We start from the raw sequence: 114,233 nt of genomic DNA, 5'->3' as shown, positions 1-114,233 counted from the left end.
TTGTAAGCATAAATTAAAAATGTAAAAATTGCTTATATAATATTCTGAAAGTTATTAGCTTGGAAAAAGTAAGATTATTATGGCTGCTGTTGTCTCTTGTTCACTCTGTTTTTTTCTTACAAATAACGTCTTCATTTTTGAACCTATTCAATAAAGACATGAAGCAAAAAAATGCTAGTTGGCTTTCATTGATGTCTTATTTTTTATCCAGTCACGGGTAGAAAGATAGGAATGTACTGAAAGATAAAGAAAATATTCAAAGTCAAGACACAGACTTTTTAATGAGAAAAGAGTTTTCATTGTCAGTTTTTTTGTGCTGTCAGCTTTTAAAGGAATTATTACTATTTTACTGAATTGAAGTGTTTTATAACTTCGAAGATTTTAAATATGTTTCTTCACAAGATTTTGAAGGCATAGAAACATTTTCTTCATAGCCAATAAAGTTTAGCAGTTGAAAACATTAGGGAAATGAAGGTTGATATGAAACATTGTGGATATACAGTTCAATGGCAAAAAGTATTTGTGATGAATACTTAGTGATTTAGATCATCATATTTAAAATTTTAAACAAGAGCTATCTCTAGTGAAAATATGATCAGATTAGACTAGACATGTTTAATTTGCACTCAATTTTCCTTAGGCTAGCAGTGAATACTTTCTACCATGAATAGAAGCTCAGGGAATGAAAAACTAATAGAACAAGTACCAGGTACATAGCTACAGAAAGTCAGCAGAACTCTTGTGTCTTCATTAGCATTGTAGATATATTTTTGTATGCTAAGTATATTTTTAGGTTTATAATGGTGAGTGCTCTTATTATTGAATAGAGCAGAAGAGAATCATTGAAACAAAGTTTATGATAGCCACACTGATTTTTATTTTCATTTAGAAAATTTTTAGTTAAATATATTCATGATACTCATTATTTCTATACAATTTTGCTTTTATATGTGAATTGCGTTTTTGCCACTAGAGGGTGCTTTTGGATAATTTAATATTGCCAACCTCAAGTTTATTTAAGACCTCTCAGCAATAAGTATGTTTTTTTTGATAACATGAAATTACAGAGATTTATATATAGTTTTTTTGCTGTTTCTTTTGTTGTGATTTTAATAACCTGTATGTTTTTTGTTTGTTTTTAAGAAACCGAGTCTAGCTCATTTTAGGCTCCAGCCTGGCAGTTTTTTATAGAAATATCTCATATTAACACCTCATATAATTTTGTTAACAAAATTATGCATCTCAAACATTACTCATGCACATTACCAAATAATTCTGTATAACTTTAACATTTCATCTTACTTATATAACAGTTATAATCTCCTTTAAGATGGGGATTTTTTTTTCCTTAGATCATCTAGCCTTAACATTATCTAACATATGCAAGTGACATCGATTTAAATAGGAGCTAAATAAGTAGTTAGACCAACTAATGTAAGATGCACAAAGCTAAAACTTTATGAACATTTAAAAAATGCTTTATATGTTCTTGATTCTATGAAATGCTAGGAATCAAGAGACAGAAGTACAATATGATTTAGTCCCTGTCCTAAAGTTGATGATTTGTTTGGAGAAGCCATTACATAAACAGACAATTACAACTTAGGACAAAAAGAAAGGTTCTTTTTTTTTTTTAATTGAAGTATAGTTGATTTACAATGTTGTGAAAGGATTCATTTTAATGGAATTGTATTATAAAATGCTTTATAAGTACTGAAGCTTCTTATCACAAGTCATGCAGTTGACCATTTCCTAGTTGTTTTTTTTCTTTTTTCCCTTTCCCTGTCCCAATGCTTAGGAGAAAACTTGGTAGACTATAAGTGGGAGCTGCACTAGCTTTTAGTGGGAAAAAGGCAAGTGACAATGGGGAAGGATATGGGTGGGGCAGGGTGTGTCAGAGCCGCAAAACATGAACTACTTGGACTGTCCTGACGACTGAAGAAAATCATTATTGAGTACAAGTTACTGATAATTCCAGCTGTTCAGTCTTACCTTACATAACTCTTCACTTTCATTTTCGCTGTCCTTTTATTTTTCCTCTCTCTGCTCAACGCCTCCATTTCTATGTGTATTTTGAGTCTGCAACAATAAGGCCAGGAATAGGAGGCTGCCAGTAGTGGTGAGTATATTATACTTGACAATGAAATGCTGATTTTCATTCATCAAACCAGTGACCTTAAATTATAATAAAATTGAAAACTGCCTGGGGCATTAAGATGAATGCCCTTATCCACTGATGGTGGAGATATAAATTGATGATACTTTTTGAAGAAGTTGACTTTATTTTAAAAGCCTTTAAAATACACATGCCTCATAACCCAGTAATTTTATTTCTAAGATGTATTCTTTCTTGAAGGAGTAATCTGAAGAAAAATAATTTATGCAGAACACATTTAATAGTATTATTATTTGTAGTGATAAAAATTAATCTAGTAAGTTAATAAAGCACTTTCAAACAACTTTCAATGGCATGATGAGGTTTTGTTTTATAATTAGGACAAAAAGCTAGCCTAAAATAGTAAATGTGTATAATATATGATTACAGTTATGTATGTAAAAGATTGCACAGATAAAAGGCTTGAAGTATATTCCTGATTATATTGTGCTATTTCTAATAAGTATTTGTTATATATTCTTTATGTTTTATGTATTGTCAATTTTTAAATGAATATATGACTTTTTTAATCTTTAAAAAATGAAGAGGGTTATGTTTTTCAGAATCACTTGCATTTGATAATAGTTTATTTAAAATACTGCCTCATCTTCGTTTTCTGACATTCATAAATGTAAATGATAGCCCTTGTAATGTAGTTAAACTAGTTTGTTTCTGATATCGTTGTTGTTGAAAGTGGTTTCTGTCAACTCTATGTATAACTTTAATAAGATAATTTTTCTTGAATTTTACTCAAATTATATTCTGATATAGCCCTTGCCCCCCTTAACTGTTTATCACCTGTGATTTGAAGAGTCCAAGGAATACAAGTGAATTTTTAATTTATAGAGCATAAAATAAAAATTAAACCTGGTCTAAATATTTCAGAGGTTTTATTTTTTTGGCATTCTGTTGTTGAGCTGTGGGGGCAAAAATGTATGTGTGTGTATATATTTGAAACATTCAGATCTATTTTCACATACTTACCTATTATACTTTAAAACTTTAAAAGATTTTTTAAAGTTTTCTTGTTATTTTAGTCAAAAAGAATACTTTAAGAACCAGAAAGTTTTAAAAATATGTTTCCATTTTTACTAATCTTCCCAAACTTAAAGAGTCCTTATAGGGAAAATTCATATGTATCACACAAGAAACATCAGAAATTCTTTATTTTATTTTGAACACTAATTCGTCAAGGGTGATTCTCTTTGGAAACGTGCTATTCTGTTAATGTGAAAATTTAAAACAGGTTTGTTTTTCAATCTGTTATTTACTATAGACAAAATGAAACACCATTTGAATGAGCAACATGTGTGCTGGATCAGCTTTGTATCCTTGGTGAGGCGCTATATTCTCATGGTCTTTGCTTTTGATAAACAGTGTTATGGTTCTCCCTCGAGTATCACTAGAAAGATTGTTTCCCACTGATGCCATTAACAGAAAGCCGTTATATGAGGAGGAAGGGGACTTATCACTCACTGCCTTAGATACTTTAAGTAGAAAACTTGGAACCATACTAGAAGTTAAACATTGCTCAAAACATGTCTAGTAGTGAAAAATTACCTTGATCTATTTTAAACCTGAATTTTCTTATTATCTGTAATGGGCATTTGTCATGTTTGTGGCTAGCATCTTTCGTAAATCCTGAATTTGGTGAGTTTTCGGTATTGAATCCCATTGCCTCAAAACCGTAGCCAGAGTTTAGTTTTCCATCCTTTCTTGCCGCTAGGGAGTAGTCATGTGACCTTGGAACTACCAGACTCAGGTTCTGAAAGAAGTAATGTGAGGAAGCAGACGCTGTATAGTATCTGTTTTCTATTGAGGATGGTAGAGAGACACCGGGCCTTGAAGGGAATCGTGAAAGAGTCAAGAAGTGGCACCCTTATTGCAAGTTGTGACTACTTAATCTTTAACTCTGAACGAGTGACTATGCCAAGGGGAAAGCAGGAAGTACACACTGATACATCTGAAGAAGTCAAATGACATCAGAGGGATTAAAGGTAATGGGTTATTAAAATATCAGTATTGAATGATGCTTTTTGAACGGCAATTGGGAATCTTTACATTTGTATACACAGTATCTGTGACAGTGGCCCTAGAATGTGAGCCCAGAGCTTCAGATCTAAGTCCAAATGGTAAATGATTTAAAGTTGTGTTATCTTTAACTTTAAAGTTTAAAGTCACATATCCCAATGGTGGCACTTTAGCTCACTGTCCTCCACTGGAGTATTCTTTCATTATGATTTGGGCATTGTTTCTGGCTGAACAACTACCAGATTTGATTAGCTGGCTCTTCCAGAGATTCTGTGAATTACCCAGTAGCTTTTTTTTTTTTTTTAATTTATTTATTATTTTTTTGGGGGGGTACACCAAGTTCAATCATCTGTTTTTATATACATATCCCCGTATTCCCTCCCTCCCTCGACTCCCCCACCACCCTCCCTCGAGTCCCCCCCATCCTCCCCTTCCCAGTCCTCTAAGGCATCTTCCATTCTCGAGTTGAACACCATTTGTTATATAACAACTTCCCACTGGCTATCTATTTTACAGTTGGTAGTATATATATGTCTGTGCTACTCTCTCGCTTTGTCTCAGCTTCCCCTTCACCCCCCGCCCCCTCCCAAACCTCGAGTTCTCCAGTCCATTCTCTGCATCTGTGTCCTTATTCTTGTCACTGAGTTCATCAGTACCATTTTTAGATTCCGTATATGTGAGTTAGCATACAATATTTGTCTTTCTCTTTCTGACTTACTTCACTCTGTATGATAGACTCTAGGTCTATCCACCTCATTACATATAGCTCCATCTCATCCCTTTTTATAGCTCAGTAATATTCCGTTGTATATATATGCCTCATCTTCTTTATCCATTCATTTGTTGATGGGCATTTAGGTTGCTTCCATGTCCTGGCTATTGTAAATAGTGCTGCAATAAACATTATGGTACATGTTTCTTTTGGGATTATGGTTTTCTTTGGGTATATGCCCAGGAGTGGGATTACTGGATCATATAGTAGTTCTATTTGTAGATTTTTAAGGAACCTCCAAATTGTTTTCCATAGTGGCTGTACCAACTTACATTCCCACCAACAGTGCAAGAGAGTTCCCTTTTCTCCACATCCTCTCCAACATTTGTTGTTTCCAGATTTTGTGATGATGGCCATTCTGATCAGTGTGAGGTGATACCTCATTGTGGCTTTGACTTGCATTTCTCTGATGATGACTGATGTTGAGCATCTTTTCATGTGTTTGTTGGCCATCTGTATATCCTCTTTGGAGAAATGTCTATTTAGGTCTTCTGCCCATTTGTGGATTGGGTTATTTGCTTTTTTGGTATTAAACTTCATGAGCTGCTTGTATATTTTGGAGGTTAATCCTTTCTCCGTTGTTTCATAGGCAACTATTTTTTCCCATTCTGAGGGTTGCCTTCTAGTCTTGTTTATGGTTTCTTTCGTTGTGCAAAAGCTTTTAAGTTTCATGAGGTCCCATTTGTTTATTCTTGATTTTATTTCCATGATTCTAGGAGGTGGGTCAAAAAGGATCTTGCTTTGATGGATGTCATAGAGTGTTCTGCCCATGTTTTCCTCTAGGAGTTTTATAGTGTCTGGCCTTCCATGTAGGTCTTTAATCCATTTGGAGTTTATTTTTGTGTATGGTGTTAGGAAGTGTTCTAATTTCATTCTTTTACATGTAGCTGTCCAATTTTCCCAGCACCACTTATTGAAGAGGCTGTCTTTTTTCCATTGTATATTCGTGCCTCCTTTGTCAAAGATAAGGTGCCCATATGTGTTTGGGCTTACTTCTGAGTTCTCTATTCTATTCCATTGATCTACCTTTCTATTTTTGTGCCAGTACCATACTGTCTTGATCACTATGGCCTTGTAGTATAGTTTGAAGTCAGGAAGGCTGATTCCACCAACTCCATTTTTCCTTCTCAAGATTGCTTTGGCTATTCGGGGTCTTTTGCGTTTCCATACAAATCATAAGATTTCTTGCTCTAGTTCTGTGAAAAATGCCATTGGTAATCTGATCGGGATTGCATTGAATCTGTAAATTGCTTTGGGTAGTACAATCATTTTCACGATGTTGATTCTTCCAATCCAGGAACATGGTATGTCCCTCCATCTGTTTGCGTCATCTTTGATTTATTTCATCAATGTCTTAAAGTTTTCTGCATACAGATCTTTTGCCTCCTTAGGCAGGTTTTTTCCTAGATATTTTATTCTTTTGGTTGCAATGGTGAATGGGAGAGTTTCCTTAATTTCTCTTTCTGCTCTTCCATTGTTAGTGTATAGGAATGCAAGAGATTTCTGTGCATTAATTTTGTATCCTGCTACTTTACTAAATTCATCAATTAGTGCTAGCAGTTTTCTGGTAGAGTCTTTAGGGTTTTCTATGTATAATATCATGTCATCTGCAAAGAGTGACAATTTTACTTCTTCTTTTCCAATTTGGATTCCTTTTATTTCTTTTTCTTCTCTGATTGCTGTGGCTAAAACTTCCAAACCTATGTTGAATAATAATGGTGAGAGTGGACACCCTTGTCTTGTTCCTGTTCTTAGAGGGAATTCTTCCAGTTTTTCCCCATTGAGAACGATGTTGGCTTTTGGTTTCTCATATATGGCTTTTATTATGTTGAGGTAATTTCCTTCTATGCCCATTTTCTGGAGAGCTTTTGTCATAAATGGATATTGAACTTTGTCAAAAGCTTTTTCTGCATCTATTGAGATGATCATAAGGTGTTTATCCTTCAATTTGTTGATATGATGTATCACGTTGATTGATTTGTGTATATTAAAGAATCCCTGCATCCCAGGGATAAACCCCACTTGATCATGGTGTATGATTTTTTGAATGTGCTGTTGGATTCTGTTAGCTAGTATTTTGTTGAGGATTTTTGCATCTATATTCATCAGTGATATTGGTCTGTAATTTTCTTTTTTTGTGACATCTCCGCCTGCTTTTGGTATCAGGATGATGGTGGCCTCGTAGAATGAGTTTGGGAGTGTTCCACCTTCTGCAATATTTTGGAAGAGTTTGAGAAGGATAGGTGTTAGCTCTTCTCTAAATGTTTGATAGAATTCGCCCATGAATCCATCTGGTCCTGGGCTTTTGTGTGTTGGGAGATTTTTAATCACTGCCTCAATTTCCATACTTGTGATTGGTCTGTTCATAGTTTCTATCTCTACCTGGTTCAGTCTTAGAAGATTGTATTTTTCTAAGAATGTATCCATTTCTTCCAGGTTATCCAATTGATTGGCATATAGTTGCTTGTAGTTGTCTCTCATGATCTTTTGTATTTCTGAGGTGTCCATTGTTACTTCTCCTTTTTCATTTCTAATTCTGTTGATTTGCATCTTCTCCCTTTTTTTCTTGATGAGTCTGGCTAATGGTTTATCAATTTTGTTAATCTTCTCAAAGAACCAGTTTTATTAATTTTTGCTATGGCTTCCTTCCTTTCTTTTTCATTTATTTCTGCTCTGATCTTTATGATTTCTTTCCTTCTGCTCACTTTGGGGTTTCTTTGTTCTTCTTTTTCTAATTGTTTGAGGTGTAAGGTTAGGTTGTTTATTCAATAATTTTCTTGTTTCTTAAGGTAGGACTGTATTGCTATAAACTTCCCTCTTAGTACTGCTTTTGCTGCATCCCATAGGTTTTGGGTTGTTGTGTTTTCGTTGTCGTTTGTTTCTAGATATTTTTTGATTTCCTCTTTGATTTCTTTAGTGATTTCTTGGTTGTTTAAGAGTGAACTGTTTAGCCTCCATGTGTTTGTATTTTTTGCAGTTTTTTTCCTGTAATTGATATCTAGTCTCATGGCATTGTGGTCTGAGAAGATGCTTGATATGATTTCAATTTTCTTGAATTTGCTGAGGTTTGATTTGTGACCCAAGATGTGATCTATCCTGGAAAATGTTCCGTGTGCACTTGAGAAGAAAGTGTATTCTGTCGTTTTTGGATGGAATGTCGTATAAATATCAATTAAGTCGAGATGGTCTAATGTGTCATTTAAAGCTTGTGTGTCTTTATTTATTTTCTGTTTGGATGATCTGTCCATTGATGTAAGTGGGGTGTTCAAGTCTCCCACTATTATTGTGTTACTGTCGATGTCCCCTTTTATAGCTGTTAGCATTTGCCTTATGTATTGAGGTGCTCCTATGTTGGGAGCATAGATATTTACCATTGTGATATGTTCTTCTTGAATGGATCCCTTGATCATTATGTAGTGTCCTTCCCTGTCTCTTGTAATAGTCTTTACTTTCAAGTCTAATTTGTCTGATATGAGTATTGCTACTCCAGCTTTCTTTTGACTTCCATTTGCATGGAATATCTTTTTCCATCCCTTTCCTTTCAGTCTATATGTATCCCTTGGTCTGAAGTGGGTTTCTTGTAGGCAGCATACAGAAGGGTCTTGTTTGTGTATCCATTCAGCCAGTCTGTGTCTTTTGGTTGGAGCATTTAATCCATTTACATTTAAGGTGATTATTGACATGTGTGTTCCAATTACCATTTTCTTAATTGTTTTGGGTTTGTATTTGTAGGTGTTTTCCTTTTCTTGTGTGTCCTACTTAGAGAAGTTCCTTTAGCACTTGTTGTAGGGCTGGTTTGGTGGTGCTGAATTCTCTTAACTTTTGCTTGTCTGGAAGGCTTTTGGTTTCTTCCTCAAGTCTGAATGAGATTCTTGCTGGGTAGAGTATTCTTGGCTGTAGGTTTCTCTCTTCCAGGACTTTCAGTATATCCTGCCATTCCTTTCTGGCCTGCAGAGTTTCTGTAGAGAGGTCAGCTGTTATCCTTATGGGTTTTCCCTTATGTTATTTGTTGCTTTTCTTTTGCTGCTTTTAATATTTTTTCTTTGTGTTTAATTGTCATTAGTTTGATTAATATGTGCCTTGGTGTATTTCTCTTTGGGTTTATTCTGTATGGGACTCTCTGTGCTTCTTGGACTTGGTTAATTATTTCCTTTCCCATGTTGGGGAAGTTTTCCACTATAACCTCTTCAGATATTTTCTCAGACCCTTTCTTGTTTTCTTCTTCTTCTGGGATGCCTATAATTCGAATGTTGGTATGCTTAATGTTATCACTGAGGTCTCTGAGACTATTCTATTCTTTTTATTCTTTTTTCTTTTTCCTGCTCTGTGGCAGTTATTTCCCCCATTCTATCTTCCAACTCACTTATTCCTTCTTCTGCCTCAGTCATTCTGCTGGTTAGAGCATCTAGAGTATTTTTAATTTCAGTTATTTTGTTATCCATTGCTGTTTGTTTTTCTGAGTTCTTATGAACTGTTTCTTGTACTTTATTTTGTTATCAAGATTTTGTATCATTTTTACTATGATTACTCTGAATTCTTTTTCAGGCATTTTTCCTATTTCCTCCTCATTTATTTGGCCTTGTGGGTTTTTTTCCTGCTCCTTTGCCTGCATGGTGTTTCTTTGTTTCCTCATGGTTGTCCAGACTTTTGGGGTTGCTTGTCCTGGCGATAGAGGTGTTTATAGAAGACTGTCCAAGCCTCAGACTAATGTCAATGTGTTTGGTTACACAAATACTAAGTCTAGGAAACACATACATGTATAAGACACACAATTACTGAATCCATTAGGACATAAGGCTCTGGAAAGACCTGACAGAACCCCAGTATGCTATCAGATATTCAGAGAGAAACCCAGAAGAAATTGACAACTGAAACAGAACAAATCAGAGAGAAAAGCAAAAGCAAACTAACAAACAAATAACACCTTACACATACAAATACTAATCCAGGGAGATTTTGTAAGCTAGGATCAAATATAGAAAAGAGCCAGAGTACCACCAGACAGAATGGAGGTTCTCAGAATGAAATTAGACAATTATACTAAGAACTAAGATAAAGACAAAAACCTAATATTAAATACCAAGGCGGTGCATTATTTGGAGAGTAGAGCAAGAAGTCTGAGCAGATCGATAGTGTTGCTTATAAGTATGCTAAGATAAAATAAACTAAAAAATGATGGAAGAAAGGGGAACAGAAGACCGTAGTGTGATTGGAAATATGCAAATAAAAAGAAAGGAATAGAAATGTGTAAAAGATAGGGATGAAAGGAAAGTATGAGAGATATATTGTCCGTACTACCAAAAACTTAGCTAGAAATAGAAGTATATAAAAAGGCAAAAAAATAAAAATAGAATAAAAAATAGCATTAAAAATTAGGTTATAAAGCTTGTAGATTCCTTAGGACTAAGATCGTAATTAATAAAGGAAAAAAAAAGAAAAAGAAAAAAAATTCAGAACTGATCCCAGAATGGACCAGTTGAATAGGATTGATACTAATATTTCTGTTTCCTTAGAGTCTCAGCTATAAGTGTCCTTCTACTCGCCTTGGGTTTTTTTGCATTGTTCTGTGGCCAGCAGAGCTTCCTTTATTGTTCGTCTGTAAGAGTAGGTATGTGGGGAGGGAGAGGGTACGATAGTGGCTCTTTTCCCTGGGAGAGTGAGCAGTAGCGCACTGTTGTTTCAGTCGGGCTTGGAGGTGCCTGTTGCAGAGGGACGCCGGTGGCTCAGGTGTAAATGGAAAGTCTCAGAGTTGGGCCTCTCTCGGGGTTTTTTTTCTCGGCAGCCTCCCTGCTGCTGGCATTCCAAGGGGTTTTAATCTAGCCCCGCCCGAGTGCCTGAGGGTGCTTGTTATCCCTGAGCGCCTTAGGTGGCCCAAAGGGCGTCTCTCCACTGCCTGCTGCGGAGGCACGGAAAGAGAGAGGCTACGCCCGCGGCTCCTTCCCCCCACCCATGAGCCTGCAGCATCCAGCCGTCATCATGGCGGGGCAGCTCTCAGGGGCTGGCACTCCTTGCTGCCGACCTCTTCCCTCCTGTCCTCTCAGTCCGTCACCTTACTGGCAACAATTTTCTTCACCCTGAACCAGCTCTCCGGTTCCCACGCTCCCGCTCCCGGACCCTCTGTTCAGCTGTGGATCAACGTCTCGGTCCGGGAATGCTGAGCTGCGGTGTGGACCCTCCGTATGTTTCTCACTCCCTCCCGTCTGCCACAGCTCCGCCGCTTCACCCTCTTTGAGCCGTCGTAGATGCCTCCCTACCAGTTATGTCGGGCTCCTTGCTGTCCTTTTTGGTGTCTGAGGTTGTCTGCTGGTGTTCCGCTGGTTCTCTGTGGGAATTATTGTGTCCTTCAGTGCATTCCCAATGCATCTGTGGAGAGGGATGCACTCCACGTCCCTCTACTTCGCTGCCATCTTTTTTTTCCCCTCCTGAATTCCAGCCATACGACTGGATTTGGGTGAAAAGTAGATTTCAAAAAAACAGAACTAGATGGGTAATTCAATGCTGTGGCCACTTGGGTGGCAGGCCCTCCAGGCAGGTCCCGAGTTGGTGCGCAAAGGCAGCGGAGCGAAGAGCGCTTTCCTTCCTTGGAATGAAGACATCTGATGTCGCGCCCAGCCTGAGCTCAGCAATAAAGCTACCCAGTAGCTTTTAATAAATTATTTTTTGCTTAAACTAAGTAGACTGGGATCTGTTATTTTAACTCAAAAACTTTTCTATGGTAAAATTTGGTATCACTTTGTACCCACTTTTACAATGACTGTGGTTATGGGAGAAGTTCTTAAAACCATATTCTACAGCAGGGACTCTTCAATATACTCAGTTAAGACAGCTTTCCTCATCCCAATCATGGTGTCAGATAATCACAGACCGAATTTTAAGAAATATACTTTAACTTAATATAATTATATCCATCTGGCAGAGCTAATATGAGGATTATCACTAATGTGTATAAATCTTTGCCACAATGTCTGACACTTAGGTTCTCAATAAATGATATAAATTATTATGTAATTTTGGATATATGTACATGTTATATGTTCCTCAAATATTTAATTCGTATTATGTGCCAGGCACTATTCTAGGGGCAGTGAACAAAACAGTCAAAAGTCCCTGCCCTTTTGAAATTCACATTCTAGTGGAGGAAGATTGAAAATAAAGAAGATAAGTCAATAAATATATGTTACATTAGAATGTGATGAGTGCTATGGAGGAAAATGAAGCAGGAAGAGGCGGTGAGGATGAGACAGGGAGAGTGGAAGCGAGTTGCAGTTTTAAGCAGGGTGACATCATTGAGAAAGTGACCTTTGAGCACACAACTTAAAGAGGGGCGAGCCTTTACTGTTTATCTTTTTTGTTTACTGTGTTGAATTGTTTGTTGGATTGTTCCCCCTAATTTTAAGTGCTTTCTGTTAAGAGTATTTAATATCTTGAAGCATGCAGGTGGACAAGAGAGAAAAGTGTATTTCATGCAGATAATAAAAAAGAACAAAGGCTCTGAGGTAACTGGAATGGTGTGAGCAAGGAGCAGAAGATTGGAAACTTAAGGTAGCCAGACTGTTCATGCTATAGAGGCCACTAAAGTGACTTTGACTTACTCAGAGTAAGATAGGAGTAGGGAGTGAAGTGATCTGGCTTAAACATATAATCTGAATAGGTGTTCTTTGGCCCCTAAATGAATGAGAAATAAAAGGCAAAAGAAAATGTGTATTGATCAAATTAAATTCTCTTAACACTCAGCTTTCACAAAAGAATTACATGATACAATTTACAGTTGAAACAAACTTTCCAACCCCACCTGAGTATAACAGAAAAGGAGCTGTTTCCTCATTTCACAAGACTTCCCTACAGTCCTCTAATCTCCTCTCATTAGAAATAAAGCCCTGTTTGTTACTGACTCAACTATTTTGACTTAGGGAGGCAAAAGTGAGTCATTAATTTTACCTTCTTAATATAGTACCTAATATTCATAAACTTACATTTCATTCTTATTTCGTCATTCATCAAGGTATTGATAAAATAATCTCAACATAACCTTCAAATGTAAGGGACAGAGATCCTTCTAAGATACCTTGAAAAGCAGGAGGGAGGATTAATAAAAGATGCATGTGGATTAAAACTGGAAGGTCATTAAATCCTGAGGAAGCTCTAAGTATTGGTCCGTTTGCCAGCCACTATGCTTCTGTTAGCTCGTATGTCCATTCTCTAATTCCCTGTCTTCTTCACTCACTACTGTGTACCTTTCTTGTTCTAGCATTCCTTCAGCTTATCAGTGCCCAACTTAATAAAACCTTAAAACATTCTATTTCAGACTTACTTTGGGCAAATTTATTTGGGATTGTGGCTCAAATTTCTGGAACAGAGCACCTGAACAGGTTTCTCAAGCTATGAGACACATCACAGATCATTAGCCAGTCTATCAATTAGTTGTAATTTGGGCAGAAGTCATGGGTGGTGCAGGAGGTGTGGATTTGTTAGTAGCTTTGTCAGTATTAATCTCATGCAGAGATTCTCAATGGCAATAGACAAACCTCTGGGAAATATGTATCCAAATTTTCTGATGATGGAGTGGAGTAGTGTATAGTTTAAAAAAGCAAATTCATTATACCTGTTATTCTCATAGTACCTCAAAAAGTAAAGCTTGACAACATTTTGGCTGGTGGGGCTATGCTGAAGGTAAATTAAGAATTTAAAAGGTGAGATTTTGGAAGTTTCTACAAGACTTCTATTTACAGATAACATGATTGTCTGTAGAAAATCTCAAGGAATCTACCAAAAAAACCCAGAACTTATAAGTTTAGTTCTAACAAGGTCATAAGGTACAAGGACAATACACAAAAGTCAGTTAATCCTATATACCAGCAATAAACACTAGGGATTTGAATTTTAATCCTACATACCAGCAATAAACACTGGGGATTTGAATTTTAAAATTCAGGCATACACACATACACACACACACACACACACACAGTTATGCATAAATGTAACAAAATATGTGTATGCTAAAAACTATAAGACACTGATGAAAAAACTCAAAAGTCTAAGGAAATATAGTGTGTTTATTAATTCAAAGAATAAACATAGTATAGATGTCAGTTCTCTGCAATTGAATCAATACAATCTCAATCAAAATTCCAGCAAGTTTTTGGGGTTTTTTTTTGGGGGGGGGGGGATTTTTTTTTTTCTGGTTTGACAGTCTGATTCTAAAATGTATATGAAGAGGCAAAGGCAAAAGAACTAGAATAGGCAAAACAATTCTGAAAAATAAAAACTTGGAGGACTCATTCAACCTAATTTCTAGCTATTATAAAGCCACAATAATCAAGTCAGTGTGGTGGTGTTGGAGAAAAGATAGACATTTAGATCATTGGAACAGAATAAATTATCCATAACTTGATCCACACAAATACAGTCAACTGAATTTTACAGAAGTACAAAGGCAATTCAGTTGATAAAGTATATTCTTTTCAACAAATGGCAAATGATTGTATGTCCATTTGCAAAAAAAAAAAAGACACTTAATACACACTTTATATTCAAAACTAATTCAAAATGAGTCCTGGACCTAACTTTAAAACATATGACTAAAAACTTTTAGGACAGTGGTTTCAACTGTTTTTCTGGGACATTTTGGCAATGGCTAGAGACATTTTTGATTGTCACTGTTTGGGAGAGGATGCTATTGGTGTCTAGTGAGTAGAGACCAGGGAAGCTGCTAAATATCCTACAAGGTACAGCATAGCCACACCCACAACAAATAAAGCTAATTTTTTAGTTTGGTTAAATGTACTATGGTTTTGTAAGATATTAGCATTAGAGGAAACTTGGTAAAGGGTGTATGGGAACACGCTGTACTATCTTTGCAACCCTTCTATACATCTAAAAATGATTTCAAACTAAAAAGTAAAGCTGTGTGTCACTACTTTAGGGGATCACACTACTTTAAAGTCAAACATTTGGTAATTTCATAATTTATTTCCATGACAGAAACATGTACTATAGCTAAAGTATTCTGTTTTGATCTCTGTTGCAAAATGACTTGAATCCTTCAATGAAATTAATTAAATGTGTAAATATTGCCAGTCATGTATAAATGTTAAAATTTTTGAGACTAATAAAATATTTTCAAATTTCTCTTCAAAAGGGGTCTTCCTTGATTAACCTAAAATACCACCTCTTTCCACCATTCTGTTTTTTTTTTTTTTTTCTTTTCCTTTAGAACTTATTTTCTGTAGTAATTTTGTTTACTTAATTTTTACTGTTTCCTCTCCTGGAATATATGCTTCATGAAAGCACAGACTTTGTTATACCCATAGGACCAGGACTGTCACATTAGAGATGGATACTTAATAAGTATTTGTTGAGTGAATGAATTATCTGTATTTGTGTTGCATCTTCCTGTTAAGTGGTCAATATTCAAAAGTTGGAGCTCCTGAATACATTAGTCCCAACCCTAGTAATTTCCCCTAAGTGACTGTAGCAACTCTTTCCTAAGCAGAAAGATGTATTGGTCTACACTTTTAAGATTTTTCACAGCAAAAGATGAATCCATTTTCTCCTTTCTGTTGGGAATGCCAGACAAGGAGATGACAGAGTAAATAAATGTTGTTTTGTACTTTTCTGGCCAATCTTTCTGGTTCTGCTAGAAGGCTTTTACCTCATATTATTGGATGCTCTGCAAACTGAGCTCCTTTTATTTGTGATAACATTTGGACCATTTCTAGAACAATTTATTAAGATTTTCTTCTAATTAAATTTTTAAGTAAAATATTCCTGTTGAAACCAGATTATTTCAGACGTAACAAAATTTGTGATAAGCATCCAAGATGGAAAGTGGCAAACACGTGTCTGTTTCCCACATGGTAGCATTGAGTTATTTGGTGATTGAGTTATTTGTTGAGCGGAGCAGTCGAGGCACAAATGAAGGAATCATCAGCCACACCTGGGAAGGTGTGAAAAGGCTTCAGAAAGGATGGGACCCTTAGAATGAGTATTGAAAGAAAATGAGTAAATCAGCATTCAAGGGTAGCGAAAATTAAATTGTGAATATTGCCACTTGTTTACATTTTCTTCATTTTAAATGTGATGGAAAAGTAACTCACTTTTAGGATAGTATCTTAAAGAACACTAACCACTCCCCAACTTAGAAAATTTCTTATACAGAAAAATGTAAATCTTTCTTACCATTTTGTATGGAGAGGTTGCAAAACAAACCACAGTTTATTCATAAACCAGAGTAACCATTTTTGCATCTTTCTCAGATACTAATTTTGTAGATCTGGGTGAATACATATATTTTGATATTTAAACGTTAAAACATGTTGGAATTGGCAATGATCAATGTATCTACCTATTTTGTTTCTCTTAGCATATATTTCCGGAGATCCTATTAGGTCAGAGTCAAGACAAAGATGTTTCACAACTAATAACAGTTAAAAATCAAAGTTCCATTGACATTGTGAGAAGATGAAGTTGTGAGATCATATTCATTTAAAGTCATTATGTTGTTGCTAGCACTAATTGATGAGTTTAGTAAAGTAGCAGGATACAAAATTAATGCACAGAAATCTCTTGCATTCCTATACACTAACAACGGAAGAGCAGAAAGAGAAATTAAGGAAACTCTCCCATTCACCACTGCAACCAAAAGAATAAAATACCTAGGAATAAACCTGCCTAAGGAGGCAAAAGATCTGTATGCAGAAAACTTTAAGACATTGATGAAAGAAATCAAAGACGATACAAACAGATGGAGGGACATACCATGTTCCTGGATTGGAAGAATCAACATCGTGAAAATGACTGTACTACCCAAAGCAATTTACAGATTCAATGCAGTCCCGATCAAATTACCAATGGCATTTTTCACAGAACTAGAGCAAGAAATCTTATGATTTGTATGGAAACGCAAAAGACCCCGAATAGCCAAAGCAATCTTGAGAAGGAAAAATGGAGTTGGTGGAATCAGCCTTCCTGACTTCAAACTATACTACAAGGTCATACTGATCAAGACAGTATGGTACTGGCACAAAAATAGAAAGGAAGATCAATGGAATAGAATAGAGAACTCAGAAGTAAGCCCAAACACATATGGGCACCTTATCTTTGACAAAGGAGGCACGAATATACAATGGAAAAAAGACAGCCTCTTCAATAAGTGGTGCTGGGGAAATTGGACAGCTACATGTAAAAGAATGAAATTAGAACACTTCCTAACACCATACACAAAAATAAACTCCAAATGGATTAAAGACCTACATGGAAGGCCAGACACTATAAAACTCCTAGAGGAAAACATGGGCAGAACACTCTATGACATCCATCAAAGCAAGATCCTTTTTAACCCACCTCCTAGAATCATGGAAATAAAATCAAGAATAAACAAATGGGACCTCATGAAACTTAAAAGCTTTTGCACAGCAAAAGAAACCATAAACAAGACTAAAAGGCAACCCTCAGAATGGGAAAAAATAATTGCCTATGAAACAACGGAGAAAGGATTAACCTCCAAAATATACAAGCAGCTCATGAAGTTTAATACCAAAAAAGCAAATAACCCAATCCACAAATGGGCAGAAGACCTAAATAGACATTTCTCCAGAGAAGACATACAGATGGCCAACAAACACATGAAAAGATGCTCAACATCAGTCATCATCAGAGAAATGCAAGTCAAAGCCACAATGAGGTATCACCTCACACTGATCAGAATGGCCATCATCACAAAATCTGGAAACAACAAATGTTGGAGAGGGTGTGGAGAAAAGGGAACTCTCTTGCACTGTTGGTAGGAATGTAAGTTGGTACAGCCACTATGGAAAACAATTTGGAGGTTCCTTAAAAATCTACAAATAGAACTACCATATGATCCAGTAATCCCACCCCTGGGCATATACCCAAAGAAAACCATAATCCCAAAAGAAACATGTACCATAATGTTTATTGCAGCACTATTTACAATATCCAGGACATGGAAGCAACCTAAATGCCCATCAACAAATGAATGGATACAGAAGATGTGGCATATATATACAATGGAATATTACTGAGCTATAAAAAGGGATGAGATGGAGCTATATGTAATGAGGTGGATAGAACTACAGTCTGTCATACAGAGTGAAGTAAGTCAGAAAGAGAAAGACAAATATTGTATGCTAACTCACATATATGGAATTTAAAAATGGTACTGATGAACTCAGTGACAAGAACAAGGAAGCAGATGCAGAGAATGGACTGGAGAACTCGAGGTTTGGAGGGGGCGGGGGGTGAAGGGGAAGCTGAGACAAAGCGAGAGAGTAGCACAGACATATATATACTACCAACTGTAAAGTAGATAGTCAGTGGGAAGTTGTTGTATAACAAAGGGATTCCAACTCGAGGATGGAAGATGCCTTAGAGGACTGGGGCGGGGAGGGTGGGGGGGACTCGAGGCGGGGGGGGGGAGTCAAGGAAGGGAGGGAATACGGGGATATATGTATAAAAACAGTTGATTGAACTTGGTGTACCCCCCCCAAAATAAAAAAAGTCATTATGTTGTATGACCCTTACCTATCTTAAAGTAATCTGTATTGTAGAAATGTATTTTCTGGATTATTTACATAGGTTTTATTAATGGATTTACAATTCATCTTTATTAACCACCATATGTGTGGCTTTATCCATTAGGTGCTGAAGGAAACAAAAGGTCATACATTCTTTCAAGGGAGAGAAAACATTTTAAACAAATGTGAATAGAAAAATCAATAATAATTGTATTTAAGATAAAATAGTAAGATGAATATGATCAAATAATACTGCACGATACAGGCAATTAAGTGCTATGGGCAACTAAAGGAAGAAACATTAACATGAGAGGCAGACTGTGGAGATATTGCAGGTCCAGTTCCAGACCACCACAATAAAGTGAGTCACATGAATGTTTTTGGTTTCCCAGTGCATGTAAAAGTTATGTTTACACTATACTGTAGTCTATTAAGTATGAAATAGCATTGTGTCCAAAAAAACAATGTACATACCTTAATTAAAAATACTTTATTGATAAAAAATGCTAACCATCATCTGAGCTTTCAGTGAGTCAATCTTTTTGCAATAGTAACATCAAAGATCACAGATTACCATAACATAATAATAATAATAAAGTTTGAAATGTTGCAAGATTTACCAAAATGTAACCAGAGACATGAAGTGAGCAAATGCTATTGCAAAAAATTAGTACAGATAAACTTGTTTGACACAGGATTGCCACAAATTTTCAATTTGTAAAAAACCCATCCATGAAGCACAATAAAGGAAGCATAATAAAACAATTTTATGCCTTATCTACAATTATCATGGAAGCCATAGCAATTGAGAAGAAAGGAATTAAGATGCCCTTTGAAGTCTGAGCAGGATCTGAATAGAATTTGGAAGAACTTTCTAAGGAGTAACAGCATAATGACCAAAGACATGAAGATTGCATAGACAGAGTGCTATAAAGACTGTCTAACTTAGAGTATAAGATGTATGTTTCTGGAGAAATATTTACAGTAGGTGTGATGAAATGTCCTTAAACTGGCTGTCAATGAAAGAATGGCTTAAAGAAAAGAAACACCTCTAAGTTGTAACAGAACTATCAAAATCCTAAAAGGAGTATTTCCTTCAGCAGATTCCTTTAAAGCTTGTTGTAAAAGACTTTTAACTGAGTTTCTTTGTAGAAAGCAATATTCCTCAAAGTGTGATAGGTTAATGGTTTTTACATAGAAGTGTTCCGTAATCAAATTTTGGAAATGCTATGTTAGTATTAAACAGTTTTTAAAAAAGCTTTATGAGTTTACAGAGCTTTTAAATTACTTATGTGAATTATGAGTCTCCAAGAAAAAATAATCTGACCTCAGGACTCAGAATTCTCTGGGGTTTTATTATTATTATTATTACATTAAATTTTTAAATTATTTTTGGCGTGTTGGGTCGTCGTTGCTACACGCAGGCTTTCGCTAGTTGTGGTGAGCGGGGCTACTCTTCCTTGCGGTGTGCAGGCTTCTCATTGCAGTGGCTTCTCTTGTTGCAGAGCATAGGCTCTAGACACGAGGGCTCAGTAGTTGTGGTGCAAGGGCTTAGTTGCTCAGGGGTATGTGTGATCTTCCTGGACCAGGGACTGAACCCGTGTCCCTTGCAATGGCAGGCAATTCTTAACCACTGTGCCACCAGGGAGGTCCCTATTATTATTTCTAAGAATCAGTAAGTTTTAAGGTTTCTTGGGACAAACTTTAGAAAATGCTGATTGAAAGCATCCATGTACATATTTGAAAGAAAATGTTTATTGAGATAAAACGAGTCTAAATGGGGCATAGAAATGATAAAAAAATATAATATCCATTATTAAGCAGCCTGCTTGTCTTTACTTACCTTGCTAGCAGCTAGGAAACAAAGATGTGAAATATAACAATAAAGCCTAGGTATTTTTTTCCAAGCATTTGACACATTATGCTGAATAAAAGTTTTTGAGTGTGAATTTTCACTAAACTTCAGTTCTATCATAAACAAATGATAAAAATCAAGGTCAAATGTTAAAATCAAAAGGAAGAAAAATTTTAATAGCTTCTAACAAAAGCATTTTAAAGTATCATTCCTTATTTTGCCACAGTCTCAGAATTTTTTTCAACACTATTAGGAATGTTATAGACAGCCTTCAAGGAAACAGTTTAAAGAACAGTTTTAAGAGTTTCCCTTTAGAAACTTAAAATTTCCCCATTTCATAGCTGATGAGTTTACCTATAGCACCAATTCAGCAGGATGGAGACGTACCACTAGCTACCCTGTTTTGTGGTGGAAGGAGACATAGCCTACTTTGAAAAGTCCGTTTGAAGACAAAGCATGGTGAAGAATCATTTGCTCCTAAAAAGTGTTAGTAAACTCCCTTTTCTGGAGTTAATAATGAAAACCCAACAGAAGACATAGTTGGGGCAATGCCTCATTAATGAGGTAATCAGTGAATTCTATAGAATTGTCCGTACAATTCTAGACAGCTGTCTGTACCAATGAGGAGGAAACTCCAGATGGGTTGGGGAGAGTGAGAAAGAGATGCAGAGAGACAGACACGAACTGAGAGGAAGGTCTTACCGCCCGCCACACATTGAGGATGGCACCTGGGCATCATCTGCTGATCAAATAAAGCCAGTCAGCTCTTAACCAGGTGGTGAGGAGGCTGTGGTGGCTGTTTTAGAACTCTTGGCCTGCCTAGAATAGTGTTTTCAGTTCCCTTTAGAAGTGAGTGAAGACTGTTGGCAAACCTCTCTAAGCCGGGTCTGGTATATACAAAAGTTTCTTTAAAAAGATTAAAATTTAACATAGGAAGTAACTAGTGTTTCTGTTCTTATACAGTTTGGGGATCCAGGTCTCATGTACATTCTCAGTAATAAAGGATTAAAGGTTACATTTTAATGACAGTGAGAAATCAAATAGTGGTGCAATATTAAAAATCTTGGTCTTAAAAAATTCTGTTGGGAGAATTCCCAGGCGTTTCAGTGGTTAGAACTCCGTACTTCCACCGCAAGGGGCCCGGGTTCGATCCCTGCTTGGGGAACTAAGATCCTGCAAGCCGCACAGTATGGCCAAAAAACAAAACAAACAAAAATCCTGATTCATTAACTGAATCTGACAGTGTTAATACATAGGTCATTTATTATCAAAGGAGAAATGTTATCCAAACTAAGCAATTGTAATACTGTATGAAAACATTTTTATATACAGATATAGTGTCAAAATTAAATATATACATTCTATTAATTAAAAGGCCAACATATATTATTCTCTTAAAAATATACTTCCCAAATTGGAAACTCATTTAGACAAATTTTATTAACACATAAATGACAAAAGGAACTCAGTACTATGGTTTAGCATCCTTAGAACAGATGACTTTCCATTTTGTGAAATTACACTTTACTTTCATTTTAAAATATCTGTTATTTATTAAAGGCACTGTGTTATACATTCATGTTTAATTACATCTCTCAGTTATCTTGGACTCCTTTACGCTACCACTTCTTTAACCTCCATGACTCTTGTTCTCATGGGCCTTATCCATATCTCACTGTTAACTCTGAAACATTTCCAGCACAAACGACAACAATTTCCACTCTCATTGCAGTATACTGATGCACAGTGGGCCATAAGACTATTTTGGTAATAATGAAATGTTAATTTTTAATCCTTGTAACCTTTATATATTTCACAGAATTCATATGTCTTCTGAAAATTTCAAACAGGTTTAAAAAGTATTATTGCAACTAATATCTTACATGGATTGTCTTACAAAAATCAGCTCAGAATTAATACCGATTGATATATGTCCTCATACATGTGAAATAGTTTGTTGATTGCAGCGTTTGGTTTCCACTGTTTATGTCCATCTTCTAGTACTACAGTAAGGATTTCTCAATTGCTGTAATCCGTTTTTACCAGGATGCATTCAGTAACTTCCAGGAGGCATTCTATCCTGGAAAATTGCATGAGCAGATAGATTCTTGGAGGATACAAATAAAGCTCTTAAGTTTTTATATTGCCACTCCATATTTTTTCAGTGTTCTTTAGCGCCCCTCAAAATTTTATTCCAACAAGTTTTTATCTTTTGTAGTAGTATCTTTAGAAAACACAGGTCATTCTGTTTTCTCTGTTCCTTTAAAGATTTATTGTCTTCCTAGAGAAATACATAAAAAAAGTGTTTAAGTTCACAGTTTTATAAAAATATACATTTTAAAATATTCACTCTTTAATTTCCATTATGATAGGTTATACTAAAACTGTGATTTAATTAAAAAGGAGAATCTTGAATGATATTTTTTAAAACCATGGTTTCTAACTATAATTGTGATCACTGATGTGCAGGAAAGTCAAGGTTGTTACGGTTTAAGATTTAGGATTAACTGAAGAGCTATGTCAAGTGGCTGTCGTTTTCACCACTGCAACAATGGACTAAGAATGCTGTTTCAACTTTTGTGAGAAATATTTGTACATTATTCAATTGAGTTTTTTATAATGGGAAATATATTTTTTATGGAAGGAATAATCAATACTGAAAATACGCAGTTTATTTTGGCAAAGATGATTAATAAGGATATACCTGATTAAACCTGTTTCCTGGTCTTCACTAGAGTATGGAAGATGCCTGCCTCATAAGCTAGTTTTCAGCCCCTGACAAAAATCTTAAAAAGGGCTACCTGTACAACCTACAGAAAGTGAAGAAAGAGATACCTCACATGGAATAGACATGTAAGAGAGCAGCTGTGCATATACTCAGTTATATTTCCATGAGTCCCTGGGAAGAGGATTAGCACAGGGTAGAGTAATTTCTTCATTTCATAACAATCAGTTATTGGGTGTTTTCTAGGTCAGATATTGTGCTCAGTACTATATATACATTATTTTATTTTATCTACTTAATAACTATGAAATTGATGATTTCACCTTTCACATTTGAGGAAACTGAGATACAAAGAGGGTAAATAAACTGCCATGGTCACATATCAAGTAAGTACAATGACTGGGTCCTGAGCTTGTTTGTCCTATTTTTAGTTTAGTCACATTCAGATCTCTTTTCTCTATATATTTAGTAACACTAACACATACCTTTTAAATAATGCATTTAAAAGATTAGAAGACAGATTTCAAAGATAAATATGAAGGAGAATTTCTCACATTCTTTTTAATGAGCGTCCCAGGACATCTTTAAAAAGTACAAATTGAAGTTTATGTGACTAAGCAGGTTTGAAATACATAGATGTGAACATTTCATGACTTTTCCTCAAAGATCAAGACTGAACATTCATTAAAAAGACAAAAAAAAAAAAACAAAGAACCACGATTTTCCCTCTGTAATCCTGCGAACACAGATGTTATCTCCTTTTTCTAAACTTTCTTTCCAAATTCTCTTAGCCAGAGGCCCTGAATGTATGTATATTGCTCAGGTTTTCGTTTCAACTATTTCACTTCAGGTGGAATTCCTAGGGCTTCCTGAGTCACAGGGTGTGCAGACTCACCCTGCTTCTCCAAGAGGATTAAGGAATTTTCATACTCATATATATATACATGTATATACATATATATGTCAAATGATAATGAAAATGTGAAAGAAGAATCTATCACTCTCATGAACCAGATGTGTTCATTTTTCCATGTCTCATCCTAGTTAATATCATTGTAATGTCTAATCAGATTTAATTAAATATTCTGACTTTTTCATTTATATTTTCTACATCGCTGTACAGTTTTGCATAATAACCTAATAGAATGTGTGTAAATATATATAAATATAGAGTATTCATATACTACTATATATATACAGAATATACTGTACAGTCTATACTAATAAAATAGGTATAAAATGGGTTCTCATTTTTAATATGTATTTCTTTACTAGGGTGGCTTCTTTTCTTTGCATCTTGTTTTCTAGTTTATTTTCTCCTATGTAGTTTGTTCATATCCTTTGCTTGTTACCTACTAAGGTTTTAATTTTATTTCTTTTTAAAAAATTAATGCTCTGATATGTTCCCTAGTTTCTTTAATTTTAAAATAGTGGTTTTTAAAAATGTAGTTTAAAGGGATCCAATTTCTAAGGGGTACCTCCCTTCTCCTTTTACCAACATTATAATGAATATTTTCAAAACCTAGCATATAAAAGGAAACAATTCAAAGAGAAATATTAAGAAATTAAGTTGAGTAAAAAGCTGATTAAAAAAAGAAAAATATACAGTTACTCTTACCAAATTTTTAGTTGGTTGGGCTTCAACCAGGGAAGTTGGTTTTCTTCCTTTACCCTTAAAAACAGTCATATTTACAATATTGATTATTAATCCTTTATTACTTCTTCCATTAATGTAGTTGCTAATCTTGATATTACTCTCAGTTCATCTAATCTATTTGAATATGTACTTTAAAGTATTTATTGTTAGCATGGCAGAATACTAGTTTCAGTTAGAAATAGAGTATCAGGGAAAAAGGAGAAACAAGAGAGATTAGTCTTTTGAATACCCTGTATCCATAATTTTGCAAATATGCCCAGCACTGTGTTAATTGCTGTGAGGTATGAAAAACTCATGTAGAAGAGTATACTAACTGAGACAAAACTAGTGTTTTAATCAACATGAAAATAACATTAGCATTAAGTTGTTAAATCCTGACCATAAATTGTATTAAGCTTTACCCATAAGAAGCAAAATGGAATACACAACAGTAAAAAGCTTGTAACATGCCTAACTCATGGAGAAAATTCAATGTAGCTGACCGTCTTTAACGTCTTGCCTTCTCATTTCAAGAAAAAGGTGAATTGTATCAGGTTAATCTTGTAACGTAATTTTATGTAATTTCACGATTTAAATTACTTGTGTATTTCTCTACAATTAGATGATTTTGGAATATGATGATGCAAGCAAAGCTCAACACAGGAGAGAAAGAATTGCAAATACACAGCATGCCTATAACCTTTAACCCTTCCCAGGCCAAGAGGCGATATAGCTAGTTTGCTCTGTAGTCTTTTCAGTTAAGTCTAGAATTGAAGCTTATACTCAACATAAGCCATTACTAAGCAACTGGATGTGTAAGCAACATGGAACGAACTTGCTATTCCCGCATTAGATAGTACAGTAGTCCCTCCATATTTGTGGGGGACTGGTTACAGGACCTGGTGGTTACCAAAAGCCAAGGATGGATGCTCAAGTCCCTTATTTAAAATAGTGTTGAATTTGCTTATAACCAGGCACATCTTCCTGTATACATTAAATCATCTCTAGATTATTTATAATACCTAATACAATGTAAATGCTATGTAAATAGTTGTAAACACAAAATAAATTCTCTGCAGATAGCTGTCAATGTGCCTCGACAAATTCAAGTTTTGCTTTTCAGAACTTTCTGGAATTTTTCTTTCGAATATTTTTGACCCACAGTTGGTTGAATCTCAGGATGCAGAACCCATGGATACAAAAGACTGACTGTACTTTAAATCACTATAAATAAGGATTAAGAGCTGGTAGGCTAGAATATAAAGTATTCATGAATCTTAAGCTTGGCCTTGAAGGATGCATAGAATAGGAAAGATCAAGATTTACAGAAAAGAGAACACTAGACATTCCACATAAGGAACTAACATTAGTAAGGGGCCAAGATTGGAAATAAGTTTGGCAAATCCACAACACCAAGAGGAGACTGGCTTGCATCCAGTAGATAATGTAATGATAAATGAAGTGGTCCAACTTATATAGTCCAACATAAGTTTCATCACTGTCAGTAGGGCTCAAGGACAATCTTATCATTTTACCTTCTGTGGGCAACTATTAGCATTAAAAATTAAAAAAACACACAACCCTTTCTAACATTTTTAACACAAAAACGTCAAAAATTTCTTTTAGAAATTATAAGATATTTTTGGCTTTATGTGGCAGCTGGTAAAATTCCTAAAGAGGGAATAAAAAAATAATAATAGTAATTATAAAACACTTATTGAAACATTTTAGTACTCAGCACTCTATATGAATTATGTCATTTTCACATCTTATAATGTAGATACTATATTTTTCTCCACTTTGCAGATGAAGAAACTGTTGTCTAAGTCCCAAGATAATGTCTTCCAAATTTTGTTTTATTGTTTACATTTCAAAACCACTAGCAGAGAAGTAGGAAAAACTTAGCCCTATACTTATCAAAATCATTGAGGAAAAAAATTGAAAATTTAGACATAAACATGCCCAATTCTTATATACAGAAATATTTATTAAATACATTTGATTGCCCGTTTTATTGGCTATGAGTTCTTATAAATGTGTACATATGTGGATTAAAATTATTAAGACATTTTAGAAATAAAAATTCACCATTCTTTACCCAACTTATCACACTAGCCTCCTTGAAGGTTATTATGGCAATAAAATTTATTATTTTCTTTTATTTCTTTTCTTTTTTTTATTGAAATACAGTTGATGTTGCTTTCATTTATTTTTAGTCCCTTTTTATAAGCAATTTCTTTGTCCTAGCCAAGAGATAAATAGGTACTTTACAAGTTGAGACTTTCCTCTTCTAGAATTGAGTAAATGTATTTCAATTTTCTTATAAGCACTTAGATTTCTATGCTAATGGCTATGATCATCAGAAAATAATAGTATCTTATCACTGGAATAGTTTACATTTTTGTTGAAAGTAAACAGTCCTCAGCTTACCTTGCTGGTGCAGTTCAACAGTGTTAATGTGCCCTGTGAAACTGTTGATAGGTGAAGATTGAAATCGTCACTGATATTCATTTTAAGGAATTGCTTCAACTTTCGAGCAGCACGATATAAAAACGAAGCTTCCTATTACAGAAAAAACATCAGAAGGGCTGTGTTTCAAATAAATATTAATAAATGACAGGCTTTCCTAAGGAGCCTAAAGCCAGAACTGTATTGATAAATAACACCCCACCTCCATCCCAGTTTTCTTTCTATTCCAGTTAATCACATGACTGATGAGCAACTAGACTGAAACTGTTTAGCTCCCAGCTGACAGCCTAAAGTGCCTAGAACTCAGTTTAATGATTATCTGACTTTTTAAAGTCTCTTTTCTTTGTTATGTGTGATCTTATCGCTAATGAGTGAACATATAACAAGTTTATGCAGTTTTAAACAGGATAACTAAAGGAGAGGGCTTCTGGAAGCAACAATAATGAAAGGTATGTGTGATTTTTCTTATTGTTTTTATTTTTGCCCCTTTAGAGCTACAGATGAATAGCTGGCAATAAGAAAATAGAGGCCCTATTCACCTAAAACAAGTTTTTCAAATATTTAATGTAAGAAATTAAAATAAATAATTTATGGATATACTCTTAAATGCCACAAGGTTAACTTCAGCTATGGTGAGTTTAAAAAAGACTATTGAATAGCACACTAGTTTCTGCAGAAAGAGATGACATAAATTTTTGTAGGAAGTTCTCTAAACTGTAATAGTATACCAAATAGAAGTGGTAGTGGTTTGAAGATAAGCAAATATTGAAGGAAAAAATTTCAAAATGCCTACAACTAAATTATGCCCATCACTTATGTGTGTGTGTGTGCAAGCAGTAACTCTGCCAAGCATTTTCCTGCATAAAAGTTTCAGAAATAAGAGATCTATGTCTTTGAATTCAGCAGTTCTAGTATTTTCAAGGTGAAAAATGAAATGCTAAGATTGCAAGGAATATTTAACAAATAAGCATAGGGCTATTTTTAAAATAAAGGTATAAAAGACTATAGTATAACAATCTATCAATGGGAATTGTCAGGTTAGAACCAAAAGACTATGTTATTAATATAATCAATATAATTAACAGAGATACAAAAAAATGTTTCTATGAAATCAAGCTTGAATGACATGATATATAAACTACAAATAATTATCATTACCTTATTATCATCACATGAATGTTTTTTAAAAAAGTTAGGTTCGTTATTCAGGCAATTGCTATCAAAGTTTATCATGCTGTCCTGTAATAAATAATATAAAATAATATGGTTAAACTGGGGATCTTTCTAATATGTAATAATTATAAAAATAACAATGTTATAATATTTGGTATTTATATGTGCATTTTAAAGAAAATAACTTTAGTCTGACTCAGCTGACTAGGCAGGAAGAATAGTTTTCTATAGTTGAAGAATAAACAAGTATATACACAGACCCTCACATATTTAGAGATTCCCCCAGACTCCATAGGTTAATCCCAGAAATCATTGAGAGAAACTGGCTCTTTTGGGGAAATAAAGGTACCTATTTTAGATGTTATACTATATAGCCACTGTACTATAAATTTTGAAATCATGAAGTTGAGATGCATTTAAGAGGTTATTTGGTCCAATTTCCTGCCTCTATCAAACAGTGACAAAGGGAATTTACTTTAGAATGAAGGGAAAGCCTCTTGACAGTGAGAGCAAAGTTGAAATTTATTCTACAGTATTTTAAAAAATCCAGTTGGGGGCGTTGGAGGTAGAATTTTGCTGAGCAAATGTGAGATTGAATGTGTGTGTTGTCATGCAGGAATGGGAAAGCAGACTGGCACATTCTCATTTTTCTTTTCTAAGAAATGTAGTATTAGAAGGTGGGGATTACCTGAATCAAGAATGTAGTTGACATATTAGGAAGAATTTCCTAAGGATTCAGATTCTTTATGCACAGGATTGGACTAGCTCTGTCCAGCAAACTAGCAATTCCATGCTATCAGAGCTACTAGAAGGACTTCAAGCAATTTTAGCCTATGTGTTGTCATCAAAGAAACAGATAAAAAGTGGAGTAATGGCAGGATTTAATCATGGGCTTCTAATCTTCATCTGTCTCTCAGAAAAATATGCATTATTCTTCTCACCTGTGAAAAGCATAAATGGCCTCTGGGTTTATCCTAACTTTAAATGTATACATTATCTGTTTTGTCTGTAGGAATTACAGCCTGAACACGTAATCATTCAACACTTACTACAGGGCAATGTGTAAGGTCCTCTGCCAAGCTTGAAGGGGAAACAAATATAAGAAAACACTGTCCCATTTTCTTATGCCATTTGATATAAAGGGCAGATGCTGCATCCCTTGTACACTTATGCATCACTTCTTATATTTGTAAAAATATGCTTATGTGAACAGATTTATGTGCCAACCATCCCAATCATACTGCAAATATCTCAAGTGCAAATGGATATATTTTTCTATAACTATCCTCATGTTGCCATTATATATATTCCTGAAAAGGTAGTGGAGAATTAACATTGCCTGTTAAATCATTTTCCTACTGACTTACATTTAACTCCAAGAAGGATAGTAAATCACGCATACACTTCTCTCTGATAAAACACGCATTTCATTTTTGCCATGCCATTCCTCAGAAAATGAAGGCAAACAAATGGCAGCTAATCTGTATGATATTTTCCAATTTACCGAAAATATTATATGAATTAGTACATTTTTCTTGGAGCATTTTAATGAATTGCATGATACATGAATATTTGAAAAGCCATATTGGTTAAGCCATTGCTCCAGGTATTTCACAAAACTCATTTTTGGCAGATACAGAAAGGTAATGTTATACCAGGTAATTTATTTGCCAAATGCCTGCAGCAACAGATAAAATTTGCACTTAAAAGTTTGACTTAAAAGGTTGAGTCCTATAAAATTCACAGTTATAATTGACTTGTTCACTTTAGTACATTTTATGAATAAGTTTAACATAAGCATACATGAGTGCCAACTACAGTTTCTTTCTGAAATTGTTTCATTTAAGTCCTATGAGAAGGATGGCTCATACTAAGATTTACAAAATCATGGAGTTGGAAGAAACCTTTGATTTAACAAATGGTAGAATTACTTTATCAGTAATAGTTTCTTATAGGCATCTGGACATATTTGAATATTTCTTCATATTTATGATGAACATGAAAAGTCACAAGGGACAAGCCAAGATCACATTGACTATGAACTCAATATTTTCCAGTATAAAACATTATGTTATATAAGTTGTTCCTAAAATACACAGTGTCCTTTCCATTTGCAGAATTACATCTTCTTTCATTTCAGCATAGTTTTCTTCTATCTTTGAATTTTCTCTATTGCATTCATAGCAGTCCCTTTCTCAGAAGTACACAGTAGATTTTCTGTTTCACTTTTTATTTATATATTTATCTTTGACTTTTTTAAGATTCAACTTTGTGGTTTTCTCCAATATGCATTCCATATGCCTGTTCTAATCGGGCACTCATGGTCACATGTGCTCTAAGTGAACTAATGTCTATTTACTGCCCATAAATGATTCTCATTGGCAGCTACATAACTGTTGGCTATCTCCTTTCTATTCTCCTTCTGTTTTGTAGGTCTGGGCCTAAGGTTTTGACATAGAAAAGAAAGATTCAGTCTCATGTCTTACCATTCTTTGAAAATGAGCTTGGTCCCTACAGAAATATTCTTCATTTCTGATTATCACTATCAGAACCCACTCAAGGTGCAAAGCCTTGTGGCATATAAAGACTCATTTGGGGAGACCTTTTGAAAAGTGAGATTTATTTTTAATGAAATCTGTACTCTGTCTGAAATTTGAAAAGGTCTATATTGTTCTTGGAATCCTATTTCAAATGTTGCAAATGTTACCACTAGTCAGGTAGCTTACCAGATTATAGTAGGAATTGGTAGTAATTCCTAGCTTAAATGAAAAGTCATTCACATATTCTTCAGTCAAATACTTGTCGAACATCTACCATGTGCCATATCGTAGCAGAGGCAGAACTGTGATCGATATCACAGATGGTTTCTTCCTCAAGAAATTTACTGTCTGATCATAAAGACAGACATTAATTCAAAAACCACAATCCAATCTCAACTTGATAATCGTTATGAATAAAAAGTATATGCAACCATGAAAACCTATAAAGAAGAATTTTACTTAGGAACCTCAGTAACGACTTCCCTAAGAAAGGAACACTTCAACTGAGATCTAAAGCATGAGTAAACTAGAGAAAAAGAAACTAGAGGAGGAGAAAAGATGTAAAAATCAGCATTTATAGCTTCAGCTAAGTGGGAGGGAACAACAGCAGATAGGCTGATGGATGAAAGAGAGCAAGGGAAAGCTGGTATATAGCTGAGGAAGCAAGAGAAATCACTGGTTCCAAAAGAAACAGAAGATCTGTAGGAGACCAAATTGTGCAGGGGCTTAAGGACACATTAAGGAGCTTTGTCTTGATCCTAAAATCAATCACTAATGACTAAATACATTTTTCAAAGATCGTATTATAGAAGCATGGTAAATGGTTTGGAAGGCTTGATGAAAGCATATGTGTGAATCTTCAGGAGTCTATTACACAATCACTGCTTGAAATAATGGTTTATTGGACTTGGTGATGGGAAAGAACATAGCGATAGGTGAATAGACTTGAGAAATATTTAGAAAGCAAATATAACATGATTTGAGAATTAAAGTTAAGGGAACTTGACAGATGAGGGATAATTCCTGGGTTTCTGGTGTGTGCAACAAAATATACTGTGTTGCCATTCACCTAGAACGGGCATAGCAGAAGAAGTGGTATGAATAAAATATGCTTGGTTTTAAACAGATGAAATTTGAGTTGACATTCAGAGATCCAAGAACATATAGAGAAGCCAGAACATTAGAAAACCTGAGGAACAGGTTGTTTTAAGAAGGTGATGATCCACAATGTACAATGCCAACCAAAAGGTCAAGTAAGTTGCCATACAAAATCTATTCACATAAAGAAAGTAAAACTAAATTAGAAAAACAACTGATAATAGACGGTAAAATGAAGTAGTAAGCCAATATATTTGCTTTGAGATAATATTTATAAGCAAGGGCATAGGCCTATAATAAAACTTATGCTTATAAAAATCTTTCAAAAGAAAAAGATATTATGTATAAGCATATATTCAAATGTATATGCATATGTACAAACATGAACTTATGTATAAGAATTTATTAATTAATCATTTAACTGACTTGCTGGGATAATCAGTATTCTACTCCTTCTGTAAAACATATTGACTAATGCCCACAGTATACCAAAGATTCCCAACTAGCAGTCCAGTTTCTGATATACTTATATATTTTTGCATTCACAATTTGAGTTGCATATTTATGAAGTCAATTCCTTAACACTGTTATATTTACTATTTAATTAGATCACTTAAATATTATATAAATCAAAGAATATTAGAATGAAAATATAGTTGTGTGTAGAACTTTCAGTTTCCATTCAGGCAGGTAAGGAGCTTAGAAGTCACCATTCCATCATAACAACAAGTAAAATGCTAAATAAACTGAAGAATCAGCAACTCTTTTTATATCTGTCAGAGAAGTGAGGTCACAGGGCAAACTGCCTCCTCAAATATTGGAGAGACAGACAAACCAATACCCATAATTACAATTTATAGGAACAGAAACCCAGGAGCAGAAACCTCCATGGGAACCAGTGCTGGGATAGAAAAACCTGAACTGCAACTGATGAACTACTGAAAGCTCAGAGTGGACAAGTCTGAGAGTTAAAACTCCAAGGGGACCTATCACTGGGGGTGCTCACACTCTACTGAGTTTTACTTACAGGAGTTCTGAGATCCTCACAGTAGAATATGAAAAAAATTCCCCATATACTTCTAGCAGACAGAGGGGAAAAGGATTGATTCTGAAATATGCCAGATGTTATGTTATTCTTAACAAGGCCTCCCCTTAGGAGAAACTAGTGTATCAGAACCTAACCTGCTGGGATTTTATCAGAGCCTAACCTATCTGGGGTAGGAGAAATACCCAATGCCAGCCCTTGCTAGACATCCTTTCTCAGCTAAATGGGGAAGTATTGAGAAGCACTGGTAAAGTTTACAGCCCAGGGGCGCAGACTCATCAAAAGACTGAGACCTAATCAAAGGATTATAAAATGCTTCCCTTCTCCCCACAACTTACTGCTACATTACTAAAAGCCTATTTACCTCAGGTTTATTTACCCAGAACATCATGTCCACCTTTCAACAAAAAAATTACAAAGTATACTAAAAGGCAAAAGCCACAATTTGAAGAGACAGAGCAAGCATCAGAACCAGAGATAGATACAACAGAAATGCTAAAATTATCTGACTGGAAATTTTTTAAAACTATGATTATTATGAAAAATATTATTCTACTTTTCCCATTATTCCCTTTAATGGGAAAAGTAGAAAATATGCAAGAAAAATGGATAATGTAAGCAGAGAGATGGAAATTCTAAGAAAGAACCACAAAGAAATGCTACAGATAAAAAACATTATAATAGAATAACAGGCTCTTTATTAAACTAGACATGGCTGAGGAAAGAATCTCTGAACTTGAGCATATGACAACAGAACTTCCAAAACTAAAAAAAAAAAAAAGAAACCAGGGGGAAAAACAGAACAGAATATCTAAGACTTTGGACAACTACAAAATGTGTAACAAATGCATAATGAGAATATCAGAAGAAAAAGAGACAAAGGAACAGAAGCAGTATTTGAAGAGATAATAGCTGAGAATTTTCCTCAAATCAATGCCAGACATCAACCACAGATCCAGAAAGCTCACAGAACACCAAGCAGGATAAATGCCCCAAATCATATACCTAGGCATATCATATTCAAACTGTAGAAAATCAAGGATTGAAAAACAAAGCAAGCAAACAAACAAAAAAAACCTTGAAAGAAGCCATGGGAGGCAGTGGGGGAACTTTACTTAGAAAAAAAAAAAAGATAAAAATTGCATCCAATATATCTTCAGAAATCATTCAAACAAGAAAAAAGTGAAGTGAAATATTTAAAATTGTCAAGAGAAAAAATCCATGAACCTAGAGTTCTCTAACCTGAGAAGTTAACCTTCAAAGGGGAAGAAGAAATAAAGACTTTTTCAGTAAAACAAAACTTGAGGTAATTTGTTGCCAGAACTGCCTTGAAAGGAATGTTAAAAAAAAGTTCTTTAGAGAGAAAGAGAAATGATATAGATCAGAAACTTAGATCTAATAGAAAAAGGAAGAGCATCAGACAATCAGTAAGTGAAGAAAAAGTAAACACTTTCATTTTCTTATTCTGAATTGATCTGACAGTTTGATTAAAATAATAATGGCAACAATGCATTTGACTATATATTATTTTATTGTATATATACACACACACATATATATAATGCATGCTTACATATAAGTGAAATCAATGAAACAATGATATGAGGGGCAGGAGGAAGGAAAAGAGGAATTAGACATATTTTGTTATTTTAAGTTACTTGTACTGCTTGTGAAGTGGCAGAGAGTTATTTTAAAGTGGACTTGGATTAGTTACAAATACATATGTAAACTCTAGGGCAAACACTAATAAAAGTTTAAAAAGAAGTATAATTGTTATGCTAAGAAAGGACAAAAATGAAATCCTGTAAAATGTCAAAACCACAAATAAAATGTGAAGACAAAAATAGGAACAAAGAATAAAAACAACAAAAGAAAACAGTAAGAAAAAATACAGTAGCTATTAGTCCAAGTATATCAATAATCATTTTAAATGTCAACTATCTAAATGCACCAATTAAAGAGATTGTCATAGTAGGTCAAAAAACACAACCTAATTATATATTGTCTACAAAAAAAAATCTCACTTTAATATAAAGACACATACAGGATATGGTTCAAGATGGCAGAGTAGAAGGACATGCACTCACTCCCTCTTGCAAGAGCACCAGAATTGCAGCTAACTGCTGAACAATCATTGACAAAAAGACACTGGAACTTACCAAAAAAGACACCCCACATCCAGAGACAAAGGAGAAGCCACAATGAGACAGTAGGAGGGGTGTAATCCCAATAAAATCAAATCCCATAACCGCTGGGTGGGCGACTCACAAACTGGAGAACAGTTATACCACAGAAGTGCACCCACTGAAGTGAGGGTTCTGAGCCCCACGTCAAGCTTCCCAAACTGGGGGTCCAGCAACGGGAGGAGGAATCCCCAGAGAATCAAACTTTGAAAGCCAGTAGGATTTGATTGCAGGACCTGCACAGGACTGCAAGAAACAGAGACTCCATTCTTGGAGGGCACACAAAAGTCAGTGTGTGCAGCAGGACCCAGGGGAAAGGAGCAGTGACCCCCATAGAAGACTAAACCAGACCTACCTGCTGGTGTTGGAGGGATGCCTACAGAGGTAGGGGGCAGCTGTGGCTCACCATGAGGACAGGAACACTGGCAGCAGGGGTTCTGGGAAGTGCTCATTGTTGTAAGCCCTCCCAGAGTCTGCCATTAGCCCCACCAAAGAGGCTGTAAGCGGCAGAGCTGTGTAGCCTCAGGCCAAACAACCAACAGGGTGGGAAAACAGCCCCACCCATCGGCAGACAAGTGATTAAAGTTTTATAGCTCCGCCCACCAAAGCAGATTAAAGTTTTACTCTCCGTCCACCCAGCCCTACCCACCATCAGTCGCTCCCATCAGGAAGCACAGCACAGCCTCTTAGATAGCTTCCTCCACAAGAAGGCAGACAGCAGTATCAAGCAGTGCCAGCAGTATTTTGTTCTGTGGAATTGAAAACTACAGCCACAGAAAAAGAAAATGAAAAAGCAGAGGACTTTGTACCAGGTGAAGGGACAACATAAAACTTCAGAAAAACAACTAAATGAAGTGGAGATAGGCACCCTTCCAGAAAAAGAATTCAGAATAATGAAGGCGAAGATGATCCAGGACTTTGAAAAAAGAGTGGATGCAAAGATCGAAAAGATGCAAGAAAAGTTTACCAAAGACCTACAAGAATTAAAGAACAAACAAATAGAGATAAGCAACACAATAACCAAAATGAAAAATACACTAGAAGAAGCCAATAGCAGATTAACAGAGAAGGGAGGGCGAATAAGTGACCTGGAAGACAGAATGGTGAAAATCGCTGATGCAGAAAAGAATAAAGTAAAAAGAATGAAAAGAAATGAAAACAGCCTAAGAGACCTCTGGGACAACATTAAATGCACCAACAATTGCATTATAGGCATCCCAGATGGAGAAGAGAAAGAGAAAGGACCCAAGAAAATATTGGAAGAGATAATAGTCTAAAACTTCCCTAACATGGAAAGGAAATAGCCACCCCAGTCCAGGAAGTGCAGAGAGACCCAGGCAGGATAAACCCAAGGAGAAACATGCCAAGACACATAGTAGTCAAACTGACAAAAATTAAAGACAAAGAAAAATTATTAAAAGCTACAAGGGAAAAACAACAAATAACATACAAGGGAACTCCCATAGGGTTAACAGCTGATTTCTCAGCAGAAACTCTGCAAGCCAGAAGGGAGTAGTGTGGCATGATATATTTACAGCGATGAAAGGGAAGAACCTACAACCAAGAATACTCTACCCAGCAAGGATCGATCTCATTCAGATTTGACAGAGAAATCAAAAGCTCTACAGACAAGCAACAGCTAAGAGAATTCAGCACCACCAAACCAGCCCTACAACAAACGCTAAAGGAACTTCCCTAAGTGGGAAACATAAGAGAAGAAAAGGACCTACAAAAACAAAAACAAAACAATTAAGAAAATGGTTATAGGAACATACATATCGATAATCACCTTGAATGTAAATGGACTAAGTGCTCCAACCAAAAGACACAGACTGGCTGAATGGATACACAAACAAGACCCATATGTCTCCAAGAGACCACTTCAGACCTAGGGACACATACAGACTGAAAGTGAGGGGATGGAAACAGATATTCCATGCAAATGGAAATCAAAAGAAAACTGGAGTAGCGATACTCATATCAGATAAAATAGACTTTAAAATAAAAAATGTTACAAGAGACAAGAGAGGACACTACATAATGATTAAGGGAGCAATTCAAGAAGAGGAGATAACAATTATATATATATATGCACCCAATATAGGAGCACCTCAATACATAAGGCAAATGCTAATAACTATAAAATAGGAAATCAACAGTAACACAATAATAGTGGGGGACTTTATCACCCCATTTACACCAATGGACAGATCATCCACACAGAAAATTAATAAGGAAACACAAGCTTTAAATGACACAATAAACCAGCTAGATTTAATAGATATCTATAGGACATTGCAACCAAAAACAGCAGGTTACACATTCTTCTCAAGTGCACATGGCACATTCTCCCGGATAGATCACATTTTGGGTCATAAATCAAGCCTTGGTAAATTCAAGAAAATTGAAATTGTATCAAGCATCTTTTCCAAACACAACACTATGAGATTAGAAATCAATTACAGGGAAAAAAAAAAACAACTGTAAAAATCACAAACACATGGAGGCTAAACAATACACTACTAAATAACCAAGAGATCACTGAAGAAATCAAAGAGGAAATCAAAAAATACCTACAGACAAATGACAATGCAAAAACAATGATCCAAAACCTATGGGATGCAGCAAAAGTAGTTCTAGGAGGGAAGTGTATAGCAATACAATGCTACCTCAAGAAACAAGAAAAATCCCAAATAAACAATCTAAAGAAACTAGAGAAAGAAGAGCAAACAAAACCCAAAGTTAGTAGACGGAGAGAAATCATAAAGATCAGAGCAGTAATAAATGAAAGGGAAACAAAGAAAACAATAGCAAAAATCAGTAAAACTCAAAACTGGTTCTTTGAGAAGATGAATAAAATTGATAAACCTCAAGCAAGACTCATCAAGAAAAAGAGGAGAGGACTCAAATGAATAAAATTAGAAATGAAACAGGAGAAATTACAATGGAGACCACAGAAATAAAAAGCACCAGAAGAAACTACTACAAGCAACTATATGCCAATAAAATGGACAACCTGGATGAAATGGACAGATTCTTAGAAAGGTATAACCTTCTAAGACTGAATCAGGAAGAAATAGAAAATATGAACAGACCAATCACAAGTAATGAAATTAAAACTGTGATTAAAAACCTTCCAACAAACATAAGTCCAGGAGCATATGGCTTCACAGGTGAATTTTATCAAACATCTAGAGAAGAGCTAACACTCATCCTTCTCAAACTCTTCCAAAAATAGCAGAGGAAGGAACACTCCCAAACTCATTCTATGAGGCCACCATCACCCTGATACCAAAACCAAAGATATTACAAAAAAAAAAGAAAATTACAGACCAATATCACTGATGAATTTAGATGCAAAAATCCTCAAGAAAATACTAGCGAACAGAATCCAACAACACGTTAGCCAGATTAACTATGAGAAAAAAAAGACACAAATTTCCATATACCATGATCAAGTGGGGTTTATCCCTGGAATGAAAGTATTCTTCAATATACACAAATTCATAAACATGATACACCATATTAACAAATTGAAGGATAAAAGCCACATGATCATCTCAATAGATGCTAGGAAACTACAAAAGAAGAAAAAATTAAATCCAAAGTAAGCAAAAGACAAAAAAATAGTAACAAAAGAGCAGAAATCAATGCAATTGAAAATAAGAACTCAATAAAGAAAATCAACAAAACAAAAATCTGCTCCTTTGGGAATATAAATAAATTGATAAACCTTAGCCAGATTAAGAGAAAAAAAAGACACAAATTTCCTAATATCAGAAATGAAAGAGGGGACATCATTACATACCCCATCAACATTAACAATGATAATAATAGGTATTCTAGATGATAATTGATAATCTAGATGAAATTGACCAATCCTTAAATGACACAATCTGACAAAATTTACCAAGAAATAGACAATCTGAATAGGCCTATATCTATTAAAGCAAATTCAATCAATTGCTTCTTACAAAACAGAAGCACCAGGCCCAGATGGGTTCACTGATTATTTCTACCTAATATTTAAGTAAGAAATTATAGCTATTCTTTATAATCTCTTCCAGAAGATAGAAGCAGAGGAAATACTTCCTATCTTGTTCTATGAAACCAGGCTTAACCTAGTACCAAAACCAAATGAACACAGTACAAGAAAAGAAAACCACAGATTAATATATCTTGTGAAAACAGATGCAAAAATCCTCAACAAACTATAAGAAATTGAATCCAACAATTTATAAAATAATCATATACAAATAACCAAGTGGTATTTACCCATACATGCAAGACTGGTTCAACAGTGAAAAAGTCAATGAACGTAATCCATCACTTTAAGAGGGTTAAAAAAAAAATGATCAAATTAATAGATGCAGAAAAACTAGTTGATAAAAATCCAAAACCCATTCATCAAAAAAAAAAAAAAAAAAAAAAACCTCTCAGTAAACTAGGAATAGAGGGAATCTTCCACAACTTGATAAAGAGTACCTACCAAATTCTATAGCTAATATACTTAATGGTGAGAAACTCAGAACTTTCTTATGATCAGGAACAAGGTAAATATGTTTCTCTCACATTACTTATCAACATTGTATCAAAAATCCTAGGTGATTTGATAAGACAAAAAAAAGGAAATAAAAGGTATACAAATTAGGAAAGATGAAATATAACTATCTTTTTTACCACATGACATTGTAATTTATGTAGACAATCCTAAAGAGTCAACAGGAAAAAGAACCCTCCTGGAACTAATAAATGGCTATGCAAGGTTGCAGTATTCAAGGTTAGATAAAAGCTAATAGTTTTCCTCCTTACCAGCAATGAAAAAATTTGCAATTAAAAACACAACACTGTTTATAGTACTTAGGAATAAGTCTAACAACATATGTATAAGATCTTTATGAGGAAAACTACACAACTTTGGTGAAAGATCAAAGGAGACCTGAATAAATGGAAAGATAGCCCATGTTCATGGATTGGAAGACTCAACTTTGTCAAGATGTTTGTTATCCCAACTCGACCTATAGATTTATCATAATCTCAAAAACCTCAGCAAATATTATGATATTGTTATGTGAATATCAACAAACTGATTCTAAAATTTATATGGAGAAGCAAAAGATCCAGAATAGCCAACTCAATTTTGAAGGGAGAAGATTAAGTCAGAGAATTGACCCTACTCAACTCAAGACTTACTATAAAACTATAGTAATCAAAATGATGTGATAGTGGCAAAAGAATAGACAAATAGACCAATGGAACAGAATAGAGAGCCCAGAAATAAACCCACATAAATACAGTCAACTGATCTTTGATAAAGGAGAAAAGCAAATATAATGGAGCAAAGACAGTCCCTTTAACAGACGGTGCTGAAACAACTAGACATCCACATGCAAAAAAATGAATTTATACAAACCTTATACTCTTCACAAAATAACTCATAAGGGATCACAGTCTTAAATCTATAACACATAAACAATAAAGCTCCTAGAATAGGGGTCCCCAACCCCCAGGCCATGGCATGGTACTGGTCCATGGCCTGTTTGGAACCGGGCTGCACAGCAGGAGGTGAATGGTGGGTGAGAGAGCGAAGCTTCATGTGCTGCTCCCCATCACTCCCATTACTGTTTGAACCATCACTCACATTACCGCCTGAACCATCCCCCCACCCCCCACCCCACCCCAGTCCATGGAAGAACTGTCTTCAACAAAACCAGTACCTGGTGCCAAAAAGGTTGCGAACCACTGCCCTATAACAGGGAAAAACCTAGGTGACCTCAGATAAGGTAATGACTTTTTAAATACAATTCCAAAGGCATGATTCATGAGAGAAATAACATAATCTGTACTTCATTAAAATTAAAACCTCAAAACACATACACATACATATATACATATGTATATTTCCCCTGATTGTTGTAATTATAGTAGCACTATTCATATCCACACATATGGATAGCTGTGTGACTGTAAACATATACTATACAGTATATAATGTAAAATATATGTAAAACATATAATATACATGATAGCAGCACTATCCAAATCCACACTATAATATATTATATCTTTTATATTTTACACACCATGTACACACATACACTTCTCTTTGGAAACAAAGTTTGCAAGATAAACTTTTTTTAGGGACTTGTTTACTAAGGTTGTTCACATAGACAAGTGGGGAATCAACAGAAAATTAACATGCTATCATTTAATGCTGCATCTGTGATTAGTCTTGCCTCCACAGTGACTGATATCTTAAGAATTTAAATGTTTTAAAATATCATTTCATATCAGCATTCCAGCCTGAGGTGATTTTACCTAGACAAGGTGAATACCCAAGATAGGAGTGCAACATTCCCTTGCCACCGAGGGTCCCGTAAAGTGGCCCAAGCATACACTGAAAGCATAGATTCCTGCCTTAGCTGTATCAAACCCCAGACATTTAAAAAATGAAGACATAATTGACATATAACAGGTGTTCAACAATAATTTGGTATTTGTATATATTGCAAAATGGTCACCACAATCAGTCTAGTTTGATAAGTTTAGTTAACATCCATCACTACACACAGTTACAATTTTTCTCTGTGATGAGAATTTTGGAGATTTACTCTACTAGCAACTTTCAAAATATACAATACAGCATTATTAACGATAGTCATTACATCCCCAAGATGTAATTCCCAGTTTTCTGGGTTCATTCTGGATTATACCAGAATGACAGCCTGTTGGGTTAGCTCTCTCTTGAATTCTTGAAAGTGTTTCAGTTTGGGCAATAACGTATTTTCTCACCCTCTTTGTACAATGGTATTTTGATTTTGGTTTGCATGATATGGTTTTCCTATCTTTTAACTTTTTAGTTATTTTGAACATAAAAATATTATAATGCATATATATTGCTTGCTTGTCATTATTCAAACAATACTGAGATATATAATGAAAAACTTTGCAATTTTTCTCTGCTGCTCCCGCTAGAATCACCAACCTGAGGTGATCTCCATTAGCAGTTTGATAAGCATATCCTTCTTGGTCAAAAAACCTATGCATATGTCTAATATGCATACATGCATGCAAAATTCACATGTATGCATGCATGTAGAGAGTTTATGAAGGCACTATCCTTTGCCACTTAAAAATATAGGATCATAATATATACATTACTCTTCAACTTGTTATGTATCATTTTCACTTTATATTATGATCATGATTCTAGGTCAAGCATTTTTAGAACAGCTCTTTTAAAAAATAACTGCATAATATTCTACACTAAGTGTATTCCAAGGTTTATCCAACACTTTTGTTGATGAAAAAAAGTCAATATTTGCTGCAACAAACAATGCTACAGTAGACATCTTTGTATGTGTATGTATATATTTGTATATGTATATATTTGTATGTGTATATTATCTCCTTTTATATTAATATTTGCATTTTTGAGACTTGCTGAAGGAAATGGTATATTCATTTAAAAATCATTATGTTCAGTAAAAATGATTCACGTTTCCACCAGCAAATAAGAGAGCCCATTTTGTCACGTCCTTGCTAGCACCAGATGTCACAGGCTTTAACAATTTAACCAATCCTGATAAGTGAAAATTTGTGCCTCATTATAGCTTAAATTTGCATTTCCATGACTACTAGAGAATGAGCATCATTTTATGTTAATTGACAATTTGCATTTCCTTTTCTATGAATGGCCTGTTCTCAACCATTTTCTTAGGTCATTTGTCTTTTAATGATCAGTTTCTACATTTTACATAAGGAATTCTTTAAAACTTTATATGTTTTGTTTCAGGTGTATCTCTTACATAATGCATATGTTTTACACAATGAGTTTTAAGTTCATATTTATTGTCAGATATTTATTACTATTTCTTTTTTTTATAAATTTATTTATTTTATTGGCTGTGTTGGGTCTTTTTTGCTGTGTGAGGGCCTTCTTTTAGTTGCGGTGAGTGGGGGCTGCTCTTCGCTGTGGTGCGTGAGCTCCTCATTGCTGTTGCTTCTCTTGTTGCAGAACACGGGCTCTGGGCGCATGGGCTTCAGTAGTTGCAGCACATGGGCTCAATAGTTGTGGCTCACAGGCTCTAAAGTGCAGGCTCAATAGTTGTGGCACATGGGCCTAGTTGCTCCACAGCATGTGGGATCTTCCTGGAGCAGGGATCAAACCCGTGTCCCCTGCATTGGCAGGTGGATTCTTAACCACTGTGCCACCTAGGAAGCCCTATTACTGTTTCTTTATACTGCTTTTCATTTATAATTTTGGTATATTGTAATTTTGGTATACTGTTGGCTTTAGCATTTATTCTTTGTTATGACTATGCTCTGATATTCAAGAAACAGGAGATATTTAATACAATAACTTAATAGCTAAAATGTTTCCTACTAAGTTTTATGCTAAAATTCTTAGGTGAAAACATAGTGCTGTTAATTAATAACTATAAGTTAATTAATCAAAGCTCTAAGGCTACCAAAGTGTGATTATGTTAATTCCAGTTCTTCCTCTGACCAAGAGTACCCAAAGTAAAGCAATTCTAATGAAATTTATTGTCACTTTGCTTCTCATTTAACTTACATTCATAAAATAATGTTTTATATTGTATGTCTCCACAGTACATAAATAATAGCAGAAATATAAAGTTAAAAGCTTTAACAATTCATATTGATGGTCATTCTATAGAGAACAGGTCAGGAATAAAAGCAAAAACACCAGTCCAAAAATAACACTGAAAATGACTATATTATCAAATAGAGTATGTCAGAATAATATCATTAAAGTACACTCAATATGCTTTTTATATAGAAAAGTTAGGAAAGAAAATTCGTTAATGTGAATTTCAACTTGTGAAAATACCTCTACAGAATTTCTTTGATTAGGCACAATATAAAAAATCAATCATATAAAATACTATATATAAAATAGAAAAACAACAAGATCCTACTGTATAGCACAGGGAACTATATTCAATATCTTGTGACAAACTTTAGTGGAAAAGAATATGAAGAATATATATATATATATATATATATATATATATATATATATATATAAAATAGAATCACTTTTGCTGTACACCAGAAACTAACACAACACTGTAAATCAACTATATATTTCAATAAAAAATTAAAAAGTTGATCAGTCAGCAAAATTCATTAGAAATACTTATAGTGTTATGAAAACAAAACAAAGGGGGATACCACAAAAGGGTAATGAATAAACCTTAGTTTTAAACCCATTCTTTATCTCGTGTAAAATTGTATACTCATTGCATACCTTTTCTGGAAGTGAATATATATATTCTATTTATGGGATACCGTTCCAGTGTTACTAATACACCTTAGATACATAACTTGAGGTTTTATTTATTTGTGTTAATCAAGGTGTGGCTATGTAAGCTTGGGGATAAGAAATAGTGTTAAAGGAATGGTATGATTCAGCAATTGGCAGATTTCCCTATATATCTAAAATTTCCCTAAAATGTTCATGCCAAATACAAACACTGAATAAGTACTGAAACCCGGCAGCATATTCACCTGTAGTTCATGTAATGCCACAGATCAAGAAGTTGTGCATATCTACTCTGGATGTGTAGGAATGTTATTATGAGACATACATAAAAGTTTCACACAGGGCATCCATTCTCTGTTTCTTCTAAATAGACTGTAGTCCTACATCAGTGCAGTAGAAAGAATGCTGAAACTGAGGGATGTGGGGGAGGGGAGGAGAGATAAATTAGGAGTTTACACACTACCATATATAAAATAGATAACCAACAAGGATCTACTGTATAGCACAGGGAACTATACTCAATATCTTGTAATAACCTACAATGGAAAAGAATCTGAAAAAGAATATATAGAAAGCTATATATGTAAAACTAAAAAAAAATTAACAGCTTGCATATAATCACTTCCAGATATGTTATAGATGCATACAAAATTGTATTAACCCTGGACTTTAATCTTCCTTAAGACCTACCCATTTTTCAAAGTCCTATTCAAAGTGTAATTCTCCCTTCGGTCACTAGAGTTTTTAGACAGAGTGCATATCATACACTTTTGAATTGGAAGATTATAATTGGCAGATGCTTAATAAGTGTTTAACTGAACTATTAAGGAACAGAAGTTAAGATTTTACAGAGATCTGAGTAATCAGTCTTAAGATTAATATGCAAAATGATATATATTATCTCTTAAGCAGAGCCATCAGCAATTAACAAATATGCCAAATATAAAATTCTAATCACCAGTGCTTATATATTCTATTCTCTAACTGCCTTACCACTTGCCTGAACTTTATATATCACAGTCCAACTATAGGACCCATAGGATTTTATGAACGAGAGAATATGAGGGGCCAAGTACTAGACTGGATATATTTAAAGATTCTGGTGAGCTGAAGTGGGATGGTCATAGGTAGAACAAAGATAGAGGTTTATTGAAGAAAAATGTCAAGCAAAGCAATATAATCAAGCATGGTAGATTATATCAAACTATCATGCAGAATCACAAGGGAGTGCTTTATTCTGAAAGCATAACTGTAAACAATGCCTGGTCCAGCAACAATAAGCAAGACATTAGATAAGTTACATGTGTTCATATTGGTAGAACATAAACCAAGAGTGGTAAGAAGTCATGAGCATAGCCAATATAGTAAATACTATGTCATAGAATAAATTTTACAACATCACTCATGTACATTAACATCTTTACACTATAATTTAAAATGACATTTAAAATTTTTTATATAAATATAGTAAGTTATGCACATTCATTCATTCAGTCAATAACGGTTTTTGAGGGGTCTACTCTGGGCTAGGTAATATTCTAGATGCTGGGAGATAGTAATTGAAGAGTCTCTACCCTCGCGAATAAGAAAATTTCAGATAGTAGCAAGAGGCCTGAGGAAAACGAAAGAATATAAGAGATTGCAGGGAGAGGAGAGGCCACTCTAATTCTAGAAGGAAGTGAATTTCATGCTCATCAATTCACCTTTCACTGTAGAGTCTGCATTTTTCTTTTGGTTGGTTGGATTTTGTGGCTAGTCGTTTTTTCTTCTTTAAGAAAAGGTTCATGAGTGCTCTGTCCCCTACATTTTGACATGGATGCATTATTTTCTGCCTGTGCCCTTTATACTTAAACAATAACATGGTTAGGTATAAATTCTTCAAGTCACATTTTATTTTGGAATTTTGTAGCTACTATTCCATTATCTTTTTTTTTTCTTTTAAGAGAGAATCATTTTTTTAAATTAATTTATTTATTTTATTTATTTATTGGCTGCATTGGGTATTTGTTGCTGCACACGGGCTTTCTCTAGTTGCTGTGCAGGGGCTACTCTTCATTGTGGTGCGAGGGCTCATTGTAGTGGCTTCTCTTGTTGTGGAGCAGGGGCTCTAGGCATGTGGCTTTCAGTAGTTGCGGCACACAGGCTCAATAGTCGTGGCACACAGGCTTAGTTGCTCAGAATCTTCTCAGAGCAGGGCTCGAACCCATGTTCCCTGCATTGGCAGGCAGATTCTTAACCACTGCGCCACCTAGGAAGTCCCATTACCTTTTGATTTAGATGTGGAAAACCTGAAGCCACTCTGATTTCCCAATGAGGATGACATGCCATTTCTACCTGAATGATTGAATTATTCTTCTTTTATCTGAAGTTTAGTCACTTTATCAAGATATAACATACTGACAATCATTTTATATCAATTTTTATACTATATGATATTCTCCTTTGCTTTGTTATATCTATTTTTTTCAGTCATTTGAAAGAAAATTTTCGCCTATCATAGGTTATTTTACTTTTCAATTTGAGGGTTATCTTTTGTAGGAACATTTATCCATAAATGGCCTTATTGCTGTCTGTGGTATTTCTATACAGTTGCTATGTTGTTTTCATCTGAAATTTACAGTGGGCAACTCTGTGCTAATATTTATTCTACTCCATATCTCATGATGTCCTTCTCACCTACCAGAGAACACAGCCTTTTCTCAGCAGTTCTAAGTGAGGACATGGTATTATTGTTTGTTCTGTCTGCTCTTATGAAGCCTGGGAACACACGATGGATGGATAGGGGTGTGTGGGGTGGTGGTGCAGCAGGGGAATGCAAGAAGGCAAAGTTATCATCAGTTGTACTGGTGAACAAGGGCTGTGCTCCTTTTTTCAACAATTTATTTTTTTTTAAATCCATTGTGGAGTTTAATGAGCTGCTTTTCTTGGTGAGCAAGTGGTCACTTGGTCTTTGAGAGTGCCTTCCAATTAAGAGTGTTCTGCTTATGAGAGCGACTAAGATATTCAGGGGTCATTTGCCTGCTTCCCTTGCCTTTCCCAGCAGATATGTCCACTGCCTCTCTCCAAAGTGGAGTACTAGTGAGATCTTTTTTCAGAATTTGTCCAGTTTTTGTCCATCCTAACATTCTTTTCCAGAGTAAATTTTCCCTAACAAATATCTTGAACCTGCTGTTGAGTCCAGGTGACCAGGCAGTATTCTTTTCTCTCACGATGAAGTCAACCTGTCAGTGGATATCAGTCAGGAACATTTCACTCTCTCATAAAGACTATCACGGGACCTCAAAAATAAGAGGTTGGGAAAAGAAAGATGGCGGCGAAGCAGAAGGATGTGGAATGCATACCTCTCCACAGATGCATCAGGAATACACCAAAAGATGCAATAATTCCCACAGAGAACCAGCTGAACACCAGCAAATGACCACGGACACCAGAAACAACTTCAAAGATCCTGACAAAACTGGGTAGGAGGGAAGGGAAAAAAAAGGGAAAGGAGGGAAAAAAAAGAGAAAGAGAGAGAGGAGGAGGAGAAAGGAAAGGGGTGGGTCCCACACCCTGGGGCAGGAGGATCTGAAAAAGAGGGGAGATTGGTGAATTCAGGGAAACATCCCTTATCTGACAGGGAAACCCCTTCTCCAGTGGGGAATTTCCCTGGATCAGAAGGGAGGCATTTGGGACTGTTCAAAGAGGGTGAAGCTGCTGAGCTGTGGCAGATGGGAAAGAGTGAGAAATACATGAAGGGTCTGCACCACGACTCAGCATGTCTGGACTGAGACATCAGTTCACAGCTGAACAGGGGGTCTGGGAGCTGGAACATGGGAACTGGAGAACTGGTTCATGGTGAGAAACACTGTTGACAGTGGCGAGACGGACTGAGAGGACAGGAGGGAAGCAATCTGCAGCGGAGAGTGCCTACTGCGGAAAACTGGACAGCCATGGTGACGGTTCGATACTGCTGACTCACAAGCAGCAGGGAGGAGCCACGAGTGTAGCTTCTCTCTCGGCGCCTGCGATGGACAAAGGAAGGACCCCTCTGGGCCTGGCTAATGCACACAGGGATAAGAAAAGCTCCTGGGCAGGGCTGGCCTAGAGTGCCTGCAGCAGAGAGTCAAAAGCCTGCAGAGTGGCCCAGCTCTGGACACATTCTGTTTACACCTGAGCCACTGGCATCCCTCTGCAACAGGCATCCCCATGGCTGACTGAGCTGCCATGACCGAGGCAGGGCACCCCGGCGGAGTCATAGCACAGGGGAGGAGTCAAGGTTGGAGTCACTCTCTCGACCTGAGCCGCCCAAGCTGCCATGACCCAGGCAGGGTGCAACTGCTCACTCACCCCCAGGGGAAGGAGCCACTATTCTACCCTCTCTCACCCACACATCAGCACTTACAGATGAACAATAAAGGAAGCTCTGCTGGTGGGTAGAAGAACACTTACAGCTGAGACCCCAAGGAAACAGAAATATTATGATTAATTCTATTGATCTGGTCCATTCTGGGGTCAGTTCTAGTTTTTTTTTTTTTTTTTTCAATTATGATTTTAGTCCTAAGGGATCTACACATTTTATAACATATTGTTTTTAATTCTATTTTTTATTCTATTTTTATTTTTAGCTTTTTTATATATTTCTATTTCCAGCTAACTTTTCTGTAGTGATGACTGCATCTCTCCTACCTTCTTTTCACCTCTATCTTTTATACATTTCTATTTCTTTCTTTTTCTTTTCATATTTCCAGTCACACTACACTCTTCTGTTGCCCTGTCTTCTATCCTTTTTTAAGTTCATCTTAATCTTCTTATAACCAGTATTATCGGTGTGCTCTGTTTCCTTGCTTTATTCTCCAGATGACACACCGCTTTGGTTTTTATTATGAGGTTTGGTCTTTATCTTAGTTCTGATTATAATTGTCTGATTTTGTTTTGGGAATCTTCAGTCTCTCTGATTGTACTTTCACTCTTTATTATATTTGATTCTACCTTTCAAAATTTCCCTGGATATGTGTTGTGTGTGTGGTTTTTTTTTATTTTATTTTATTTAATTACGATCTTAGTCCTAAGGGATCTACACATATTATAACATATTTTTTATTCTTTTATTCTATTTTTTTCCTTCAATTTTTTTTCAACTTTTTACATATTTCCATTTCTATCTAAGTTTTTTGTAGTGCTAACTTTATCTCTTCTGCCCTCTTTCGTTCTCTATCTTTTCTACATCTCTATTTTCTCTCTCTTTTCTTTTTCTTTTCATATTTCCAGTCATACTATGCTCTTCTGTTGCCCTGTCTTCAATCCTTTTTTAGTTTATTTTATCTTAATATACTTATAAGCAATATTATCAGTCTGCTCTGTTTCCTTGCTTTATTCTCCAGATGACACACTGCTTTGGTATTTATTATTAGGTTTTGTCTTTATCTCAGTTCTAAGTATAATTGTCTGATTTTGTTCTGAGAATCTTCAGTCTATCTGGTGGTACTCTTGCTCTTTATTATATTTGATCCTAGCTTTCAAAATCTCCCTGGATTTGTGTTTGTGTGTGTGGGGATTTGTTTGTTTGTTTGTTTGTTTTTAGTTTTGAATCTCTGTTGGTTTTCTCTTTGATTGTCTGATGGCATACTGGGGTTCTTCTCTCAGGTCTTTCTAGTGCCTTATGTTTTATTGGATTCAGTATTTGTGTGTCTTATACATGCATGTGTTTCCTTGACTTAGTATTTGTTTGACTCAACACTCTGCTATTAGTCTGGGGCTTGGACAGTCTTCTTTAAAACTCTTTATTGCTGGGACAAGCAACCTCTGTAATCTGGACTACTCCATCAGAAGTCAAGTAGGAGGCTCTGGGAAGGGAGAACTGAATCCAGGATGCTAGACTACTAGGGAATCCTCAGACACAGGGAAGATTAACTGCAGAGAACTCTCACAGAGCCCTGTATCAGAGTCTAAAGCTCAGCTTCATCTGACTTTCTGCAATCGTCAGTGCTGGACAAGTCACACCAAACTACAAAGAAAAGACAGGAACACAAACCCACCCATCAGCACAGAGACTACCAAAAACCATATTAACCTCACAGATACCCTAAAACACACCATCTGACATGGCCCAGCTCATCAGAGAGAAAAGACACAGAGCCACACACCAGAAAGCAGACACCAGACCTCCCCACGAAGAATTCTACTCAAGACACTGGACAAACCCCACCACAGGGGGCAGAAGGCAGAAACAAGAGGAATTACTACTAGGCAGCATAGGGAAAGGAGACGGCAAATCCTGTATATTAGAGAAAATGAGAAAATAAAGTAACACCATGCAGGCAAAGGAGCAGGGAAAAAACCCACAAGACCAAATAAATGAAGAGGAAATAGGAAAATGGGCTGAAAAAGAATTCAGAGTAATGGTAGTAAAGATACTCCAAAATCTGAACAACAAACTATAGAAAACACAAGAAACAGTTAATAAAGACTCAGAAGAACTAAAGAGCTAACAAAGAGTAATGGACAACAAAATAACCAAAATTAAAAATACTCTAGATGGTATAAACAGCAGAATAATTGAGGCAGAACAAATAAGTGAGCTGGAAGATAGAATGGGGGAAATAACTGCTACAGAGCAGGAAAGAGAAAAAAGAATAAAAAGAATGGAAGACAGCCTCAGAGACCTTGGTGACAACATTAAGCACACCAACATTGGAATCAGAGGCATCTCAGGAGAAGAAGAAAAAGAGAAAGGGTCTGAGAAAATATTTGAAGAGGTTATAGTGGAAAACTTCCCCAACATGGGAAAGGAAAGAATTAATCAAGTCCATGAATCTCAGAGTACCGTACAGAATAAACCCAAGGAGAAATACAAGAGGCACATATTAATCAAACTAACGAAAACTAAACACAAAGAAAAAATACTAAAAGCAGCAAGAGAAAAGCACCAAATAACATATAAGGGAAAACCCACAAGGATAACAGCTGATCTTTCTGCAGAAACTCTGCAGGCCAGAAGGGAATGGCAGGATATATTGAAAGTCCTGAAAGAGAGAAACCTACAGCCAAGAATACTCTACCCAGCAAGAATCTCACTCAGATTCTAAGGAGAAATCAAAAGCATTACAGATAAGCAAAAGTTAAGAGAATTCAGCACCACCAACCAGCCTTATAGCAATTATTAAAGAACTTTTCTAAATAGGAAACACAGCAGAAGGGAAAGACCTACAAAAACAAACCCAAAACAATTAAGAAAATGATAATAGGAACACACATGCCAATAATCACCTTAAATGTAAATGGATTAAATGCTCCAACCAAAAGACACAGACTGGCTGAATGGATACAAAAACAAGATCCTTACATGTGCTGTCTACAAGAAACCCACTTCAGACCAAGGAACACATATAGACTGAAAGTAAAGGGATGGAAACAGATATTCCATGCAAATGGAAGTCAAAAGAAAGCTGGAGTAGCAATACTCATATCAGACAAATTAGACTTTAAAGTAAAGACTATTACAAGAGACAAGGAAGGACACTACATAATGATCAAGGGATCCATTCAAGAAGAACATATCACACTGGTAAATATCTATGCACCCAACATAGAAGCACCTCAATACATAAGGCAAATGCTAACAGCCATAAAAGGGGACATTGAAAGTAACACAATAATAGTAGGAGACTTGAAAACTCCACTTACATCAATGGACAGATCATCCAAAAAGAAAATAAATAAGGACAAACAAGTTTTAAATGACACATTAGACCATCTCGACTTAATTGATATTTATAGGACATTCCATCCAAAAACGACAGAATACACTTTCTTCTCAAGGGCACATGGAACATTTTCCAGGATACATCACATCTTGGGTCGCAAATCAAGTCTCAGTAAATTCAAGAAATCTGAAATCATATCAAGTATCTTCTCTGACCACAACACCACTATACTAGATATCAATTACAGGAAAAAAACTGTAAAAAATACAACTACATGGAGGCTAAACAATATTCTATTAAACAACAAAGAAATCACTAAAGAAATCAAAGAGGAAATCAAAAAATATCTAGAAACAAATGACAATAGAAAACACAATAACCCAAAACCTATGGGACACAGCAAAAGCAGTTAAAAGAGGGAAGTTTATAGCAATACAGTCCTACCTCATGAAACAAGAAAAATCTCGAATAAACAACCTAATCTTATACCTAAAACAATTAGAAAAGAGAACAAAGAAACCCCAAAGTGAGCAGAAGGAAAGAAATCATAAAGATCAGAGCAGAAATAAATGAAAAAGAAAGGAAGGAAAGAATAGCAAAGATCAATGAAACTAAAAGCTGGTTCTTTGAGAAGATAAACAAAATTGATAAACCATTAGCCAGACTCATCAAGAAAAAAAAGGGAGAAGATGCAAATCAACAGAATTAGAAATAAAAAAGGAGAAGTGGCAACGGACGCCACAGAAATACAAAATATCAGGAGAGACTACAACAAGCAACTATATGCCAATCAATTGGATAACCTGGAAAAAATGGATACATTCTTAGAAAAATACAATCTTCCAAGACTGAACCAGGAAGAAATAGAAACTATGAACAGACAAATCACAAGTACGGAAATTGAGACTGTGATTAAAAATCTCCCAACAAACAAAAGCCCAGGACCAGATGGCTTCACAGGTGAATTCTATCAAACATTTAGAGAAGAGCTAACACCAATCCTTCTCAAAGTCTTCCAAAATGTAGCAGAAGGAGGAGCACTCCCAAACTCATTCTACGAGGCCACCATCACCCCGATACCAAAACCAGGCAAAGATGCCACAAAAAAAGAACATTACAGACCAATATCACTGATGAATATAGATGCAAAAATCCTCAACAAAATACTAGTGAACAGAACCCAACAGCACATTAAAAAGATCATACACCATGACCAAGTGGGGTTTATCCCTGGGATGCAAGGATTCTTCAATATATGCAAATCAATCAATGTGATACATCATATCAACAAATTGAAGGATAAAAACTATATGATCATCTCAATAAATGCGGAAAAAGCTTTTGACAAAATTCAACATCCATTTATGATAAAAACTCTCCAGAACATGGACACTGAAGGAAATTACCTCAACCTAATAAAAGCCATATATGACAAACAACAGCCAACATGATTCTACATGGTGAAAAGCTGAAAGCATTTAAGGTCTTTAGTCCATTTTGAGTTTATTTTTGTGTATGGTTAGGAAGGAACAAGACAGGAACAAGACAAGGTTGCCCACTCTTACCACCATTATTCAACATAGTTTTTGTAGTTTTAGGCACAGCAACCACAGAAGAAAATGAAATAAAAGGAATCCAAATTGGGAAAGAAGAAGTAAAATTGTTATTCTTTGCAGATGGCATGATATTATACATAGAAAATCCTAAAGATTCTACCAGAAAACTGCTAGCACTAATTGATGAATTTAGTACAGTAGCAGGATATAAAATTAATGTGCAGAAATCTCTTGCATTCCTACATTAACAACTAAAAAGCAGAAAGAGAAATTAAGGAAACTCTCCCATTTACCATGGCAACAAAAAGAATAAAATACCTAGGAATAAAGCTGCGTAAGGAGGCAAAAGACTTGTATGCAGAAAAGTATAAGACATTGATGAAAGACATCAAAGACAGAACAAACAGATGGAGAGACATACCATGTTCTTGGACTGGAAGAATCAACATTGTGAAAGTGACTGTATGACCGAAAGCAATTTACAGATTCAATGCAATCCCTATCAAATTACCAACAGCCTTTTTCACAGAACTAGAACAAGAAATCTTACGATTTGTATGGAAATGCAAAAGACCCCGAATAGCCAAAGCAATCTTGAGAAGAAAAGACAAAGTTGGTGGAATTAGGCTTCCTGACTTCAAACTATACTACAAGGCCACAGTGATCAAGACAGTATGGTACTGGCACAAAAATAGAAAGGAAGATCAATGGAACAGAATGGAGAACCCAGAGTAAACCCAAGCACATATGGGCACCTTATCTTTGACAAAGGAGGCAAGAATATACAATGGAAAAAAGACAGCCTCTTCAATAAGTGGTGCTGGGAAAATTAGACAGCAACATGTAAAAGAATGAAATTCGAACACTTCCTAACACCATACACAAAAATAAACTCAAAATGGATTAAAGACCTAAATGTAAGGCCAGACACTATAAAACTCTTAGAGGAAAATATAGGCAGAACACTCTATGGCACACATCAAAGCAAGATCCTTTTTGACCCACCTCCTAGAATCATGGAAATAAAATCAAGAATAAACAAATGGGACCTCATGAAACTTAAAAGCTTTTGCACAATGAAAGAAATCATAAACAAGACAAGAAGACAACCCTCAGAATGGGAGAAAATACTTGCCAATGAAGCAATGGAAAAGGGATTAATCTCCAAGATATACAAGCAGCTTGTGCAGCTCAATATCATAAAAGCAAATAACCCAATCCTCAAATGGGCAGAAGACCTAAATAGATATTTCTCCAAAGAAGACATGCAGATGGCCAACAGATATGAGAAGATGCTCCACATCACTAATCATTAGAGAAATGCAAGTCAAAGCCACAATGAGGGATCACCTCACACTGGTCAGAATGGCCATCATCAAAAAATCTAGAAACAATAAATGTTGGCGAGGGTGTGGAGAAAAGGGAACTCTCCTGCACTGTTGGTGGGACTGTAAGTTGGTACAGCCACTATGGAAAACAGTTTGGAGGTTCCTTAAAAAACTAGAAATAGAACTACCATATGATCCAGTAATCCCACTACTGGGCATATACCCAGAGAAAAGTATAATCCCAAAAGAAACATGTACCATAATGTTTATTGCAGCACTATTTACAATAGCCAGGACATGGAAGCAACCTAAATGCCCATCAACAGATGAATGGATAAAGAAGATGTGGCATCTATATACAATGGAATATTACTCAGCCACAAAAAGGACTGAAATGGAGCTATATGTAATGAGGTGGATAGACCTACAGTCTGTCATACAGAGTGAAGTAAGCTAGAAAGAGAAAAACAAATAATGTATGCTAACTCATATATACGGACTCTAAAACAAACAAAAAAATGGTACTGATGAACCCAGTGACAGGGCAAGAATAAGGATGCAGATGCAGAGAATGCACGGGAGGACACAGGGTTGGGGAGGCTGGGGGCGAAGAGGAAGCTGGGATAACATGAGAGAGTAGCATAGACATATATACACTACCAACTGTAAAATAGATAGCTAGTGGGAAGTTGCTGTATAACAAAGGGAGATGAACTCGATGATGGGTGATGCCTTAGAGGGCCAAGACAGGGAGAGTGGGAGGGAGTTGCGGGAGGGAGGGGATATGGGGATATATGCCTAAATACAGCTGATTCATTTTGGTGTACCTCAAAAGCTGGTACAAGAGTGTATAGGAATTATATTCCAATAAAGAGTTTTAAAAATAAATAAATAAATAAAATAAAAATAATAGGTTGGGTTCTTAATCTCATTCTACCCAGGAAACTGTCTATGGAAATGTAATTATTTCCCCCTTAGCAGCCAGTCGTGAATAAAAAAGCACATTGGACTTGTAGAATTTATGTCACCATAAAATAAGTATTACTGGTCTTTAATTTTCAAATAATTATTTTATTTTGCATCTTTTTATAAAAAATAAACTTTGTTTTTAAATTGAAGTACAGTTGATTTACAGTGTTGTGTTAGTTTCTGGTGTACAGCAAAGTGATTCATATATATATATATGTATGTATATATTTATATACTTTTTCCTATTCTTTTCCACTTATGGTTTATTACAGGGTATTGCATATAGTTCTCTGTGCTGTACAGTAGGACCTTGTTTATCAAAAAATAGATTTTACTTTTAAAAATAGCTTTAGGTTTTCAGGAAAAGTAGAAAAATCGGACAAAGTTCACATGTATCCCCTCCCCTCCATCCACAGATTCCTCTATTATTGATGTCTTGCATTAGTGGGGGCTTTGTTACAATTCATGAATCAATATTGTTACGTTATTATTAACTTAAGCTCATTGTTTACATTTGGGTTCACTCTTTGTGCTGTAAAGTTCTATGGGTGTTAACAAATGTATGTCATGTGTCCACCATTAAAGTGTCATATTGAATAGTTTCACTGCTCAAAAATTCTGTGCACTGCCTATTCATTCCTCTCTCCCTCCTTTCTCAATCCCTGGCAACTGGTAATCTTTTTACCGTCTCCACAGTTTTGCCATTTCTAAAATGTCATATAGTTGGAATCACACAGTATGTAGCCCTCTAACACTGGATTCTTTTGCACAATATGCATTTGAGATACCTCCATGTCCTTATGTGGCTTGATCGTTCATTTCTTTTCATCACTGACTATATACCACTGAATGGATATACATTTTTTTATCCATTTACCTGTTGAAGGACATCTTGGTTGTTTCCATTTTTGGCAATTATGAATAAATAAAAGCTTTATGAACATTAGCATGAGAGTTGGGAAGAACTGACATCTTAATAATAGTGAGTCTTCCTATCGATAAATATGGAGTACCTATTTATTTAGTTTTTTATTTCTTTTATCAGAGTTTAATTGTTTTCTCATATATATATAGTACCTATTTTGTTACTGTACTTGTTTTTACCTGGTTACTTAATTTTCATGCTAATGTAAATGGTGTTGTGTTTTTTAAAATGCCAGTTGTTCATTACTGGTATATAGAAAGCAATAGTCTTTTGTACTTAACCTTGTATCTTGTAATCTTACCTTTCTATAATTGTTTATTAGTTTCAGGAGTTCTTTTGTTGATTCTTTTGAATTTTTTTAAGAACACAATAACATCATCTAGAAACAAAACACTATTTTATTTCTCCTGTATATATTTTACTTCTTTTTCTCATTTCACTAGATTAGCAAGATTCCTCAAATGATGTTGAGTACAAATGATGAGAGGGTTACATCATTAACTTGTTCTTAGTCTTAAAGGAAAGCATCTAGTTTCTTACAATTAAGTATGGTGCTAGCTAAAGGTGTTTTGTGAATAAATTTTATCAGGTTGCATAAATTACTCTTTATTCCTAGTTTGCTGCAAGAGTTTAAAATGAGTCCTATTGGATTTTGTAAAATCCTTTTTCTGCATTTATTGATATGATTTTTCTTTTTTAGCCTGTTGAAGTTACTGATTAATTGATTACATTAATTGATTTTCAATCACTGAAACAACCTTGCATATCTGGAATAAATTCTAATTAGCCATTATGCATAATTAGTACATTGTTGGAATTAATTTGCTAATGTTTTTTGAGTTTTTTCCAAACTATGCTCATGGAAATATTCATCTGGAGTTACCCTATCATGTAATTGCATCATCAGGTTTTGGTCTAGGGTGATGCTGGCCTCATAGAATGAGTTAATAAATATTCTGTTTCTACTTTTGCAAGAGTTTGTAGAGAGTTGGTATACTTCCTTCCTTAAATGTTTGGTAGAATTCACCAGTGAAATCATCTGGACATGGAATTTTGTGTTTTGGAAAGTTATTAATTATTGATTCAATTTCTTTAATAAAGAAAGTAGACCTATCCAGATCATCTATTTCTTCATGTGTGAGTTTTGGTCACTTGTGTCTTTTAAGGAATCTAAATTATCAAATTTGTGGACATAGAATCGTTCATAATTGTATCAGGCAAAGTTCTCCAGAAAAACAGAACCAATAGGGGGTGTGTGTATACATATATACACATACAAATATTATATATATACATATATGTGTGTGTATATATATATATATATTTAAGTAATTAGCTCATGTGATTGTGGGGGCTGGGAAGTTCAAAATCTGTTATATAGGTCAGTAGGCGTGTGGTCCAGGGAAGCTGATGTTTCAATCTTGTATCTAAAGGCAGTCTGGAGGCAGAATTCCTTCTTCCTTGGGATGATACAGTCCTTTTACAGCCTTCAAGCGACTGAATCATGTCTTAGTCTGCTCAGGTTGCTACAACAAAATACCACAGACTAGGTGGCTTACACAATAGATACTTATTTCTCACAGTTCTGGAGGCTGGAGAGTCCAAGATCAAGGTGCCAGTGAATTTGGTTCCTGGTGAGAACCTTCCTGGCTTGCAGAGGACCATCTTCTTGCTGTGTCCTCTCATGATGGAGAGAGGAAGCTCTGGTGCCTCTTCCTCTACATATAAAGGCACTAATCCCATCATGAGTAGTCTACTCTCATGACCTCATCTAAAATTACCCCCTGAAGTCCCCACCTAATGCCATCACAGTTGCATTTAGGGCTTCAATATAAGAATTTTGGGTATAATATAGGCGTTTAGTCCACAACAAATGAGAATCATCCACAACATGAAGGTAACTTAACCTGTCTTCTTCATAGTCTATCAATTTAAATGTTAATATCATCTAAAACATACTTTCACAGCAACATCTGAACTGGTGTTTAACCAGGCAACTGGGTACCATAGCCTAGCCAAGCTGACCCATAAAATTAACCATCACAGTAATATTCCTTGATTATTCAACATCTTTGGAATTAGTAGTAATGACCCTTCTTATTTCTAACATTAGCAATTTGTGTCTTCTTTCTTATTTTCTTGATTAGCCTGGCTAGAGTGGTGTACCAATTTTATTCATTTTTTCAAAGAACCAGTTTCATTGATTTTTTCTATTAATTTTTTGTTTTCAATTTCTTCTCTAAATTTTGTTAATTCATTTCTTCTGATTAATTTAGTTTTAATTTGTTCTCTCTTTTCTATTTTCCTAACATGGAGGCTTAGAGAATTAACTTACATTTTTCTTCTTTTCTAATATATGCATTCAGTGCTCTAAGTACTGCTTTTACTTTGTCCCACACATTTTTCTTTTATAAATTTATTTATTTATTTATTTATTTATTGGCTGTGTTGGTCTTTGTCACTGCATGCAGGCTTTCTCTAGTTGCGGTGAGCGGGGGCTACTTTTTGTTGTGGTGTGTGGGCTCCTCATTGCCATGGCTTCTCTTGTTGTAGAGCACGGGCTCTAGGCATGTGGGCTTCAGTAGTTGCAGCACATGGGTTCAATAGTTGTGGCTCACAGGCTGTAAAGCACAGGCTCAATAGTTGTGGCACATGGGCTTAGTTGTTCCGTGGCCTGTGGGATCTTCCTGGAGCAGGGATCGGACTGTGTCCCCGCATTGGCAGGCAGATTCTTAACCACTGCACCACCTAGGAAGCCATGTCCCACACATTTTGTTAATGGATATTTTATTTTCATTTAGTTCAAAATATTTTAAAATTTCTCTCGAGACCTCTTCTTTGATCCATATGTTATCTAAAAGTGTGTTTTTTATCTCCAAATATTTTGGCATTTTGCATCTATCTTTCTGTTATTGATTTCCAGTTTAATTACATTTTGTTTTGAGAGCACAGTTTGCATGATTTCTATTTTTTAAAAACTTGTTAAGGTATATTTTGTGACTCAGAATGTGTTCAACCCTATTAAAAATTCCACGTAAGCTTTCACAAAGTGTGTATTGTGCTGTTATTGGATGAGTTATTTTACAAATGTCAATTAGGTCTGGTTAATTTATAGTGTTTTTTAGTTCAATTACATCCTTACTGATTTTCTGCCTGCTGAATCTGTCAATTACTGCTAGAGAGGTGTTGCAATCTCCAATTATAATAGTGGACTTATCTATTTCTTCTTGCATTTTATCAGTTTTTGCTCCCAAGATTTCAATGCAGTTGTTAGGCACAATCACATTAAGAATTGTTATGTTTTCTTGGAGAATTGACCCCTTTACTATGATGCAATGCACCTGTTTATTCCTGGTAGTCTTCCTTGACCTGAACTCTGCTTTGTCTGAAATGAACATAGCTACTTCAGCTTTCTTTTGCTGTTAACATGACATATTATTCTCCATCTTTTCACTTTTAATGTATATGTGTCTTTATATTTAAAGTGGGTTTCTTATAGACAACATATAGTTGGGTCTTATTTTTTTATCCACTCAGAGAGTCTCTGTCTTTTAACAGGTGTATTTTTATCTCAATTTTACAACTTAAAAAACATCATTAATAGAACAAAAAGACTCACCTCTTAAAAGGTTACTTCTGTTACATTGTAACTGATTCAGTAGCGCTGCTAAATTATTTACACAGGAAATTTGTTATGTCTTCTAGCCTAACTTGATTAATAAAGAACTAATTTAATTTTTATTTTTGTCAATTTAAATCTTTTCTGTTAATTACAGTTATTTAAACATAATATATTTAGACATATTTCTAAAGTAATAGTTGACTAGAATTTGATCATTTATTTTCTTAGCTGCCTCTTTTTAGCAAACCAATCAAATGCAAGATTGATAGGTATTAGGGGACAGAGACTTTAAAGAATTAAAGAGTTTTGGGAAAGGAGACAGTGAAAGTATCTGATTTGAATTTTGGAAAGATAACTCAAGTGCCAGTAAAGAGGACAGATGCACACAGGAGGCAGGGAGATCAGCCAGGGGCTTACTGAAGGCTATAGAAGTGGTTCCTGTGAAATCTGATGATTGCCTGAACCAAGACTAAGGTAGTTGAAGCCAACAGAGTGAATGACTTATACAGGTGTTAAGGAGATATACTACGCTGTAGGATTTAGTGATGGATGAGATGAAGGAGCAAAGGTATTAAGAATGATTCCAGGCTTTGATGACTAAATGATCAGGCAAATGTTGTTCCCTAAGACTGAGAATGTAGAAGGAAAAACAGGTTAAAAGTGATGATAATTAGTCTTCCACTGTGCCACAGTACATCTGGGTAGAGATTTCGAATTGGTATTTGAATTGAATGGTTCTAAAGTTCACGGAAGAGGTATAGACTTGAGGGTATTTGAGAGCTATCTATGGAATTTAAATCTGTGAGGGCCCCGGAATAGAGACAGAGATAGAACTAAAGATTTAGAAATGATAAAAGCCAATTATAACCTATTATTCATTAGATTTTATAATTTAATAACTTAGAGGGCAGCCCTTTATATGCTTGCAATTAGACTGAGTCATTCCTAGAAAGTATTTGGCCATCTTTAACAGCCTTTATATTTTTAACCATACTCTGTTCTGGTGACTAAGAGTTACATCACTCAATCATATGAGTCATGTTTAGGCAAAACAATTTTTTTATGGGTAAAATAATATTATATATGGCTTCCTAGGTGGCGCAGTGGTTGAGAATCTGCCTGCCAAGGCAGAGAACACGGGTTCGATGCCTGCTCCAAGAAGATCCCACATGCCACGGAGCAGCTAAGCCCGTGTGCCACAACTGCTGAGCCTGCGCTTTAGAGCCTGTGAGCCACAATTATTGAGCCCATGTGCTACAACTACTGAAGCCCATGTGCCTAGAGCCCATGCTCCGCAACAAGAGAAGCCATGGCAATAAGGAGTCCACGCACCACAACGAAGAGTAGCCTCCACTCACCACAACTAAAAAGAAAGCCTATGCATAGCAAAAAAGACCCAACACAGCCAACAAAATAAATAAATTAATTAATTAATTAATTAAAAAATAATATTGTATAACATCTAAAAGTAGTTCATATTGGATATCAGAAAAGTACTTGATATTTGATTCATAACAAATTTCTAAACAAACAGATGTTCAAGAGAAAAAGACTTCTTAGCTTATTTGAAACAAATTCTGGGTTTCCATCAACTTATAGTGTTGATTTACAATTCATAGTTTACTTATTATACATTGTTAGACTTCATATTATTATTTATATGAAAAACTACAATGTGCAAGGTACTGTGCTGAGCATTCTGTGGGATACAAAGATGAGTCAGATGTAAAGAGTCCCTCAGATACTTATTGACTTATATGGGGAACTAAGACACAAACTTAGGTAAGTATACAAGGAGTACGGAGTTAAGAATCACAGACGATTTTAAAATGAAATTAAGAGAATAATTCCATTTGCAATAGCATCAAAGCCACATAAAATACTTAGGAATAAATTTAACATAATAAGTTTAAACCTTACAGTCTGAAAACTACAAAACACTATTGAAAGAAATTAAAGATCTAAATAAATGGGAAAACATCCCATATTTATGGATAAGAAGTATTGTTATGCATTGTTAAAAAGACAACACACATCAAATTGATCTATAGGGGCAACAAAATCCCTAGCAGAATCCTAACTGACTACTTCTGAAAAATTAACGAGATGATTCTAAAATTCATATGGAATTGCATATGGAACTGAAACAGCGAAAACAATCTTGAAACAGAATAAACCAGAAAGATTCACACTTTCTGCTTTCAAAACTTAATCCAGGGCTTCCCTGGTGATGCAGTGGTTAAGATTCCACCTGCCAATGCAGGAGGTATGGGTTCCATGCCTGGACGGGGAAGATCCCATATGCCACAGAGCAGCTAAGCCCAAGTGCCACAACTACTAAGCCTGTGCTCTAGAGCCCGTGAGCCCCAACTATTGAGCCCACGTGCCACAACTACTGAAGTGCACATGCCTAGAACCTGTCCTCCACAACAGGAGAAGCCACTACAATGAGAAGCCCATGTGCAGCAACAAAGACCCAACACAGCCAATAAATAAATAAACAAATTTATATTAAAAAATACTTTATTAAAAAAAAACTTAATCCAAAGCAATGGTAATAAAACTTTGGTACTGGCACAAGATAAATATATATATATATGAATGGAATAGAACTGATGAGTCTGGAAATAAACCCCTACATCTACAGTCAACTGATTGATTTTTGACAAGGTGCTAGGACTATTCAGTGGGGGAAAGAATAGTCTTTTCTCCTCCCAAATATCGTTTATTTGTTGCTTTATAAGATAATTATTTCTGAATAAATTTCACTCTAATCCTTGATTATATGTCCATTGGAGACAGCTTATTATTAATTATTACCATTATTATTAATTTAGAGGCATAATGTTTGACACAGAGCATTCCACATAGTAGAAGAATGATCAATATTTACAAAAGGAGGAAAATAATTTCAGGCCAGTAATGAAGGAAGGAAGGAAGAGAAAGAAGAAAACAAAGTGTGATTTTCTTCCCTGTCTCAAAAAATCTGAGCACTATGATGAACCCCAGAGATAATTCGACTTTCACATTTTATAGGGGATTGAAAAGTACCACAGAGGTTTAAGTGAGGTATCCAAGTTCACAGTGCTTGCTAATAACAAAGCTGGTAACAAGTTAGGTCTTCTGATCCTTCAATCAGTGTCCTTTACACTGCACTGCAATGCTATTTCACTGAAAAGCAATCTAATCAAGGCTAACAGTGAAAATATATTTTTCCTTGCTGCAGAATATTGCTTCATTTATCCTTAAAATAGATGTTTAATTATGGATTCTAAAATAAAATGGATGACTTTAAAATAATAGCTAATTAAATTTATGGTATGGTTTTTTGTTACTGTGGTTGAGCTAAATACTGAAAAATAAATGAACTTCATAGGAACTAATACCCACAGAGCATAATATATGGCTTTGCCAATTTCATGCAATAGAATTTTGGTATCAGCCTAAAATCAGAATACTATTCTAATTTTTCCTTTAAGTTTATGAATTCTTTCCATGTGAGACAAGGACATCCATAAAGTTATCCAGTGGAATTCCCAGAACACCAAAATTCCTCAAAAATAGGAGTCTCTGGGAGTAGGGCCCAGCAATTTGTGTTTTAACAAGACTTTCAGTTCATCTGAAGGACCCTACAGTCATGAATCACTGCCCTGTTCCACAACCATCCACCATTTTCACCTAAATCACTGAAGTTGTCTCCCACTATCTCTTTGCTTTCCATCCTAACCCACAAATTATCTACATGATTGCCAGAAAACAGTTATAAAATAAAAATCTAATGATGTTATTTCATTCTTCATTCATTCATCAAATATTTATTGAGACTTCTAGCCCTTCAGGGTACAGCAGTGAATACAAAGGACAAAGATTTCTATTCTTGTGGTGCTTATATTCAGTGCCTTTTATTTGCCTTCAAATTCCTCAGTGACTTCCTGGTACTTAGAAAAAGAGTCCAAACTCCTTTGTAAAATGGGGCCAGCACTCAGTGGTCCAGGCTTCCTCTGAGGTTTTAGTTCTCCTCCTGCATCCTACAACCCAACCACACCTTGCAGTTGGTTTCTTATTTACATTATTTGCAAGGTGATCTATCCCCTCCCTGGGAGAGCCCCTCCAACCCTGTTTTGCTCCTTTTGGAAAAACCTACATGTATTTTAAGATTCAAGAATTATGTGTGACCAAAACTCACAAGAAGAAATAGATGATCTGAATATGCCTATATCTACTGAAGAAATTGTATCAGTAACTAACAACCTTCCAAAACAGAAAGCACCAGGTCCATATGAGCCCACTGGTGAATTCTCACAAACATTTAAGGAAGAAATTAGACCAATTCTCTATAATCTCTTTCAGAGAATAGAATTAGAGGGAATACTTCCTAACCCATTCTATGAGGCTGCCATTACTTTAATACCAAAATCAGATAAAGACATGACAAGAAAAGAAAACTACAGGCCAATGTCTCTCAAGAACATAGATGTGAAAATCCTCAACAAAATATTAGTATATCAAACCCAGTAAAATACAAAAAGAATAATACATCACAGCCAAGGGGGATTTATTCCAAGCATGCAAACCTGATTCAATATTGGAAAATCAATTAATTTAATCCACCATGTCAACAGAGTTTTTTTTTTTTATCACATGATCTTATCATTTGATGAAGAAAAAGCATTTGACAAAATCTAACACCCACTCTTGAAAATAACCTCTCAACAAACTAGTAAAAAGAGGGAACTTCCTCACCTTGATAAAGACTATGCAAATAAAACCACAGCTAATGTCTCACTTAATGATGAAGAACTCAAAGTTTTCCCACTAAGATCAAGTAGAAAGCAAGGATGTCCCCTCACACCACTTCTTTTCAAAACTGTACTGGAAGCCCTTGCTAATGCAGTAAGCCCTTGTTAATGCAATATGGCAAAGAAATAAAAGCTATACAGATTGGGGAAAAGGCATAAAGCCGGAAAAGGCAAAACAATGGAGATAATGGAGATCAGTGGTTGCCAGAGGCTGAGGGAAGTGGAAAGATGAATAGGCAGAGCATAAATGACTTTTAGAGAAGTGAAAATACCATATATGATTTTACAGTGATGGATATGTCTTTATACTTTCTCCAAATCCATAAAATGTACAAGGCAAGAGTGAACTCTAAGGGAGACTGTGGACTTTGGGTGATTATGATGAGTCAATGTAGGTGCATCCTTCATAAAAAATGTACTTCATAAAAAAATGAGTGATGTTGATAATACGGGAGGCTATGAATATGTGGGAGCATGGGGTACATAAGAAATATGTACCTTCCTCTCAATTTTATTGCAAGCCTAAAACTCCTCTAAAAAGTTGTCTTTAAAAAGAAATCAAGAGAAAAAAAAAGTCATGTGTTCTATGAAGACTTGACTAACGTCTCTCCTTAAAAAGGGAGATGGCAGCTCCCACTTTGGTTCCTACATTGTAGATTCTATTTTATAGATGTGACTACCTAAAATAAAATCTGCATATCAAAAAAGATAAAAAGTAAATGATGAGCTGGAAAATGTTTTCAACAAATATGACAGTCATAAAGTTATCATACTTAATATATAATGAGCGCCTACCAAATGATGAGAATATCAATAAAAGCAAATAGGAAGATGGCAAAGGATCTTGAGGGCTATAAGGGAGAAGATATCCTTAAGCTGGTCTCCGCTCTGTCCACTGTCATTGCTTTTGTCCATGCCACTGACTTGGCCATGCTTACAGGTGTGTGGAGTTATGCGGTATAATTATTGCACAGAGGCATGGTATCACCAAAGTTTTGCACTGCATTTAATTCGAAAGCTTTTTATATGCAGTTTATTGTATGTCAATTATATCTCAATAAAACTCCTTTTAAAAGAAAAAATAAATTCTAAAGTTTTTTAACAAGAATCCCTCAAAAACGTAGAATAAATATAAATTAACTTAATATAAGTGATGAAGACCTATAAAAGCCAAAACAATGTTAAAAAAGAACAAAGTTGGAAGACTCACACTTCCAATTTTAAAACTAACTACTGAGCTACTCTGTGGTACTGTCATAAGGATGGGCATAAGAAAATGGAATGGAATTGAAAAATCTAAAAATATACCCATTCATTCTGGTACAAATGATTTTCAATAAAGGTGCCAAGACAATTCAATAGGGGAAAATAGTCTTTTCACCAAAAGATGCAAGAACAGCTAGAAAAGAACGAAGTTAGACCCCTATCTCATATCATGTACAGAAATTAACTAAAAATAGATCAAAGACCTAAATATGAACTAAAACTATAAAACTCTTAGAAAAAATGTAAGTGTAAATCTTTGTGACCTTGGATTAGCCATTAATTTCTGCATATGATACCAAAAGCATTACCAAAAAAAGAAAGAATAAAAAAACTGGACTTCATCAGGGTCAACTTTTGTGCTTTAAAGGACACCATAAAGAAAGTGAAAAGAAACCCAGAGTACAAGAAAAATATTTGCAAATTGCACATCTGATAAAGATCTAGTATCCAAAATATATGAAAAACTCTCACAACCAAACAATAAAAAGACAACCCGATTTAAAAGTGAGCAAAGTATCTGAAAATACAAATTCTTTCAAAGAAGATACATAAACGGCCAACAAGAATGGTCAATATTGAAAAGATGCTTGACATCATTAATCATCAGGGAAATGTAAATCAAAGGAACAGTGGGATACTACTTCACACCCACTAGAATGACTAGAGTAAAAATGTCAGACAAGTTTTGGTGAGGATATGGGGGAATTGCAATGTTCATACACTGCTGGTGTGAGTGTAAAATGGTTCAGTCACTTTGGAAATAGTTTGGCATTTCCTCAAAAGTTAAACATAGAGTTACCATATGAACCAGCAATTCCACTTGTAGGTGTATATCAAAGAGTATTCCACAAAAAAAACATGTACAACCAACATTTGAAGAAGCATTACTTGTAATAACTAAAGAGTGAAAACAACTTATCCATTCAACTGATGAATGGATAAACAGAAATGTGGTATATCCATTCCATAGATTATTGATGTATAAGAAGAAATGAAGTACTGATTCACGTTATAATATGGGTGAATCTTGAAAACATTACGCTAAGTGAAGGAAGTCCAATGCAAAAGACTCCATATTGTATGACTCCATTTGTATGACTCGTCCAGAAAAGGCAGATCCATAGGAACAGAAAGTAGACCAGTAGCTACCAGGGTCTGGTGATAAGGAATAGAAAGCGATTGCTAATGGTTTCATCACTCTTTGAGGGGATGAAAATGTTCTGGAAGTAGATAATGGGGATGATTACACAACTTGTGAATATACTTAAAGCCACTAAACTGTATACTTGAAAGAGTACACTGAATTTTATCTCGCTGCAAAATAAAGAAAAATATAAATGATGAATACATGTTAAAAAAATGTAAATCAAACCAAAAGGTTATTTTTCCATTGCCCTGGCAGATATTATCAAAAATAAAAATACTCATTACTAACAAAAATGATGATCTCATATATTCCTGTAAGAACTGTAAATTGATGGATCCTGTCTGGAAAATAATTTGGTAATACGTATGAAGAAGCTTAAAGTGCTGATTCTATTTAACTTAGTCATCCCATTTCTAGGAATATGAATTCCTTATTTAGTAGACCATATAGAAAAGGACTTTTGTTATTTACTCTGAACCTTCCATTCCCTCTGAGCTAGGCAGAAAGATGAGTCTCACCCTCACCCTGGGCCCTATTCGGACTCTATGTAACAGTTCCTATCATTTCTATTTTCTTACCTGTACAACTCAATTCCACCTTATTGATCTGCTCTGGTTAATTTTAACAGTATTCAAAACACCTGTTCAGCTCCCCATCACCTTTCCCTACAATTCAACCAGTCCAGTCACCATCTTGGTGTTCCTGATATGCTTCTTTCATTATGTTACCATCATAACTCTCTATCATGTGTTTTCCCTCAAAGAAAAAAAAAAAAAGAAAAAAACCAAGGCTATTACCTGCTTTGCCTCATAAAAATGAGGGCCTTTTCTGGAACCAGATTGCTTGGGTTTGAATCCCAGCTTTGCCACTTGCCAGCTATGTGATCCAGATCTCAGTTTCCTCATTACATGGAGGTATAAGAATTATATAACTATTACATGGGAAGTGGTCAGAGCAGTGCTGGCACATAGTTAACTCTGAATTTGTGCTAGGTATTATTATTATTATAATCATCTCACAGAGATACTATGAAGCTCAAATAAAATAATGTGTATGAAACTGTTTTGTAATGCACTGCTAGTATTATTTCGTATTATAGTGACATGCCTATACTCCATAAATTACAGAAGAACAAGGACGCTCTTATTTTCTAATGCCTCACTTTGCACATGGTAAATGCTCAAAATTTGCATTGTAATTCAATGTTACTTTTATGATCAAATCACTATTGTCTTTTGGTTGTCTAAATACCACCCCATCAAGACCACTCACGATCTTGTTATGACATGTACCCACTTGTGTCTTCCACTATATCAGCGGTCTTTTAAAGTGGAGTCCACAATGAACAATCCACCGCAAGTATGGGAGGAAAATTTTCAGGAACTCTATTGACATTCCTTCCTCATCTTTTGTAAATTTTCATTATTTGTATATATCACTACTAATGTGTGCAAAATTACTATGAAAATGCTATAACATGTAAATAAATGCTAAATGTATATAGGAAGTGCAGGCCTGAGATAGTTTTACTAAAGGGTTTACTGTCTAAAGGCCTGGACATCAGCACCCTATCCCGCAATATGGTTTCTCTCCTGGTGTTGAGCTGATCTCTGCAACTCCTCCTAGAACACAGTTTATATCTCTTTGTTTCCAAATCTGACTCACAACCTGTCTGCTTGAAATGAGCGTGGCAGCCACTCCTTTTCAAGCTGCAACTTGTATCCTTCACACCAAAACTTAACCATCACCAAACGTAAGCCTCTTAAAATATGGGTCTATATCTGGTCCACCATCGCATCTACCCCCACACCCTCACCACCCCACCACACAAAAGGGTTTTCCATAACGAGCACCTAACAGGCTCCACATCAGTGTTTGCTGACTGAATAAACTGACACAGAGACTGCTATTGGGAGGCAGGAGAGTGTGCTGGTTAATAGCAGAGGATCAGATCTTGGCTCTGCCACTGAACTGGGTGGCCCTGAGCCTCAGATTTTTCCTTTTTGAAATAAAGGTGATAAGAGTAAGTAACGAGGGAAAGACACAATCTTAACTCAAAAAAATTGAGTAGCATAATTTAATGCAAAAAATGCCCCTCCAATTCATGAAATATAAAATGGGGCAATTACCATGTAGTGTGCACTTTTTTTTGTCAATGGACAAAATCAGCAGTTCTCTGTGGTAGTGTTCACTATATAACATCTTGAGTTTCCCATATCCCTCCAAGAGGTGTAACATCGAATTTCCCAAGATGTCATGCCACTTCAGTATGAGTATGTGGAGACGACAGCAGCACGCAAGAAGGGGAAAGGTTAGACAACTTCTCTCATCTTATGAACATTTGAGAGGGTTTTCTTTTGCCATTTGGGGTTTCAAGTACTGATTACTGTTAAATCAAGACATCCCATTATATTAACACAGCTCTTAAACTGTAAAAAAATTAATTTTGGTAGATGACTTATTTGTCTATGTTAAAAATCCCAAAGAATCAACAACAATAACAACAACACCTCCTGGAACTAAAAAGCAGTTATAGCAAGGTTTCAGGATACAAGGTTAATATACAGAAGTCAATTGCTCTCCTATACACCTGCAATGAATAATTGGAATTTGAAATTCAAAACACAACACCATTTACAAAAGTACCCAAAATATGAAATACTGTACTTAGGTATAAATCTAACAAAACATGAACAAGATTGATACTAGGAAAAGTGCAAAATTCTGATGAAGGAAATTTAAAAAATTAAATAAAAAGGATATTCCATGATCATAGATAGTAAGATTCAATATGGTTAAGATGTCAGGTAAGATGTGAGTTCAGACACCTCACCAAAGAAGATAGATAGAGGGTAATAGTATATGAAAAGATGTTCAACACCATATGACATTAGGGAATTGCTTATTAAAACTACAATGAGGTACCACAACACAACTATTAGAATGGCTAGAACTTAAAATACTGACAACACCAAATGCTGGCAAGGACGTGAGGCATCAGAAGCTCTCATTCATTGCTGGTGAGAATGCAAAATGATACAGTCACTTCGGAAGACAGTATGGCAGTTTAATACAAAGCTAAACATAGTCTTACCATGTGATCCAGCAATCATTCTCCTAGGAATTTATCCAAATGAGTTGAAAATGTATGTCCACACAAAACCCTGCACACGAATGTTTATAGAAGCTTTATTCATAATTGCCAAAAATTAGAAGCAACCAAGACATATCCTTCAATCAGTGAATGGAGAAACAAACTGTAGTATATCCATTCAATGGAATTTTATTCAACAATAAAAAGAAATGAGCCCTCAAGCCACAAAAGTCATGGAAGAACCTTAAAAACACATTGCTAAGTGAAAGAATCCAGTCTAAAAAAGCTACATACTGCATGACTCCAACTACATGACATTCTAGAAAGGCTAACCACAGAGACCATAAACAGATCAGTGGTTGCCATGGGTTCAAGGGGAGGGAGGGAGGGATGAATCAGTGGAGCACAGGAAATTTTTAAGGGCAGTGAAACTATTCTGTATTATACTGTAATGGTGGATACACGACATCATGCAGTTGTCAAAACCCGTAGAGCTCTGCAAAAAGTAAACCCTAATGTCAACTATGGAGTTTAGTTAATATCAATGCATCAATATTGGTTCATCAATTGTAACTAATGTACCACACAAATGCAAAATGTTAATAATAAGGGAAATTGTGCAGAGGGAGAGTGCATATACTGGAATTCTCTACTTTCTCCTCAACTTTTCTGTAAACCCAAAACTACTCTAAAGAATGATATCTATTATTAAAAAAAATTCCATAGTAAGTAAAAAAATAACAGCAAGTTTTATATATAAACACATATGTATAAAAATACACATGTATATGCATGTACACATTTTCAGATAAAATAAAATATACATCTCTTCTCATGATAATTTTTAAATATTAGATTCTGTTATTTTCCTTCTCCTAATAGAATAGATGCTTTTACAGTGCGAAGTGAGGAAATGCCGAGAGTCATGCTAAATTATGCTCCCAAAGATTTTGGTAGTGAAGGGAACCAGAATTGAGGAGGACAGCTATGGGAGTCTGAGGTCTAGGAAAGAATTCTTTTTAAAGGATATAATGATACCAACTCTAAAGAAATATTGTTAGTAGCCCATTCGCTTTTATTCTTTAGTTATTTCACTTTCTTTCAAGGAATATAAATAAATACTAGAATATCAAGCTGCATATCAACAGTATATATCAAATTTTCCCAGTAAGTTAAAATGTGAGAACAAACACATACCAAGTCATCGATGTTGACCATTAGAACATTCTGATATGCTCCGCCGTCTTTACCTTCAATATCACAGTCAGATGATGCTACTGGCAACAGAACAAGGATCAGGGGAGGAATTCCAAAAATATACCTAAAAGAAACTAAATTCAACAGTAAGTAAGAATAAGCTAAATGTCATGTCATATTACATCATTTGATGGTGGTGTTTCAATTGGCCTGATCACTTATTTCTAATAATTTTAAAACTGGATCTTGGTTTTGCATAGTGTAGGAAGAACTCTAAAATCCAATATTATATAACAACCAAAGAAGGCCAATATCTTAGAGTTTGTTTCTTTCAGTTTGTATTCAGCTATAACTCTTAGGGAAAGTGCAGAAAAGGTGTGATGACAGCAACGTTTCTTTGCTTCACTGACAGGAAAACAGATGAACTACAGGTTAAAAATTATAAATTTTTTGAAATTTCATGATCTATGGCATGTGATTGTGCATTTACGTAAAACTTGATGGTTGTTCAAGTGTCCAGCTGCTTCCTGGAGGCAACATTGCAGGAAGTTTATCTCTGCAGTAGTGCACTGTGATTATATTCTTTCTTTTTAATGATGCACCTTAAAAGTCTTACTCTTCCAGAACTGTGACAAAGTTGACATTTATATTATGTGACTCCTTATCTTTTCAGTATCTTCAGTTTCTAAATGCCCAGAGACCCACATTCTCTTCAAACACAGCCCTGTTTAGCTTCTTGACATGTTAGGGAAACCCAATAAGTAAATTCATACCCTGTTAATTAATGATTTATATCTACTTTTAAATGTCTTCTCAATTAGGGGCAATTGTTCACCAAAAGGAATGAAATTATAAATGGTGTCACTGGGGGCAGCAGGAATACACTGATAGAAAGCCAGCGATTCCCTGAGGCATTAAAATCGGGTTGCATAGGGTCTTATTTTATTTCTTAATAAGCCTGCCAGAGTGTCTTGTTTGCATCTTTCTATAAACTCTTGAGTATTGTTGACAGTATATTTCCTGTGATTTTCCCTAGTGAACTTTAACTGTTCTTGTTGAGTGCAAGACCATTTCACATGTATGCCTTCCCTCGATTAAGATTAGACAATACTCCTTGAAACCCAAGGAACTAATATGCTGACAACAACCTAGACTGTCAAATATATCATAAATTTCCCAATAACATTCTCATCTATTACATCATTATCTGTCATATAAAAATTAGTAGCTCTCCCCAATAAGTTATGTGCTGTTAGTGATCCATATTTTTACAGTAGAGAATGTAGGCCAGGTAGCAGATAGGGGAACAAACGTGAGTCCTAGTCTCCATATGTTACGGACACTTAACAAGGTAAGAGAAACAAAGTGAGACCTGGAATCTATTCATAGCTCTCCCACTAAGTTTCTATAGGCATGATGAGCAAGAATTCACTTAGGAGATAAACAATGATGATGACACTAGTTACCTTTAATTGAGTACCTGTCATGTACCAAGCACTGTTCAGTGTCTTATACTTACTATCTCTAAGGATGTAAAGGGTCTTACTGGTTGGTTAATCTTTTTTAAATTAATTAATTAATTAATTTTTTATTTATTGGTTGTATTGGGTCTTCATTGCTGCGTGCGGGCTTTCTGTAGTTGCGGACAGTGGGAGCTACTCTTCATTGCAGTGCATGGGCTTCTCAGTGTGGTGGCTTCTCTTGTTGCGGAGCGCGGGCTCTAGGTGTGTGGTCCTCAGTAGTTCTGGCACTCAGGCAGTAGTTGTGGCTCCCAGCTCTAGAGCACAGGCTCAGTAGTTGTGGCACACGGGCTTAGTTGCTCCACGGCATGTGGGATCATCCCAGACCAGGGCTTGAACCCATGGCCCCTGCATTGGCAAGCGGATTCTTAACCACTGCGCCACCAGGGAAGCCCAGTTAATCTTTTTATAAGACATAAATAGTAGGTGCCAGGTCTGGATTCTAACTTGACCTGGTTGATTCACCAGGATTTGATCAGAAATGCCTGATCAAATGTTATTTTTTGATAGCATGTCATCACTTGGTCTTCTGAATGAAAACCACTTCCATGTACTATTATATAGCTCTGCCTCTCTTTCTTCTACCACTGTTCCTTCATCCTGAAGATTCTCAAACAATGATCGATTGCTAATTATTTACTGAGTCCTAACTTTGTAATCAGATTTGTATAGATTGCATAGAGCCAAGCTTTTTATTTTCTCTGTCATCTTACAGATGTCCGGCAGGAATACTTTGGGAGGAGTATAGGATATGGAAAATTTAGACAGCATATAACATGAAATGAGCTTTGAAGGAAATGTAACAAAATAAATATTGGAATGAAAAAGAGACATTCTTACTATCATATGCAAATGTTATTTCAAAGGTCCAAGTTTTACGTTTTAATAAAGGAGGTGGTTTGGTTTTATTTTCTCTGAGCACTAGCTGTTGTGCCCTCTTCACTCCACATTTCAGTGATTAGTGCTCCCCAAATTCACATCGACCCACTTATTCATTGGATGGAATTTTATCAATGCTTTCAAATGATGGCTTAGTGGAAAATTAGTACACAGTCTTTTTTGTGTACTATAACTAGTTTCTTGATTCTAAAACAGTATTTGCCTTATCTGTAAAGCATGTCTTTGGTAGCCATCTTTGTTGTTAAATAGGTTAGCTCCAGATAGACTAGGGCAATGCAAAGTGCAGAGGGAGATGTGAGGGTTTTGTCTTGGTATGGCAGTGAGTTGTGTGACTGACTGAAGGACTAAATGATCTCTTAATGTCCCTTTCAACTCTCAAGCACCTTAATTCTAAAAATCTACCTAGCCATCTAAATACAATAACTCTTTAGATTTGAAATTGCCTGAGGAACAATGTTGCAAACACACCCAGGGCTTCAACTTCACAGAGGTTCCCAACTTTCTCATTAATGACTTGTAGTTTGGTCTGCAAGTGACATCTTTTCTCCTCATCACATACAGCAGGGGTCCCCAACCCCCCTGGCCACGGACCACTACTGGTCCATGGCCTGTTAGGAACTGGGCCGCACAGCAGGTGATGAGCGGCAGGCAAGCGAGTGAAGCTTCATCTGTATTTACAGCCGTTCCCCATCACTCACATTACCACCTGAGCTCTGCCTCCTGTTAGCATTATGGTGAGTTGTATAATTATTTCATTATATATTACAATGTAATAATAATAGAAATAAAGTGCACAATAAATGTAACGCACTTGAATCATCCTGAAACCATCCCCTCCCCCCACCTCGGTTCGTGAAAAAATTGTCTTCCACGAAACCAGTCACTGGTGCCAAAAAGGCTGGGGACCGCTGACATAGAGAGTAACATATTAATATTGCCTAGTTTGAACCTGTTTTTGACGTGGTCACAATAAGAAAGGACTCTACTTTTATTTTTGTTTTGTTTTAGATTATACATAGATACCCATTCCTCCCCCCCCCACCCGCCTTGAACTCTCCCTTAGATTACAAAAAAGATAAACTATAAAGAATAATGTAAGGCAAGCTTGGGCTTGTGGAATTTTCTTTAGATTTCCTGAAGGGATTGAAACTGGAGAATTTGTTTTCAGTAGGGAGTTTGGTTAAGCCAGAATGATGGCTGTCTAAAAAATTCTTGTTGGTTTTTAAATTAAGCCAAATAATACATTCAATCCTCAGATGCTTAAGTTATGGGGTCAAAGTGAACATAAATTAGTTTCTACAGTCCTTCAAATCCAATCTTTCATTAGTGTTTAAGACCAATCAGTGTTTATTGATTGTCTATTATAGACATTACACAGAGCTATTTTCACTGGGAGTTTAAAAAAATGGTCAAAAGACATTCGGGATGGAATGAAAGACACATCTGAAAATATATGACTCAGCTTCAATATGAACACTTGGCATAAGTGAGTGAATAAAGAAAAAATTAATAGACACTAGGAAATAACCATACATTATATGAAAATCATCTTTTTAAGGTTACAAAAATGAATGTGATTATACTCACATAAAGAATTCTAATATATTCCACAAACATATTAAGACTGGATTATGAATTCTATCCACAAGTCCCACGATAAACAACAGTTAAAGATATGTCTGAAGCCATCCTATAATACTGCATGCAATACTTCATTTAATCCCATAACCTTTCATGAGGTAAGTACTACCAGTCACTAACATTTCTGCAGATGGAGAATCTGGGGCCCAAGCCTTTTCCCTATATAAAATGTGTCTTGTAAGAGGCACAATTGAAATCCAATTTTTCCAGGTTGCTGAGTCTAGAAACTAAGTTTTTAGCCACTGAGGTACACTGCTTCCTACAAAAATAATTGCCTGTATATAGCCAAGAGAAATGTACAAAAGCCATCTTGCTCCACATGAACCTCACTACGGCACTTCCTTGGCTGAGCTCTGAAACACTGCATCACATACTTCTATTTCAGAAAAAAAAAGACACTGATTATTTGCTCTTATTACATTAGATTATGTGTCAGAGGTGAAGCCAGAAAAAAATCTCACATCATGTGTGTGAAATCAACATGTAAGTTGGTCCTACAAAATAACCTTTTCCATTTTTGTTTAAGGTATTTCAACATTGATGTGGTACCCTGTGTAATTCTCCTTTATACTTGTTCAGGCTTTCAAATCTTTCTCAGTTCTCTGTTTTTATTACTATTCCATTTTTGGGTCCTCAGATATGATTAAATTATCTAAACTAGATAGCACAATTGAGGACCACATAGTATGTCCTCAACTACTTCAACTTCCCAAAGAAGTGGCAAAGTAAAAGGATGAAAAGTAACCCTATCCTTAAGCCTCTAGTGAAATCTATTGGAACAAAATCATTATCAAATCACTCATAATTATTATTATTAGGAGTTGAGAATGCTAATATTTTGATTGCTGATAACTTATGATACATGATTAGAATAGATATACTTCAGGAAATAGAGGCTCCTTGTTAATAACGGCCACCTTAGCTTCCTTTTCTTGTTTTACCTCTCCACCCTAGATCAGAGGTGATGGAAGGATTGGAACTGGGAGCCGTTCAGATAGAAGCAATTGCAGGAGATCCATGGGCATTGTAAAGAAAATAGGGATATACCTAATTTCCAATTCTGTATTAAACTTCCTGAGGACACCCATTACAAATCTTCTGTATGCTAAACCCGCTCCCCCCGCCCCCTTTGTTACTGCTCAAGTACTTCTTGGTTTTGTCAATTTCTGATGCTCTAATACCTCTGAGTGGGGAAAGGGCTCTTTTGATCTAACGGTGCAGCCAGGAAAGGGCACAGACCAGGCATCAAACACAAGAACAATCTGCTCCCTATTCTGGCACCCTCCCCCACCCGTCTCCTTTTGCTTGAGTAAGTATTTACTGTAAAACAGTAAAATTTCCCTCGGCAGCTCCTCTCGACTCACATCTCTTTTCCCCCTTTTTTCTTCCAGTCAACTGTTGGACCCTTTACATTGGCCATACGGCTGCCAACGGAATCCAGCTCGCCTCGACTCTGCCCTTGTCCATTTTAAGGCAGTATTCCGCACAGATAAAATATATCAGATCTCAGCAAGGGTCTGGAATTTATAATTATGCCTGTTAATCCTGCCTCCGTCAAGGAGCACCCATCTAGGGGAAAAAAAAAAAAAAACCAAAACCCGAAACTGGCCTTTCTCAGTGCCAGCCCGAGCACTTGGGTTCCCAGCAAAAGACACACAGTACAGCCCCAGTCGGAAACTCCCAGCCTCAAAAAAGGGGGAAAACGGGGTTTTCCAGAGACCTGTCCCCTTGGGGTTTAAAAGCGTGCCCCGTGGGAGCTTCGCTTTCACTTCTCTAAGGAGTTGGAGCTGCAAAAGCCCCGATCCTCGCCGATCCTGGGGCGCCTGTGAGTACCGTGGCGCGGCCAGGAGCCCGGGGAGGGTGGGCTGGGCGCCGGGGTGACAGCGGGCAGCTGGCGAGGGGACACTGACGGAGAGCACTGGGACCTGGGCGCGGGCTGCCACCGCTGAGCGGCGCAGAGGCTGCAGCGCTCGGTCTCGGGACAGAGAGTAGGCGCCTGGGACTGCTTCTCCCACGCAGCCTGCCAGGTGCAAGTGGCGACGGGCCAGGGTACTCGGGTGCGGCTGCCGGCTGCCCCGGGGCATAGCCAGGGCTCTCCGCAGGTCCAAAGTGCAAGGCCGGGCTGTTCCCGGACGCGCCTGGGCTCGGGGCCCCGCAGCGCGTCCCAGAGTCCCCGGGCGTGCCGGGCGCGCGAATCTGTGCGCCCGGGAGAGGAGCGCTTACCATGGAACATGGTCTGCGGGAGGCGGGCGTGGTCATGATGACCGCAACTGCAGCAGGAGCAGGCTCTCACCGCCCATAGTCACTCCCAGGACCCTGGTCTTCCGCGGAGTTGCCGAGAGTCCGTGCCGGGTAGGGCGTCTCTGCTGCTGGTTCCTCCTACCCACGCCGCGCCTGCTGTTTCATCCATCCCAAGGGGGGCGGCACACACCACGGCCCGACTCTGCGCTTTGCCTTTCCCATAACTTCCGTAGGATCAGCCGGCAGTGTACTTTCAGTTTCTACTTTGCGCTTGGTCTGCAGGTTCGATCTCTGAGTTAATCACTGGGGCGCCTTCAGCGCTTCCCCCTTCTCCTGGTCACCTGCCTCCTCCCTTAGCGCTTCCTATGCACCTGGACCAGGACCAGAGGAGGGCGCGGATTCCTAAAGCACCGCAGGAGGAATGAGGTGGCTTTTTGAATCGGGGAGATTCGAGGCAAAAGACTTTCCAGACCCTCCAACCTCCTTGGCAAAGTTAGGCGACTAGGATCTAAAAGCATCGGTTGCTAATGTGTCCACAGAAGCCACATGTGTAAGGCGAAATTTGGGCTATTGTAAGTGGACGCCAGGGAGGAGGCGTCGCAGCTCTTGCCGCGGATGTGGTGGTGGACGATGGCAAGTCGTCTTGTAAAAAAAAAAAAAAACGGAAGTGAAGAATGATTAAGAGGGCCACGGGCCACGCCCTCAGGCTCTCTAACCTCTTCTAGTCTCTTTCCTGTCTGTCTTTTGTACATGCACCTGCCCAGGTAAAACCTCAAAGAAAAATAACCCGGTGGGTCTCTCTAATCTGGTAAGTGCTATGTTTGGACCTGAAAAATCAAAGCCCAAATTAGTTAGAGAAAGTGGAGACTGACAATAGCTGGTAACAGTGACTCCCTCGTGTGTATTTATCTGCATTGGCTAGTAAATCAAATTATCCATCTTTGACTGTGTTACAGAAGAGTTAATTTTTTTCCTAGGTCTGAATTATTTAGGTAATTTTCTGTTTTGGTTTGGTTTCTGATATTCTGCAGAAACCCTGCTTAAATGAAGGTGGATAATGTAAAATAATAACAGTGATAATAATATTATGGCTATCATTTATCTAGCTTTTGCTCTGTATTCGTATTGTGCTAAGCTTTTTAAGTATGTCATCTCAAGCCAAATCTTCTATGTGGTAGACTATGTTGTTATCTGTACTTCACAGATGTGGGAACTGAGACTTAAGTATCTGCCAGAATCCACTCCGCTGATTAGTATCAGAGATGGCACGCAAAGCTGCTGTACACCAGCTCTAGAGGTCACACTTGGAATCCCTGTGTTGGAAGCCCTGTGAACAATATAGACATTGATGCCAGGAGAAAGAGTGTCACGTATCGTGTGAATGTGTCTTTGCCCCACCTCCGGAAAACTTTCTGGAGTTCGTGAGTTCTAAATTGAGACCCAAGCAGGTCAACTAACCTGGGGATGTGAGCAATCCAGATTCTGCTATCGTGTGAACAAAGAAAAGAGGAAAAGAAAGAAGAGAGAAAGAGAACAACAGTGAAATAGAGAGTGAGGCAGCGTTACTTAAGCCTGAAACTTGGATTTCTATTTCTCATTTAGTCTCACTTCTCACATCCAATCCATAGGCAGGTCCTGTCAGCTCTACCTCTAAAATAAATCCTGAATCTACACTGTGAATTGCCTAAGAGTAAACCATTAAAACCCTGCTGTCTAGGGGATCTTCCAGCTTTCACTTGTGCCCGCAACCCTTTCATACTCTTCATAGCGGCAGGATATTTTTATGTTTGCCACCCTCTGTGACCACCCTCTGGCCACGTCCCACTGCACACTGGGCTTTCAAGGCCCTCTGTGATCTGGGCCTCACTGCCCTCTCTGACTGCCTCTGGTACTCATGGCCTTTTTCCTCCTGTGCTCAGCCAAGCTGACTTCCACTTTGGAGAGTATCTAGTCCACAGCCATGCAGAAAGCAACAGAATGAGAGGGGACAGTTGAGTAAGATGCATGAATGAGAACGTGTGGAAGAGAAAGCATGTGAAGGCAGGAGGGAAACAGGAGGAAAAGTGGAAGAGAACAAGGGAAGCAGATGAGAACAGGAGGCAGAACGTGGTGGGGAAAGCCAAGTATTTCCATCTGACTGGAACCTAGGGTGGAGGTGGGGAGTGGGGAAACAGGAGGCTGGAGTGACCAGTAAAAATGAATTCTGTAACTAAACAGAACTAGGTTAGTTCGTGATTTATTTAAAATCCCTGACAGCAGCATTGAAATATGTAGTTGCACACGGCCTGCGGGCTTTTTATTGTTGTTTTTTTTAGCTTCAGGAACAGATAAAAGAGCATCCACCAATAACTTTCTCAACAGGAAATCCATCTTCCTTTTTCATGCACTCACCATAAAACCTGCTTGAACAAGGGCTTGTGCATAAGTGAACCTTTGAGAAGCGTGAGGGGGAATTATTCTGAGCTCCAGGAGAGGAGATGTAAATTCCACACTGGACTCTGACTCCAAATGTGGAGAATCACTCTGAGGAAAATATTCATAATGTATTTAGCATTTTTATGTTATATGAAAATGGGCACATTTTAAGTACCTCAAGTTATTATTTTTCTAAGACAGAATCAATACCATTTGAAAAAATTCCAAGTGTAGTCTTAAATTCATGGTTGATATCTTGATGAACTGAGCATTATTTTTCATAAGACAGATAAGGATAAAAGAAATGTTTTATGAATTTTTATATGCCAGTGTTGTGTGATTAGATAAATGGAGTCGTTACCATTATGTTCACTCATAGATTCAATGAATTGTGCAGAAAAGCCAATATGTAAACAAAGTAGTATATCAAGTGTATGAATTATAACCAATAAATATTAAGAGGGAAGACAACATTTTCAGAATGATTAATACAATGTACTGGAAAAAGAGGGAAATAAAGCAATATGAATGTCACCTTAAAGAGAGACTTCTTAAAGATTAACCAATGTCTTTTTAAATGTTCTACAATCTTCAGTCAAAGTAGTTCATTATTGGTAAGTTGAAAATCTTTTCTTCATACTTATCTGAACTATTTTTACCCAACTTAATGTGACCAGTCTTTGTAGTCTGAGATCTAAATGCTGGCTATCATTCTGTCTATAGATAAGAACACATGAGACCTGTGCTTAGAAGGGCTCTGGATTTGGTTTAATGCTCTGTAGTCACTGTCTTGAAATTCTGAATTATTTTTGGACAAGGGGACTCTCATTTTCACTTTGCAATGGGCCCCACAGATTCTGTAACAGGTCATGCAAACTCACACAGATTAAGCTACACATGGTGAATAGTAACGTGTGTCTTCAAGGTGGTTTCAGTACGGTGGAGAAAACAGGTGTTAAATGTGTAATTTCAAGGGCAAAGAATATAATGAAAAGGAAAGGTTGGTATGTATTTCAAATCAGAGGATTAAAGCAGTCTACACCCATTTTAAAAATTAGTGAAACTGGGAAACAGGTTAATTTACCTATCCAGTGGAAAAATAGCTATAAGTGAATAACCTACAATTCTAAATCAGATCTGTTTGATTTTCAAGCCTGAGCTTGAAAATGAAGTTTAAATTTTGTCAAACGACTACTTAGCATGTATTTGCATGGTCATGCTTTTTCTTGTTGCATTCCTGAATAAACCACAAATTTACCATAATGCTCAATTCAAGTTGCTAATATATTACTTAGAATTTTGCAATTATATTCATAATTGGTGTGTGTTTGTTCTTCATATCACAGTCAACTGAGCCGGGGGTTGTTTTTGCCCGATTGCCTTAGCTTCTTGTCCGATTTTCTTAGCTTCATGAAGGGATTTGGGAATTCTGTTGTTTTCTAGAAACTGTAAGTGTTTAAGCATTATATGATTGATTGGAGCTCAACAATATTTAATTTCATGGGATGCAGCCCAGGGATAGGATGAGACTGCCAGTTTCAATCACTGCAAAAGGGAAAATAAAAAGGTTTCTCCCGAAGGCTGAATCAAAATGCCCACATCAAAACATTAGGAACTGCTGGAAATGTGTATGTCAGCCGATCAGCGATGGCTCGAGCCATGGAAATGAATGAAATCATCCATCCTGGAACTTCAAAGAGAGAAGACAGAAACAATCAATGCCAGGAGGAACCTTGAGACGTGGGCGTTAAGGGTAGGTGGAGAATTGGATGCCAACCAACACACTGACAAATAATAGGCCCCGATGTAGGAGAGGCGTGAGCGCCCCAGCAGCAAAGGGAGATAGAATTTCAACACAGGTTAAGTAGTCAGTATTTCCAAATGTCACAAAGAGATTGAACAAGATGAAGTTTGAAAAGTGTGTCCACTGCATCTGACAGTGTAGAGATTGTCTATGGTCTTCATGACAGCAGTTTGAGAAGAGCAGTGTAGTTAGACTCACTATTCCAGTTTCTGGACTATAAAGGAAGGTGCAAATAAGGTGAGAGGAGGCAACTGTTTAAAATGTCTGGTGAAGATAAAAGGAATCAGGTGATGGTTTGAAAGGCATGTAAAGCATAATGGAGGTTTCTGTTTTCATGTATGAGAGGTACTAGGACATATTAATATATTAATGGCTAAAATTAGGGTTTTCTGAAGAGGTAGGAAAGCATGGAACCAAGAAACCCAAGGTAATGGATTTATTTTTTTATTGTGTTTCCTCCACTTTCATTTCATTCCTTAAAGTCTGTAATTTGAAATAATCAGAATCCACTGTAAATCCACTATGCCTAATTTTATGTTCCTTATTGAGATGGTCTCTATGACACTTATTGTCTGCTTCTGGATTGAGTATTGGCTAGTCGAAGAGGAAAATATTCCTCAAATTGCCTTTCAGAAGGAGTAACTGTAGCTTATGTAGTTTGCATTATCCAGCCTGTTTGTACACTAACGTATGTGTTGTTGGCCATTAGAGATCCAGTTAATTCCATTTGCTGAAACGGCAGATTGAATTAGCTGCACCTACACAACAGCAAAAGTAATGAAAGAGAACTGCCAAAGAGATTTACTTGCAAGAACAGGTTTGCCATCAGGTTTATTTCCTTTTACAGTTTAATATTTGATAAAGATTTAGCAGGAGAAAAAAAAGAAGGAATTGTATTGTCAACTTTAGCTCACCAGATATTTCTTAAGAGCCTCAAAAGACCTAGAGAAAACCAGAGTCATAAAGATGATAGTTTTAATCAAGATTAACACAAAGCAACTATAACAATAACACCAGCAAAGTACGAATTTGATCTACTCCATATCTTCCAGCACTTTTCTAGATTCAACCTCCTGAAATTTCTTTGGGCCTCTAATCTTTTTTTTTTCTTTCTGATGATCTTTGTAGCTATTGAAAATCCTTAATTTTGTTTTGTTTTGATTTTTTTTATTATTATTAAAAAATAGTATTAATTTAATGAAGAGAATTGAATGATTGTTTTTTGATTTTACTTTAAAGTCTCTGATTTAAATCTGGCTGTTGTTGGAGAAAGCCTGCAAAAACTGCTAGTTTCAGAGGATAATTATTAAATGATCAATGTACCAGTACACAGAATATGCATTTTTTTGTCCTATTTTTTATTAGGTCTCATTGTAGGCCACTTAGAGCATGTATTACAAAGTGAAAATATATATATACTGAAAACTTAAAAAATAAATCAAAATAGCTTAATACATTAAGGACATTTTTTTAAATAAACAGCCCTAATTTCATAAAGCTTACTTTAGAATAAAAAAAGTTATAATATGGGTTAGTTTGGAATTAGAATCAAAGGAGGCTTACTTTTCTAATCTGAATAAGAGTTTAGAAATCTCAGAGAATGCAAATGACACAGAATATCATTTTGAAAGGAGGGAAATAACAAGAAATAGAAAATATTACATTTCACTAGTAAAAACAGTCTTATGTAAAACAGATCGGGAAAAAAAGTGTTGGTTAAAAAAAATAATCCAATGAAGAGACATGGTTAGAAAACCTGTTAAACATTCGGGACAATTGCTAACATTGTAAAATAAACAAGGAAATCAAAGCATATAGCCACCATTTCACAGGGCATGTTACTCAAGAAATATATAATACTTTGCTGCATTGTTCAAAGAAATCATTATATCTTCCTAGAAACAGTCAAAGTTAGCACATAGATGTGCTCAAGTCTCTCCCAATGCTAAATAACCCCCTTTCTTAAATTCAGCACGTAGCTATGGAGTAATAGTATGTACCATACACTGTTCTAGGTGCTCAGGATGTATCAGGGCACAAAACAGATAAAAGTAATTTCTGTTGAGTTTACATTCTAATGAAGGAGATAAATGATAAACAAAAAAAGGTAAAAATTATTTTAAATGTTAGAAATTTATTAAGATCTATGGAAAAAGAGAGTAGGATCAGGAGAGAGAATTTGTGTATGTGCAGGGAAGTGTGGGATGGGGAAGAGTGTTGTGATTTTAAGTGGGCTTCAGTGGGAAAGTGACATTTGAACAAAGATTGAAAGGTGATTTGAGTGAATCACATGGATATCTGTAAGAAGCATCTTCTGGAGAGAGGGAAGCCAACACAAGGCTCTATGGCAGAGAGACTGCCTGGAGATTTTGAGCCATCTGCTTCTTGTTCTCCTTCTCCTTCCTTTTTTATGTACCTGACTCGTGAATAGTTTACACTCTTGTTCATTCTCCACTACTGCACCCTGGCTTCTGTTTCCCACTTTCCAATCATCAGTGAACCAGTTGGCTAATTGTTGCTAATGATGTTACTTATTTTATTTATTTATTTAAATAAATTTATTTATTTATTGGCTGCATTTGGTCTTCATTGCTGCAAGCGGGCTTTCTCTAGTTGCAGTGAGTGGGAGCTACTCTGTTGTGGTGCATGGGCTTCTCATTGCAGTGGTTTCTCTTGTTGCAGAGCACAGGCTCTAGGCACGTGGGTTTCACTAGTTGTGGCATGTGGGCTCAATAGTTGTGGCTCGCGGGCTCTAGAGCGCAGGCTAATTAGTTGTGGTGCACGGGCTTAGTTGCTCCGTGGCATGTGGGATCTTCCCAGAGAAGACCTGCCTTGGCAGGCGGATTCTTAACCACTGTGCCACCAGGGAAGTCCCCGATGTTATTTCTTAAATTGCCTTTTAAAAAACTATAAGAACAGAGCACATAAAGCATAAACATTTAATAAATGGAGACAAGCAACATTTTAGAAAATCAAAACTCCATCTAACCATCACATTGGTGACAACCATGCTGTTCATATATATTTTTAAACAAAATGAGATCATACTATGCATATTTTTCTGCAACATGCTTTGTTTTCAGTCATCTATTTCTATCTTTGTATTTCAGTAAATTTTTATCTAATACCTAGATATTCAAATTTCTAAAATTGAGCACCAAATTTTCATTACATTGGAGCTCTTGTTTCTTTATTAGAAACCACAATCTAGACACTAGAAGTTCTCACTACTTCTGGGCCATTTTACCTGGAAAAATTATACATTAGTGATGATCTTTCTAAATACATTTTAATAGTACACCTTTTTTTTCACTTAATTATAAAATTTAGAATGCTATCACTTTTCTCTTCCACTGAAAATATTGACTCCTAATATTAACTTAGTGGCTTATTTTTAAATAATATAAAGTAGTTGCAAAATATTAAAACTAATATTATGTTAAATAACAAATTCTAAGGGAACTTTAAACCATCTTCATAGCTCTTTGTATTCCGTGAATGTATCCCTCTAAGGACATATATAACATCAAAATGCTGTATTCCAAAGTCATTTAAAATCAATCTTTTCTATTTATGTTTATTTTACCAATTTAACTAATGATAGATTGAGTTGTTTTCAACAGTATCTTTACTGTATAGAAAGCATAGTACGGAGAAGTTATATGTGGCAATTTCTACCTCTTTTTCCTCTTCTACCCCTTGTCTTTTCCCCCATATCAGAACATAGAGACTTTTCTGTTTTGCAGTAGCTGCTTTATATATAAATGGCTCATAATTTTTTCAACCAGTACTCTACTGCTGGCCACTTGGTTTGGACACAGTCTTGTAAAAGCACTTTGGGTACCTTTCACCACTTAGTTTACTTGACATCTCAGAAGTACTGGACACTCAATCACTCTTTCTTGGATATTTTTCCCCTTATATGTTTACACTAACACCATTCTCCTAATTTTCATCTTACAGACTTACAATCTTGCCTTCAAATTCTTTGGCTTCTCTTTCTCTTCTTGTCCATTGTCACATTTCTCTTCCTCAGGGCTCTGCCCTTGGCCTTCTCCTCTCATGCTGTACTCACTTCCTGAGTCACCTTATTCACTCGGATGGTGTTAGCCACTGGTTTATGCTCATTGCCTGCAGTTTGCATCTCCAGCCTAGTCCTATATGACCTTGAATTCCAACCCTGTTATCCAATAGGCTACGGCACATCTCTGAGTTTCTCAAAGATATCTCAAACTCAACATATACAAACACATACTTATTTTCTACTTCATTCTTCCTACCTCTGTATCCTCCTAGAATATATACTTTAATTGTACATTTGATCCTCCAGTCCAGAAACCTAGGAATGATAAAAATGAATCACTAAATCCTATTCGATACTATTTGCTTGCTAGTATGTGTCCTCTCTCATCCTTTCCTGCTGCTTTTGTTTAGGTCCTCTTTCTATCTCTCCTCAATTATAAAACTTCCTTAAAAGATGTTTTCGACAAAACTGCTTCTGTCACTCCATGCTTAAAGGTTTTCAGTGGCTTCCTGTTCCCTAAGGCCAGTGTCCACCGACACTCTGCATGGAATGCAAGATCCTAGTGCCACCCTCCTGCCATCTAATCACTTTGATGCCCCACCTGGCATCTTGAAACTTCAAATCATTCAGACTTTCAGGCTTCCCAATCCCTGCACAAGCTGTCCTTTCAGCTTAGAGTGCTCCTGCCCACTCCATCCTTCAAGTTAAGCTCAGGTTTTATTTCCAGAGGGATGCTCTATTTAATGTCACTTGTATGGACTAGGTTCTTATTTTTATCAAGTATCTACCAGTTATATTTCTTTTGATGATTGTCTCCCTACAGTGTGAGATCCTTGAAGGCAAAGACTTCTCTTTTGAATCCAGCACAGTGGTGGTCTTGCCTAAGGTGTTTGATTTAAGCTTGCTGAATGAATGCACGGCTGCTTCTGCTGGTGTTTGTGTTATGCTGTAGGACTCACAGTTTCCTGAGGACAAACATCTATCTTGTTTGTGGTTCTATTCTCAATGTTAACACAGTCCCTGGACATCACAGGCACTCAGTAAACATATAGCCAGTTTCATCTTAGTGTTAGATGGCATGTGTTCATGTTGGTTATTTACTCGCCAGCTGCTAACTAGGATTTAGATTAATTAGAGTATCTCACGCCTCAGAATTCTAGATACAGACAGACTTCACCTTTCAGACACATTCAATTTAGTCATATATTTGAGTAACAAATCCACTATTATGACTTTATCATACATATCTGATATCATCCATGGTATCTAGGATATTTGGCTGTGCTAAAAATGTGGTACAAGGAACACTTACTAAGAAGTTTAATATGTTCAAACCTCATATAATCTAGATAGAACAACGTAAAAATATGAAACAAAACTTTCCTTTTAAAAGATGGCCTCCAGATGGATTTAATGCCTGTGTGTTTTGTGTTCTATAACTGAGTAGTAGATATAAGGAAATAGCAAAATGGAGGGTAGGAGAATTGAGTTAAATGTTAAATAGTTTCTTACATCACACATTTATATATATTATTAAATTGAAAATAAAATTATTCCAGAATCACTTGTTTTTATTTGAAACTTTTGGTTTATGGAAATTATTTGATTATAGCAATATTTATGATGACTAAGAGTGGTTTCTAGGCAGCATTGTAAATAAAATTTAGTAAATATGTGTCTTGGCAGATGGAAGGTGTTGTTGCATAAACTAAGTCCATAAAATATGTTTTATAAACTAGTGCAGGTGTTGGTTTTAATGTTAGTTTTAAAATTTATTTGTGTTTTGGAATTATGAATTTTAAAAAATATTCTGTCTGATTTGGATGGGTAATTATTTGATAACCTTAATAGTACCTTCATTGATGTAAAGATATTTGCATTGATTTGTAATTAATTTGGTCAAACCTCCTGCATTTTGCCAATATATATTAAATACTTTCAAAGTATGAAATGCCACTTAAATTTCATTATGTTTTAGTAATGATGGTAAGATAATGGTGAGCACAAGAAGAAATTGCATTCTAAAACTAACAAGTTATGTTGAACTAGAAACACATTGAACAGTATGAGTATCTGCATAATATATTATTTTTTTAAAGATTTATTTTATTATTTATGTATGTGCGTATGCATGTATTTTTGGCTGTGTTGGGTCTTTGTTGCAGCGTGAGGGCTTATTGTGATGGCTTCCTTTGTTGCAGAGCACAGGCTCTAGGTGCACAAGCTTCAGTAGTTGCAGTGCATGGGCTCAGTAGTTGTGGCGCACGGGCTTAGTTGCTCCGCACCATGTGGGATCTTCCTGGACCAGGGATCGAACCCCTGTCCCCTGCATTGGCAGAGGGATTCTTAACCACTGTGCCACTGGGGAAGTCCCTATTTTATTATATTCATGAAATCATTCTTCAAAATGTATTTTGGAAACCCTCATAGAGTATGTTGCAGAGCCGCTAGCATATTATTTAAAAAATGTTTCTGTTGCGGTTATGGGCTTGGTTTTCAAAAACAGTGAAAAAATGAATCATAAACAAAAATAATTGAGTTCTTTAAAACTTAATTATTAAATTAATTTTGGCCAGGTCGCAAGCTTAGATGGCTACAGAGGTCAGGTATGTAATGTAAAGTGAGTGCAGACAGCCTGCTGGGAACGGTGATGATTGACTGGAGAGCTCAAGCCTTGTACAAAGGAGGCCAGAATGCAGGATCAGCATTGCCTGGTTTGTCAGTCTTGTAGGCAAGACTGAAAATTTGCACATTTACTGGACATTTCCAATTTTTAAATGTTGGCTCAGTTCTTTTGAACATTGGTATGCTCTAGGTAAGCTCGTCTTAAAGTTTTCATAAATCCACCTTTCTTCATGCCAATCATTTTCCTCTCTAATTAATCAGTGTATTATGGAAAAGAGTGAGAGAATAGAAGAAATAGGGAAGATATATATTCTTTCCTATACCTTTATACCTTTAAAATAAAGGTCTTTTATCAGTGAGCCCTTCCCCCTTATAAAATAGCAATTTCCCATACCTTATCCCCATATATTTTTCATGTCATTTATCAACATTTGTCTTTTTCTCCTCACTATAACAGAAACTCCATGAAGACATCTTTTTGTTGTCGTTGTTCACTACTGTTTACTTAGTTCCTAGAACATTTACTGGCAAATAGTAGGTTCTTAATAAATATCTATTGAATGAATGAAGATTCCACAGATAATTGAGTACATCAGGGAAATAACTACTAAAGGATTAGGGATATTTAATCTTGACAAGAAAAGACATAATTAAGGAGTACAATCACAAGTACAATCAAGAATGTGCCAGTACTGGTTCCTACTGGCGTGGGAGAGCTCATGACAACCATCTCTTCTCAGCTCTGCATTCAGTGACATCCCATTGGTTGCCTGAAGCTGGCCGTGGTGAGAGTATTTCTGCCACAGAAACCAGCAAATGATAAAAATGTATCATTTACCAGTACATTATTGGGCATGAGTTGTGAGATAATGGCATAGCAAAAGAAAGCACATTTTGACATTTAGAGCTATCCAACAATGGAATGGCCTAGCTTACAGGCGGTATTTAGGTCTATTTTACAGATCTGCTTATTGAGGATATACATTGTAAAACTTGTTCAGACTTGTAGAGTTGCCGGTCACAGGATATCTTGCAATTTTGAAAATAATCTGTCTCTTTCCCTATGACTCTAAAAATTTTTCCTATTGGTGTTAATTTTTATAAAGTTTTACTACAGTGTGTCTAGATATGGATTTCTTTTTACTTATCCTGTTTTAGATTTTTGAAGCTTCTTGAATGTGGTTTGCTATCTTTTATCAGTTCTAAAAAAATCTCACCTATTATTTCTTCAAATATTTTCTCTGCCATGTTCTCTATATTCTACTTCTGAGATATTATACTTTATCATTGTACACTCAAAATCTCTTCCCATTTCCTCCATATTTTTCATCCCTTTGTCTTTCGGTGCTTTATACTGTTTAGTTTCTTCAAATCTTTCTTCTAGTTTACTAATTTTTTCTTTAATTATGTCTAATCAAATGATAAGTCCCATAGAGATTTTTCCAAAGTTATGTTCTTCTGTTCTTGATTTTATATTTGGTTCTTTTTTAATGTGCTGTCACTTTTTATAGTTTATAGTGCCTGCTGAAATATTTAAGTTTTTATTTTTATTACAATAAGGGTACCCCTTTTTGGTGTCTTAAAGTAGTGAGTAGCTAATTAGAGCCCCTATTTTTGCATTCTTATTCTCTGATTTTTTTTTTTTTTTTGCATAGAAGGTTAATCTTGATTTGTGGCTGCAATATTTTCTTTTATGTTGTGAGACAGAGATTTAAATGTCATTTTTTACTTGCATTATTTCCCCTTCAGTCTTTTGTTTTCCTCTGTTTTGTTTTGTTTTGTTTGCTCACTGTGTCTCTTACTTAAAGCAGAGAAGAGTCTTCTTATCTCTTAGAAGAGGGTAGTTGGCATAAAGCTATCTACCAATGCCAGGGTGGAAAGGAGGGGTCTGGAGATCTACTCTTAAGCAGGCAGATTTCTCGTTAACTTTCTTTATCTCTTCTCTTTACTGTAGCACCTCCTTCTACTTTGCTTATTGTTCCAAAGTTCAGTCCCTTAGGTCCTATTCCCCAAGAGAATTATCTTCAAACTCCTGTGAGGGGCTGGGGAAATGGGTTGAAAGAGTGGTAGTCTGTCTTTTCTTGGTAGACTTGTGGGACTGGAATCAAACTAAGTTGCACAGACACTTGTCTCCAGTGCCTCTTTGTCAGCCACCCTTCTTACTGCTGCCTTCCGTGCGTGGAATCTGGTGAAAGGATTTTGCTAAGGAGAATCTATTCTCTTCTATTTGATGTAACTTTTTATCATCTGCTAACCTCTTGTTCTCATTGCGTTTATGGAATTTTACAACTTTTTATTCCTTTAATTTTGGGAAGTTTCTAGACATAGCAGAAATTAAATGCACATTTCAATCTACCAAGTTTTAAAAAGCAGGTGAAATTAAGTTGTTTTTTTTTAAAATTTTATTTATTTATTTATTATTTTTTTGGGGGTACACCGAGTTCAATCATCTGTTTTTATACACGTATCCCCGTATTCCCTCCCTCCCTCAACTCCCCCCCACCCTCCCTCGAGTCCCCCCCACCCTCCCCATCCCAGTCCTCTGAAATTAAGTTTTTAAATGCTTTCTATAAACCCCATCTATTGTCATGTTTTCTGTAGCCACCTTTATTCTTGTTCTTAGATATGTGTTTCTAATCCAAGTCCCATTTCTCTACTACTACTACAAATAATAATAAATCAACATTTACATAACACTTACTAAATGTCAACCATTGTTTGAAGTACTTAACATGTATTAACTCATTTAAACCTCAGCACTATGAGACAGTGTGTCAGTTATCTATTGCAACAATGATGCTGTACAACAAACCACTCAAAAACTTAAAATGTAAAACAATTTACAATAGCCGTGTATTATACTTTACAAGTCACTTTGTCTGATGATTTGGGCCAAGCTCAAAAGACGTTGACTTTTTTCCCTCATTTGACTGCAGTCAGCTGTCAAGTTGAATGGGAGTTGTAGGTCTAGGATGGCCTCAGATAGAACAACCTGGCTCTTTTCTATGTGGGCTCTAATTTTTCAGAAGGTTAGCCTGGGAGTTTTCCTATGGCCACACCAAGATTCTGAGGGAAAGAGTGCACGCATGCAGTGCTTCTTGAAACCTAAATTTACACTGCACACAATCATTTTCTAATGTTCTATCGGACAAAGCAAATCAAAACACTAATTCAGGTTCAAAAGGTAGGGAAATGAGAAGAACTACAAAGTCAAAATGATAAGTATATGGATCCAGTAAAGAACTGGAGACACTCATGCAACTTTTCCACAAATAGGCATTATTATTATCCTCATTTTAGAAGAAACTGAGATATGGGGAGGCTAAGTAACCAGCTCAAGGTCATAGGGTAATTAGATGGTGGCACTATTATTTGAATTCAGGCTGCCTGACTTCAAACTGTGCCTTTAACTCCTACAATTTACTCTCTCTCAAGTGGCATAATCAATCAGTTGAAGAGATGATAGAGAAAGAAAGGCATAAGAGAGCAAAGGGACTTTGGAGTAACTCTATAGAGAGAAAGAATGAACAAGCCCCACAGCAGGAGAAAAAAAGGTTACGCGAGAAGATGACACCACGAACCGTTCTCCCTTTGTGAAATCAGGAAAAGGTTAGCCTGTAGCCTCTGGGCTTGGCAAAGAGGCAAGGCATACTGTTGAAGGTAGCTGGCTTTCTGGTGTCTGCAGCTTGTTAGAACCCATCTCGTTACAGTAATCCAAAGGAGGGCACGGTATCCAAAAAAAGTCACAAGGATAATATCTTGGTGGTATGAATAGTTGGGGAAAGGGTTTTATAACTTCTTGTACCAGCTGCAGATTAGCTTAAATCTTATGGTTTGGTTAATTAAGTTGGTTAATAATGCCTATTTTTTGCATGAAATTGACATGGGAATATGATCTCCCCTTCCTGAGTGGAGCTCATAGATATCCTCAAATGTGTTAAATAGTGAACATTCTTAATATTTAATTTATACTTTTATTAGTCCCTGCTATAGTGTCTTCCTTGATCTCAGTCTCCAGTTTTTCCACCTCCATTTTTCTTTACAGCAACCAGAGCAATTTTTCAACATATGTATCTGATCATAGCACTTTCTGCTTAAAAACCATCAGTAATTCCAATTATCTTCAGTGAAACCTAAATTGTGTAAGGTCCTTTATTAGGTGGCCTCTCTTTACCTCCCAACCTATTTCCCACTCTCCTTTCTCTCCCAGCTAAAGACCTTGCAGAATTCCAAATATGTCATACACTTTCATGTCTCTTTCCCTTCACTCACACTGCTCTTTTGACAAGAAATATCTTGATCAACACAGATTCCTTCTTCCTTTCTTCCTGTCTTTCTTCCTGTCTTCCTTCCTTCCTTCCTTTTCTTTCTTTCCCTTTCTTTCTTTCCCTTTCTTTCTTTCTTTCTTTCTTTCTTTCTTTCTTTCTTTCTTTCTTTTTCTTTCTTTCTTTTTCTTTCTTTCTTTCCTTCTTTCCTTCTTTTCCTCCCTCCCTTCCTTTCTTTCTTCCCTCCTTCTTTCCTCTTTTTTCTCAATCTTTGCCACTTTGAGAGGTTGGCAGAGAGAGCAATGCTGGATTTGGAAAGGCACGTGACTAATACCAGCCAAGGAAGTTGGGAGCAATAGTGACCTGTGTTACTTCTGAGCCAAGGCAGAGAAAAGAGCACATGTGATTCTCTTACCTCTTCTCATACTTCTTTGTTGGCTAAGAAGGGCACATGGTTCAGATGGAACAGCTGTAAATTGGTGGGACCGTCCTCAGGCTAGATCCTTAAGTGACTATGTGAAATAGAGCTCCCCTCCAATCTGTGATAAACTTGTCACACTAATGAGAAATCAATTTTCTAGTGCTAACTTCCTGAGATTTGGGGATTAATAAACTGTCACATAATAACCTAATATTTATTTAGTTCTTCTTTGGTAAAATTCCTCTTCATGTACTTTGCCTATTTTCTACTATTCTCTTCACATTGATTTATAAGACATCTTTATATGTTATACATTAACATAGATGTCAACCTTTTTATGTCATTTATGCTGAAATATTTCTTCCAGTTTATTAATTGCCTTTTGACTTTATGATGTATTTTCATCTTCAAAAGTGTCAAAATAATATATAATCTATAACTCTTTGAAAAATTTTCCCTCATTTTAAGATGAGAAAAGCTATCTGAAATTTGATAGACTGATTTTTCTCCAGTTTTATTTTTAATTGAGGTATAATTGACATATAACAGTATATTAGTTCTAGATGTACTGATTTGATACATATATATATTGCAAAATAATTACCACAATAAATTTAGTCCATCACTACACATAGTTACAAATATTTTTCTTGTGATGAAAACTTTCTTTTAATTGAAGTGTGGTTGATTTACAATGTTGTATTAGTTTTAGGTGTACAGCAAAGTGATCGAGTTATATATATATGTGTGTATATGTAACATCTTTCAAATTCCTTTCCATCATAGGTTATTACAAGGTATCAAATATAGTTCCCTGTATTATACAGTAGGTCCTTATTGTTTATTTTATGTACAATAGTGTATATCTGTTAATCCCAAACTCCTAATTTATCCCTGCCCCCACCTTTCCTCTTTGGTAACCATAAGTTTTTTTTCTAGGTCTGCGAGTCTCTTTCTGTTTTGTAAATAAGTTCATTTGTATCAATTTTTTTTTTAGATTCTTCATATAAGTGATATACGATATTTGTCTTTCTCTGTCTGACTTACTTCACTTAGTATGATAATCTCTGGGTCCATCCACATTGCTGCAAATGGCATTATTTCATTCTCTTTTATGGATGAGTAATATTCTATTGTACACATATATACTACATCTTCTTTATCCATTCATCTGTTGATGGACCCTTATGTTACTTCCTTGTCTTGGCTGTTGTAAACAGTGCTTCTGTGAACATGGGGGTGCATGTATCTTTTTGAATTAGAGTTTTCGTCTTTTGGTGAGAACTTTTAAGATCTACTCTCTTAGCAACTTTCAAATATACAAAACAGTATAAACTATATCATTAGCTATAGTCACCATGCTGTGCATTACATCCCCATGAATTATTTATTTTATAACTGGAGGTCTGTACTTTCTGACCACTTTCACTCATTTCTCTAGTTTAATTATTTCCTATTTTTAAAACATGGAATTCTGTAGTTTACTGTGATTTATGTTAATGCATGGTGTTAGGTAGGGATATAGCTTTGTAGTAAACACATCCATCTTAAAATTTACTTTGCTGTCCCTTCTAAATTAAAAAGACAATTTGGTGGTGTGCTTTTGAATTCTCTCTTAACATCCTCATGGCATTAAATATCCATTCAGCACATTCAGGATGACTTGGTCATTTAGCACTTTGCTGAAGGTCTATCTACTCCAGGAATGCACAGCACATCAAAGGAGGATGGGCAGGAAGCAGTGACATTTCCAGTCATGAGGGGAAATGCCTGATTCAGTGATGCAAGCAGTCTGGAACTAGAACAGGAAGCAGCTCTCTTCCTCGGTACCTCTGTAGTTAGCACTTTACTTTTTCACTTAGTAATTCAGTCTTTTACATGATAGTAAAATATAGATTGAGGCAGACAAGCATTTTGCCAGACTAATGGGAAATACTGTTTGTTTTTTTTTTTTCTTCAGTTGTGTAAGTGAAACAGTCTAGGAATTTACAATTTGCATGTCATGTGTTCTAAGATTTATACTAGGATAGAGTAATACTCAGTCCTCTAACCAAGTACACATAGATGCTCCTCCCTTAACACAAAGTTCTGATCAGGACCATGAGATCTCTAAGAGCCTACAAGACTGAGATTCTACAAATTGTAATCAGAACTGTGTCTGAGTGATGGTGGTGGGATAAAGGTGGTGTGTGTGTGTGTGTGTGTGTGTGTGTGTGTGTGTGTGTGTGTAAGCAAGAGAGAGAGAGAGAGCCTAACCAGATGCAGCCAGGTCTACAGTCTTTTGCTTTAGGAGTGGGTCTCCATCTTTTAGGAGATGAGGATCCCCTACCCTGTCTTAGCCTGACACCTTGCAAAAACTTTTTGGTGGCTCTGGTGTACAATGGTTCTAGGAGAAAAGGAAGACAAAACTTTTTAGTACCACCAACACAGAAAGCTGATAATAGCAGCCACGTTACCAGTTTTCTGCATTTTTAGAAACATCAGGTCCTACAGTGCCAGGTTAAAATACTCCTGTCCATTATAATTCCCTAGGAAATTGCAATCAGAATTCTCCATAGAATGGGTCTTTTGGTTTAATATTAGCGAGAACTCAAAAATATTGATATTTTTTTCATAGTTATTGTCTTTTTGAAATCATTTGTATTTTAACATCTGGAAGAGGGGAAACAAAACAAAACTAAACACATGCATCAGTAATCTTTTTGTGTGTTACAAACAGGGCTTCCAAATATTGACAGGGTCACATTTTTAAGCTTCTCAAGACAGATCAATTATTTTAATAATATGGTCTCATTTCTACAATTTGATATCTTTGAAGGCAGGTTTGTATATTCCACAAATCATAAAGGATTATCATCCTTTATCACAAATTGATACTTGTTTTAACATAAAAATTTAGTTGTAACATGGCCACCCAAAGTCAGCAGATGGTCTAAATACTTCCAATGTTATGTGGGAAATTACCTTGGGGCAATTTATACTTGTAGCCTCCAAGTACACCACCAGGTGAGTTATCTGTACCAGAGGTCACAGAGAACACAGGCTTACAGACTAAATTATACCTTGAGCTATGTGTCTTATTAAATACATTTAAAATATACTGTGACAGTCAAAAGGAAAGAATGGGATCAGTTAACAGTCTGAGAATAGGAGGCAAGTAGGGTGGAAATATTATGCTCCTGAATCCTGGGATATCACAAACCATGTTTGGGTTTCAACAAAGAATCAGCTGTTTGGAGATGTCCTGTTGATTACATCAGCCTTAAATTCAGTATCAATTTCTCTAGAAAACTATTTTACTAACTGTAAAAGTAAAAAGACCTGTGGAACAATGACTTTGATAAAATGCTAAACAAATGTAAAATATTATTTTTGATATTAGTAACAGGGTATTCTGACAGCACAAGTCCTTTTTGTAAATTCCATCGTGATAATGAGCTACTCAATTAGATTCATTCATTTACTTACTTAATTGCTTATTGGTTTACTAGGTGCCAGGAGTAGTTCTGAACAGTAGGGATAAAGCAGCGAACAAAACAGCAAATATCCTGCCCTTTCTGAGCTTCCATTCTGGTAAGGGGGAAGAGATAATAAAATATAATAAATAATTAAGTTGTATGGTCATGGTATGCAAGAACATTCTGAGTACAATGAAAAAATAAAAAAGGTTAGGGGTTGCAATGAGGGTGACCCTATAGATATTTGGGGGGAAATGTGAGAACATTTTTGTGTTAAGAAGAGATCAGATTCTAGAGTGAATTTGAAGGTAGAGTTATCAGGATTTGTTAACAGATTGTATTGATATATGTAGGTCGTGAGAACAGCAAGTGCAAAGGCCCTGAGGTAAAATGGTTCCTCATTTCTTCCAGGAACACCAGGGAATCCATCGTAGCTGAAGCAGAAGGACCAAGGGGAAGCAATGAGGAGGTCAGAGAGGCAATGGTGGGACCAGATGTGTGGAGCTTTGTAGGCAATATTAAGAATTTAGCTTTAGATTTAAAGTGGAGAGATATTTATCTTATATGCAGGGTTTTAAGCAGAAGAGCGATATGATACAACTTACATTTTAAAATGATACTCAGGCTGCCTTGTTGAGAAACAAACTGGACTGGGTTAAGGATGAAAGCAGGAAAATCAGTTTGGAAGATGTTGTAACAGTCTAGGTGCAAGAAGTTAGTGACAGTCCAGGGTGACAATAGTGAGAGTTTTAGGGAGAGGTTAGGTCCTATATAAAATGTGAAGGTTGAGTCATCAGAATTTGTTAACGGATTGGATGTAGAGTGTGAAGCAAAAAGAGGAATCAAGATAAGCCTAAGGATTTTGATCTGAGCACGTGAATAAGGGGTAATTCTGTTAACTGAGATGAGAAGAGGGAGTAGCATTTGGGAGAGAGGGAAGGCTCTGTTTTAGGTATGCTAATCTAAATTCTAAATGTCACTTTTAGAACCTTAGATATATGAATGTGTAGTTCAGGGGGAAATCGTGAGCTGCAGACGTAAATTTGAGTGTTGTCCATGACAGGATAATATTGAAATCCATGAAAGAGTGTAAAATCACGAAGGCAGTGAGATTAAAGCACTGAGTGTGAGGCTCTTAAGAGTTAAAAGGTCTGGGAGAAGAGGAAGGGCTGTAAAGGAAACAGAGTAGGAATGACCACTGAGAGGGGAAGAAAAATCAGAAGCATATCTTTTATTTATTTTTTTTGAAGTATAGGTGATTTACAATAATTTGTTAGTTTCTCGTGTAAAGCACAGTGATTCAATTATCTATATCTATATCTATATTATATAATGGTTTATTATAGAATATTGAATATAGTTCCCTGTGCTATACAGTAGGACCTTGTTTATCCATTCTATATATAACAGTTTGCATCTGCTAGTCCCAAACTCCCAATCTAACCCTCCTGTGCCCCCCTCCCCCTTCTCTATGTCTGTGAGTCTTTCTATTTCATAGATAATTTCATTTGTGGCATATTTTAGATTCCATGTATATGTGATATCATACAGTATTTGTCTTTCTCTTTCTGACTTACTTCACTTAGTATAATAATCTCTAGGTCCATCATGTAGCTGCAAATGGCATTATTTCATTCTTTTTTATGGCTGAGTAATATAATGCATCTTCTTTATCTGTTCAGATAGACATTTAGGTTGCTTCCATGGCTTGGCTATTGTAAATAGTGCTGCTATGAACATAGGGGTGCACGCACCTTTTCAAATTATAGTTTTGTCCGGATATATGCCCAGAAGTGGGAGTTGTCTGGATCATATGGCAACTCTATTTTTAGTTTTTTGAGGAATCTCCATACTGTTCTCTGTAGTGGCTGCACCAACAGTGTAGGAGGGTACCCTTTTCTCAAGAGCATGTGTTGAAAGCCAAGCAAAGAACCATTTTAAATGCTTCTAGTTAATCAAATAAGGTGAAAATTGATGGTTGATCAGCGGATTTAGTAACATGGGGGTCAGTGGAGACCCTGATGTGAATGTGGTTCAGAGGAGTGGAAAAGTCCAGAGAAGGAAATGCGCAAGGGCTGGGTAGCATATATGAGGAGCAGAGCGATGGGGTGGAATCTGAATGGAGAGATGGGGTCAAGAGAGTTGAATGTGAGTGCGTGTGTGTTTTAATTTAGTATGGAAGAAATAACAAAGTGCTTGAACGCTGACAGAAATGATTTGATATTGAGTGGGAAATTAATGATGCAGGTAGAAGAGAGATTTGAAGAGCTGTATCCTTGAATAGCTAGGTTGGATGTGACCTGGCACCTAACTAAGAGGTTGACTCAGATAAGGATGTAGGCAGTTCATCTATAAAAGTAGGAAAACAGAGTATAGGAGGGTAGTTACTACAGGCAAATATGATGATGGGAGCTTGTGAGGGTGCCTTCTGATTGTTTCAGTCTTTTCAGCAAAGGGGGAAGCACAACCATCAGTTGAGAGTGATGACAGGACAGGTGTTTGGGGGGCATAAGGAGGGAGACATTTATGAAAAGAGTCATGTAGAAGAGAGGATTAGATAATCATCATACACAAGTTCAGGTGGGTGGGAGGTGTCCTTCTCATCATCATAAGCACAGAGTAATTCAGTACAGTAAGTCCCCTACAGAAGTTCTGTTCTGAGAGTGCGTTTGTAAGTCCAATTTGTTTGTAAGTCCAACAAAGTTAGCCTAAGTACCCAACGAACAGAATCGGCTATATAGTACTGTACTGTAATAGGATTATAGTACCTTTCACACAAATAATAGATAAAAAACAAACAAATGCAAAAAATAAAGAAAACGTTTTTAATCTTACAATACAGTACCTTGAAAATTACAGTAGCACAGCACAACAGCTGGCATACAGGGGCTGGCATTTAATGAACAGGCAAAAGAGTTACTGACTGGAGGAGGGAAAGGAGGAGGGAGATGGTAGAGCTGAAGGATTGTCAGCAATAGGAGCTAGAAGGCTAGCTGCAATTTCACTCAGGCCTGACTTTGATAGAAAGCACTTTCGCATCTTTGAAAGTTCACAACATGAATGTTCATATGTAGGGAACTTACTGTGCTGTAAGGTTAGTCCCAAACTGCTGGACCCCTAGTCTCTCTCTTCTTCTGCCTCAGCTTCCTGCTGATTAGAGCTGTAATTACTTTCCTTTCCTAGTCCAACTTGTACTGCTTGCACTCTTGTGATTTACTTATGGTCCTAGGTAATAATTATTTGCAACTTGTAACTTATTCCACTATTTTATTAATAACTGATGTTGACCATGGTGCTTATATTTGGCTAAGCTAGACATTAAGACGAGAAGGATCTGTTTCAGAATCATGTTTGTGGGTTGGGATCATGGGAACGTAGTTATAAATTAGTAAAACCACTTTGTTAATAAAACAATATCCAGCATCTGGCCACAAAACTTTTAATTCTGTTTAAAGAGTTTCATGAGTGGGTAAGGAGGACATGTATTTTTGTGAAAGGATATGTCACCTTTATCTGTTTCTGTTCTTAGATGGGTAGAAAAGAGAGCAGGGGGCAAAGAAGCCACTGAAAAGGAGAACGTTTTCCCATTTTCAGTTTTTCGGACAGCAGAAAATAACTATCTAATGCCTGTGGCAGAATGATCAGTGTCAAATCAGAAAACACACCTGCAAGAATTTTTGATACCATGCTGGACTGAATCTTTAAATTTCCACTGATAAATTTTGGCTCCAAACTCGAAGTACTCTAAAATCTAAATCAAATTCAACAAAGACAATTAGTAGCCAAGAGAGTGTTCTTAATATAATGTGAGTAAAATGAATAAGAGAAATTAGGTAAAAGTAAAGGAAATATGGTCTCAAAACCAGAAGTCCTAGGTTTTAATGCTGTCTTTATCATTGTCTAGAAACTTGAAACAAACCTTGTGAACAGTGAGGCCCTAAATTTCCAATTTGAAAATGAGAGCTTGAGTTAGACATTTTCTAAAAGCTCTTCTAGTACTAAAAAATAATTCTACAAAGTGAGTATTTATTAAAGACTCCTTTTATTATTTATTTATTTATTTATTTATTTTTAAGGTAAATTTTTTTAAGCTCTTTATTGGTATATAACTGCTTTACACTCTTGTACCAGCTTTTGAGGTACACCAAAGTGAATCAGCTGTATTTAGACATATATCTCCATATCCTCTCCCTCCTGTTTTTCCCTCCCACTCTCCCTGTCCTGGCCCTCTAAGGCATCACTCATCATCGAGTTGATCTCCCTTTGTTATACAGCAACTTCCCACTAGTTAACTATTTTACAGTTGATAGTGTATATATGTCTATGCTACTCTCTCACTTCGTACCAGCTTCCCCTTGGCCTCCCTCATCCCCCCAACCCGTGTCCTCCAGTCCTTTCTCTGCATCTGCATCCTTATTCTTGCCCTGTCACTGGGTTCATCAGTACCATTTTTTTTGTTTGTTTTAGATTCCATATATATGAGTTAGCATACAGTATTTGTTTTTCTCTTTCTAACTTACTTCACTCTGTATGACAAACTGTAGGTCTATCCACCTCATTACATATAGCTATATTTCATTTCTTTTTGTGGCTGAGTAATATTCCATTGTGTATATATGCCACATCTTCTTTATCCATTCATCTGTTGATGGGCATTTAGGTTGCTTCCATGTCCTGGCTATTGTAAATAGTGCTGCAGTGAACACTATGGTACATGTTTCTTTTGGGATTTTACTTTTATCTGAGTATATGCCCAGTAGTGGGATTACTGGACCATATGGTAGTTCTATTTGTAGTTTTTTAAGGAACCTCCAAACTGTTTTCCATGGTGGCTGTACCAACTTACATTCCCACCAACAGTGCAGGAGAGTTCCCTTTTCTCCACACCCTCGCCAACATTTATTGTTTCCAGATTTTTTGATGATGGCCATTCTGACCAGTGTGAGGTGATCCCTCATTGTGGCTTTGACTTGCATTTCTCTAATGATTAGTGATGTGGAGCATCTTCTCATGTCTTTGTTGGCCATCTGCATGTCTTCTTTGGAGAAATATCTATTTAGGTCTTCCACCCATTTGAGAATTGGGTTATTTGCTTTTTTGGTATTAAGCTGCATGAGCTGCTTGTGTATTTTGGAGATTAATCCTTTGTCCGTTGCTTCGTTGGCAAGTATTTTCTCCCATTCTGAGAGTTGTCTTCGTGTCTCATTTATGGTTTCTTTCACTGTGAAAAAGCTTTTGAATTTCATGAGATCCCATTTGTTTATTCTTGATTTTATTTCCATTATTCTAGGAGGTGGGTCAAAAAAGATCTTGCTTTATGTATGTCATAGAGTGTTCTGCCAATGTTTTCCTCTAGGAGTTTTATAGTGTCTGGCCTTCCATGTAGGTCTTTAATCCATTTGGAGTTTATTTTTGTGTATGGTGTTAGGAAGTGTTCTAATTTCATTCTTTTACATGTAGCTGTCCAATTTTCCCAGCACCACTTATTGAAGAGGCTGTCTTTTTTCCATTGTATATTCGTGCCTCCTTTGTCAAAGATAAGGTGCCCATATGTGCTTGGGTTTGCCTCTGGGTTCTCTATTCTGTTCCACTGACCTTCCTTTCTATTTTTGTGCCAGTACCATACTGTCTTGATCACTGTGGCCTTGTAGTATAGTTTGAAGTCAGGAAGCCTAATTCCACCAACTCCATCTTTCCTTCTCAAGGTTGCTTTGGCTATTTGGGGTCTTTTGACTTTCCATACAAATCGTAAGATTTCTTGTTCTAGTTCTGTGAAAAATGTCATTGGTAATTTAATAGGGATTGCATTGAATCTGTAAATTGCTTTGGGTAGTACAGTCATTTTCACAATGTTGATTCTTCCAATCCAAGAGCATGATATGTCTCTCCATCTGTTTGTATCGTCTTTGATTTCTTTCATCAGTGTCTTCTAGTTTTCTGCATACAGGTCTTTTGCCTCCTTAGGCAGGTTTATTCCTAGGTATTTTATTCTTTTGGTTGCCATGGTAAATGGGAGAGTTTCCTCCATTTCTCTTAATGCCTTTTCATTGTTACTGTATAGGAGTGCAAGAGATTTCTGCACATTAATTTTGTATCCTGCTACTTTACTAAATTCATCGATTAGTGCTAGCAGTTTTCTGGTAGAGTCTTTAGGGTTTTCTATGTATAATATCATGTCATCTGCAAAGAGTGACAATTTTCCTTCTTCTTTTCCAATTTGGATTAATTTTATTTCATTTTCTTCTCTGATTGCTGTGGCTAAAACTTCCAAAACTATGTTGAATAATAATGGTGAGAGTGGACACCCTTGTCTTGTTCCTGTTCTTAGAGGGAATTCTTTCAGTTTTTCACCATTTACAACAATGTTGGCTGTTAGTTTTTCATATATGGCTTTTATTGTGTTGAGGTAATTTCCTTCTATGCCCATTTTCTGGAGAGTTTTTATCAAAAATGGATGTTGAATTTTGTCAAAAGCTTTTTCTGAATCTATTGAGATGATCATATGGTGTTTATCCTTCAATGTGTTGATATGATGTATCACACTGATTCATTTGCATATGTTGAAGAATCCTTGCATCCCAGGGATAAACCCCACTTGGTCATGGTGTATGATCTTTTTAATGTGCTGTTGGATTCTGTTAGCTACTATTTTTCTGAGGATTTTGCATCTATATTCATCAGTGATATTGGCCTGTAATTTCCTTTTTTTGTGACATCTTTGCCTGGTTTTGGTATCAGGATGATGGTGGCCTTGTAGAATGAGTTTGGGAGTGTTCCTCCTTCTGCTATATTTTGGAAGAGTTTGAGAAGGATAAGTGTTAGCTCTTCTCTAAATATTTGATAGAATTCACCTGTGAAGCCACCCGGCCCTGGGATTTTGTTTGTTGGGAGATTTTTAATCACAGTCTCAATTTCAGTGCTTGTGATTGGTCTGTTCATATTTTCTATTTCTTCCTGGTTCCATCTTTGAAGATTTTACTTTTCTAAGAATTTGTCTGTTTCTTCCAGGTTATCCAATTTATTGGCATATAGTTGCTTGTAGTAGTCTCTCATGATCTTTTGTGTTTCTGAGATGTCAGTTGTTACTTCTCCTTTTTCATTTCTAACTTTGTTGATTTGCGTCTTCTCCCTTTTTTTCCTGATGAATCTGGCTAATGGTTTATCAATTTTTTTAATCTTCTCAAAGAACCAGCTTTTAGTTTCATTGATCTTTGCTATTGCTTCCTTCCTTTCTTTTTCATTTATTTCTGCTCTGATCTTTATGATTTATTTCCTTTTGCTCACTTTGGGGTTTCTTTGTTCTTCTTTCTCTAATTATTTTAGGTGCAAGGTTAGGTTGTTTATTCGAGATTTTTCTTGTTTCTTGAGGTAGGACTGTATTGCTATAAACTTCCCTCTTAGTACTGCTTTTGCTGCATGCCATAGGTTTTGGGTTGTTGTGTTTTCATTGTCATTTGTTTCTAGATATTTTTTGATTTCCTCTCTGATTTCTGTAGTGATTTCTTGGTTGTTTAATAGTGTATTGCTTAGCCTCCATGTAGGTGTATTTTTTACAGTTTTTTTCCTGTAATTGATATCTAGTCTCATGGCATTGTAGTCAGAGAAGATGCTTAATATGATTTCAATTTTCTTGAATTTACTGAGGCTTGATTTGTGACCCAAGATGTGATCTATCCTGGAAAATGTTCCATGTGCCCTTGAGAAGAAAGTGTATTCTGTCGTTTTTGGATGGAATGTCCTATAAATATCAATTAAGTCGAGATGGTCTAATGTGTCATTTAAAGCTTGTGTGTCCTTATTTATTTTCTTTTTGGATGATCTGTCCATTGATGTAAGTGGAGTTTTCAAGTCTCCTACTATTATTGTGTTACTTTCAATGTCCCCTTTTATGGCTGTTAGCATTTGCCTTATGTATTGAGGTGCTCCTATATTGGGGGCATAGATATTTACCATTATGATATGTTCTTGGATGGATCCCTTGATCATTATGTAGTGTCCTTCCTTGTCTCTTGTAATAGTCTTTACTTTCAAGTCTAATTTGTCTGATATGAGTATTGCTACTCCAGCTTTCTTTTGACTTCCATTTGCATGGAATATCTTTTTCCATCCCTTTCCTTTCAGTCTGTATGTGTCCCTTGGTCTGAAGTGGGTTTCTTGTAGACAGCACATGTAAGGGTCTTGTTTTTGTATCCATTCAGCCAGTCTGTGTCTTTTGGTTGGAGCATTTAGTCTCTTTACATTTAAAGTGCTTATTGACATGTGTGTTCCTGTTAGCATTTTCTTAATTGTTTTGGGTTTGTTTTTGTAGGTCTTTTCCTTCTCTTGTGTTTCCTACTTAGAGAAGTTCCTTTAGCACTTGTTGTAAGGCTGGTTTGGTGGTGCTGGATTCTCTTAACTTTTGCTTGTCTGGAAAGCTTTTGCTTTCTCCATCGAATCTGAATGAGATTCTTGCTCTATAGAGTATTCTTGGCTGTAGGCTTTTCTGTCTCAGGACTTTCAATATATCCTGCCACTCCCTTCTGGCCTGCAGAGTTTCTGCAGAAAGATCAACTTTTATCCTTATGGGTTTTCCCTTATATGTTATTTGTTACTTTTCTCTTGCTACTTTTAATATTTTTACTTTGTGTTCAATTTTCGTTTGTTTGATTAATATGTGCCTTGGTGTATTTCTCCTTGGGTTTATTCTGTATGGTACTCTCTGCGCTTCTTGGACTTGATTAATTATTTCCTTTCCCATGTTGGGGAAGTTTTCCACTACAACCTCATCAAATATTTTCTCAGACTCCTTCTTTTTTTGTTCTTCCTCTAGGATGCCTGTGATTCAAATGGTGGTGCGCTTAGTGTTGTCACCAAGGTCTCTGAGACTGTCTTCCATTCTTTTTATTCTTTTTTCTCTTTCCTGCTCTGTGGAAGTTATTTCCCCCATTCTATCTTCCAACTCACTTATTAGTTCTTCTGCCTCAGTTATTCTGCTGTTTATACCATCTAGAGTATTTTTAATTTTGGTTATTTTGTTGTCCATTACTGTTTGTTTGCTCTTTAGTTCTTCTGAGTCCTTATGAACTGTTTCTTGTATTTTCTCTTTTTTGTTATCGAGATTTTGTATCATTTTTACTATCATTACTCTGAATTCTTTTTCAGGCAATTTTCCTATTTCCTCTTCATTTATGTGGTCTTGTGGGTTTGTTTCCTGCTCTTTTGCCTGCATGGTGCTTCTTTGTTTTCTCATTTTGTCTAATTTATAGGATTTGCTGTCTCCTTTCCCTATGTTGACTAGTAGTAATTCTTCTTGTTTCTGCTCTCTGCCCCTTGTGGTAGGGTTTGTCCAGTGTCTTGAGTAGGCTTCCTGGTGGGGGGGGGGTCTGTTGGCTGCTTTCTGGGGTGTGGCTCTGTGTCTTTTCTCTCTGATGAGCATGCCCATGTCAGGTGGTGTGTTTTAGGGTATCTGTGAGGTTAATATTGCTTTCAGTAGTCTGTGTTCTGATGGGTAGGTTTGTGTCCCTGTCTTGTTTGTAGTTTGGTGTGATGTGTCCAGAACTGGCAGTTGCAGACAGCCAGATGAAGCCGAGCCCTAGACTCTGATACAGGGCTCTGTGAGAGTTCTCTGCAGTTAATCTTCCCTGTGTCTGAGGACTCCCTAGTAGTCTAGCATCCTGGATTCAGTGCTCCCTCCCCCGAGCCTACTACTTGACTTCTGATGGAGTAGTACAGATTACAGAGGTTGCTTGTCCCAGCAATAAAGGGGTTTAAAGAAAACTGTCCAAGCCCCAGACTAATGGCAGAGTGTTGAGTCAAACAAATTCTAAGTCAAGGAAACACATACATGTATAAGACACACAAATTCTGAATCCAATAGAACGTAAGGCACTCAAAAGACCTGACAGAAGAACCCCACTATGTAATTAGACAATTAAAGAGAAAACCAACAGAAATTCTAACCTAAAAAAAAAAAAAAAAGAAAGAAAGAAAGAAACCCCACACACACAAACACAAATCCAGGGAGATTTTGAAAGCTAGGATCAAATATAATAAAGAGCAAGTGTACCACCAGACGGACTGAAGATTCTCAGAACGAAATCAGACAATTATACTTAGAACTAAGATAAAGACAAAACCTAATAATAAATACCAAAGCAGTGTGTCATCTGGAGAATAAAGCAAGGAAACAGAGCAGACTGATAATATTGCTTGTAAGTATATTATGGTAACATGAACTAAAAAAGGATACAAGACAGGGCAACAGAAGAGTGTAGTGTGACTGTTAATATGAAAAGAAAAAGAAAGAAATAGAAATGTATAAAAGATAGAGGTGAAAAGAAGGTAGGAGAGATACAGTCAGCACTACCAAAAACTTAGCTAGAAATAGAAATATATAAAAAGGCTAAAAATAGAAATATAATAAAAAATAGAATAAAAAATATGTCATAAAACATGTAGAGCCCTTAGGACTAAGATTGTAATTTAAAAAAAAATCTAGAACTAACCCCAGAATGGACCAGATCAATAGAATTAATACTAATATTTCTGTTTCCTTGGGGGTCTCAGCTGTAAGTGTCCTTCTACTCGCCTTGGGTGTTTTGTGTTACTCTGTGACCAGTAGAGCTTCCTTTATTGTTTGTCTGTAAGCACTGGTGTGTGGGGAGAGAGAAGGTATAATAGTGGCTCCTTCCCCTGGGAGTGAGTGAGCAGTAGCACCCTGCCTGGGTCATGGCGGCTTGGGTGGCTCAGGCCGGGAGACCGACTGCAACCGTGGCTCCTCCCCTCTGCTATGACTCCTCCAGCGTGCCCTGCCTGGGTCACGGTGGCTCAGTCAGCCATGGAAGTGCCTGTTACAGTGGGACTCCGGTTGCTCAGGTGTAAACAGAATGTCTCCAGAGCTTGGCCACTCTGCGGACTTTTGGCTCTCAGCTGCAGGCACTCTAGGCCAGCCCCTCCTGGTGCCCTTTGTTATCCCTGAGTGCATTAGACAGGCCCAGAGGGGTCCTTCCTTTGTCTGTTGCAGGCGCTGAGAGAGAAGCTACACCCGTGGCTCCTCCCTGCTGCTTGTGAGTCAGCAGCATCGAGCTACCACCATGGCCACCCAACTTTCCATGGTAGGCACTCTCCACTGCGGATTTCTTCCCTCCTGTCCTCTCAGTCCATCTCCCCACTGCCAATAATGTTTCTCACCCTGAACCAGTCTTCAGTTCCCATGTTCCATCTTTCAGACCCCCTGTTGAGCTGTGAACTGATGTCTCAGTCTAGACATGCTGAGCCGTGGTGCAGCCCCTCCATGTATTTCTCACTCTTTCCCATCTGCCACAGCTCAGCTGTTTTACCCTCTTTGAACAGTCCCAAGTGCCTCCCTTCTGACCCAGGGAATTCCCTGTTGGAGAATGGGTTTCCCTGTCAGATAAGGGACGTTTCCCCCAATTCTGCAATCTCCCCTCTGTTTCAGATCCTTCCACCCCAGGGTGTGGGACCCATCCCTTTCCTTTCTTCTCCTCCTCTTTCTCTTTTTTTTTTCCTTCTGTCCTACCCAGTTATGTCAGGATCTTTGCAGTCCTTTCTGGTGTCCGAGGTTGTTTGCTGGTGTTAAGCTGGTTCTCTGTGTGAATTATTGCATCTTTGTTGTATTCCTGATGCATCTGTGGAGAGGGATGCATTCCACGTCCTTCTATTTCACTGCCATCTTTCTTCCCCTAAAGCCTCCTTTTAAATGTATCATCTATTAAAATACGAAGGTAAAATTTGTTGATGTGTTCTATTTTTCAATTTTTAAAGAAAGCAGATCTTTAGTTTTTTAATAATAAAATTAATACATGTCTCTTTCTAGAGTAATATAGAAAACTAAATAGGAAGTATAAAAAAAGCATATGTAATCCTATCTCTCACTATTAACATTGGATGTCTGTAAGACTATTGAATAACAATAGTTATCATGATTGCAATATATTTATTTTATTTAAAGTAGTTGTTTACAGTAAGAAAGCTACATTTAAAAATATTACTTTTATAACTGGATGCTTTTGTGAAATTCTCTTAAGTTATTTTTAGTCAACATTTTGTTTTCTTCATGTAGAAACTATTTTTTTATCTGCAAATTAAGCCATTTTGAGCCCCTACTATGTAAGGATTCCTTCAAATTAATCTGTATTTCATATTCATAGAAAACATTTTTAACAATTCCTTTGTTATTTCTAGAGCAATGTGTCTAGAACAATATGTCATTTCTGGAGCAATATTAATAGTGTTGAGAGTAAAAAATTCTGCTTAGTGAGTTTTATAAATCATATTAATCTTAATGAAGATTAAGAAGGTTAAAAAAAGTAAAATAGGTGTTTGATGTCTTTGGGGGCTTCTATCATAATTAGAGAGTATTTTTCCCTTTCCCTCCCCCTTTCTTTTTTTTTGAGAGAGTAATTATATTAACAAGCCATTTAGCATTAAACTATTCTTACATTCTGGGAATGAGCATCAGTTGGTTATACAGTAGTAGCATTTCAATCAGCTATGGGTTACAAATATTAACATTTTATTAATAATTTTTGCTGCTAAATTTGTATTGACCTGAGTCTGTGGTTTTATTGTCACTGTTTTGGCCAGGTTTTGTTTTAGGGTTAAGTTAACTTTACATAAAGGAAAGTGAAACTTTCCTTCTTTCTTTGTACTTATAGAAGTAAATTCTTCCCTGAAACATGAAAGAATTCTCTTGTAACACATACTTTTTTGTTATCTAATAGCTTTGTCAATGCTTTATTTTATTGTTGGTTTGTTTTGAGACAATTTGTTTCACTTATTTTCCAGGAAAAATTTCTTTCAAATAGATTTTCAAACTTATAATCATAGGGTTGAATACTTTAAATAAACTTAATAAATTCTCTGGGAACTTGAAAAGAAGGGGAATTACCTATGAATAATAGTTTATATTATTTCATACATTTATAAGTATCTTAACACTATATTTCCTCTTTAAAAATTCTTCTCTTCTGGAGTAAATATTTTTGCAAAGACTATGCTTAGTGTATTTTTTGCATGCTGTGCTTTCTGCCATATTTGAAAATTATTTTATTGTAAAATAAAACAGAGGAAACCAAAAAGGAATGTAGAGATTAATGAATTATTATGAACTGTATAATCTTTTATTAAACCACTTTATTAAGGTACTGTTGACATATAAAAATCTGTGCATAATTAATGCCTACAATTTAATGAGTTTGGGGGTAGGTAGACACCCATGAAACTATCAACAAACTTCAAGTTCATAAACATATCCATCACCTCTCAAAGTTTCCTCCTACCCCCTTTATTATTATTAGTTTAATTATTTATTTATCTGTTATAAGAGCAGTTAACATAAGACCTACCTTCTTAGCAAATTTTTAAATATATGATACAGTATTAGCTATAGTCACTATGCAATATAGATATCAAGAACTTATCTATTTTACCTACCTTAAAAAAATGAATAATCTTATAACTATTAGTTAGGCAAGGAATAGAACTTTAGTAGCCATCCCAGAAGTCCCTTCATTTTCCTATCTTTTTTATTGTTTTTGAATTTTATTTTTTATTAAAATATAACTGACATACAACATTGTTGTTTTGGGTATGCAACATAATTATTTAATATATGTATATATTGTAAAATGATTACCAAATAAGTTTAGTTAACCTCCATCACCTCACATAGTTATAACTTTTTGTTCTTGCGATGAGAACTTTTAAGATCTACTCTCTTGGTAACTTTCAAATATACAATACAGTATTACTACCTATAGTCTCCATCCTATACATTACATCCCCAGGACTTATTTTCCCATCTTTTTAAAAAATATTTTATTTATTTTTAAAATTTTATTTATTTTTGGCTGCATTAGGTCTTCATTGCTGCACACAGGCTTTCTCTAGTTGCAGCAAGCAGGGTTTACTCTTTGTTGTGGTGGGTGGGCCTCTCATTGTGGTGGCTTCTCTTGCTGCAGAACATGGGCTCTTAGGTACTCAGGCTTTAGTAGTTGCAGCATGCAGGCTTAGTCATTGTGGATCGCGGGCTCTAGAGTGCAGGCTCAGTAGTTAGTTGCTCCATGGCATGTGGGATCTTCCCAGACCAGAGATTGAACCCATATCCTCTGCATTAGCAGGAGGATTCTTAACCACTGAGCCACCAAGAAAGTCCCTTATTTTCCCACCTTAATCATGGCTCTGCTCCCTCCAAAAGTACCCACTATCCTGACTTTTATAATAAGCACTTCCTTGCTTTTCTTTACAACTTTATCACCCAAGAGTACAAGCCCCCCTTTTAAAACTTTGTATTACTTTTAGGTATTTTTTAATCTATTCAGTCTCTCCTTCCCTTTCTTTCCATTGTAATAAATATACACAGATCACCATATTCTCTATCTTATGCATTTCCAGTAAGTTGGCAACTGAATCCAGATGCTTGATCAGACTCTGTTGTGATTCTCTTGACAAGACCATAGTCATAATGTATTCTTTTGTTAGGAATCTTTATTTCTGAATGTTTTACTCTCTACATGTGATGGGGAAAAATGCAGCAAACTTCATTTCTAGTGAATTGTGTGAGTTCCAGTGTGTGTGGATTAGTGGCGGGGGTTGGGGGTGGATTTTGTGTATGTTCTGCATTAAGTGTGTGAAGGAGAACCTCTTTGACTCTGGGCTGTTCAGCTACATTAGCTGGGCAGGTGTTATGGACTGAATGACTGTATTCCCTCAAAATTCAATGTGGTGGTATTTAGAAGTGGGTTTGGGGGAGGTGATTAGATTTAGATGTGGTCATGAGGGTGGGACCCTCATGATGAAATCAGTGCCCTTATGAGAAGAGGAGGAGAAAGCATGCACACCAAGGAACGGCCAAGTGAGCACATAGTGAGAAGGTGACCATCTGTGAGGCAGGAAGAAAGCATTCATGATACCCACTTTGCCAACAGCCCGATCTTGATTTTCCAGCTTCCAGTCTGTAAGAAAAAAAAAATGTCTGTTGTTTAAGCCACTCAGTCTATGGTATTTTGTTATAGCAGCCCAAGAAAACTAAGACAGAGGTAAGAAGTCAGGTTGGAGAAAAGTTACAGAGCCTAAGAGTTTTTAGTTTGATGAGGCCGCATTTTTTTTTCCTATTTCTTGCATAACAATACTTGCATCTGTAAAAACTGCTCACCCTTGCTTCTAGGGTCTCTAGAAGAGGACAATCCCTTCCCCACTACCATGTTGGAGAAATATGTTACTTTTAAGGAGAGTGTTATCATTCAATAGACCATAACAAGGAGTGGCTGCTCATTTTTCTCAGTCCCCTGCAGGGACTTGTGGGACAGAATTCTGTTTCTTACAAGGTCTCCTCTGCTTTCAGTCCTGTTCTCCATTTACTCTCTGTTAGTGAGAATTGGCAGAATTTGCTTTAGTTACTTCTCTGGAAACTGCACATTTTCAGGAAGGGAAGTTGCTCATCAACCTTTGATGCTTTTCTTCACAGTAATTAAAATTTACTGTATTTGGTAGTAATTCCTGCCAAAGATTTGTGAAACTATATCATTGGCAGTATTTACTGGTTTCCGACTGACAAACACTTTCTTTCTCATTTTTATTTCTTTTTGGTTATATCTTTCAGTTTCCAAGAGGAGGTCTTTATAAGGGTTTCTCATAAGGCATTGTCCATTTTTTTCTTTCAAATAAAATTGAGTGAGTAAAACATCTATAAGGCACTTGATTATTTGAACCATGAGACAATTAACTCCTTATGCAGCAGTTCTCAAAGTGTGTTCTTTGGAATCAAGTTCTACATCACGTTAATAGGGGTTACAGGAGAAAAGGTTTTCATGATCAAATGAATGTTAATAACAGAAGTGAAACAAAATTAAACGATTAAACAATTTATTACTGAAGGGCTTTTAGCACCTTTAACATGCAACAAGGGCATTGTGAGTGTATAAGACAGACGTAATATGCAGTTTCCCAGAACTTATTTGAATTCAGTACCTTTTTTTTTTATAAAGCATCACAGAGGAAGAATAAATTTGTAGAACTGATTCTGTAAAATGCTGGTGTAACAGCATCATTTCCTTATTGTAGGTCAAGAAGTTAAGAATAGAGGAAAAGTCTTTTGCGTGCGAGCCTTGCCAACGTAATCATAAAACACCCTTCATTGCCCCTCCCCCTGCTCCCTCCCGCCCTCTGTTTATGCAGCAAATGCCCAGATGCCCCTTATACACAACACACAGCTGCTTACTTGACTCACGCTCTCGTGTATGTATATAAAAGGAACTTTTTATATGAAGGAAATGATATGTTCATCTCCCACTTTACCGGAATATTGTGAAAACTGAATGAAGCAATGCATATAAAGTGCTCTAAAAATCAGATTGCCCGACAACGAAATCTAGGGACCAGCACTTTTCACACATGCTGTTGTAATACACTGTGTTGAGCTTTATTGTGAAATATGTCACAAGTTCTTAATATTTCCAAGTTTGTGATATTATATAGTTTTGTTCTTAAAAGACAAAACATACTGTGTTCTAGGCTATACTTAAAATAACATCACTGTCATTCATTTGATTTCTGACATGATTTACTAAGTGGGAGAAAAAGGGAAAGTGTTTTAGCCAATCTTTTTGGGAATTGCCCTGGGGATGGATTTTCTCTGTCGTTGCCATATTGCATGTGGGGATAACACATAAAGATCATAACTGAAGCAGAAGACCCTGGGCCTTGGAATAGTGAACATTCATCATTTTGGTAAATTAAGAGCAGTTTCCAAAGGACATGATGCAGTGACTTGAAATGTTACTGAGTCATGGATTTAATCACATGAGACTGAATTGTAGAGGAT

The 114,233-nt window shown here is 36.2% G+C and overlaps 1 protein-coding gene across 2 annotated transcripts; it reads right to left on the bottom strand.

Moving 5' to 3' along the window:
- Nucleotides 1-21,596: 21,596 nt before the first annotated feature.
- On the bottom strand, nt 21,597-79,234 carry IL7 (interleukin 7). 2 transcript variants are annotated; one of them, XM_057735839.1, is made up of 6 exons: nt 78,382-79,234; nt 72,098-72,231; nt 28,340-28,420; nt 27,143-27,274; nt 24,695-24,748; nt 21,597-22,632 (listed from the first exon to the last, which is right to left on the bottom strand). In XM_057735839.1, exons 1-6 carry the CDS (start codon nt 78,389-78,391, stop codon nt 22,513-22,515), a joined length of 531 nt encoding a protein of 176 aa, XP_057591822.1. In that variant the 5' UTR covers nt 78,392-79,234; the 3' UTR covers nt 21,597-22,512. The 2 variants fall into 2 exon arrangements, with proteins under 2 accessions (XP_057591822.1, XP_057591824.1); XM_057735841.1 differs by lacking the exon at nt 28,340-28,420.
- Between the last annotated feature and the right edge of the window lie 34,999 nt (nt 79,235-114,233).

This window comes from Hippopotamus amphibius, chromosome 5 (genome assembly GCF_030028045.1).
Source record: "Hippopotamus amphibius kiboko isolate mHipAmp2 chromosome 5, mHipAmp2.hap2, whole genome shotgun sequence".
Taxonomy (NCBI): domain Eukaryota; kingdom Metazoa; phylum Chordata; class Mammalia; order Artiodactyla; family Hippopotamidae; genus Hippopotamus; species Hippopotamus amphibius.
This window is presented reverse-complemented; position numbering and strand designations above follow the sequence as displayed.

What these genes read in the sequence shown, in the direction of transcription:
- IL7 (XM_057735839.1), bottom strand. An exon ending in TGTTGAACTGCACCAGCAAG is followed by an intron (nt 24,749 to 27,142) that starts GTAAGCTGAGGA and finishes ACTGTTTTTAAG; the next exon opens with GGTAAAGGAAGAAAACCAAC. An exon ending in CCCAACCAACTAAAAATTTG is followed by an intron (nt 22,633 to 24,694) that starts GTAAGAGTAACT and finishes GTATTTCTCTAG; the next exon opens with GAAGACAATAAATCTTTAAA.